At 44.8% G+C, this 144,179-nt stretch overlaps 3 protein-coding genes and 2 long non-coding RNA genes across 6 annotated transcripts; 4 read left to right on the top strand and 1 right to left on the bottom strand.

The window, feature by feature from the left end:
- The first annotated feature begins 32,400 nt into the window (after window positions 1-32,400).
- Window positions 32,401-34,755, top strand: LOC141056886 (germ cell nuclear acidic protein-like). The gene is made up of 4 exons (XM_073553329.1): window positions 32,401-32,646; window positions 33,366-33,510; window positions 34,010-34,186; window positions 34,702-34,755. The coding sequence occupies exons 1-4, from the start codon at window positions 32,546-32,548 to the stop codon at window positions 34,753-34,755; spliced, it is 477 nt and encodes a 158-aa protein (XP_073409430.1). The 5' UTR covers window positions 32,401-32,545.
- Window positions 34,756-43,101: 8,346 nt separating this feature from the next.
- LOC141056946 (uncharacterized) lies at window positions 43,102-66,160 on the top strand. The gene is made up of 2 exons (XM_073553422.1): window positions 43,102-43,307; window positions 63,034-66,160. The coding sequence occupies exon 2, from the start codon at window positions 64,820-64,822 to the stop codon at window positions 65,804-65,806; it is 987 nt and encodes a 328-aa protein (XP_073409523.1). The 5' UTR covers window positions 43,102-43,307; window positions 63,034-64,819; the 3' UTR covers window positions 65,807-66,160.
- A 22,112-nt stretch (window positions 66,161-88,272) lies between these two features.
- LOC141056947 (germ cell nuclear acidic protein-like) lies at window positions 88,273-104,623 on the top strand. 2 transcript variants are annotated; one of them, XM_073553423.1, is made up of 9 exons: window positions 88,273-92,265; window positions 97,182-97,326; window positions 97,823-97,952; window positions 102,635-102,842; window positions 103,112-103,200; window positions 103,500-103,560; window positions 103,714-103,813; window positions 104,040-104,142; window positions 104,396-104,623. In XM_073553423.1, the coding sequence occupies exons 1-5, from the start codon at window positions 92,165-92,167 to the stop codon at window positions 103,194-103,196; spliced, it is 669 nt and encodes a 222-aa protein (XP_073409524.1). In that variant the 5' UTR covers window positions 88,273-92,164; the 3' UTR covers window positions 103,197-103,200; window positions 103,500-103,560; window positions 103,714-103,813; window positions 104,040-104,142; window positions 104,396-104,623. The 2 variants fall into 2 exon arrangements, with proteins under 2 accessions (XP_073409524.1, XP_073409525.1); XM_073553424.1 differs by lacking the exon at window positions 104,040-104,142.
- Window positions 104,624-125,079: 20,456 nt separating this feature from the next.
- On the bottom strand, window positions 125,080-138,846 carry LOC141056945 (uncharacterized). The gene is made up of 3 exons (XR_012221961.1): window positions 138,710-138,846; window positions 137,979-138,095; window positions 125,080-129,484 (listed from the first exon to the last, which is right to left on the bottom strand). It is a non-coding gene; the product is annotated as an uncharacterized lncRNA (long non-coding RNA).
- On the top strand, window positions 131,229-132,455 carry LOC141056943 (uncharacterized). The gene is made up of 3 exons (XR_012221960.1): window positions 131,229-131,603; window positions 131,832-131,934; window positions 132,188-132,455. It is a non-coding gene; the product is annotated as an uncharacterized lncRNA (long non-coding RNA).
- Window positions 138,847-144,179: the final 5,333 nt, after the last annotated feature.

The following is a 144,179-nucleotide window of genomic DNA, read 5'->3' as shown; positions in this document are numbered from 1 at the left end:
CTAACCACATGGATAGAGTTGCAAACACCTTGGTCGCCTCAGAAAGACCTTTCTGAATCAGGGCTACCATCCAAGAGCAATTGAAAACCAAATTCCAAGAGCCACCAGAATATCAAGGAATCACCTGCTACATTACAAAGCTAAAGAAGAAAATAACTGGGTGCCTCTAGTAGTCACCTACAACCCAAATATGAAAGTGCTAAGGGGAGCTGCACGGAAATTACAACCTTTACTACTCAAAGATGCCCGATTACAATCCATTTTTTCAGACCCCCCACTACTGTGTTTTAGGCAGCCCCCAAATCTAAGAAGCATCATTGTCAGAAGCTCCCTGTCCTCCCCAACAGCTGCAGGAACCTTTCCTTGCAACCAGATATAATGTAAAAAACCTGTCCATTTATAATAACCACGGACAAGATTAAGATGCCCAACTCACATCAGGACTACAAGATCCAAGGTACTTTCAGCTGCATCACATCTAACGTGGTGTGCCTAATTATTTGTACTAAATGTCCAACTGGGGGTCTGTATGTGGGGGAGACCGGGCAAAATCTGAGAACAAGGGTGAATTCTCATCGTCACACCATAAGAGAAAAAAGAATGAATCTACCTGTGGTAAAACATTTTTGTAGCTCTGATCACAGCACTATGGACATGAGATTACTTGTATTGAAAGGAAACTTCACAAATCAGAGAGACAGAAGACTCTGGGAATATAAATTCCTGACAACCTTTGACACACTCAGTGCAGGAATGAATGTGTCGCATGGATTTATGTCTTTTTACATCAATTAAGGGATTTGCTCTTCAAACCTTGTGGGGGCTTCACGACATAGAAATAGACCCCAATCAGAGGGCAATAAAACATTCACATTCCTTATCTATGAACTGCTCCAATATTTATCTCTATCCCTCTCCCATAATGACAATTCTGCTTCACGTCACTTGTCTTATCTATTGCATTACTTCTGTGCTTTGTTGTGTATAAATATGTGATTCTTCAGATTTTGTATTAGTCCAACCTGATGAAGAGACCTGAGTAGTCTCGAAAGCTTGCAATTTGTCAATTTGTTACCATCTAGAAACAGCAAAGACAGACATGATCTGAAGGAAAGGAAATGAGTGTGCAAATAAAAAAAAATAAATTATGCTAATCACTTGTATGCAAACTTTCAGAACACATTTTGCCACATAGAGCCGCACAATAACGGGGTGCAGGCACCAGGCCCCATTTGCAAATCAATATTGTTAGGGTTAATATTGTTGCTCTGGAACACTATCTTATAAAAAAAATTATTGATTATTCATTTTGTGACAGGTGGCTGACAGTTCTGGGCTTGGGGTTAAAAGATGGGAAGGGAACATATAACATGAGTGAGAAAAAGCGATGTCCTAACCAAAGACAACTGACAACATCTGTTACTGGACAGGCTACTTGACTCCCATTCTTTCGCAGCCACACAATGGTATGCCTTGTAGATGAGAATCAGAAAAAGCATGCGCTCCAGTGGATGACAAGTGCTGCATTAATTGGCCTCTCCTCCTCTTCCTCTATCTTAACATCACACACCGTACAATCCTCAGAGGTGGCACCCCAATTACCCTTGTTTACCCCCTGTCACAACTTTCCACCCGTCCAACTAACTCTGGGGAACCATAGATGGACCAGTCTGCAGAGATCTTCACAATCTATTTCATTGGCATCAGAAGTCTGGTCCAAAGATTCACAGAATCCAGAAGAGGAAAGCATCTGCACCGATGCCCAAAATTTTTTCCTGTTGGATCCAGGGCAGGACGAAAAAGGGTACGATCAGAATCGAGACCATCATTACAAGACATTAACCTCGGGGGTGGAGGTGATACTAATAAGACTTAGATACATGAGGCGCACGTGGACTGTACTGAGGTGTCAGGGCAGGAAGAGGGGGAGGGTGACTTATGCACAGTTTTGAAATGGCTACTTTTCTGGTTATCTACATGTTGGAGCACACTTTGAATAGACTGCGGGAGGAGGTGGTGATCCCAGAGGAAGTTGTGGAAGCAGAAGATCATAATAATAATAATTTTATTTCCATAGTGCCAACATATTCTGTAGCACTTTACATTTTAGAGGGGACTTGTACAGACAATAAATCAACAGATACCAAGAGGAATGAGGGCCCTACTCGCAAGCTTACAATCTATGAGGAAATAGGGGAGACACGAAAGGTGGATGGTAACAATTGCTTTCATTGTTCTGACCAGCCATAATGTAAGAAATCAGGTGTTCATTTAATGCTGCATGAACCAGTTATCAGCCAGAATTTGTAAAAGTACAGACACAGAGGGCTATTAAATGCATAAAGTGTGTGAGAACATGATACGAGGAACCTGGTTATGAAGAAACTTTGAATGGGCAACACAGGGATAGTTCAACAAACAAGTTGAGGCGGTAGGCCAGTCTGAAGAATTGCATTTTTAGGGCACTCTTAAAACTGTGGGTATTGGAGATTAATCAAAGTATCCTAGGTAGTGCATTCCAAAGAATTGATGCAGTACGTTAGAAGTCTTGGAGACGAGAGTGAGAGGTTCTGATTATTGAGGATGTTAACCTCACATCATTAGCAGAATGTAGGACACAGTTAGGGTGGTAGACTGAGAAGAGGGAGGAAATGTAGTGTGGTGCTGAACCGTGGAGTGCTTTGTGGGTGAGAGTGATAAGTTTATATTGAACTCTGGAGTGGATGGGTAACCAGTGTAATGACTGGCACAAGGTAGAGGCATCGGTATAACAGTTGGTGAAGGGAAGGGATAACAATATCTCTAAGTTCTGGACTGTCATTACACAGACAGATGCCATGGAAGGGGTTCATGGTTACATACAAACTGTTACTGAGTGGGCAGCAGCCACAGAACAAATGGAGAAGTATGAGGAAGCACAGCAACATGGTATGAAGCACAGAACCACATGGTATATAGCACAGTTCCACATTGTATATAGCACAGCCCCACATGGTATACAGCACATCCCCACATGGTATACAGCACAGCACATGGCATACAGCACAGCCCCACATGGTATACAGCACAGCACCACATGGTATATGGCACAGCCCCACATGGTATATAGCACAGCCCCACATGGTATATAGCACAGCCCCACATGGTATATAGCACAGCACCATGGTATATAGCACAAAACCACATGGTATATAGCACAACACCATATGGTATACAGCACAGCATCACATGGTATATAGCACAGCATCACATGGTATATAGCACAGCCCCTCATGGTATACAGCACAGCACCATGGTATACAGCACAGCCCACATGGTATACAGCACAGCACCATGGTATTATAGCACAGCCCCACATGGTATACAGCACAGCACCATGGTATATAGCAGAGCCCGCATCTCTCCCCTCCCAGAGAATGGCCCCACAGTCCAGTACTCTCTGTTGCATTAAAAAAAACACACTTCCCACCTCTCCTCGTGCCCGCGCTGCTTCCGACTCCTGTCTCAGCTTGCACTGCCTGGTACACAGTGAGTACGCATGGATGTCATCACACACCCGCAGTGTCAGAGGCAGATCAGGGAATGATGGGAGAGGGAGAGTCAGCTTGTTTTGAACTGTTTAATGTGGAGGTGGGGGAGTCGGCGCTAGCGGCAGGCGGGGAGTCGGCGCTAGCGGCAGGCGGGCGCCCCTGCCTCACAGGCCCCGTAGCGACTGCGTGATGTGCCGCTAGCTGGGGGCCCCTGGGGGAGTGGGGGCCCTAGGCAGCTTCCTGGGCTGCCTGCCCCTAACGCCGGCCCTGGATGTCAACCACTGCCCCCTATGCAGTATAATATATACCATAGCCCCATTATATAGTATAGTCACCAGCAGAGCCCTTAAAATACAGTATAATGCCCCCAACAGCCTCCCATATAATATGCTGTCCCCAGAGCCCCTCTTGTAATGTCCCCACAGTCAGCTCTTCTTTTAATGTCCCCACAAGCAGCCCCTCATAATGCCCTTACAGCCAGCACCTCATGTCAACAAATCCACAGTATAATTCACCACCTCAGACCTCCATACAGTATAATGCATTGCCTATAGTCATCCATATAGTATAATTCACCCCTGTAGTTCTCCATACAGTATTGTGGCCACCATAAAGATCTCACTGATTAAAAAAAAAATACTAATTTCTCCTTCTCATTCACCCACTGCTGTGGTCTTTGCAGTGAACTCTCTTTTAATCAATACAATCAGACCAGACTTATTATTATAAGACTTATTATCATTCCAAGATCAGTATATCTTGGAATAATAATAAGTTCTACAATTGGATGTATTTAAAAAAAAAAAAAAAAGTCCTTGTGCTGAAATAATCTCATAAATGTGCCCCTGCTGTGTACTGTGTAATGGCTGTGTGACTGTGCAGGAACATGGTCTGATCATACCACGTCTACTGGGCAGAGGAGGAAGCAAAAGAGTATACAGACAGCACAGCACAGGATCGCAGCTGATTCTTTCTGTGAGATAAAGCATTTTCCTGCCTATCTTTTAAAAAAGTTTTACCTCAAAGAAAAAAATTGCAATCCTGGGCGGCGCTATTTTGGTGGAGGATATTTTTTTCTTCTCTAGCAAGATGGCGCCACCGCCACCTGCGCAACAGCAGCTATTGGCTCTCTATACAAACCGATAGCTGCTACTGCGCAGGCACCCCGGACGCCATTTTCAAAATGACTCTTTTTTTGCCTCTCTCAAGTAATTCTGGAAGGCTATGTGCCCACGTAGCATTTTTTAAACGCTCAGGAAACGGGTTCTCCTTCCCAGAAAACGCACGTATTTGCCGCGATTTTTGCGCAAAAACCGCGCGTTTTTGATGTGTTTTTTCCACGTGTCTTTTGGACTATAGGAAATAGCCAAAAACGCGGACCTAAGCGGAAATTAATGAACATGCAGCGTTTTTTTTACCGCTAAGCGTTTCCTTAGCGGTGAAAACCGCATCCATTGGCACAAAAAGGCCAAAATGCATTTAAATGAGTGGGATGCTTCTTTTAAGCATTTTTATGCGGTTTGACCCCGAAAAACGCATCAAAAACGCTTAAAAAAGCGCTATGTGGGCACACAGCCTAAAAGGGATTAAGTTCACAGTAACCATGTGATTATGCTGCAGCGCATTCATTATGCAAATTAGGGGGCAGGGCCGTGAGAGATCAGCGAGGGGGTCCGTAGTCTGCATTATGAATATCTAATCGGAGCACCACATACATGAACCCCGCCTTAGGGCACGAGAATCTCATTAATACGAAACTGAAAATAAAGATTAAGAAAAAGCCACAAGACAGATTTCATCAACCAAAGTATCATTTTATTCAGTATAACAGCACCGACCTGACATTGTGTGTAGGTTACTGTGCACATTCCTGCTGACAGGTTCCCTTTAAGTAGGCGGCTTTATATAACAAGAGGGGATTTCGTTAGGAAATAGATAAGGAAAAAAATGGAGTATTACAGAATAGAAGAAATTACTAAAGAGAGTTATAAAATATGACGGTGTGGTTTTACTCCTCAGAGAATTTTGAAAATTGTGTGAACAATTGGAAAAAAAATGTAGTGGAAGAGCATTAAAAGTCAGGGGAGAGATAATCAACAACTTAAACATTAGTGGGGGTCTCTTTATTTTTAAATGTTTGTTTATGTGGGTTTTTTATTATTATTTTTTCTGAAAAATTTGAAAAAGGCTGGGAGTGAAGGAATTAGGCCGGGGCCACACTTGCGAGCGCAATGCGAGAAACTCGCGCAGGTCTCTCGCCTCAATACCCAGCACTGCGGCCGGCGGCTCGGAGCGGAGAGTTCAGTTGCAAAGAAATACATGCAGCCGCACACTCCAGTCCCAAGTGCCAGCGATATTGCCTTGTATTGAGGCGCAATTTCTCGCATTGCACTCGCAAGTGTGACCCCGGCCTTAGGAAGATTGTTGTTTTTATCTGATGTCCTCTTTATGTATTGGTACTGTATGTTTTGTACAATTAAATAAAGTTGCAAAATACAAAAATGAGCAAACAATTACAGCATTCTAATGATGTCACAAAGGGCTGGACGCTATAGAATGCCCCGTCACCCAGGGTTCCGTTGAGGGTTTTAGTAGGCGTTTGTGGAGAGAGGAGTGTTGTGAGTGACTTGTGCAAATATGATGCCAAGAAAGCGATTTAAGAGTATTATAGTTCTCTCGGATACCGAGGACAGCAGTGATGATGACGATTTACATCAGGTGAGCATCATTTTATATCATTTTATATTCTTTTTCTTTTATTAAACTTTTTATTAATTTAACAACAAGGAAAAGGGGTACAAACAGTTACAGTATGTTGGAAAAACAATAAAATATACACACTGGCGCTCCACCGTTAGAAAAAATGTAATACAAACAATAAACAATAGGTGTGGATTCACTGCGCTTTACTCTAAGAAACCAGAAAACAAAGATGCAGGGGTTGGTGTACCGTATTGGTACACTGTGTGCTAATAGACACCCACTGTTGCTGAGTGGCAATAAACTGTGCACTTACTTGTAAGTAGGAGCTTGGAGGAATTGCTGCGATGAGTTTGTTGGCAGGCAAAGAGACTGCGGTGTGGAGACCGAGGACTATGTTCCCACCGTGCTGGTGATTGCTGACGGAGGTCTAGCGCACAGGGGGTGGGATGCAAGAACATGTGCAGGCAGAAGTTCGCGGCGGGCTCTGGCTGAAAGTGCCGCCGCTGACAAACTGCAGGAAGCAGAAAGCTGGGAGTGTGACGTCATGTAGCTGGCTGCTAGGTTGGACGGGTGCTAGTGTAGGTCAATTCTAATCGACGTGTTTCGAGGGACGCAGTCCCTCTTCTTCAAGGTTACAGGAATTGTCCCTACTCCGTCCTTATAACCCCCTGCCTCCTGGTTTGGCTCTGCCTGAGCAGTGGAAATAGGAACACGCCTCCCTCGTGGAAGAGAATGCATGGCCTTATAGGTGCAGAATGGGTGTCATGTTACAGTATGTTCATGACATTAAACCATAATCCCAACTTTTCCCTTTATATTTGGGATAAAAGTTCAATAAAAAGATGGTGGGACAGAAAATATAGCTCCAAGTAGATGAGGTGATAACTCGGACCATGTTTGCAGAGTAAAGACTGCCCTCACTTGTAATATTTGTGACAATATGTCCATGTACAGGATACATAATATTCTATGAAGACACATAAATGTCACCACCGCCCCCATCCATATCCTAACCATAAGTGTCCCATACCCCCGTTATACTCTGTACATGAATTAAGCACAGGACAATGGAAACCGCACTCATATCGGTGTCTACCTGTAATCAGTGGAATACGGAGTAAGATTATAGATTGGAGATTTTCATGGTTATAGATTCTATCTGACGTGTTTGTCATTTTTTCAGTCTCATCGAAGAAAGAGGCCAATACCGAGGTCTCCAGGCCAAGATAACACCACTGGCTTCAATTCGGACCCGACTCTGAATTTACTAGGTACTGTAACCCTAATCTAGTAAAGTCTCTGATGTATTAATAAGCCATTGTAGTCACTGGGTGCAGATCACGTGCACATTGTGGTCAGGGCTTAGATTTATCTTTATTATACGTCTATGGTAGAGTTTATATCAAACATTTCTGTTCAGCATTTGGTCAGGAATATTCATGCAGGCATTATAAAGTCAGACAGAAATGGGATTTGAGGATTGCTTCTCATGGTGACCACGTACAGGACACATTACTTTTGATATTGAGCCTCAGTCTTTGCTATTACAATAGTCTAATAAGATATTTATGTTGTGTTGCCCCCACAGATCTGATTTTACCAACTTCAGATGATCCGGACAGTTCCAACTGGTAAGATTTACATCTCCTCCATTACTACAGTAGATACATGATGGGGATTAATGTCTAATGATGGCTCATATTCTGTTACATTCATTTCACAGCTCCGATGACATCATTATTGATGATGGCGATTCCAATACAGCAGGAACATCCATGTATAATAGTAAGTTATCATTTCTAGACACAATCAAGGTTTATGTTATTGTAGAAATAGCAATGAATTTTCTGTACTGTCATCGGTCAGTTTCCAAATCTAACAATTACAAGGGCGCTGATCAGGAGTTTGAACAGCGAGCCACCTGGGAAATGTGTTGTAAATGCCGCTGTCAGAGAATGATAGCAGCATTTAACAGGTTAACAGAAGCAGGCAGAGCTCCAATCCACTCTTGGCTGTCAGAGGCAGATGATGGCTGAATGACACAACCAACATCTGCCGGGAAAGAGGCGGGCTCAACTCCAGAGCCCTCTCCATTCATTCTCTACTGGTGAGCGTCATACATGGTTGTTAAGGGGTTAAATTAAAGATACCTTACAGAGGTAATCCTATTTTACGCATGCTTGATTGGTATGGATCCTGTATCTCGGATATATCCATATTGGAAGAACAAGTCACCGCCATGTTGACTTACGGCCATTGTTGTCCCTACAGAATTTATTACATATGTGTAATACATTTGCTTGTGTCTTTTTGGAAATCCAATAGACATCAATGGAGAAAGCCCTGCACCAAGGCATCCCACATCTCCATTAAAACCAATGGAGGCTACCATGAATCAGTAAATGAGGTGATAGGACCTCTAGTCTTATTTTACATGAAAGCCCCAGAGAATGGACCCCTTCCATTTGAGGGTCCACCCTCTGGCCACTGAGGACATGTTCACTTCTGATCTTGTACTGAGCACATACAACATTAAGAAGGATAGATTACTTAAGCAACAGGTGGGATAGACGTCTGAGAAAGTTTATGGGCCCTGTTGTTGCTGAACCCCATTATAATTTCAGATCCTGATCCGAATGGAAGATCCTGTGGATTTCTGGTGGTCTGGTCAGCTATGTGTTCTGCTCTAGTCGGATCCCATATTCGTAGTCTTATTAGTTCTCTGCACTCTATATTTATAGACCTCTCTCTAGTAAGGCCTGCATACTAACAAGTCTGATTTGAGTCTTATAAAAAGTATTTTCACTCTTCCTTATTTCTGAACAGATAAGTTACCATCTGATAGCGAGGAGAGCTCCGCTACACAGGAGAGGTAAGTTAGGCCAGATACATCTACCTCTATATAAAGCCATGAACTAGGCAAGATGTTTCCTGTGGATTTATATATGATTCCTTATCTTTGCCAGGACACCACGATGTAACGTCCCCGGCTGTTTCCTGGAAGATGTCATTTCTCCTACTTCCATCTATGTTACCCACTTCCAGGAAAATAAGGAGGAGCTGGTGGAGCGACTGTACAACTGGTACAACCGGACAGTCTTCGATAATAAGGTATCACATCTTATCATGGGTTTCTGGGTGATACATGACTTCTCTATTATCTCCCCCTTTAAACAATAAATTCCAAGAAAAATGGCTCTAACTTTCTGAAAGGCAGATTCCTAACCCCTTGGTCATGTTTCTGTAATATAGTTATTGAATATCTCAGGTAAATCTTACTTAGTTTGGTAAATGCCGTCACCGTCTTCTTATCTGTGGGATGAGAGGAAACCTTAGATGATCCACCACTGCAGAGACAAAAAAGATTAGCAACTTTTGACTTGAAGCTGAAAGGATTTTTACATTTATATATAAAAAAAATATTAAGTTGATATTTGGACATTTTAGAATAAGTTTAATTTTGTTCTCACATCTTGGACTTCTCGGTAGATCCCATGCCTCATACAAGTAGACCAGTGCTGTAAATCACACATGAAAGTTGGGGACTTTGTAAGATTGGGGTCAAACATTTTACATATGTAATGTAACTTGTTTTCTTTATTTTAGCTCCCTTTGAAAATGGACATTTTGTGGAACAAGAGGCTGAGAACAGCATCCGGCCGATGCTGGAAAAAGCTGCAGAACAACCGCCCTTTCTCATTTATTGAGATTTCCGAAAAAGTCTGCGATTCTGCCGGTAGGTTTCACATCACATCCATCCTACAGCTTCATAAGACAACCTGTGTACAGGGCAAATAAACTGCTACTTGTTATGTAATACATCTTATAAACTCATTGTACTTACTGTCATAAGAAAAACTAAGTACACCCTCTTTGAATTCTAATATTTTACAAATCAGGAGAAAGCAAAAAAAATTATCATCTCCATAGAAAGTCCTAAAAGTAGGGAAATACAATCTCAGATAACGTGAAAAAAAATATTGCATTATTCTTTATTTTAGAAAAAGTAGGCCAAAAGGCAAAAAACGGTGTGTGATTAAGTACACCGTCAATGCAACTTCAAGTTATTGCTGCTAAAGATGATTCTAAAAGCTATTGATTCATGGGGTGTACTTATTTTTCACTCTCTGCTTCTGCATTTTGAAGTAATATTTGGTAAATAAATAATGGCACGGTTGACTTGTCACGTGTTGTTCATCTCAGGATGTAGTTTGTATTTTGTCCTGCTCTGTAAAACCAAATAGTTCAATCATTGTGTACTCAGATTTTCTCAGAACTGTATAATCTCTTGTTTTAGAGCGAGTACGATCCACCCTTGCGCACGAGATGTGCCACGCCGCCTGTTGGCTAATCGGCGGTGAACTCGAAGACCACCATGGCCCGTTATGGCAGGCTTTCACAAGAAGGGTAAATCTTATCCATCCCGAGCTGCCAAAAGTGACACGATATCATAATTATACCATCAACTACAAATACAAGTACAAATGCGACCTGTGTGGTAAAGAGTAAGTGGATTTTATGACTCATCTCCTCCGGACACACAATCACTGCGGAGAGACGTCCGTGCGGTTCTGTTGGTAGAATGCTTTCATACTTTACTACTATCAGAGCGGACTGACGTCTGGGGGCTGTAGGGTTTAGGATGCTACATGTTATATTTTCTGTGCTGGGCCAGTTCTTAATATATTGATTTCAATTTGTTATTTTTAATATAATCCATGGTATTAATGAACGTTCATTCCAGCCCAGTAACCAATATCCCTCTTATCTTTGCAGAATTGGGCGATTTAGACAAATACCTGACAATAAACGTAAATGCCGCCGGTGCGGAGGACGAATGCGTCAACTACCCATCAGCTAAACATGTAACTATTCTTCAGAATATTTAGCCTCTAATTTGGTTTCTTTAAAATGTAAAGTCGAGACACTTTTATATATTTTCCCCTGAGTAGCGAGACAATGGATATCTGTGTTCATCACCAACAATTAGCAGCAAAGATCCAGAATCCGTCCTCATAGGTCACCAGATAAACCCTGGTTACATTTCCCATAACTTGCTGGCTATGGAATGATTGACAATTCCCAACAATTATCTACAATGCTCTGTAAAACCTTCTATGAGTTTAAGCTTTGTTGGATGTAATTATTTTCTTTATATTTTCAGGTTCATTATTTGAACAGTGAGATTTATCTAAATATTGTCATCTCATCCACCTGTGATGGAGGTAAGAACGAAACTTCCATTATTGTCAGCAATCAATAATAAAAGTGATTTTTAAAATATTGAGAATCTTGAGTCTCTAATTTTGTCTTTTATCATTTAAAGTTTAAATACTTCTCTATATTTTGCCTTTTTTTCACCGTGTAGGGAGACAATCAGTTTACGTCCTCATCACAAGCAGCTAACAGCGAACATTCAGAATCCACCTCTTCTGATGGACACAAAGCTTCTAACGTGTGTTTCCCAGGTAAATATTTCTGTAGTTTTCCTCCATTTATATATCTTCTTCATGTCAATAATAAATCATCGTAAGTAACAATCATTCTTGTTTTCAAGAAGTGCAACAGCGAGGACATGATAGTGTAAGCAAGGCGTAATAGAAGAAAAGCAATATAGTTTTTATTACTGTATTTATTTGTTCTAATTATTAATTTTTCTTGCTGCACAATTTTTTAAATTCTGGTTGAGAAAGGAAAGAAATGATGAAAGTTATCAGCCTACTGCTGCGGAAGAATCGCCAACACACTGACGGGCGAGATGAGTCCCTCAGACATTGCACGCCGTATAGATCTATTGTGAGTGCTCTCACCATAGCCGTATGGTTCATGTCGCATTTTTCTAACATTACACTATTATTGGCAACTTCCTATTTTCAATTTCCATATTGGCCTTCTTTGTAGACAATATATAATGCAATATTTCACGTCTATTTCAAGTTCAGCTGATGACCAGAGATATGATGGTGAAGTTGCCTTCTGTGAGTTGTTTCTTTTGATAACCAGTATATTTTGTTAAGCTTTTTAAAAACATCTTTCAATTGTTTTCAGGTTAATGAGAAAGGCGACTTATCGCTTCTACACAGGCATGACACATCTTGGAAGAAAAAGCTGAATACCTGCACCGACCTGCGCTGAGAACATGATCAGATGCAGTTTCCTAGACCTGGAGAATCTCTACAAGTGTTGGACATTTGAACTTCAATAGTCATAAAATGCTTTTTTTTTTTCTAATTTTTCTGAGTTAGATATAAATACCAATAAAAATGAATATATTAATTCTTTCTAGTTGGGATTTTTGTTCTACAAAACGATTGCTGTTGATAAACTTATTACAATCAATGAAGCACAGTACAACAAATGTACAAAAATACTCTGTTGTAAAAAAATATATATATCAGTAAACAGCAAGTGCTAGTAAAAAGATGATAATAATGCAGGGTATTTAGTTGATACGTTTTTTGCAAAAAATGTATGCTAAGCCGCTTTACCAAACGTCAAGGTATACCCATCAGAGCACTCCCTAACCTGATGTATTTAAAACCTGACCATGTGAATAGTACCTATATGAGCAGGATTCAGAAAGGGAATGTCCGATGTGGACCCGCTGTGGAAGATTATTGCAATCAATGTTGTCTACTTGTGTGATTCAGCCATCATCTGCCTGAAACAATCGAGAGGAGCGGAGCTTTGTCTGCTGTTAAATGTTAAATGCAGCTGTCAGTCTGTGAGAGCAGCATTTAACCCCTTAACGTCTAATGACGGACACAGTCCATCATGGCCGGGTGTCAGTTTCCGCACCAGGTCGGACTGTGTCCGTCATGTATGTAAAGTGTCACTGAAACTTGCAAACGCACAGTGATAGTGCAGTGCCGACAGCTGTCATAGACAGCTCAGAGGCATGGGAAAACGTGCAGGGAGTCATGCTGTTGGTCCCCGCACCCAGATCGCTGTAATCGGGCAGTCAATCTGACTGACCAATCACAGCATGACCGTGCAGGAGATGCTGAAATATCAGCACTTTCTGCCCGATCAGAGGAGAAGTTCGACGGAGACAGTGCCTGAGCTGCTGCTGTCAGAAACTTGTGTGAAATCTAGAATCAATTTTTATCCCACTCCCAGTGTCACCCCAGTCTCCCTGTCCGTCCTCATATATATATACAGTGGGGAAAAAAAGTATTTAGTCAGTCAGCAATAGTGCAAGTTCCACCACTTAAAAAGATGAGAGGCGTCTGTAATTTACATCATAGGTAGACCTCAACTATGGGAGACAAACTGAGAAAAAAAAATCCAGAAAATCACATTGTCTGTTTTTTTTTTCATTTTATTTGTATATTATGGTGGAAAATAAGTATTTGGTCAGAAACAAGCAATCAAGATTTCTGGCTCTCACAGACCTGTAACTTCTTCTTTAAGAGTCTCCTCTTTCCTCCACTCATTACCTGTAGTAATGGCACCTGTTTAAACTTGTTATCAGTATAAAAAGACACGTGTGCACACCCTCAAACAGTCTGACTCCAAACTCCACTATGGTGAAGACCAAAGAGCTGTCAAAGGACACCAGAAACAAAATTGTAGCCCTGCACCAGGCTGGGAAGACTGAATCTGCAATAGCCAACCAGCTTGGAGTGAAGAAATCAACTGTGGGAGCAATAATTAGAAAATGGAAGACATACAAGACCACTGATAATCTCCCTCGATCTGGTGCTCCACGCAAAACCCCACCCCGTGGGGTCAGAATGATCACAAGAACGGTGAGCAAAAATCCCAGAACCACGCGGGGGGACCTAGTGAATGAACTGCAGAGAGCTGGGACCAATGTAACAAGGCCTACCATAAGTAACACACTACGCCACCATGGACTCAGATCCTGCAGTGCCAGACGTGTCCCACTGCTTAAGCCTGTACAAGTCCGGGCCCGTCTGAAGTTTGCTAGAGAGCATTTGGATGATCCAGAGGAGTTTTGGGAGAATGTCCTATGGTCTGATGAAACCAAACTGGAACTGTTTGGTAGAAACACAACTTGTCGTGTTTGGAGGAAAAAGAATACTGAGTTGCATCCATCAAACACCATACCTACTGTAAAGCATGGTGGTGGAAACATCATGCTTTGGGGCTGTTTCTGTGCAAAGGGGCCAGGACGACTGATCCGGGTACATGAAAGAATGAATGGGGCCATGTATCGTGAGATTTTGAGTGCAAACCTCCTTCCATCAGCAAGGGCATTGAAGATGAAACGTGGCTGGGTCTTTCAACATGACAATGATCCAAAGCACACCGCCAGGGCAATGAAGGAGTGGCTTCGTAAGAAGCATTTCAAGGTCCTGGAGTGGCCTAGCCAGTCTCCAGATCTCAACCCTATAGAAAACCTTTGGAGGGAGTTGAAAGTCCGTGTTGCCAAGCGAAAAGCCAAAAACATCACTGCTCTAGAGGAGATCTGCATGGAGGAATGGGCCAACATACCAACAACAGTGTGTGGCAACCTTGTGAAGACTTACAGAAAACATTTGACCTCTGTCATTGCCAACAAAGGATATATCACAAAGTATTGAGATGAAATTTTGTTTCTGACCAAATACTTATTTTCCACCATAATATGCAAATAAAATGAAAAAAAAAACAGACAATGTGATTTTCTGGATTTTTTTTTCTCAGTTTGTCTCCCATAGTTGAGGTCTACCTATGATGTAAATTACAGACGCCTCTCATCTTTTTAAGTGGTGGAACTTGCACTATTGCTGACTGACTAAATACTTTTTTTCCCCACTGTATATATATTATATATACACATATACATACATACACACACATATACACTAGATGGTGGCCCGATTCTATTGCATCGGGTATTCTAGAGTCTCATTTAAAATAAAAAAATAGTCATATACTCACCTTCCGACGGCCCCCGGACTCTTTCTCTCCTCTCCACGCTCCCGGCATCTTCCGGTTCCAGTAATGCTTTGCGCGAAACACCGCTGATGTCGCGCTCTCGCAAGAGTGACGTCATCTTCAGCCCTTCTCGCTAAGCATTACTGGAACCGGAAGATGCCGGGCACATGGTGAGAGGAGGGACAGAGTCCGGGGGCAGTCGGAAGGTGAGTACATAACTATTTTTTATTTTAACAGAGACTCTAAAATATCCGATGCGATACACTAGATGGTGGCCCTATTCTATTATACTCCTGTTACACCCAGAGCTGCAGTCACTTTTCTGCTCTTACCTAATGTATTGTACTCCTGTTACACCTGGAGCTGCTGTCACTGTTCTGCTGTTACCTAATGTATTGTACTCCAGTTACTCCCAGAGCTGCTGTCACTGCTCTGCTATTATCTAATGTATTGTACTCCAGTTACTCCCAGAGCTGCAGTCACCATTCTGCTCTTACCTAATGTATTATACTCCTGTTACAGCCAGAGCTGCAGTCACTGTTCAGATCTTACCTAATGTATTGTACTCACGTTACACCCAGAGCTGCAGTCACTTTTCTGCTCTTACCTAACGTATTGTACGCAAGTTACACCCAGAGCTGCAGTCACTGTTCTACTGTTACCTAATGTATTGTACTCCAGTTACACCCAGATCTGCAGTCACTGTTCTGCTGTTACCTAATACACTCCTGTTACACCCAGAGCTGCAGTCACTGTTCTGCTCTTACCTAATGTATTGTATATGTACAGGACTGTGCATGTGTAATGAGCGACGCAGCAGTGATGCCTTTAACGACTGTAATGTGCTTGTACAATAAGCGATGCGGCCGTGTTGCCGCGACGACTGAGCGACTGTTGCTGATTGGTCGCGGCCTAACTGCTGCGACCAATCAGCGATGCAGGATTTCGGTTACAGACAGACATAAGACAATTATATATATAGATATGAGAGAAAGATTGAGATGGCTGCGCATTTGTATTCGGCAGATGAGGCTTACGCTATGATCTGTTCGGATACAGACAGCGCTAGACAAATGGCCGGGCAGTTTTTGCTGATGTCGTCCTCGCCCACTCTCAGATCATAGTGGTCAACTGATGTCCTGTACGACACCCCTATGTTCATAGAGGTAATGGCCCGGTGGCGATTTGAGAGCATTCTGCGATTTCTACATTTTGCAGAACACTCAAATTGCCCCCCTTCCAATGACCCCAGCTATGACCGACTTTACAAAGTCAGGCCCCTAATAAATTATTTTAACAATAAATTGTCCCAGACATTTATCCCAGAAAAAAAAAAATTCCTGTGTGGTCTAGTCCTTGGTCTTTTTCAAGAGCAGGCTGCATTTCAAGCAGTACTGGCCGAATAAAAGGTCCCGATTCGGACTGAAAATATATAAGTTGTGTGAAAGCAACTCTGGCTACATACACAAATTCTGGATGTATGAGGGGAAAGACTCCCAGATTTTTCCACCCGAATGCCCCTTCTCAGTAAAATATAGCTGGGAAAATTGTGTGGGACCTGGTCCTTCCCCTTTTAGATAACGGGCACAACTTGCATTTTGACAATTATTATATACTGTATATACTCCAGTATAAGCCGACCCGAGTATAAGCCGACCCCGCTAATTTTGCCACAATAAACTGGGAAAACTTATTGACTCGAGTATAAGCCTAGGGTGGAAAAAGGCAGCAGCTACTTTTAAATTTCAAAAATAAAAATGGATACCAATAAAAGTAAAATTAATTGAGACATCAGTAGGTTAAGTGTTTTTGAATAGCCATATGAATCAGGAGCCCCATATAATGCTCCATACAGTTCATGATGGGCTCCATAAGATGCTCCATACAAAATACACCCCATATAATGCTGCACAAAGGATAATAATGGCCCAATAAGATGCTCCCTAGAATAATATGCCCCATATGCTGCTCCATAAAGGTTATGGCCCCATAGGATGCTCCATAGATTATGCCCCATATGCTGCCCCATAAGATGCTCCATAGAATATGCTGCCCTATAAGATGCTCCATAGATTATGCCCCCATATGCTGCCCTCATAAGATGCTCCATAGATTATGCCCCATATGCTTCCCCCATAAGATGCTCCATAGATTATGCTCCCATATGCTGCTCCATATTATGCACCCATATGCTGCCCCCATAAGATGCTCCATATATCATGCCCCCATATGTTGTCCCCATATGCTGCTCCACATATCTCTCTCTCCTTTTCCCGAACCTCTGCTCCTTTAAATTTCATGCAAGAAATGGATCCGTTTTTTCACACTTTGGTGGGTTTCAACTGACGCCAAACTGCTGAAGTGTGAAACAGGCCTAAGGAAGAAGTTGTTCTTCATTTGTATCTGGATCCTCAGTGTAATATAACAAATGTTTACAGATCTCTGAGAGTGAGAATTTTACTAGGTGGATCCAAGGGCGGAACAAGGTATTTTGGTGCTGTAGGCAGATGAAGCCGATGGTGCCCCCCCCCCGTAAGATGAACTTTCAGCCCCCAAGTAAAGGAATGGGTCAGAGACTAAAGTGACAGGTCCCCTAATGCCCCTCTCCTTTCCTTCTGATGGGTTAAGTAACAAGCTGTTAAGACAACTTTCACTAGAATTGCTACCTTTTTCATTCAAAAATACCAGCAAAAGTCAAAAGAGAGATGTGATGTACTTTAGAGAAGTGGCTCAACAGGGAGTATTTTTTTTAAAGATAGGCATAGAATCATTCATTGTTTAAGGACCATTAACAGAATACAAATGGCTTTATTCATCCCTGACAGCCTATATTTTTAAATCTCATACCCAATGATGGTCATAGAAACTGGTATAACGATAATGGGGGCTGTTTGGTTTCTGTTAAGATGTCCAGCATTTGGAAGATATAATAGAAATTAAACAGACCCTATTATAGATATAGGGATACATATGATGATTTTACTTCCATCATGGTACAGTAGTTCTGGTGCCGTATTTCCGCATTGATGGTGGCTCTGGTGATGTATTCATGTATGGATAGTGGTTCTTATAATGTATTTATGTAGTAATGAATGTTCTGGTGACTGATTCATAACCAGAACCATCATCAATATAAAACCAAAATCATCATCAGTACATAAAATGGAAAACCAGAGCTATCACTAGTACATAAATATGGCACTAGAACCATCATTAGTAAATAATTACAGTGGGGAAAAAAAGTATTTAGTCAGTCAGCAATAGTGCAAGTTCCACCACTTAAAAAGATGAGAGGCGTCTGTAATTTACATCATAGGTAGACCTCAACTATGGGAGACAAACTGAGAAAAAAAAATCCAGAAAATCACATTGTCTGTTTTTTTTTCATTTTATTTGCATATTATGGTGGAAAATAAGTATTTGGTCAGAAACAAAATTTCATCTCAATACTTTGTGATATATCCTTTGTTGGCAATGACAGAGGTCAAACGTTTTCTGTAAGTCTTCACAAGGTTGCCACACACTGTTGTTGGTATGTTGGCCCATTCCTCATGCAGATCTCCTCTAGTGCAGTGATGTTTTTGGCTTTTCGCTCGGCAACACGGACTTTCAACTCCCTCCAAAGGTTTTCTATAGGGTTGAGATCTGGAGACTGGCTAGGCCACTCCAGGACCTTGAAATGCTTCTTACGAAGCCACTCCTTCGTTGCCCTGGCGGTGTGCTTTGGTTCATTGTCATGTTGAAAGACCCAGCCACGTTTCATCTTCAATGCCCTTGCTGATGGAAGGAGGTTTGCACTCAAAATCTCACGATACATGGCCCCATTCATTCTTTCATGTACCCGGATCAGTCGTCCTGGCCCCTTTGCAGTGAAACAGCCCCAAAGCATGATGTTTCCACCACCATGCTTTACAGTAGGTATGGTGTTTGATGGATGCAACTCAGTATTCTTTTTCCTCCAAACACGACAATTTGTGTTTCTACCAAACAGTTCCAGTTTGGTTTCATCAGACCATAGGACATTCTCTCAAAACTCCTCTGGATCATCCAAATGCTCTCTAGCAAACTTCAGACGGGCCCGGACATGTACAGGCTTAAGCAGTGGGACACGTCTGGCACTGCAGGATCTGAGTCCATGGTGGCGTAGTGTGTTACTTATGGTAGGCCTTGTTACATTGGTCCCAGCTCTCTGCAGTTCATTCACTAGGTCCCCCCGCGTAGTTCTGGGATTTTTGTTCACCGTTCTTGTGATCATTCTGACCCCACGGGGTGGGATTTTGCGTGGAGCACCAGATCGAGGGAGATTATCAGTGGTCTTGTATGTCTTCCATTTTCTAATTATTGATCCCACAGTTGATTTCTTCACTCCAAGCTGGTTGGCTATTGCAGATTCAGTCTTCCCAGCCTGGTGCAGGGCTACAATTTTGTTTCTGGTGTCCTTTGACAGCTCTTTGGTCTTCACCATAGTGGAGTTTGGAGTCAAACTGTTTGAGGTTGTGCACAGGTGTCTTTTTAGACTGATAACAAGGTTAAACAGGTGCCATTACTACAGGTAATGAGTGGAGGAAAGAGGAGACTCTTAAAGAAGAAGTTACAGGTCTGTGAGAGCCAGAAATCTTGATTGCTTGTTTCTGACCAAATACTTATTTTCCACCATAATATGCAAATAAAATGAAAAAAAACCAGACAATGTGATTTTCTGGATTTTTTTTTCTCAGTTTGTCTCCCATAGTTGAGGTCTACATATGATGTAAATTACAGACGCCTCTCATCTTTTTAAGTGGTGGAACTTGCACTATTGCTGACTGACTAAATACTTTTTTTCCCCACTGTATGTCACTAGAACTTCCATCAGTATATGAATTATGAATATGGCATCAGAACCTCCATCAGTTGATAAATGCATCACCAGAAAGTTCATCAGTACATGAATACATCACCAGAACCATTATCAGTACATTAATATGTCACCAGAACCACAGCCAGTAAAATAAGTACAACACCAGCACCATTATCTACATAAATACGGAACCAGAACTGTAAGGAAAACACACGAGGAGAGATGGGGATACGGAGCGTACCCAGTCTCAGCTCTCTGGTGCCCCCCTTACTCTCAGGTCAGTCAGAGAACTGCACTTAGGATAAGTAGTCACCGGAGAGGCTGCCCTGCCATGTACAGGTTATCAGGGCACTCTGCAGTGATTGCAGCTCCAGGGAACAGCTATGGGGCGGCTTTCTCCCCTGCTTACGCTAACCTGTTTCTGGGGCTGTGGGAGAGAGACCTCCCCCTGCTTGATCGGTTGTGGCCGGTGTGCCACGTCCTTTCATGGACGCGGTACATCGACGACATTTTACTGATCTGACAGGGAATGACTGAAGATCTTCATGATTTTATGACATCGTTGAATAACAATGATTTGAATATCTATGTCACCTATAAGTGTGATCCAGTGTCTATAGACTTCTTGGATGTGGTTTTGAAGAAAGATAGTAGAGGCGAAATACAAACTAATATTTTTCGCAAACCAACTGCGACAAATATGTTATTACATGCATCCTCCTCCCACCCAAGGCACATGATCCAATCGATCCCCAGCGGACAATTTCTAAGACTATGTAGGTTGTGTTCCACGGATGAAGACTTTTTTAGAGACAGTCAGAAGATCTTAAGTAGCGGTTGCTGGAGCATGGCTTCAGCAACCGTATGATTAAAAAAGCATTTAATAGGGCAAAATATTCAACAAGAAACACACTATTATATGGGACATGGCCCTCTGGGGAGTCCAGTTGTGTAAGATTTGTAACCAATTTCCATTCACAGTTCTCTCGGATAAGAAAAATTCGTAATAAATCCTGGCACATTTTAAAGGCGGACCCAGTGGGTTCGAGGTTCCTCCCTGAGAGGGCCACTATTGCAGCCAGAAGGTCGAAGAATCTGTGGGATTGGTTGGTCAGCAGTCATTGAACTGGGGAGCCAGTTGTTACTTTTCTTGACCAAGTGACGGAACGTAAAGGCAGTTCCTCGTGTGGCCGCTGCATGTCCTGTCCCAACATTGATCACACGGATACCTTTGTAAATCAAGAGGGGTCAAGGGAATACAAAATTAAAAAATTATCACATGTACTAGTAAGAACGTGGTATATTATGCTGTCTGCCCATGTAATTTTATTTATGTGGGCATGACAACTAGACAGCTTAAGATACGTGTGCGTGAACACATTTTGGGTATCGAGGCAGCAGCGGCCACCGAGGATTTGACATCACTGAAAACTATTCCCCGCCACTTTAAGAAATATCATGGCTGTGATGGCGGCCTCCTCAGGGTTAGGGGCATAGATATGTTGGAGGTGGGTATCCGCGGGGGTGGGACCGCTAGAAGGTTGGCCCAGCTTGAGTCCTGGTGGATATGAACACTTGGCACGGTCCATCCATCTGAACTCAACGAGAACATCAGCTATGCCCCGTTTCTCTAATCTCCGCTCTGCTGTTGTAGGCACGCATGTTGAGTGTGTTGTTTTTAACTTTTTATATTTTAATTTTTAGCGGTTTGGTCGCATATGTGGATGGTGGAATATGGAGGATGTCATTCATTGGAATATTGTGATCAACTGGTGACGGTCCATCAAATGAAGAAACAGCACAATTCTAGTGTATAATGCTATATTATGTCTTCTATGTATTGGTGATAGATTAGGTATATGTAGTTGTATTGTTTATACACATGTTGTTATTTCTTAGCTATGTCTGTATTATTGTTGAATTTATGATAAGGTACAGTGGGATGATGCAATAGGTATAGTGAGGGTTAATTACAAGGCATATCACTTTATTCTGTCCCATACATATTTGAAGATGTATTATGCATATGCAATTGTCATTTCTATGTATATGTTGTTATTTATATCTATATCTGACCTACTGGATTGTCCGTTGTTGACAAATTCCTATATCCCATATGCGTTATTATATATCTTAATATGGTGGTTATTAGTGTATATATAAGTTCGCTTCCTGGTCCTGTCGTGTCATGTACTGGTTATCAGGGCACTCTGCAGTGATTGCTGTATATATCACCAGTCCCAGTCCGGGAATAATAATAATAATCATCTTTATTTATATAGCGCCAACATATTCCGCAGCGCTTTACAGTTGAACAGTTTCAAACACAACAGTCATAAGTAACAACGTTAACAATACAATAATTAAAGTGAAATAAGACGACCCTGCTCGTGGGAGCTTACAATCTACAATGAGGTGGGGGAGATACAAAGCACAGGTTTGTATTTACAATGATGTATTTACCATGATGATCCAGCCATCTTCAGGGGGTGGGGGTTAGATGGAGACAGTGAATGGGCTACACACACACACAAACATAAAATGACTTTGATTACTGAATTACTGATTACTAAAACCATGCAAATTGTGGATGGTCCTAATATCTTGGGGTAGAGCATTCTAGAGGATTGGCGCAGCACGGGAGAAGTCTTGGAGTCGGGAGTGGGAGGTACGGATTAGGGCAGAGGTTAGTCGAAAGTCATTTGCAGAGCGCAGCGGTCGGTTAGGCCGATAGACAGAAATGAGGGAGGAGATATAAGGGGGTGCTGCACTGTGGAGAGCTTTGTCGTTGAGAACAAGTACTTTGAATTGTATCCTGTAATGAATGGGCAGCCAGTGTAACGACTGGCGAAGAGCGGACGCGTTCGAGTAACGATTAGCCAGATGGACAACCCTGGCTGCTGCATTAAGGATGGGAATATATATATATATATATATATATATATACCTCCGGTCAGTCACTGCCAGCATCCCCCAATAACATCAGAACAGTATACTGCCACCAGTTCCTCATTAGATATAAGCCCGGTCCATTAAAAAGATTATATCGGGTCAGAAACCAAACCCAGGAAGCGTATAAGTACTAGCTGAACTCACGGACGTGGGAAATCGGATTTCAAGATAAAAGAGCAGCCCAAGATTAATTGATATTTTAATTATCGAAAGGCGCACTAGATATTAAAATTATATACAGAGTAATATACAGATATTACAGTCAGAAGTACAGATATAAGTAGGGTACAGGTATGGGGATTGCAGTTAGCTGTATGTGTCACGTTACCGTTTCTTATCACTTGTGGATAAGGGATGCTCTCGTATCCACAGGTGCCTCCTAAGTTTCTGATCTGTCTCCACACGTGACCTGGCTTCCATGGCAGAACAAAGACAAAGGATAAAGGTGTGCAGCTAGCTTTTGAACCCCAAGCTCCCCCCTCCCTTTGCCCCTCTGGGTTGGACTGAATTCTCCTCCCTTGACCTCTAGCTAAAATAAATCCCAATATCTAGGTTGGGTCATAAATTCCTAGTGGGAGGTCCAAATGGAACGACTGACGTCTCAACAGGTTCGTTGGGTCAGGGCCAATATTGAGAGTCCATACTTGGGCCAGCTAAGTGGTTCTGGAGAGCCAGTCTCGATGCTCAGTATCCGGGGAAGCTAGAAAAATATGGGACACTGGTACTCTCATAATTCATCTCTAGGTGTCGGTGATGCTCATTCTAGATCTTCCTTTGATGGCCACCTTGCGCAAAAGATAGCAGGCGGTTCTAGCCCTTGCCGTCATTAACACGTGGCCTCTAATTCTCTGGCCAAATGGCGAAGTTCTATTCTTTTGGGTATTTGTGTACTTATCCCAAGGGTGGGGGCCACTTTAGGAATGGAGGAAGATCTCTGGACAATATATTGGGCCTGAATTAATACATCCAAAATGGAGTCTCCCTCATCCCTCACTTGGGGTTGTTTGGTTTCAGTCAAGATGTCCTGCATTTGGAAGATATCATAATAGAAACTAAACAGACCCTATTATAGATATAAGGATACATATGATGATTTTACTACCATAATGTTAGTTGTAGTGCCGCATTCCTGTATTGATGGTGGCTCTGGTGATATATTCATGTATGCATAGAGGTTTTTATAAAGTATTTATGTAGTGATGAATGTTCTGGAGATTGATTTGTAACCAGAACCATCAACAATATGAAACCAAAATCATCATCAATACATAAATTGAACACTAGGGCTTTCACCAGTACATACATACGGCACCAGAACCGTCATTAGTAAATAACTATGTCACTAAAGCGTCTATCAGTATATGAATATGGCACCAGAAGCACCATCACCAGAAAGATCATCAGTACATGAATACATCACCAGAACCATTATCAGTACATGAATGCGTCACCAGAACCACAGCCAGTAAATACACCAGCACCATTATCTACATAAATACAGCACCAGAATCATCATTGATAAATAACTATGCCACTAGAGCCACAATCAGTACATGAATACAGCACGATAACCAGCATCAGTAGATAAATGCATCAGTAATAATAATAATAATCTTTATATAGCGCCAACATATTCCGCAGCGCTTTACAGTTTAACAGTTTCAAAATACAAGTCATAAGTAACAACATTAACAATACAATAATTAAAGCAAAATAAGACCAAATAAGCCGCCATTGCTCGTGAGAGCTTAAAATCTACAATGAGGTGAGGGCGATACAAAGTACAGGTGTGTATTTACAATTGTGTATTTACAATGAAGGTCCAGCCATCTTGAGGGAGTGAAGGATGGATGGAGATAGTGAATGGGCTACACACGCACACTTACACATAGAATGACTTTGATTAGTGAACGTGAAAGGCCGCTCTGAACAAATGTGTTTTGAGGGAGCGCCTAAAACTATGCAAATTGTGGTTAGTCCTAATTTCTTGGGGTAGAGCACTCCAGAGGATAGGAGCAGCACGGGAGAAGTCTTGGAGTCAGGAGTGGGAGGTACGGATTAGTGCAGAGGTTAGTCGAAATTCGTTTGCAGAGCGCAGCGATCGGCTAGGCCGATAGACAGAAATGAGGGAGATGTAGGGGGGTGCCGCACTGTGGAGAGCTTTGTGGGTGAGAACAAGTACTTTGAATTGGATCCTATAATGAATGGGCAGCCAGTGTAATGACTGACGAAGAGTGGACACATCCGAGTACCGATTAGCCAGATGGACGACCCTGGCTGCTGCATTAAGTAAGGACTGGAGAGGGGATAGTCGAGTGACGGGGAGGCCAATTAATAGAGCGTTGCAGTAATCCAGGCGGGAGTGGATCAATGCTACAGTGAGGGTTTTTGTTGTTTCCATGGTGAGAAAAGGGCGAATTCTAGAGATGTTCTTTAGGTGTAAGCGGCAAGAGCAGGCAAGAGATTGTATATGGGATGTGAAGGAGAGATTAGTGTCAAACATAACACCCAGACAGCGCGCCTGCTGCCGGGGTGTTATTGTGGTACCACCCACTGAGAGGGAAATCAGTACATGAATACATCACGAGAACCACAGCCTGTAAATAAATACATCAGCACCATCATCAGTACATGTAGACATCACCAAAACTATCACTAGTATGTGAATACATCACCAGAAGCACCATCAGTACTGTTGGGGTGATCTCTTAATGTGAGATCTTAGTGATTGCCTGCCGCTGACCTGATAAATATGAGCCGAATGCATAAATAGAAGAAGGACTTAAGACACAAGGTCAGGTGTGCTCCACTCTTGGCCAGATCTGTCACAGAACTGACTTTATTAGTATAAACAAAAGACCATGTATTAGAATCATAGAATCGTAGAGTTGGAAGGGACCTCCTGGGCCATCTGGTCCAACCCCCTGCTCAAAGCAGGATTCGCTAAATCATCCCAGTCAGATGTCTGTCCAGCCTCTGTTTGAAGACTTCCATTGAAGGAGAACTCACCAATTCTCGTGGCAGCCTGTTCCACTCATTGATCACTCTGTCAAAAAGTTTTTTCTAATATCTAATCTGTGTCTCCTCCCATTCATTTTCATCCCATTGCTTCTAGTCTTTCCTTGTGCAAATGAGAATAAAGATGATCCTTCTACAATGTGACAGCCCTTTAGATATTTGTAGACAGCTATTAAGTCTCCTCTCAGTCTTCTCTTTTGCAAACTAAACATTCCCAAATCCTGCAACCTTTCCTCATAAGACAGGGTTTGCAGACCGGTCACCATTCTGGTCGCTCTTTTCTGAACTTGCTCCAGTTTGTTGATGTCTTTTTTAAAATGTGGTGCCCAAAACTGGACACAATATTCCAGATGAGGTCTGACCAAAGAGGAGTAGAGGGAAATAATGACTTCACGTGATCTAGACTGTATGCTTCTGTTAATACATCCTAGAATTGCATTTGCCTTTTTTGCTGCTGCATCACACTGTTGACTCATATTCAGTCTGTGATCTATTAGTATACCCAAGTCTTTTTCACATGTGCTGTCACTTAGCCCTATTCCTCCCATTCTGTATATGCTTTTTTCATTTTTATTGCCCAGATGTAGTACTTTGCATTTCTCCCTGTTAAAAACCATTGTTAGTTGCTGCCCACTTCTCCAGTTTATTTAAATCTTTTTGAATCCTCTCTCTCTCTTCTCTAGTATTAGCTATCCCTCCTAGCTTTGTGTCATCAGCAAATTTAATCAGTTTACCCTCAATTCCGTCATCTAAATCGTTGCTCAGCTTCTCCAGAGCCATTGTACCAGTCTGTATAAGGTCCCTGCTAAGTCTATTCCACATATGGTCTTCAGTGTATCCTCATCACATTCCAAGGATCCCAGGGCATAGTTCCAGCATATAGACACCATCTTGCCACACCACGTCTAAACTAGCTTATGTTAGGTTAATAATTGATTTAATTAGCCATTCTCTCCTTCACAGTACAGCAATAAGTTGTAATGTCAAGTCAGGCCCATATACATTTGGATCTCATGAACCAACAACTCCCAATATGTCTTAAACAATGATAAGGAGATGCTAGGAGTGGTTGTTATCAGTCATTATCAGACTGCGGACCATGCAGGAACCACAATACTGATGAAGCGCAGGCAGTATCATATGTAGACGTTTACATCCAGGTACCTAATAGGTGACATCTTCTCTGATTGAGTGGTTTCTTTCTTCTTATTTCCATCTTGACCACATGTCATGAAGACTTTTCACATCCACAACTCTTCTCTACAGACTTCTCTTCTCCAATCTTCTGGAGCACATCCCAAGATGGTGCCCTTAAAAATCAAAGTGTTACTAGATTACCTTCTGCATAAAAAATATCTGTCCATACTATGCCCTAAATAAGCCCCCTATGGTGTATGGCATCTACACTGTCTGCCTTACTAATCCACAACCACATTACTGTCTGCCATTATCAGCTATAGCTGCAACAATGTCCATCATTATGAATCACGGCCTATACCATGGCTGCCCCCTCTCTACTGTTTTCCCTTTCACTCTCTATATCTCCATACTGTCCCCCGCTATGCTAACCTTTCTCCATACTGTGCACCCATTTCACGCTGTCCCCATTCCATATCCATTTTGTGCCCTCTCTTCACACTATGCCATCATACTGCCCACCATTTTGTCCTCTCCAAACTGTGCCACTACACAGCATAATGGTCACCACAGCCACCCAGTTTATACATAACAGCTTCCAAGTATACACTATGATGTCAACCACAGCCCCCTATGCAGTATAATGTATACCTCAGCCCCCATTATATAGCATAGTCAACAGCACAGCCCGTAAAATACAGTATAATGCCCCCAACAGCATCCCATATAATATGATGTCCCCAGAGCCCCTCTTGCACTGTCCCCTGACCGTGCAGGAACATGGTCTGATCATACCACGTCTCCTGGGCAGAGGAGGAAGCAAAAGAGTATACAGACAGCACAGCACAGGATTGCAGCTGATTCTGTGAGATAAAGCATTTTCCTGTCTATCTTTTAAAAAAAGTTTTACCTCAAAGAAAGAATTTGCGATCCTGGGCGGCGCCATTTTGGTGGAGGACATTTTTTTCTTTAGCAAAATGGCGCCACCGCCACCTGCACAACAGTAGCTATTGGATCTCTATACAAACCGATAGCTGCTACTGCGCAGGCACCCCAGGCGCCATTTTCAAAATTACTTTTTTTTCCTTTGCTCAAGTAAATCTGCAAAAGGGATTAAGTTCACAGTAACCATGTGATTATGCTGCAGCGCATTCATTATGCAAACTAGGGGGCAGGGCCGTGAGAGATCAGCGAGGGGGTCCGTAGTCTGCATTATGAATATCTAATCGGAGCACCACATACATGAACCCCGCCTTAGGGCACGAGAATCTCATTAATACGAAACTGAAAATAAAGATTAAGACAAAGCCACAAGACAGATTTCATCAACCAAAGTATCATTTTATTCAGTATAACAGCACCGACCTGACATTGTGTGTAGGTTACTGTGCACATTCCTGCTGACAGGTTACCTTTAAGTAGGCGGCTTTATATAACAAGAGGGGAATTCGTTAGGAAATGGATAAAGAAAAAAAAATGGAGTATTACAGAATAGAAGAAATTACTAAAGAGAGTTATAAAATATGACGGTGTGGTTTTGCTCCTCAGAGAATTTTGAAAATTGTGTGAACAATTGGAAAAAAAATGTAGTGGAAGAGCATTAAAACTCGGGGGAGAGATAATCAACAACTTAAACATTAGTGGGGGTCTCTTTAATTTAAATGTTTGTTTATGTGGGGTTTTTTATTATTAGTTTTTTCTGAAAAATTTGAAAAAGGCTGGGAGTGAAGGAATTAGGCTGGGGTCACACTTGTGAGTGCAATGCGAGAAACTCGCGCAGGTCTCTCGCCTCAATACCCAGCACTGCGGCCGGCGGCTCGGAGCGGAGAGTTCAGTTGCAAAGAAATACATGCAGCCGCACACTCCAGTCCCGAGTGCCAGCGATATTGCCTTGTATTGAGGCGCAATTTCTCGCATTGCACTCACAAGTGTGACCCCGGCCTTAGGAAGATTGTTGTTTTAATCTAATTTCCTCTTTATGTATTGATACTGTATGTTTTGTACAATTTAATAAAGTTGCAAAATTCAAAAAATGAGCAAACAATTACAGCATTCTAATGATGTCACAAAGGGCTGGACGCTATAGAATGCCCCGTCACCCAGGGTTCCGTTGAGGGTTTTAGTAGGCGTTTGTGGAGAGAGGAGTGTTGTGAGTGACTTGTGCAAATATGATGCCAAGAAAGCGATTTAAGAGTATTATAGTTCTCTCGGATACCGAGGACAGCAGTGATGATGACGATTTACATCAGGTGAGTATCATTTTATATTCTTAAATAAATAAAATATATTTCGGATAAAAGTTCAAGAAAAAGATGGTGGGACAGAAAATATAGCTCCAAGTAGATGAGGTGATAACTCGGATCATGTTTGCAGAGTAAAGACTGCCCTCACTTGTAATATTTGTGACAATATGTCCATGTACAGGATACATAATATTCTATGAAGACACATAAATGTCACCACCGCCCCCATCCATATCCTAACCATAAGTGTCCCATACCCCCGTTATACTCTGTACATGAATTAAGCACAGGACAATGGAAACCACACTCATATCGATGTCTACCTCTAATCAGTGGAATATGGAGTAAGATTATAGATTGGAGATGTTCATGGTTATAGATTCTGACGTGTTTGTCATTTTTTCAGTCTCATCGAAGAAAGAGGCCAATACCGAGGTCTCCAGGCCAAGATAACACCACTGGCTTCAATTCGGACCCGACTCCGAAATTACCAGGTACTGTAACCCTAATCTAGTAAAGTCTCTGATGTATTAATAAGCCATTGTAGTCACTGGGTGCAGATCACGTGCACATTGTGGTCAGGGCTTAGATTTATCTTTATTATACGTCTAAGGTAGAGTTTATATCAAACATTTCTGTTCAGCATTTGGTCAGGAATATTCATGCAGGCATTATAAAGTCAGACAGAAATGGGATTTGAGGATTGCTTCTCATGGTGACCACGTACAGGACAGATTACTTTTGATATTGAGCCTCAGTCTTTGCTATTACAATAGTCTAATAATATATTTATGTTGTGTTGCCCCCACAGATCTGATTTTACCAACTTCAGATGATCCGGACAGTTCCAACCGGTAAGATTTACATCTCCTCCATTACTAGATACATGATGGGGATTAATGTCTAATGATGGCTCATATTCTGTTACATTCATTTCACAGCTACGATGACATCATTATTGATGATGCCGATTCCAATAGAGCAGGAACATCCATGTTTAATAGTAAGTTATCATTTCTAGACACAATCAAGGTTTATGTTATTGTAGAAATAGCAATGAATTTTCTGTACTGTCATGGGTCAGTTTCCAAATCTAACAATTACAAGGGCGCTGATCAGGAGTTGGAACAGTGAGCCACCTGGGAAATGTGCTGTAAATGCCACTGTCAGAGAATGACAGCAGCATTTAACAGGTTAACAGAAGGAGGCAGAGCTCCAATCAACTCTCGGCTGTCAGAGGCAGATGATGGATGAATGACACAACCAACATCTGCCGGGAAAGAGGCGGGCTCAACTCCTGAGCTCTCTCCATTCATTCTCTACTGATGAGCATCGTACATGGTTGTTAAGGGGTTAAATTAAAGATACCTGAGGCTGGTTTCACATTTGCGTTTTTTAGCGCTGGAAAAAAACGCTAACCTGCGCATGCGTTTTTTCCCCTATCTTTAACATGGGTGCGCATACTTGCGCGCTTGTAAGCGCATGTATGCGATTTTCATGCGCTGCGTTTTTTTGGGGTGTGCGATTGGATTTTCCAGACGCATCATGTTGCATTTTTTGGCCCTGCAAAAAAGCGCATGCGCACATATGCGCACGTTTTGCGCTAAAAAGGGCCATTATAGCCTATGGATGCGCATATGTGCGCACTGGCATGCTCATGTAAGCGTTTTTTTGCATATGCGTTTTTTTTTTTTAACCATGGAATTTAGGGGTTTGAGTTAGAGTTAGGGTTAGTTAAGGGGGTTTAGGGTTAGGGTTAGGGTCAGGGTTAGGGTTGGGTTTTGGGTCAGGGTTAGGGTTTAGTATGGTTTGGTTAAGGGTTAGGGTCAGGGTTAGGGTCAGGATTAGGGTTAAGTATGGTTTTGTTAAGGGTTAGGGTCAGGGTTAGGGTTAGGGTCAGGGTTAGGGTTAGGGTCAGGGTTAGGGTTAGGGTTAAGTATGGTTTTGTTAAGGATTAGGGTCAGGGTTAGGGTCAGGATTAGGGTTAAGTATGGTTTTGTTAAGGGTTAGGGTCAGGGTTAGGGTTAGGGTCAGGGTTAGGGTTAGGGTCAGGGTTAGGGTCAGGGTTAAGTATGGTTTTGTTAAGGATTAGGGTCAGGGTTAGGGTCAGGATTAGGGTTAAGTATGGTTTTGTTAAGGGTTAGGGTCAGGGTTAGGGTTAGGGTTAGGGTCAGGGTTAGGGTTAGGGTTAGGGTCAGGGTTAGGGTTAAGTATGGTTTTGTTAAGGGTTAGGGTCAGGGTTAGGGTTAGGGTTAGGGTCAGGGTTAGGGTTAGGGTCAGGGTTAGGGTTAGTTAGGGTTTGGGTTAGGGTTAAGTATGATTTGGTTAAGGGTTAGGGTCAGGGTTAGGGTTAGGGTCAGGGTCAGGGTTAGGGTTAGTAAAGTCATGGTTTGGGTAGTGTGAGGGGCCACCTAAAAATGTTGGAAAAAAACGCAAACGCGGTAAAAACGCGCTAAAAACGCATACAAACGCATAAAAACGCTGCGTTTTTTTCATGCATGCTCATAAAAATGCTTGAAAAAAACGCAGCAGTTGTATGCTTATGTATGCGTTTTTTCAATGCGTTTTTTTGCGGGAAAAACGCGCTGCAAAAAAAAGCAAGTGTGAAACTAGCCTTACAGAGGTAATCCTATTTTACACATGCTTGATTGGTGTGGATCCTGTGTCTCGAATATATCCATATTGGGAGAAAAAGTCACCGCCATGTTGACTTACGGCCATTGTTGTCCCTACAGAATTTATTACAGATGTGTAATACATTTGCTTGTGTCTTTTCGGAAATCCAATAGACATCAATGGAGAAAGCCCTGCACCAAGGAATCTCACATCTCCATTAAAACCAATGGAGGCTACCATGAATCAGCAAATGAGGTGATAGGACCTCTAGTCTTATTTCACATGAAGGCCCCAGAGAATTGACCCCTTCCATTTGAGGGTCCATCCTCCGGCCACTGAGGACATGTTCACTTCTGATCTTGTACTGAGCACATACAATATTAATAAGGATAGATTACCTGAGCAACAGATGGGATAGACGTCTGAGAAAGTTTATGGGCCCTGTTGTTGCTGAACCCCATTATAATTTCAGATCCTGATCCCAAAGGATGATCCTGTGGATTTCTGGTGGTCTGGTCAGCTATGTGTTCTGCTCTGGTCGGATCCCATATCCATAGTCTTATTAGTTCTCTACACTCTCTATCTATAGACCCCTCTCTAGTACGGGCCTGCATACTAACATGTCTGATTTGAGCCTTATAAAAAGTATTTTCACTTTTCCTTATTTCTGTACAGATAATTTACCATCTGATAGCGAGGAGAGCTCCGCTACACAGGAGAGGTAAGTTAGGCCAGATACATCTACCTCTATATAAAGCACTAGCTGAAGAGCCCGGCGCTGCCCGGGCATAGTAACTAACTGTGGTTAGTTATAACAAATTATAATTATCCTCCATCACATAGTCCCGTGCCCATATACCCATCATACATATCCACCATTCCATAGTCGAGTGCCTATATACCCATCATACATATTCTCCACCCCACAGTCCTATGCCCATATACCCATCATACATGTTTTCCATCCCATAGTCACATGCCCATATATCCATCATAGATATCCGCCATCCCATAGTCCCGTGCCCATATACACATTATGACATCATCATCACCATGGCAACCGTTAAGACATAACCGTCACCAATGCAACCATTGTGGCAGCATCTTCGCCACTGCATCCTATTATGACATTAGCGTCGCCATGGTTACCATTATGACATCATAATGAGGGGCGGGCTTGATACACACTTTTTCCCCATTATGTAGATAGGGGCAAAATTGTTTGGTGAATTGGAAGGCGAGGGGTTAAAATTTCACCTCACAACATAGCCTATGACGCTCTCGGGGTCCAGATGTGTGACTGTGCCAAATTTTGTGGCTGTAGCTGCGACGGTGCGGATGCCAATCCCGGACATACACACCCACATTGAGCTTTATATATTAGATGAACTAGGCAAGATGTTTCCTGTGGATTTATATATGATTCCTTATCTTTGCCAGGACACCACGATGTAACGTCCCCGGCTGTTTCCTGGAAGATGTCATTTCTCCTACTTCCATCTATGTTACCCACTTCCAGGAAAATAAGGAGGAGCTGGTGGAGCGACTGTACAACTGGTACAACCGGACAGTCTTCGATAATAAGGTATCACATCTTATCATGGGTTTCTGGGTGATACATGACTTCTCTATTATCTCCCCCTTTAAACAATAAATTCCAAGAAAAATGGCTCTAACTTTCTGAAAGGCAGATTCCTAACCCCTTGGTCATGTTTCTGTAATATAGTTATTGAGTATCTCAGGTAAATCTCACATAGTTTGGTAAATGCCGTCACCGTCTTCTTATCTGTGCGATGAGAGGAAACCTTAGATGATCCACCACTGCAGAGACAAAAAAGATTAGCAACTTTTGGCTTGAAGTTGAAAGGATTTTTACATTTATAAATAAAAAACATTTAGTTGATATTTGGACATTTTAGAATAAGTTTATTTTTATTTTTGTTCTCACATCTTGGACTTCTCGGTAGACCCCGTGCCTCATACAAGTAGACCAGTGCTGTAAATCACACATGAGAGTTAGGGACTTTACAAGGTTGGGGTCAAAGAGTTTACAGATGTAACGGAATTTGTTTTCTTTATTTTAGCTCCCTTTGAAAATGGACATTTCGTGGAGCAAGAAGATGGGAACAGCATCCGGCCGATGCTGGAATAAGCTGCAGAACAACCGCCGTCTCTCACGTATTGAGCTTTCTGAAACAGTCTGCGATTCTGCCGGTAGGTTTCACATCACATCCATCCTACAGCTTCATAAGACAACCTGTGTACAGGGCAAATAAGCTGCTACTTGTTATGTAGAACATCTTATAAACTCATTGTACATACTGTCATAAGAAAAACTAAGTACACCCTCTTTGAATTCTAATATTTGACATATCAGGAGAAAATTAAAAAAAGTATCAGCTCTATAGAAAGTCCTAAATGTAGGGAAATACAATCTCAGAAAACAACATGAAAAAAAAATATTGCATCATTATTTATTTAACAAAAAGGAGGCCAAAAGGCAAAAACGGCGTGTGATTAAGTACACCATTGATGCAACTTCAAGTTATTGCTGCTAAAGGTGATTCTAAAAGCTATGGATTCATGGGGTGTACTTATTTTTCACTCTGTTTCTGCATTTTGAAGTAGTATTCGGTAAATAAATAATGGCACGGTTGACTTGTCACGTGTTGTTCATCTCTGGATGTAGTTTGTATTTTGTCCTGCTCTGTAAAACCAAATAGTTCAATCAGGGTGTACTCAGATTTTCTCATAACTGTATAATCTCTTGTTTTAGTGCGAGTACGATCCACCCTTGCGCACGAGATGTGCCACGCCGCCTGTTGGATAATCACCGGTAAACGCAAAGACAACCATGGCCCGTTATGGCAGGTTTTCACAAGAAGGGTAAATCTTATCCATCCTGAGCTGCCAAAAGTGACACGATATCATAATTATACCATCAACTACAAATACAAGTACAAATGCGACCTGTGTGGTAAAGAGTAAGTGGATTTTATGACTCATCTCCTCCGGACACACAATCACTGCGGAGAGACGTCCGTGCGGTTCTGTTGGTAGAATGCTTTCATACTTTACTACTATCAGAGCGGACTGACGTCTGGGGGCTGTAGGGTTTAGGATGCTACATGTTATATTTTCTGTGCTGGGCCAGTTCATAATATATTGATTTCAATTTGTTCTTGTTAATATAATCCATGGTATTAATGAACGTTGATTCCAGCCCAGTAACCAATATCCCTCTTATCTTTGCAGAATTGGGCAATTTAGACAAATACCTGACAATAAACGTAAATGCCGCCGGTGCGGAGGACGAATGCGTCAACTACCCATCAGCTAAACATGTAACTATTCTTCAGAATATTTAGCCTCTAATTTGGTTTCTTTAAAATGTAAAGTCGAGACACTTTTATATATTTTCCCCTGAGTAGCGAGACAATGGATATCTGTGTTCATCACCAGCAATTAGCAGCAAAGATCCAGAATCCGTCCTCATAGGTCACCAGATAAACCCTGGTTACATTTCCCATAACTTGCTGGCTATGGAATGATTGACAATTCCCAGCAATTATCTACAATGCTCTGGAAAACCTTCTATGAGTTTAAGCTTTGTTGGATGTAATTATTTTCTTTATATTTTCAGGTTCATTATTTGAACAGTGAGATTTATCTAAATATTGTCATCTCATCCACCTGTGATGGAGGTAAGAACGAAACTTCCATTATTGTCAGCAATCAATAATAAAAGTGATTTTTAAAATATTGAGAATCTTGAGTCTCTAATTTTGTCTTTTATCATTTAAAGTTTAAATACTTCTCTATATTTTGCCTTTTTTTCACCGTGTAGGGAGACAATCAGTTTACGTCTTCATCACAAGCAGCGAACAGCGAACATTCAGAATCCACCTCTTCTGATGGACACAAAGCTTCTAACGTGTGTTTCCCAGGTAAATATTTCTGTAGTTTTCCTCCATTTATATATGTTCTTCATGTCAATAATATAAATCATCGTAAGTAACAATCATTCTTGTTTTCAAGAAGTGCAACAGCGAGGACATGATAGTGTAAGCAAGGCGTAATAGAAGAAATGCAATATAGTTTTTATTACTGTATTTATTTGTTCTAATTATTATTTTTTCTTGCTGCACAATTTTTTTAAATTCTGGTTGAGAAAGGAAAGAAATGATGAAAGTTATCAGCCTACTGCTGCGGAAGAATCGCCAACACACTGACGGGCGAGATGAGTCCCTCAGACATTGCACGCAGTATAGATCTATTGTGAGTGCTCTCACCATAGCCGTATGGTTCATGTCGCATTTTTCTAACATTACACTATTATTGGCAACTTCCTATTTTCAAGTTCCATATTGGCCTTCTTTGTAGACAATATATAATGCAATATTTCACGTCTATTTCAAGTTCAGCTGATGACCAGAGATATGATGGTGAAGTTGCCTTCTCTGAGTTTGTTTCTTTTGATAACCAGTATATTTTGTCAAGCTTTTTAAAAACATCTTTCAATTGTTTTCAGGTTAATGAGAAAGGCGACTTATCGCTTCTACACAGGCATGACACATCTTGGAAGAAAAAGCTGAATACCTGCACCGACCTGCGCTGAGAACATGATCAGATGCAGTTTCCTAGACCTGGAGAATCTCTACAAGTGTTGGACATTTGAACTTCAATAGTCATCAATTGCTTGTTTTTTTCTAATTTTTCTGAGTTAGATATAAATACCAATAAAAATGAATATATTAATTCTTTCTAGTTGGGATTTTTGTTCTGCAAAACGATTGCTGTTGATAAACATATTATAATGTTGTCTACTTGTGCTATTCAGACATAATCTGCCTCGAACAACCGAGAGGAACGGAGCTTTGTCTGCTGCTGTTAAACCGTTAAATGCAGCTGTCAATCTGTGAGAGTATTATTTAACCCCTTAACGTCTAATGACGGACACAGTCCATCATGGCCGGGTGTCAGTTTCCGCACCAGGATGGACTGTGTCCATCATGTATGTATAGTGTCACTAAAACTTGCAAACACACAGTGATAAGTACAGTGCCGACAGCTGTGTATGACAGCTGAAAGGCACGGGAAGAGGTGCAGACACCTGTAGCGTAGCTACCAGGGGGGCAGAGGGTGCGGTTGCCTCGGGCCCCTTGCTCTGAGGGGGCCCACCCAGAGCTACTGCCGCTGGGTGTTCCACCTGAGTTGTAATCAGGGTTACCAGTTAGGGGTCCACTCAGATTTTTTCTCCCTCTGAGCTGAACCCCTAACTACGCCTCTGGCAGGGACCCATACTGTCGGTCCCCGCACCCAGATCGCTGTAATCGGGCAGTCAATCTGACTGACCGATCAAAGCATGACCATGCAGTAGATGCTGAAATATCAGCACTTCCTGCCCGATCAGAGTAGAAGCTCGGCACTGACAGTGCCTGAGCTGCTGCTGTTAGAAACTTGTTTGAAATCTAGAATCAATTTTTATCCCACTGTAAGAGGGTCAGGGCCTAGCCCTGTAGATATTGTTGCTATTAGTTACCTGTAAATGATTGCCATATTTGATTGCATCTTATGTACATATCTGTGCATTATGTGTAAGCTGTATATGTGTGTTTATTACCATAATGTATTATATGTATAAGTTAGGGACAGTGCAGTTAGTAAAAAGGACACAAGATGGGGACACTGAGTGCACTCATTATGGGACACAGTGGTAGGACACTTCAGGGTTAATTGTAGGAGTGTTAGCCGGGAATGAGCTGAGTGAGATTTCCTGGTAATAGTCAGACAGGGTAGCCCCTGGTGCTGCTCAGAAGGTATTGTTCCTGGGCCGCACAGCTGACACACAAATGTGTGAAGTGGAATCCCTAGCAATCGAGAGCAGATGTGGGGGAGTTGTCAGAACAACAAAGTGAAGTGTGATACCTGCAGCAACGTGGTTTAAGAAGTCAGTCGAAGAGTCATGGAGGAAGTGCCAGCACAAGACGGGGTGCTGATGAAGTAGTCGAGTGGGTCACCAGCTAGTACACGAGCAGGATAACCAAAAGGGGTGGACGATCTAGTAGATGAATATATCCGTGTCTGGACTGAAGTCGGTTCCAGGGAGATCGGTCGAAGTGCCATTTTCACCACGCTCCTCGTCTCGTAGTGACTTTGTGGTCCATTCTGGTGTAGCTGAAGAAGCTAGGGAAAGCTGTAGAAGATGTATTGCTGGTACCGTGTCAAGTGTTCTAACGGTGTATTGGATGTCCTGTGGAAAATAAATCTTACTTGTTTGAAGTTGTCCTGGGCTCTGCCTCCAGTCCTTTGAACTTCAGGAGGAACGTGGGATGCACCAGGAATGAAGCAGCTGCCTCAGTGAGTACTGGGACGGCTGATGTGTCTACCCCCCTCCCAGTGTCGCCTCAGTCTCCCTGTCCGTCGGGAAAGAGGGAAAGAGAGAAAGAGAGAGAAAAAGTTGGAGATGGCTGCACGTTTGTATTCGGCAGATGAGGCTTACGCCATGATCTGTTCGGATACAGACAGCGCCAGTGAAACGGCGGAGCAGTTTTTGCTGATGTCGTCCACTAGTTCTAGCGACGATGAGAATCAGCAATAGTGCAGCGGGCGAGAACATGCTAGCGCTACTGCTGCTGTAAGTGATTGGGTGCCCATGGAATCCTACACTTCGTGCATGCCAGAATTTATTTCTGCCACGGGCGTCCATATGGACACTGCTGAATTTAGGGAGTATGAACAAATTGTGGTAAGCATAACACATGTGGGTAGGGAATGATTGCAGAAATAACAAGGCCAATTGCCACCTACCACTCAATCATGTGTGCCTTAACCAGACAAATACAGGGCCAACTGCAGAGAGCATGCTAAGAAAAGACTGAAAGCAGTCATAAAGTCCCATTAAAATTAATCGTTTTATTAGGTACAAATAATTTAAAATAGATCAAATACAATGATTGGGGCAGAAAAAATTGTACACATCAGGTGATCACACATAGTTCACGGCATACAGGCCAAACCCTCTACAATTACATATATAATAAATAACCACGAAATTGGTGTAGGCAAACATAAATATTCATCTGGCGCCACAAGAATAACATGTAGACATATTGCCAACAATATACAGATAGAACAACACTACTCTCAGAGCCAGTGCTCATGTAGCACAAGAAGGGGGCTGTTTTACACATGGTTAGAACCCCCTATCCCGCCCGTGCAAATGCCCAGAGCAATTGCTCAATATGGCAGCACAATTACGATGCAATACAAAAAATAAGAGGTGCCAATAATCATCTGGTGCAGGGAGAATTACACATGGGTATACTTCAAACAGTCATAAATTAAGAGCCTGTGCTCATATATAAGAAAAAGCGTTACTTTATATTAAGTTGAAACCTCATATACCACCCATGTAATATCCAGAGCACATGCTCAGTATAGCCCCAGAGAGATTCCAATAATAGGTGAGCAGCCACACACCAAGAGCAACATTTACCTAAGTGGCAGATGAATATTGCAGAGGATCCGTACCTTCAGCCCTTCCCCGACGCGCATTTCGGAGCATGAAGCTCCTTCCTCAGGGGGCATGGAGAGAGGATGCAATCGCCATTTTTATACACCGCCTACACTGAGCAGAGGCGCAGCCACCTCCCCCAGACGCTGACATAGGAAACACGCAGGGCCCCACGTGACCTGTTGTCAGACGGCAGGAGGAGGGACGAATCTTCAGTAGAATTACACCACAGCCGCCGCAAATATTGCAGGTGACCTACTGGAACCCGTATGGAATAATAATTTCCACACTTGGATGTGATCAAAATAATTTTCCTATGCTGAGATAATCTTATAAACATGCCCCTGCTATGTACTGTGTAATGGTCGTGTCTGACTGTGCAGGAACACAGTCTGATCATACCACAGCTCCTGAATAGGGGGGGGGAGCAAACCAGAGAAAACAGACATTATAGCACGGGATCACAGCTGCCGCTTTCTGTGAGGTAAAACATGTCGGAAAACAGAACTGTTTCACCTCAGAGAAAGAATTAGCTGCGATAATTCAGGGTCTGATTGATTATTGTATTGTGTCTTTTTTGTTTAGGGATTGGCGTTTTGCTTTTTTTGCTGTTTTTCATTTGCGCCTTTTTTAAACTCTATTCTATTTGTGTTTGCCTGTTTTTTTTTTTTTTGTATTATTTTCTATTCACCGTTGTGGATGCGATTTGGAATTTTCAGATGTTCTAATTCATCAATTGCAACTTTATAAAAAAATTTTAAAAAAGTTTTGCACAAATATACTCCAGTTCCCCTTGGGGGTAATTTATGTACATCTACTTTTTTTTTTTCCCATACACAAATGTGATATTAAGTCGAGTCGAACGAAATCGGCCGACTATAGCGAAAAGTCGGGAAAAGTCGTGAAACACGAAACCCAATGCAAGTCAATGGGGAGAAAAGTCGGCAGTGAGTGGAGGACTGTAAACACACCTGGCATGAATTTTAACCCCAGAGGCGGCGAAATCTCTCTCGTCTCCCTCTCCAGCTGCGCTCCGCTTCTCTCATTGGCTGAAAAAAGTCACGTGCAAGCATTCGGCGAAACCTGACTTTGGTGCTTGGGTCACCAACCGCATGGCCAACTTCATGCTGTGGTCAGGTTTCGTTTCATGAAACCCGACTTTGGTGAAAGTTTGCGACTTTTGAATCTGACCGACCTGTTTCGCTCAACTCTAATCGCAGGGCTACCGGCATCACAAGGCTATGGGCACCGCAGCGACATAAGTCCTGTGATTGGCCTGACTCCTGACTAAAACTTTTGCTCTGTTTCTCAATCTGGGGTCACGGTCAGTTTATGAGCAATTTTTGTAAAACTGAATATAAACAAATAATAAGTACTCGCGCTATGAATTTCATGAATTCTAGACAAGAAGTGACGTATACCCTCCGATAGAAGTTCAATTGAATGAGCTAGAAATTGAAGGAACAGGTATTTAGGGGGTTGATAGGAATTATTGCACTCATATAAAACAAGAATAAAAGGTCTAATTAATAAATATTTAAGAACGTGTCAAGTGCAATAATAGCAATAATGTCAGTGCCTTTCAGTATGTGCAAATAAGCAAGAGAAAAATCATAGTATGTAGTAATGGCACTGATTTATGTGCACAAAGATCTGAAAACTAATATACCATTGGCGCTTAATGGTGCTAAGGATATACAGTGTGACCAAGGGCCAAAGGCCAAAACAGGTTGCTGATGCCATGCAGATATAGTTAATGCTGCCCCATATAAGTGCTGGGAGTGCTCAAAGGTGCTGCCCTGTAGGGCAGACAAGGTCAGATACCTGCGCTCTGAAAAATACTTTTTACTCCAATCAGTGGATCGTAGCGTACTTATCTTGGGTTCCGTATCAAGTCTCTCCGGAGTAGCAGTGAGTCCTGGAGCGTTGTCCCGGCCGGTGACAAGTTGACTGAATAAGCTGCTGGAGCGCGGATGATTGAGGTAAACGGTGTTGGGCTGTGAGCACAACCCCCATCTGTGTCGGGCACTCAGGCCATCCTCATGGAGTCGGTTTCTATCCGTTTGTTCAGACACATGCACATTTATGGCCTGCTGGAGGTCATTTTGCAGGGCTCTGGCAGTGCTCCTCCTGTTCCTCCTTGCACAAAGGTGGAGGTAGCGATCCTGCGGCTGGGTTGTTGCCCTCCTACGGCCCCCTCCACGTCTGCTGGTGTATTGGCCTGTCTCCTGGCAGCGCCTCCAGCCTCTGGACACTACGCTGACAGACACAGCAAACCTTCTTGCTACAGCTCTCATTGATGTGCCATCCTGGATGAGCTGCACTACCTGAGCCACTTGTGTGGGTTGTAGAGTCCGTCTCATGCTACCACGAGTGTGAAAGTACAACCTACATTCAAAAGTGACCAAGACATCAGCCAGAAAGCACTGAGAAGTGGTCTGTGGTCCTCACCTGCAGAACCACTCCTTTATTGTGGGTGTCTTGATAATTGCCAATAATTTCCATCTATTGTCTATTCCACTTGCACAACAGCAAGTGAAATTGATTGTCAATCAGTGTTGCTTCCTACGTGGACAGTTTGATTTCACAGGAGTTTGATTTACTTGGAGTTATATTCTTTTGTTTAAGTGTTCCCTTTATTTTTTTGAGAAGTGTATCTATAAATACATGCCAACATCACATCAGTGTCTCCACCCCAGACACACGGTGAATGAGTGTATATGAGTCTGGTGCAGAGACCACAGCCCCTCAGGGAGCAGTGCGGTGGCTGGGCGCTGTACATTAGTCCCCGCAGGCTGTACTACATGCTGCTCTTACCTCTCCACCGCACTGCTCAGGTCTCCTCTGTGATGCATGAGACTGTCGGTGAGTCTGGGCGGTAGTCCCGGGTGTCAGGGCCAGGCAGGAGGGCGCAGGCGGGGTTTGGTGCTCGCACTGTGGGCAGAGTTATAGGACAGGTCAGTTCGTGCAGTGACACCGCTTTATCTCCCAAGTGCACCGGAGACTTATAAGAGCAGCCGGGGCTGAAGTGACGGTTGTGACTGGCGGCGCCGGCAGTGCGCCTGTGCAGTCCAGGCGCAGCCTCCGTTCTTCTCAGTGAGCGCCGTGCAGGCTGCTGGCAGCTGCAGTGGGACCAGGTGTTGGATTTAGCCAGAGCTGTGAGGGGCACTTCTGCCTTCTGCACCTTAATGCCCCCGTCGCCAGCTCCCATCCTGCTACTAGCACCTACAGGTTCCCTATAGGAGGCCATGATACACTGGGGAGGTGGAATATCACTGAACAACTACACACATACCCCCAAAAGTTGCTGCAATTGATTTTTGCTTGTAGCTGTGGTAAAACTACAACTCCCATCATGCCCTGGCAGCCGCTGGCTCTTAAAGAGTGCTGGGAGTGGTAGTTTTGCAGCAGCCTCACAGCCTCTGGCTGCAAACACAATTATTTTAGAAGTAAATAGTCCCATACGGCCTCATATGATACACTACTACCCCGCACAGCTGTGGCCACAGTTCACACAGATCACTACGCCCGGGCCCGGTGACCTTCACCTCAGGCTGCTCCTCGCCATCCTCTAAACCCCGCCTTGTCCTCCATGGTGGCCCTTGTGAACGGAGAATGATCCCAGTTCCCTGGGTCAGCCGCTCTCTCCGGCTCCTGGAGCCGAGCCGCCATGTTTGTTTACGCAGCGATCACAGTTCAACAAACTTTATTGACATGTCCACAATATAACACACAGTGCCGGTAGGCTGCGCTGCCCACAGGAGGCGGGTGCTGTACACCGTGACCGAGCGCTCTCCCCACCACGTCCTCCATACAACAAGGAACATAGCAAGTATATAGTTAATTGTAGGAGAGGCTGCTGCATGGTAAGGGTCCAGATGGGCTCTATATCTACCTGTCTCTCTATTATCTGTCTGTCTCTCTATCTATCTCTATATCTGTCTCTCTATTATCTATCTATCTGTCTCTCTATCTATCTCTCTATTATCTGTCTGTCTCTATATGTAATGGTCACGTGTGACTGGACACACCGCCTCCAGCAGGGCGAATTTATATTCTATGAGGGGGCAGCATTATACCCTATGAGGGGGGGCAGCATTATACCCTATGAGGGGGGGCAGCATTATACCCTATGAGGGGGGCAGTATTATACCCTATGAGGGGGGGCAGCATTATACCCTATGAGGGGGGGCAGCATTATACCCTATGAGGGGGGCAGCATTATACCCTATGAGGAGGAGGCAGCATTATACCCTATGAGGGGGGCAGCATTATACCCTATGAGGGGGTGCATTATACCCTATGAGGGGGGCAGCATTATACCCTATGAGGGGGGCAGTATTATACCCTATGAGGGGGGGCAGCATTATACCCTATGAGGGGGGCAGCATTATACCCTATGAGGGGGGGCAGCATTATACCCTATGAGGGGGGGCAGCATTATACCCTATGAGGGGGGCAGCATTATACCCTATGAGGGGGGGCAGCATTATACCCTATGAGGGGGGCAGTATTATACCCTATGAGGGGGGGCAGCATTATACCCTATGAGGGGGGCAGCATTATACCCTATGAGGGGGGGCAGCATTATACCCTATGAGGGGGGGCAGCATTATACCCTATGAGGGGGGCAGCATTATACCCTATGAGGGGGGGCAGCATTATACCCTATGAAGGGGGCAGCATTATACCCTATGAGGGGGGCAGCATTATTCCCTATGAGGGGGCAGCATTATACCCTATGAGGGGGGCAGCATTATACCCTATGAGGGGGGCAGCATTATAACCTATGAGGGGGGCAGCATTATACCCTATGAGGGGGGCAGCATTATACCCTGTGAGGGGGCAGCATTATACCCTATGAAGGGGGCAGCATTATACCCTATGAGGGGGCAGCATTATACCCTATGAAGGGGGCAGCATTATACCCTGTGAGGGGGCATCATTATACCCTATGAAGGGGGCAGCATTATACCCTATGAGGGGGGCAGCATTATACCCTATGAGGAGGCAGCATTATACCCTATGAGGGGGGCAGCATTATACCCTATGAGGGGGCAGCATTATACCCTATGAGGGGGGCAGCATTATACCCTATGAGGGGGGCAGCATTATACCCTGTGAGGGGGCAGCATTATACCCTATGAGAGGGGGCAGCATTATACCCTATGAGGGGGGCAGCATTATACCCTATGAAGGGGGCAGCATTATACCCTGTGAGGGGGCATCATTATACCCTATGAAGGGGGCAGCATTATACCCTATGAGGGGGCAGCATTATACCCTATGAGGGGGGCAGCATTATACCCTATGAGGGGGGCAGCATTATACCCTATGAAGGGGGCAGCATTATACCCTGTGAGGGGGCATCATTATACCCTGTGAAGGGGGCAGCATTATACCCTGTGAAGGGGGCAGCATTATACCCTGTGAGGGGGGCAGCATTATACCCTGTGAGGGGGGCAGCATTATACCCTATGAGGGGGGCAGTATTATACCCTATGAGGGGGGGCAGCATTATACCCTATGAGGGGGGCAGTATTATACCCTATGAGGGGGGCAGTATTATACCCTATGAGGGGGGGCAGCATTATACCCTATGAGGGGGGGCAGCATTATACCCTATGAGGGGGGCAGCATTATACCCTATGAGGGGGGGCAGCATTATACCCTATGAGGGGGGCAGCATTATACCCTATGAGGGGGGGCAGCATTATACCCTATGAGGGGGGGCAGCATTATACCCTATGAGGGGGGCAGCATTATACCCTATGAGGGGGGGCAGCATTATACCCTATGAAGGGGGCAGCATTATACCCTATGAGGGGGGCAGCATTATACCCTATGAGGGGGCAGCATTATACCCTATGAGGGGGGCAGCATTATACCCTATGAGGGGGGCAGCATTATAACCTATGAGGGGGGCAGCATTATACCCTATGAGGGGGGCAGCATTATACCCTGTGAGGGGGCAGCATTATACCCTATGAAGGGGGCAGCATTATACCCTATGAGGGGGCAGCATTATACCCTATGAAGGGGGCAGCATTATACCCTGTGAGGGGGCATCATTATACCCTATGAAGGGGGCAGCATTATACCCTATGAGGGGGGCAGCATTATACCCTATGAGGAGGCAGCATTATACCCTATGAGGGGGGCAGCATTATACCCTATGAGGGGGCAGCATTATACCCTATGAGGGGGGCAGCATTATACCCTATGAGGGGGGCAGCATTATACCCTGTGAGGGGGCAGCATTATACCCTATGAGAGGGGGCAGCATTATACCCTATGAGGGGGGCAGCATTATACCCTATGAAGGGGGCAGCATTATACCCTGTGAGGGGGCATCATTATACCCTATGAAGGGGGCAGCATTATACCCTATGAGGGGGCAGCATTATACCCTATGAGGGGGGCAGCATTATACCCTATGAGGGGGGCAGCATTATACCCTATGAAGGGGGCAGCATTATACCCTGTGAGGGGGCATCATTATACCCTGTGAAGGGGGCAGCATTATACCCTGTGAAGGGGGCAGCATTATACCCTGTGAGGGGGGCAGCATTATACCCTGTGAGGGGGGCAGCATTATACCCTATGAAGGGGGCAGCATTATACCCTATGAAGGGGGCAGCATTATACCCTATGAAGGGGGCAGCATTATACCCTATGAAGGGGGCAGCATTATACCCTATGAGGGGGCAGCATTATACCCTATGAAGGGGGCAGCATTATACCCTATGAGGGGGGCAGCATTATACCCTATGAGGGGGGCAGCATTATACCCTATGAGGGGGCAGCATTATATCCTATGAGGGGGGCAGCATTATACCCTATGAAGGGGGCAGCATTATACCCTATGAGGGGGGCAGCATTATACCCTATGAGGGGGGCAGCATTATACCCTATGAAGGGGGCAGCATTATACCCTATGAAGGGGGCAGCATTATACCCTATGAGGGGGCAGCATTATACCCTATGAAGGGGGCAGCATTATACCCTATGAGGGGGGCAGCATTATACCCTATGAGGGGGGCAGCATTATACCCTATGAAGGGGGCAGCATTATACCCTGTGAAGGGGGCAGCATTATACCCTGTGAAGGGGGCAGCATTATACCCTATGAGGGGGGCAGCATTATACCCTATGAAGGGGGCAGCATTATACCCTATGAAGGGGGCAGCATTATACCCTGTGAGGGGGCAGCATTATACCCTATGAAGGGGGCAGCATTATACCCTATGAAGGGGGCAGCATTATACCCTATGAAGGGGGCAGCATTATACCCTGTGAGGGGGGCAGCATTATACCCTATGAGGGGGGCAGCATTATACCCTATGAGGGGGCAGCATTATACCCTATGAAGGGGGCAGCATTATACCCTATGAGGGGGGCAGCATTATACCCTATGAAGGGGGCAGCATTATACCCTATGAGGGGGCAGCATTATACCCTATGAGGGGGGCAGCATTATACCCTATGAAGGGGGCAGCATTATACCCTATGAAGGGGGCAGCATTATACCCTATGAAGGGGGCAGCATTATACCCTATGAGGGGGCAGCATTATACCCTATGAAGGGGGCAGCATTATACCCTATGAGGGGGCAGCATTATACCCTATGAAGGGGGCAGCATTATACCCTATGAAGGGGGCAGCATTATACCCTATGAAGGGGGCAGCATTATACCCTATGAAGGGGGCAGCATTATACCCTATGAGGGGGGCAGCATTATACCCTATGAAGGGGGCAGCATTATACCCTATGAAGGGGGCAGCATTATACCCTATGAAGGGGGCAGGATTATACCCTATGAGGGGGCAGCATTATATTCTGTGAGATGGCTGCATTATACCCTATGAAGGGGACAGCATTATATTCTCTGAGATGGCTGAATTATATTCTATGAGGAGGCTGCATTATATTATACTAGATGTGTGCCCGATGCTATTGCATCGGGAGGGCAATAACATCACGATGGGGGCAGCTTTGTGGCACTGGGGGTGGCGGCCTACCCACTTCCATGCCGTCATAACCGGCAGGAAAGACTGTTTTGCGGCCTGTGCTGGAGATGGTGTTTGGCGCCACCAGAGGGTGGCCGCACCCAATCTCCAGCACAGGCCTCAAGCCGCGGTGTTTCCTGCTGGCTGTGCCTGCACATACAGGCAGCGGCGGGATCCACCGTGTGTAGTCATGCGGTGGGTCCTGGCGGGGTTCCGGCGGAGGCATCCCTCTCATTAGTCCCCCCACATTACACCCCCTCATTACACCCTCTCATTACACCCCCTTCATTACACCCCTCTCGTTATACCCTCTCGTTACACCCCTTTCACAGCCTCGTGATCGCAGCGGCGGCCTGGATCCGAGCGGCGGCTGGGATCCAAGCAGCAGCCGGGATCCCAGCGGTGTTCGGGATCGCGGCGGCAGCCTGGAACGCAGTGGTAGCTGGGATCCCAGCGGCAGTTGGGATCGCAGCGGTGGCCTGAGTGGCGGTCGGTATGGCAGCGGCGTTCAGAATCGCAGCAGCGTTCGGGATCGCAGCGGTGGCCCGGATCCGAGCGTAGCTAGGAGTCGGGATTACCGCTGCGTCCTGGATCCGAGCGTAGCTAGGAGTCGGGATTGCAGCTGTGTCCTGGATCCGAGCGTAGCTAGGAGTCGGGATTGCAGCTGCGTCCTGGATCCGAGCGTAGCTAGGAGTCGGGATTGCAGCTGCGGCCTGGAATCCGAGCGGCATCACTTGGGTGTACCAAAATGGCGGTCGGTGTACTTCCGGTACGGCGCACTGGATTGTGGGATTCGGGGACATCCAGACGGAAGTGGATGACAGACAATTTAAGGCAACTATATATATAGATGAGGGGGCTGCTTTATATTCTATGAGGGAGGCTACCCCAACTCTTGCTACATAATTAAGATTTGTACTACCTTATATTATACCCGGACCCGCACAATTGGTGGTCTTGTTTTATTTCTATGTAGCTACATAGTGGGCCCCAAGAATGATTTTCTCTGGTGGGCCCAAGGTGCTCCAGTCCGAAGCTGCTCCTGTTGGTGTCTATGATGGTGGATTTTATCAAATGTCTGAAGGACGTGTCCAATCTGACCTCTTTTTGGTTGTTGGAATCTCTTTTCCTTCGGTCTGAGTGTTTTCTGAATCTTCTGTATCATTGAAATATTCCCTTAGGCGCAGTTTCCTGAAATCATGTTCTATATCACTGCAGAGTTCAGTTTTATCTAGGGCCTTGGTAGGACAAAATGAGAGTCCTCTAGAAAGCACAGCCAGCTCCACTGTGTTGGGTTTATAATCTGAGAGATGGATGACACAGATGCTTTTGTGTCTGGAATGGAGTGGTTGTCCAAGTTGTCAGGTTTTGGCTTTGTTTTGTATCTGTTTGTATAGAGTCCTGAATTGAGGCGACTATTCAGCTTCATCCACAGGACATTATCCTATGGTTTTGTGCTGTCTGAAGCGTTTCTTCGTGCAGGAATCCAGTGTAATTGCCACATTGATTGCAAAGCGTTAATTATTTCCAGCGTGATTATGTCTAATCATATCTATAGCATGGAAATAAAGGATTGAAGTATTGCAGCCTACTGAGTGCAAGTGCAAAAGTTCTGGATTTAACCGCCAGCACGACACCAAAGATGATAATTACCCATTCATTTAAAGAAAAATCCTAAAAAAAAGGAAAAACAGATCCACCAGGTGCTGCTATCATCTGTTTCCAGAAGATAATAGGTATCCTGCTCATAAAGCGGCTGTATGAGATTAGAAAAACATGGCTGCTTCTTTCCAGGGACAGCGCCACTCCTATCCATGGGTTGGGTCTGGTATTACACTCAAACTCATTCAAAGTAGTGAAGCATCAACATTTCTGAGGACCTGAAGATGACTATCGATCTATGGAGGACGATCACTCTAGGCTACTACACCTGTTCCTAGTACAGAGTCTGTACATACATTTGTAATCAAAAATATTCAACCCCTCATTGCAAATTAGGTTTATTAGTAAAACATACATACTTTTAGCAATAAAAAAAGCTCAACACAACTAATATTACAAGTGGTTTGTCCAAAATCAGCACAAAATATCACTGTTAGTGACTCCTGCAGTCTCGCAATTATTCACCCCTCCTTGACAAGGGTCTTTAGTATTTAGTAGAGCCCCTCTGACTGTTATGATCTGCTGCCCCTCTAGCTGTTATGACTTACTATAGACATGATGCATAGCTAGACAGCTGCGTCTGGCAACATTCCTGAGCAATCTTAGTCTATTCTTTATGGTTGATGGCCTCCTGGTCAGTAATATTCTTGGTTATGTGTCCTGCACCACAATCTTTAAATCCCACCAAAGATTTTCTATGGGGTTGAAGTCAGACGACTGACAGCCAAACCTTGGTGGGTTGCTTGGATAATTGTCCTGCCAGTGACCTCCAAGCTTCATCTTCCTCAAAGTAGAAATGACATTTTCTCCTAAGATTTTCTGACACTTGATTGAATCCATTTTGGCCGTCACACGCTGCAGGTTTCCAGTTCCCATGGAAGCAAAGCAGCCATACGGCATCACTGAGTCACCACCATGCTTTACTGTAAGCATCATTGAGTCACCACCATGCTTCACTGTAGGCATCGAGTCACCACCATGCTTCACTATAGGCAGGGTGTTATTTTCAGCATATGCTTCATTCTTCCTCCTCCAGTCATTCCTCCATTTATTTTTTATTGCTCCACAGAACACAATCTCAAAACTTCTGTGGCTTATGTTATAAGTCATGAAGTATGGACATGGAAACCTTTAGCATTTAGCATGCGCCTTACTAAACCCTCAGTGCTGCTGCGCCAAGTCTTGCTTTGTTTTTTTATTTACAATCACTCATAGGTTTTAGACCATCTGCCTTCTCAAGAACAGCTGGTGACATTGTCATTCTGCCACGTTCAAGTATGGTAGCCGGTGTTTTTATAACTTTGAACTTGTGATCATGGCTTGAGGCAACTACTGTATATCTCTAGTTACATTCGATGTATATATATAGTTCTGTATTTTTTTCTTGTTTGTGCATGCCAATGATATCTTCTAATAACTTTCTGGACCACTTGCTTGACATAATAGTCATGTTTCAAATATGCAATCACCTGTCTCACTCAATAAGCCCCCAGCCAGTCCGGGTATTTCATGTGTTTTATTTCAATCATGACCTGATGAAACTAATGAAGCTCTTTAATACATTAGTGGTGCATGAGACATCACCTGATTTATGAATCTGTGCTCTTATGATGGAACCTTTTCCGGGGGGATGAATAATTCTGAGAATGCAGGAGTCAGTAAAAGTGGCATTTGATGGTGTATTTGGAGAAACTACTTGTTATATTAGTTATCTTAAGCTATTGAAATTATTCTTGTTTCATTGGTTTAGGGGCAAAGAGCAGAAAGTTTGGACATTTCGATGATAAAACTAATTTACAATGAAGGATAAATTATTTTTATTACAAACAGCATGTAGATAACAAAAATGGAATCCTCGGACTCCCAAGAATGCTGACTATGATAGTCTTCAGAGAACTAAGGAAAGTGCATCATCCGCCTACTGTGGTATGTAGAAGTGAGTTTATGGTCACGTGTGAACAATTAGGCTACAGCTATGTGACGCAGCTAACGATAGGGAATGTGCCTGGGTTTCCACCAGTCAGTTGGACCTGCTGGATGTCTTCACCACCATAGAGAATGTGCCTGGGCTTCCACCAGTCAGTTGGACCTACTGGATGTCTTCACCACCATAGAGAATGTGCCTGGGCTTCCACCAGTCAGTTGGACCTACTGGATGTCTTCGCCACCATAGGGAATGTGCCTGGGCTTCTATCAGTCAGACCTGCTGGATGTTTTCACCACCATAGGGAATGTGCCTGGGCTTCTATCAGTCAGACCTGCTGGATGTCTTCGCCACCATAGAGAATGTGCCTGGGCTTCTATCAGTCAGACCTGCTGGATGTTTTGTAAGGAAGAAGATCGGGTTGTGAGGGCTGACAGGGCACCGGGTCCGGAACTGATGGGGCCAATCCTGTTGTTGCAGGGAGGAAGGAAATTGAGGACGGAGGGGACCCATGAACTGCAGAGAGGGGGCGTGGTGAGTCAGAGGATGTTAAGGCGTTGTTGCGCGGGAAGAGAGCAGAGTTCCCTCCAGAGAGAAGAGAAAGCAGGGACCTGCTGCGTTCCGTGGGTAGCATTAGTTAACCCTTGCTCTGTGTCGCTGCATCCAGTTACCTCTGTTAGTTTCACCACCATAGGGAATGTTTCTGGGCCTCCACCAGTCAGCTGGACCTGCTGGATGTCTTTGCCATCACGTCAATTACACATACTGGACTAGCAGTACATTATTTATGAACTTAAAGGGAGTTTCAGCACAGAATGACTGTTCAAACTAAGCACAGGAAGAGGAAAAACAAGCAGGTGTGAGGGTGCACTTAAATGTTTGGCCACACCAAGGATGCACCGATCGCGTTTGAACAGTCGTGTGGCCACAAGTTGCCATGTAGCCCTAGCCTTAACCTATTCACTAATCTAAACCAAGAGCGATATCATTCTGACATATATTTTGTAGCCGTGAGATCCAGCCGCAACAAAAGACAGGTTGGAATTGGGTACCGTGAATCTTTCCTGTGTCATGGACGAGTCAGCCGGTCCTGCTGAAATCCACAGGTTCGGACAAAATAAATCTAATGTGTACGAGGATCCTTTGCCATCTCTACAAATAACTGAGGCTTTCACCCTTCTGCCGTCTTAGATACCCAATATGATATAAAAGTTTTGTCCGCGTAGATGGATCAGAACATGGATGCCGCTATAAATTTTTTTTGGGGGGGGCCTTCATGCCGAGTTACTGAGACGACGGATTGCATGTGAAGCTTCTCTGCTATCGCACCATTTTATCACCTTCTACACCTTCTAGCTGCTAATCTCCCAGCGTTGTCACTGGGGGATAATGATTACTTTCCCGCTTCTCATTACCTTACAAGGTGGTGATAAGAGATGAGTGTATCTCCCTAAATTCCTTGATATGGCCAGAATTATTATTGTTCCAAACTGAAATAGCCATAAAGGTCGAGGGAAAAAAAAAGAATTACGCTCTGAAGTTTCTCCAGCGCCACGGTGAGATTTTGGTGCGTATTTCACACAGTAGTGTCTTACAGTTCTGGCGATGCGGATGGGATTTATAGCATAATCTGACCTGTGGCGTGGGTTTCAAATCTGCAACATGTCACTTTCTCTTAGTTTTATGTGGGAATTTTCCCCATAGAATTGCATTAGATGCAGAAACTCGGCAGGTAAAAAAAAAAGGTAGCTTTATTTAAAGCACGACACGCCAACCAGAGACAAAAACCAGTACGTAAAAAAGATGATAAAAACACAATAAAAAAGTAACTTAATAGTTACTTAAAAACTCATCGTGGGAATGTAGCATAATGACTGGAGGGTCGAGAAAGGGTTAAGATAATAAAAAAACAGAGTACACTCACCTATCCTTATGTGGCCTCCACAGCTCTTCATCTTCCCCGGTGAGTTCTTTTAAAATCATTTAACACCTTTCCAGCTCTCCAAATAATCTAGCAAAATGGCTGCATTGAAGCCCCAAAATGTAAAATTCCCCAGAATTTAATGTGTTACAGATCGAATCGCTCAACTGTAGCAGCGACGGTGCCGAACATTTCATTCTAATGATAATTTTTTTTTATTTCTTCTTTACTGCCACCATAAATGATGATCTGCGTAAACCACAGCGATGTCAGATAATTATATGGAGGTTATTATAACAGGGCCGTCAGACGGCAGTATAAATCGGGGAGAGATCGGAATTCAGTGCGAAGACCACGGTGCATAGAAATATATACAGTGGGGCAAAAAAGTATTTAGTCAGTCAGCAATAGTGCAAGTTCCACCACTTAAAAAGATGAGAGGCGTCTGTAATTTACATCATAGGTAGACCTCAACTATGGGAGACAAACTGAGAAAAAAAAATCCAGAAAATCACATTGTCTGTTTTTTTTTTCATTTTATTTGCATATTATGGTGGAAAATAAGTATTTGGTCAGAAACAAGCAATCAAGATTTCTGGCTCTCACAGACCTGTAACTTCTTCTTTAAGAGTCTCCTCTTTCCTCCACTCATTACCTGTAGTAATGGCACCTGTTTAAACTTGTTATCAGTATAAAAAGACACCTGTGCACACCCTCAAACAGTCTGACTCCAAACTCCACTATGGTGAAGACCAAAGCGCTGTCAAAGGACACCAGAAACAAAATTGTAGCCCTGCACCAGGCTGGGAAGACTGAATCTGCAATAGCCAACCAGCTTGGAGTGAAGAAATCAACTGTGGGAGCAATAATTAGAAAATGGAAGACATACAAGACCACTGATAATCTCCCTCGATCTGGTGCTCCATGCAAAATCCCACCCCGTGGGGTCAGAATGATCACAAGAACGGTGAGCAAAAATCCCAGAACCACGCTGGGGGACCTAGTGAATGAACTGCAGAGAGCTGGGACCAATGTAACAAGGCCTACCATAAGTAACACACTACGCCACCATGGACTCAGATCCTGCAGTGCCAGACGTGTCCCACTGCTTAAGCCTGTACATGTCCGGGCCCGTCTGAAGTTTGCTAGAGAGCATTTGGATGATCCAGAGGAGTTTTGGGAGAATGTCCTATGGTCTGATGAAACCAAACTGGAACTGTTTGGTAGAAACACAACTTGTCGTGTTTGGAGGAAAAAGAATACTGAGTTGCATCCATCAAACACCATACCTACTGTAAAGCATGGTGGTGGAAACATCATGCTTTGGGGCTGTTTCTCTGCAAAGGGGCCAGGACGACTGATCCGGGTACATGAAAGAATGAATGGGGCCATGTATCGTGAGATTTTCAGTGCAAACCTCCTTCCATCAGCAAGGGCATTGAAGATGAAACGTGGCTGGGTCTTTCAACATGACAATGATCCAAAGCACACCGCCAGGGCAATGAAGGAGTGGCTTCGTAAGAAGCATTTCAAGGTCCTGGAGTGGCCTAGCCAGTCTCCAGATCTCAACCCTATAGAAAACCTTTGGAGGGAGTTGAAAGTCCGTGTTGCCAAGCGAAAAGCCAAAAACATCACTGCTCTAGAGGAGATCTGCATGGAGGAATGGGCCAACATACCAACAACAGTGTGTGGCAACCTTGTGAAGACTTACAGAAAACGTTTGACCTCTGTCATTGCCAACAAAGGATATATCACAAAGTATTGAGATGAAATTTTGTTTCTGACCAAATACTTATTTTCCACCATAATATGCAAATAAAATGAAAAAAAAAACAGACAATGTGATTTTCTGGATTTTTTTTTCTCAGTTTGTCTCCCATAGTTGAAGTCTACCTATGATGTAAATTACAGACGCCTCTCATCTTTTTAAGTGGTGGAACTTGCACTATTGCTGACTGACTAAATACTTTTTTGCCCCACTGTAAGCCGCCATGCTTGGGTCAGGAAAGACGCCGGCCAATCCGTGCACTGTGTTCTGATCGCGCTCCGATTTATACTGCCGTCTGACTGCACCCTGGTGTCAATCATAGGGCCCCCTAGAGAGCATCAGCCACAAGGACCCCATATCAATGTCAGCCACAGTGTCTATAGAATAGCGCCAGTACGGTGCCAGAGTGCACCAGCCATAGGGACCCTCACATAGTGCCACCCATAACAGTGCCTGTCACAGTGTCCATAGAATAGCGCCAGTACGGTGTCAGAGTGCACCAGCCATAGGGACCCTCACATAGTGCCACCCATAACAGTGCCTGTCACAGTGTCCATAGAATAGCGCCAGTACGGTGTCAGAGTGCACCAGCCATATGGACCCTCACATAGTGCCACCCATAACAGTGCCTGTCACAGTGTCCATAGAATAGCGCCAGTACGGCGTCAGAGTGCATCAGCCATATGGACCCTCACATAGTGCCACCCATAACAGTGCCTGTCACAGTGTCCATAGAATAGCGCCAGTACGGTGTCAGAGTGCACCAGCCATAGGGACTCTCACATAGTGCCACCGATGACAGTGCCGGTCACAGTGTCCATAGAATAGCGCCAGTATGGGTTCAGAGTGCACCAGCCGTAGGGACCCTCACATAGTGCCACCCATGACAGTGCCTGTCACAGTGTCCATAGAATAGCGCCAGTACGGTGTCAGAGTGCACCAGCCATAGGGACCCTCACATAGTGCCACCCATAACAGTACCTGTCACAGTGTCCATAGAATAGCGCCAGTACGGTGTCAGAGTGCACCAGCCATAGGGACCCTCACATAGTGCCACCCATAACAGTGCCTGTCACAGTGTCCATAGAATAGCGCCAGTATGGTGTCAGAGTGCACCAGCCATATGGACCCTCACATAGTGCCACCCATAACAGTGCCTGTCACAGTGTCCATAGAATAGCGCCAGTACGGCGTCAGAGTGCATCAGCCATATGGACCCTCACATAGTGCCACCCATAACAGTGCCTGTCACAGTGTCCATAGAATAGCGCCAGTACGGTGTCAGAGTGCACCAGCCATAGGGACTCTCACATAGTGCCACCGATGACAGTGCCGGTCACAGTGTCCATAGAATAGCGCCAGTATGGGTTCAGAGTGCACCAGCCGTAGGGACCCTCACATAGTGCCACCCATGACAGTGCCTGTCACAGTGTCCATAGAATAGCGCCAGTACGGTGCCACAGTGCACCAGCCATAGGGACCCTCACATAGTGCCACCCATGACAGTGCCTGTCACAGTGTCTATAGAATAGCGCCAGTATGGTGTCAGAGTGCACCAGCCATAGGGACCCTCACATAGTGCCACCCATAACAGTGCCTGTCAGTGTCCATAGAATAGCGCCAGTCTGGTGTCAGAGTGCACCAGCCGTAGGGACCCTCACATAGTGCCACCCATGACAGTGCCTGTCACAGTGTCCATAGAATAGCGCCAGTACGGTGCCAGAGTGCACCAGCCATAGGGACCCTCACATAGTGCCACCCATGACAGTGCCTGTCAGTGTCCATAGAATAGCGCCAGTACGGTGCCAGAGTGCACCAGCCATAGGGACCCTCACATAGTGCCACCCATGACAGTGCCTGTCACAGTGTCCATAGAATAGCGCCAGTACAGTGCCAGAGTGCACCAGCCATAGGGACCCTCACATAGTGCCACCCATGACAGTGCCTGTCACAGTGTCCATAGAATAGCGCCAGTACGGTGCCAGAGTGCACCAGCCATAGGGACCCTCACATAGTGCCACCCATGACAGTGCCTGTCAGTGTCCATAGAATAGCGCCAGTACGGTGCCAGAGTGCACCAGCCATAGGGACCCTCACATAGTGCCACCCATGACAGTGCCCGTCACAGTGTCCATAGAATAGCGCCAGTACGGTGCCAGAGTGCACCAGCCATAGGGACCCTCACATAGTGCCACCCATGACAGTGCCTGTCACAGTGTCCATAGAATAGCTCCAGTACGGTGCCAGAGTGCACCAGCCATAGGGACCCTCACATAGTGCCACCCATGACAGTGCCTGTCACAGTGTCCATAGAATAGCGCCAGTACAGTGCCAGAGTGCACCAGCCATAGGGACCCTCACATAGTGCCACCCATGACAATGCCTGTCACAGTGTCCATAGAATAGCGCCAGTACGGTGCCAGAGTGCACCAGCCATAGGGACCCTCACATAGTGCCACCCATGACAGTGCCTGTCACAGTGTCCATAGAATAGCGCCAGTACAGTGCCAGAGTGCACCAGCCATAGGGACCCTCACATAGTGCCACCCATAACAGTACCTGTCACAGTGTCCTTTAGGGTGACCGCAAAAAATCGATGTCGGAATTTTGTCCGTCTGGACCCCACAAAACGATTCCCCTTTCCAGATATTGAGATAGCCAAAATTTGAGCTCGATCAAACAACGTTAACCCGTGCCGCTCGTCGCTCAAAGTTTGAAAAAATCCAAATTGAGGTATTTTAAGATTTAGGTATTTTGCATAGTCTGTTAGACTATAAAGAATGTGACAACAACATTGCAGAAATAGCCCTGACCAAATTTTCGAACCATTTGTGGTATTTGAATGCAGAATTGGTGGGATTATCGTTTTTTGATCCCACCATTACAGACAATGAAAAGTTGTTAATGGCTAATAAATTGCTCAGTAGCACAGATGAACCATCAGAGCACGCTAGGGTTGTAAATCCAAAAGTTAGGAAAGAAAGATTAAAAGAGGTAGGAAGTAACCGACTTTAACGACCTTCTGACAAAAGATGAAGAACAAAAGCAATATGTCCTGCAAGTTGTAAGCAAATGCCGAGCATTATATTCTGACGTTTGAAAAACTACTTTAACAAAAGCTCTAGAATAGATTAGATAACGCTGTAAAATTATCAACTCATGTAGGTTAGCGTGCTCTGATGGTTCATCTGTGCTACTGAGCAATTTATTAGCCATTAACAACTTTTCATTGTCTGTAATGGTGGGATCAAAAAACGATAATCCCACCAACTCTGCATTCAAATACCACAAATGGTTCGAAAATTTGGTCAGGGCTATTTCTGCAATGTTGTTGTCACATTCTTTATAGTCTAACAGACTATGCAAAATACCTAAATCTTAAAATACCTCAATTTGGATTTTTTCAAACTTTGAGCGACGAGCGGCACGGGTTAACGTCGTTTGATCGAGCTCAAATTTTGGCTCTCTCAATATCTGGAAAGGGGAATCGTTTTGTGGGGTCCAGACGAACAAGATTCTGACATTTTTCCCCCCCCATATGAGATCCGGTCACCCTAGTGTCCATAGAATAGCGCCAGTCTGGTGTCAGAGTGCACCAGCCATAGGGACCCTCACATAGTGCCACCCATGACAGTGCCTGTCACAGTGTCCATAGAATAGCGCCAGTACGGTGCCAGAGTGCACCAGCCATAGGGACTCTCACATAGTGCCACCCATAACAGTGCCTGTCACAGTGTCCATAGAATAGTGATAGTACGGTGCCAGAGTGCACCAGCCATAGGGACCCTCACATAGTGCCACCCATGACAGTGCCTGTCACAGTGTCCATAGAATAGCGCCAGTATGGTGTCAGAGTGCACCAGCCATAGGGACCCTCACATAGTGCCACCCATGACAATGCCTGACACAGTGTCCATAGAATAGCGCCAGTATGGTGTCAGAGTGCACCAGCCATAGGGTCCCTCACATAGTGCCACCCATGACAGTGCCTGACACAGTGTCCATAGAATAGCGCCAGTATGGTGTCAGAGTGCACCAGCCACAGGGACCCTCACATAGTGCCACCCATAACAGTGCCTGACACAGTGTCCATAGAATAGCGCCAGTACGGTGTCAGAGTGCACCAGCCACAGGGACCCTCACATAGTGCCACCCATAACAGTGCCTGTCACAGTGTCCATAGAATAGCGCCAGTACGGTGTCAGAGTGCACCAGCCATAGGGACCCTCACATAGTGCCACCCATAACAGTGCCTGACACAGTGTCCATAGAATAGCGCCAGTACGGTGTCAGAGTGCACCAGCCACAGGGACCCTCACATAGTGCCACCCATAACAGTGCCTGTCACAGTGTCCATAGAATAGCGCCAGTACGGTGTCAGAGTGCACCAGCCACAGGGACCCTCACATAGTGCCACCCATGACAGTGCCTGACACAGTGTCCATAGAATAGCGCCAGTACGGTGTCAGAGTGCACCAGCCATAGGGACCCTCACATAGTGCCACCCATGACAGTGCCTGACACAGTGTCTATAGAATAGCGCCAGTACGGTGCCAGAGTGCACCAGCCGTAGGGACCCTCACATAGTGCCCGTTATACTGACAGCGTCCCAGTCAATCAACTTTTACATCTCAAAAATCTACAACAACCTACAAACCCCACTCACACAAAATACAGGCGGATCCAGGTATCACTGCTGTGCTTTTCTGTAATTGATATGCTTGTAAATTGCAGCTAATAATGACCATTACATCAAGTTATACATTTGTATTGGGCTTGTTTGCACATTGTTTACTTATATTTTGGAAGGGAAATCGATATTTGCTATGATTAGTTTTTATATATTTTCATATGTAACGTTCTGTTGGTTATTGGCGGATTATGTGAGCGGTATCGGATCACTGTCACCCTGTGATCAACCGGAGGCACAGAAATGTCAGAACGGCCTCTGCTGCCATCTACTGTATATTTGATAGAATGCATCTAAGAACATCATCCAAAACTTTACTGAAATGATTGGTACAAGATATGCAAATTGCCTCTTCAGAAAGAAAGAGGACTTTTACTCTACAGCGCCACCTATTGGTAGTAGCGATCCTACAAGTCACAATCAACCCTTTAACGAGTCTTGTAGTATGACTTAGGATACAAGCCAAATCAAAATCTCAATTTGCAGACACAGTGTTTCGAGCTGTTGGCTCTCGTCAGTGCAAAGTATGAGATCTGATTTGGCTAGGTGAGAGGCTCTGGACTAGGGTCTAAGAGGTAAGGTTTCTCCTTGCGGAGAGTGACATGCCAGCTGTGGCTTGTCAAGGTAAGGAGGCTTATTCGCCGTGCAATGCTCCTCTGGGAAAATAATATGCAAATTGCCTCTTCAGAAAGAAAGAGGACTTTTACTCTACAGCGCCACCTATTGGTAGTAGCGATCCTACAAGTCACAATCAACCCTTTAACGAGTCTTGTAGTATGACTTAGGATACAAGCCAAATCAAAATCTCAATTTGCAGACACAGTGTTTCGAGCTGTTGGCTCTCGTCAGTGCAAAGTATGAGATCTGATTTGGCTAGGTGAGAGGCTCTGGACTAGAGTCTAAGAAGTAAGGTTTCTCCTTGGTACAAGATATAATTTATAGACTGGATTATATCATATGTAGAATAGTAATAGACTAAAGCGCTAATGACAGTAAATAACAGTACACAAACTACAATCCGATTTACAAAATACATATTATATAATGCAAACATAGATTACCGATTTTATATTCTACAAATTATTAATCCACCAGACACGATATTTCCCCTATCCCCAAAGCTAAGTCATATTAATATTGTTCTTTGATTTCCTTATCAAACATCTCCAACTTCTTAGTAGAAAGCAAATCAAACTTCTGTCTGCCATCTTGAGTAACCCCTTTGTACATGGAATTTTACTTTTTTTTTCACTTTTGTATTTTTCTCACCTTATTTCCTGAAGACCCTTTTTTTTTTTTTTCTTCCATCGATTTTTTTTTTTTTTTTTTGGCTGATCAGATGCATTTTTGAATTACACCATTCACTTTACAATACACAGTAATTCCAAGTGGGATGAAACTGAAAAAACAAACAAAAAACTCCCCATAAATCCGCTATTGATATTCAGGTTGTCTGATTCTACAGGTCAATGTGATAACATTGATACCAAATTTATATATACAGTCATATGTAAAAGTTTGGGCACCCCTATTAATGTTAACATTTTTTCTTTATAACAATTTTGGTTTTTGCAACAGGTATTTCAGTTTCATATATCTAATAACTGATGGACTCAGTTATATTTCTGGATTCAAATGAGGTTTATTGTACTAACAGAAAATGTGCAATCTGCATTTAAACAAAATTTGACCGGTGCATAAGTATGGGCACCCTTATCATTTTCTTGATTTGAACACTCCTAACTACTTTTTACTGACTTCCTGAAGCACTAAATTTGTTTTGTAACCTCATTGAGCTTTGAACTTCATAGCCAGGTGTATCAAATCATGAGAAAAGGTATTTAAAGTGGCCACTTGCAAGTAGTTCTCCTATTTGATTCTCCTATGAAGAGTGGCATCATGGGCTCCTCAAAACAACTCTCAAATGATCTGAAAACCAAGATTATTCAACATAGCTTTTCAGGGGAAGGATACAAAAAGTTGTCTCAGAGATTTAACCTGTCAGTTTCCACTGTGAGGAATATAGTAAGGAAATGGAAGAACACAGGTACAGTTCTTGTTAAGCCCAGAAGTGGCAGGCCAAGAAAAATATCAGAAAGGCAGAGAAGAAGAATGGTGAGAACAGTCAAGGACAATCCACAGACCACCTCCAAAGACCTGCAGCATCATCATGCTGCAGATGGTGTCACTGTGCATCGGTCAACAATACAGCGCACTTTGCACAAGGAGAAGCTGTATGGGAGAGTGATGCGAAAGAAGCCGTTTCTGCAAGCACGCCACAAACAGAGTCACCTGAGGTATGCAAAAGCACATTTGGACAAGCCAGTTACATTTTAGAAGAAGGTCCTGTGAACTGATGAAACAAAGATTGAGTTGTTTGGTCATACAAAAAGGCATTATGCATGCGCTGTATTGTTGACCGATGCACAGTGACACCATCTGCAGCAAGATGATGCTGCAGGTCTTTGGAGGTGGTCTGTGGATTGTCCTTGACTGTTCTCACCATTCTTCTTCTCTGCCTTTCTGATATTTTTCTTGGCCTGCCACTTCTGGGCTTAACAAGAACTGTACCTGTGTTCTTCCATTTCCTTACTATGTTCCTCACAGTGGAAACTGACAGGTTAAATCTCTGAGACAACTTTTTGTATCCTTCCCCTGAAAAGCTATGTTGAATAATCTTTGTTTTCAGATCATTTGAGAGTTGTTTTGAGGAGCCCATGATGCCACTCTTCATAGGAGAATCAAATAGGAGAACTACTTGCAAGTGGCCACTTTAAATACCTTTTCTCATGATTTGATACACCTGGCTATGAAGTTCAAAGCTCAATGAGGTTACAAAACCAATTTAGTGCTTCAGGAACTCAGTAAAAAGTAATTAGGAGTGTTCAAATCAAGAAAATGATAAGGGTGCCCATACTTTTGCATCGGTCAAATTTTGTTTAAATGCAGATTGCACATTTTCTGTTAGTACAATAAACCTCATTTGAATCCAGAAATATAACTGAGTCCATCAGTTATTAGACATATGAAACTGAAATACCTGTTGCAAAAACCAAAATTGTTATAAAGAAAAAAGGTTAACATTAATAGGGGTGCCCAAACTTTTACATATGACTGTGTATATATATATATATATATATATATATAAATATTGCAGTGGTTATTTATTTTTTTTTTTAACTTAGTTTGTGTCACCATTTTCCGTTACCAGTAACTTTAGTTTTCCTTCAATGGAGCTGCGTGAGGGCTTTTTTTTTTTTTTTGCACACTGAGCTCTGATATTTTTGTGAATACCATTTTCAAAGACTGTTGAAATTTTAATCACTTTTTTATTGCATTTTTAGGGAAAAGTGCAGCAATGGATAAACCACAAATACGGTGTTTTGATTTTACTTTTGGAGTTTTAATGGGTTGATTAATTTTATGTTTTGATAGATCGGACTTTTATAGGTGCTGTGGTAGCATATCAATCCCCCGACCCAATTTCTTTATTTTGAAAAAGAGATATTTTAAACTTGATGATTTTTTTTTTTAATTATATTTTCATATTTTTTTGTCTCCCCTCCCCCCCAGGGGACTTTAACCTGCAATCATTGAATCTTTTTTGTTAATTACAGTATATGGTTAAATTGACATCTTCCTATGAAGCTCAGCTATAGGATGGGCTTCTTTGCAAGACGAACATGGCTGCAATGGGGGCATGCAGCAAGAAGCAGAACATGGTGATTCAATGGGAACTCGCATTTTCATCACGGCGGAGTAGCCAGTGATCTCGCCATTTAAATGATGATGGTACAGATTAACAGCAGCAGGTAAATGGTTAAACAGCAGTGATAGGAGCTAGCGCCGGCCGCTGCTGGCTGTGTAACAGCAGTAACGTGCCCGGTAAGGATGGGGCTCAGCGTCTGAGCCTCCTCGATGCACGCGCACCATGAATGTGTTGGACAGATAAGCAAGTGTAAGTTACAATTGTGGCCAAAAGTATTGACATCCCTGTAATTTTGTCAGATAATACTCAGTTTTTTCCTGAAAATGATTGCAAACACAAATTCTTTGGTATTATTATCTTCATTTAATTTGTCTTAAATGAAAAAACACAAAAGAGAATGAAGCAAAAAGCAAAACATTGATCATTTCACACAAAACTCCAAAAATGGGCCAGACAAAAGTATTGGCACCCTCAGCCTAATACTTGGTTGCACAACCTTTAGCCAAAATAACTGCGACCAACCGCTTCCAGTAACCATCAATGAGTTTCTTACAATGCTCTGCTGGAATTTTAGACCATTCTTCTTTGGCAAACTGCTCCAGGTCCCTGATATTTGAAGGGTGCCTTCTCCAAACTGCCATTTTTAGATCTCTCCACAGGTGTTCTATGGGATTCAAGTCTGGACTCATTGCTGGCCACCTTAGAAGTCTCCAGTGCTTTCTCTCAAACCATTTTCTAGTGCTTTTTGAAGTGTGTTTTGGGTCATTGTCCTGCTTCAAGACCCATGACCTCTGAGGGAGACCCAGCTTTCTCACACTGCGCCCTACATTATGCTGCAAAATTTGTTGGTAGTCTTCTGACTTCATAATGCCATGCACACGGTCAAGCAGTCCAGTGCCAGAGGCAGCAAAGCAACCCCAAAACATCAGGGAACATCCGCCATGTTTGACTGTAGGGACCGTGTTCTTTTCTTTGAATGCCTCTTTTTTTGTGTTGTGAAGAAGAAACGGAGAGTGGTGGTCATGGGTGATTCCCTGTTGAGAGGAACAGAGGCCGCTATCTGCAGACCGGATATAACTTCAAGAGAAATGTGCTGTCTTCCAGGTGCAAAAATTAAAGATGTGTCTGACAGGATATCAGGACTCTTCAGACCTACAGATGACTACCCATTCCTGCTACTACATGTGGGGACAAATGACACCGCAAGAAATGACCTGGAAACCATCTGCAGAGACTTTGAAGACTTAGGCTAAAGTGAAAGAACTGGGAGCGCAGGTGGTCTTCTCTTCCATCCTCCCAGTGGATGGCCATGGAACAAGGAGGTGGAATAAGATTCTGCAGGTGAACAACTGGCTACGTCGATGGGGCCGTCAACAAAGATTTGGATTTCTGGATCACGGAGTGAATTACTTATACGATGGACTACTTGCTAGAGATGGGGTGCACCTTACGAAGACTGGAAAGCATGTATTTGGAAGTCGCCTTGCTACACTTGTAAGGAGAGCTTTAAACTAGAACAACATGGGAAGGGAAGCAAAAGACCAGAAAAAGCCATACACCTGACAAATGCTATTGAGAACTCTGCTATTAGAAGTGGAAAGGAAGAACAAAGACAAAAGAATCTAATTAATAAAAATATTGGAGAAAGAGAAAACAATCACAAACTAAAATGTTTCTATACTAATGCACAAAGCATGGGCAACAAACAAGGAGAATTGGAACTACTAACGCAGGAAAAGAAATATAATGTCATTGGAATCACTGAAACTTGGTGGGACGATACACATGATTGGAATACAAGACTAGAAGGATACAACTTATTTGCAAGAAACAGACTTGATAAACGAGGAGGGGGTGTCGCATTGTATGTTAGAAACACGTATATCTGCACAGAGATTGAAGCTTCGGAGACCGGGAGTTCTGTGGAAACTGTTTGGGTAAGAATACAAGGACAGAACAATGGAAAGGACACCATTGTAGGCATTTACTACAGGCCGCCTGTGCAAGCTGAAGACATGGATGAACTCTTTATGCATCAAATGGCCAAGTTCTCCAAAAAATATGACATAGTTGTCATGGGAGATTTCAACTATCCAGACATTTGTTGGGAATCTCTCTCAGGCAAAACTAACAGGTCAAGGAAATTCTTATCCTCTCTTGCTGACAACTTTATCTTCCAAAAGGTAGGGGAGAAAACAAGGGGAACTGCTACCTTGGATCTAATCCCTATAAACAGGGAGGAAATGGTTGAGGAGGTAATAGTGGCTGGGACCCTAGGAGGTAGCGACCATGCTATTTTAGAATTATGGATAACTAGAGGCGGAAGACCTGTGAAGACTCAGACATCAAGGTTAGATTTCAGAAAGGCAGATTTTAAGGGATTCAGAAAGAGAATTGGAGGGATCCAATGGCTGGATATCCTTAAAGACAAAAATGTCCAGGAAGGATGGGAAATCTTGAAAAATGAAATTCTCAAAGCACAGTTGTTAACAATTCCGAAAAGAGGGAAGAATAGGAAGCATTTAAGGAAACCAGGATGGATGAACACAGAACTTAAGCACATGCTAAAAAGGAAGAAAAAAATGTTTATAAAATGGAAAGAGGGAGGCATATCTAAAGAAGAATATAATGCTGTCTGCAGAACCTGCAGGGCACAAATCAGATTACTAAAGCTGAAATGAATTGAGGCTTGCAAGAGATGTCAAAAGCAATAATAAAGGATTTTGGGGATATGTCAAAAGTAAAAGAAAAGTCAAAGATGCTATAGGATTTTTACAGGATGAAAATGATGAAATGGTAAGACAGGATGTTGAGAAGGCTGAACTTTTAAATTCCTATTTTGCATCTGTATTCTCTCAGAAAGGAAATGTAACATCAACTGTTCTTCACTGTCCTATTAAGGGAATAGAAGAATCCAGGATATCTATAAACAGAAAGATAGTGAGGAAACACTTAGCTAACCTAAATGAATTCAAGTCTCCAGGTCCAGATGAATTACACCCCAGAGTACTGAAGGAGATAGCAGAAGAAATTTTTGAACCCCTCTCCATAATCTTTGAAAATTCTTGGAGAACAGGAGAAGTGCCAGAAGACTGGAGAAGAGCAAATGTTGTTCCTATCTTCAAAAAGGGGAAGAAGGTGAACCCAGGCAACTATAGGCCGGTGAGTCTGACTTCTATACCAGGAAAGATCTTTGAACAAATTATTAAACAACATGTATGTCAGTACCTGGATAAGAATAAAGTGATTAAACAGAGTCAGCATGGGTTTGTAACTAATAAGTCATGTCAGACTAGCTTAATTTCCTTCTATGACGGAATCACTGATTGGGTGGATCAAGGAAATGCTGTAGATATAATATATCTTGACTTCAGCAAAGCATTTGACAAAGTCTCTCATACAATCCTTATTGAAAAAATGACTAAGTATGGAATGGACAAGGCAACTGTTAGGTGGATTCATAACTGGCTTAGTGATCGAACCCAAAGAGTGGTCGTAAATGGCTGCACATCCAGTTGGAAGAATGTCTCAAGTGGGGTACCACAGGGCTCTGTATTGTTCAACATCTTTATCAACGATTTAGATGAAGGAATTGAGGGTAAACTGATTAAATTTGCTGATGACACAAAGCTAGGAGGGATAGCTAATACTAGAGAAGAGAGAGAGAGGATTCAAAAAGATATAAATAAACTGGAGAAGTGGGCAGCAACTAACAGAATGGTTTTTAACAGGGAGAAATGCAAAGTACTACATCTGGGCAATAAAAATGAAAAAAGCATATACAGAATGGGAGGAATAGGGCTAAGTGACAGCACATGTGAAAAAGACTTGGGTATACTAATAGATCACAGACTGAATATGAGTCAACAGTGTGATGCAGCAGCAAAAAAGGCAAATGCAATTCTAGGATGTATTAACAGAAGCATACAGTCTAGATCACGTGAAGTCATTATTTCCCTCTACTCCTCTTTGGTCAGACCTCATCTGGAATATTGCGTCCAGTTTTGGGCACCACATTTTAAAAAAGACATCAACAAACTGGAGCAAGTTCAGAAAAGAGCGACCAGAATGGTGACCGGTCTGCAAACCCTGTCTTATGAGGAACGGTTGCAGGATTTGGGAATGTTTAGTTTGCAAAAGAGAAGACTGAGAGGAGACTTAATAGCTGTCTACAAATATCTAAAGGGCTGTCACATTGTAGAAGGATCAACTTTATTCTCATTTGCACAAGGAAAGACTAGAAGCAATGGGATGAAACTGAATGGGAGGAGACACAGATTAGATATTAGAAAAAACTTTTTGACAGAGTGATCAATGAGTGGAACAAGCTGCCACGAGAAGTGGTGAGTTCTCCTTCAATGGAAGTCTTCAAACAGAGGCTGGACAGACATCTGACTGGGATGATTTAGCTAATCCTGCTTTGAGCAGGGGGTTGGACCAGATGGCCCAGGAGGTCCCTTACAACTCTACGATTCTATGATTCTCCTGTAAACTCTATGTTGATGCCTTTACCCAAAAAGCTCTACTTTTGTCTCATCTGACCAGAGAACATTCTTCCAAAACTTTTTAGGCTTTTTCAGGTACGTTTTGGCAAACTCCAGCCTGGCTTTTTTATGTCTCGGGGTAAGAAGTGGGGTCTTCCTGGGTCTCCTACCATACAGTCCCTTTTCATTCAGACTCCGACGGATAGTACGGGTTGACACTGTTGTACCCTCGGACTGCAGGGCAGCTTGAACTTGTTTGGATGTTAGTCGAGGTTCTTTATCCAACATCCGCACAATCTTGCATTGAAATCTCTTGTCAATTTTTCTTTTCCGTCCACATCTAGGGAGGTTAGCCACAGTGCCATGGGCTTTAAACTTCTTGATGACACTGCGCACGGTAGTCACAGGAACATTCAGGTCTTTGGAGATGGACTGGTAGCCTTGAGATTGCTCATGCTTCCTCACAAGTTGGTTTCTCAAGTCTTCAGACAGTTCTTTGGTCTTCTTTCTTTTCTCCATGCTCAATGTGGTACACACAAGGACACAGGACAGAGGTTGAGTCAGCTTTAATCCATGTCAACTGGCTGCAAGTGTGATTTAGCTGTTGCCAACACCTGTTAGGTGCCACAGGTAAGTTACAGGTTCTGTTAATTACACAAATTAGAGAAGCATCACATGATTTTTTGAACAGTGCCAATACTTTTGTCCACCCTCTTTTTTATGTTTGGTGTGGAATTATAACCAATTTGGCTTTAGGACAATTCTTTTTGTGTTTTTTCATTTAAGACAAATTAAATGAAGGTGATAATATCAAAGAATTTGTGTTTGCAATCATTTTCAGGAAGAAACTGAGTATTATCTGACAGAATTGCAGGGGTGTCAATACTTTTTGCCACAACTGTAAAGATTTACTGATCTGCTGGCAGTTGCATGTCCATGTCCTATAATGACTTGACAAGATGAGATGTGGCTGGCTAACATCTATTAGACGTTAACATTACACTATATAGGTTCCTTCAAAGTGTGAACTACTACTGGAAGACACATATTAAGACCTCCTTCACACATCCTGATTTTAGCGGCACTGGAAAAACCAGAAGCGGTGTTATCTGAGTTGCATGTCAGTGTCAGGAGGCTGACGAAGAAGAGAAATGTGCCTTGGGGTGGTGGTGGTGTTGCTCTCTATACACTATCGCCTAACCAGCTACAGTAAAGGAAAAGTAAATCCAATCGGATGGGCAAATAATAGTAGTAGTCTTTATCTGTATTTTTTACAATGTGAATTGTTGTCATGTTGTGTGGTGTTTATTGCAGTCCCTGCTCTTTGGTTATTGTGATTGAAGAAAAACTGTTTTTATCAGGCATTAAATACTTTTCGGGCTTGTTCCAGCTATTTTTGTTGTGTTCTAGAGTTTCAAGTTTTGCCTTTTTCATATTGTATTTATGGATATTTTACTGCAGTTATTACTAATATGGCCCTGTTTGTAGTATACATAGCAAAATCCAGCTGACAGGTTCTCTTTGAGGCTGGGTTCACACGTAGCGGAACTCTCGTGGGAATTACCGCGAGAATTCCGGAATTCCATTCCGCGGGAAAATCGCATTTTCAATTCCCGTGATTTTCCCGCGGAAAAACTAGCATTTTGCAAGCGTAATTAGCTTGCAGATTTGCTAGCGTTTTCCAAGCGATCTGTAGCATCGCTTGGAGAACTGATTGACAGGTTGGTCACACTCGTCAGAGATAGTGTTTGACGAGTGTGACCACCTTTTTATTATTGAGGCCGCCTATGCGGCCTCAATAGTAAAAGATAGAATGCAAAAAATAATAATAAAAAAAAAATATTGTTATTCTCACCTTCCGACGTCCCGCGCAGCCTTCCCGCCTCTCTCCACGCTCCCGGTCCCAGTAATCCTTTGCGACAATTACCGCAATGACGTCTGTTCTCACGGGATCGCGATGTCTCGCGGTCATTCGCGATGACGTCGCGCAAATGACCGCGAGAACGGACGTCATCACTCGCAAAGGCTTACTGGGACCGGAAGCGTGGAGAGAGGCAGGAAGGCTGGGCGGGATGTCGGAATGTGAGAATAACAATATTTTTTATTTTAAATTCTATTTTTTACAGGGATATGGTACCCAAAGCCCGGAGGACAGTCTCCTCTCCTCCGGACCGTGGGTACCATCCGTAAATGTTCTGCTTACTTTTCGCATGGTGTTGACAGCCACATGCGGAAAGTAAGCAGAACAATGCATTCCTATGGGTGCGGGATTGACGCAATTCCGCGAAATTAATGAGCATACTGCGTTTTTTACCGCGAAGCGATTCCGCCGCGGTAAAAACCACAGCATTAGCACAGCATTGGGATGCTTATTTTTCGCGTTTTCGCGGCAAAATCGCGTGGTTAAAACCGCCGCGGAAACGCGAAAAAAACGACACTTGTGAACTCAGCATAAGGCAAGCCCATTGTGGGGAAGAGGTTTGGGAGTCTCTGGTTAGTGTGAGGAACAGGAAATAGTGTTCAACTGGAAAGTGAGAAGTGACAGCAGCAGTTGCAGGTAATAGGCTGCTAGGAACAACGTGGGCTTAATACAGTGGATTGCCAAAGAACCCTTCCATGTGAATCCGTCTGCTGGCCTGGGAACCTTGAGATGTACATCGGGCCTTTGGGCGCACTCAGTCTGTGAAGATACAGGGTAAGATGGACTCAAACTCTAAAAGGTGGGAGGTGTTGAAATATGGGTGCAATGCTCGTGGGGAAGGAGAAATCCTAGTGCTAGAGAAGACATCAGGAGGGACATTCTGCCCATACTGAGAACCAGTGCTGAAGTTGTGTCCGGTACCTGTGGGGAAGACGTCAACCCGTTGGGCCTTATCCTGTATGCCCGTTTGTAAAGACTGTCAGTTGTCAAGTAAAAGTTTGATTGTATTTACGAATCCTGTGTCCCCTGGATTGATTGCTGTCAAGGTTCCAGAAGAGGAAAACCTGTAGCCACTGGAGGTCTGCGGACCAGAAGTGAGTGTGATGCACCTCGAACACAGCAGGGCCTTGGGACAGGGAAATATGTTGTCTGTAGAGTGCCAGAGCGAGTAGGAGCAGCAGCTTGCCCATGACTACCTCGCTTGGGCACTTTACACACTGGCAGTCAGGGTAATGGGGCTTGACTAGTGGCGTACCGCCAATGGTGGCAGACCATGTAGCCACTATGAGGCCTGTGAGTTGGGGGTGCCCTATGCCAGCGATGGAACCTGGCTCCCACTCCTGACATCGTACTGTCAATAGTATATGCATCCTGGTCCTGCATGTTGATTCAGTTAAAAAAAAATGATGGGAGAAGGAGTAGTCAGCCGATTCTCCTTCTCCCATAATTGCCCCTCTGTGTCTGAGCTCTGTGACGTCACTAGGTGCAGAGGGCACGATGACGACACTAAAGGTAGTGCAGAGGGTCAGAATGCGTGCTGCAGAGACCAGAGCAGTGAGGAATGGGGAGAGATGAGTATTTATTTTTAATGTGGGTCCCATGTACTGTATGTAGGGACTATACAGGGCCCATAATAATGTACAGAGATTTATATGGGGACCATTATACTTTATGAAGGACTATGTGGGACCCCTAATATTGTATGGATGACAATATGGGGCCCATAATACTGTATGGAGGACTATTTGGCACACATAACACACGGGGATTATAAAAGATTCATCGGGTTTCAAAGGGGTATGTATCAAAATGTATTACATGCACAATAGTGAATGGCATATGATACCGAACATAAACTTTCCAAGTTTATCACATAATCTTTACAAATGTTCTATGTATCTTCCTTTTGTCACACGACACACATCTACGCGGTAATCCAGTTCTACCACAAAACACCGTGCAGCACATCCCCGTTGATGGTCATTAGAGTGGCGGTAAAATGTGATCCTGGAGCTCATCCAGTGCTGATGGCAATTATGACACAGAAACAATGTCTCAACAAGGAAGAAGAAAAAGCACTGCTGCAAAATTGCGCACACTAACCCAAAATAGAATAATATCAATGAACTTTATTTGTACACAAAAGAGCATTAAAACATAAGTAAATCACACAACCATGATTATCTGCAAAGTTAGCATAATACATAGATCTAGCAATATCATATCAAAAGATGTATAATTATATATATATATATATACCCGGTAACGTGCAAATATAACCCCCATCTATCGATATGGCTCATGAGGACATAATAGAATCTATATAGAGCTCATAAAAAGTAACAGAGTCATGAAACATGACATAATAAATACAGCCATAGGGCTAAAATAAGGCTCCGTCCTGATAACATACAAGTTCCTCAAAATAGAGATCACGACTAGGGATATAATAAACCCTAGTCAGAAGAAAGCAAACGCCGAGCCTATGTAATGTGCATGGCCTGGCTTACAAGAAGCTACAGTGGGCAAAATAGCTTAATTACTCACCGATAACGGTGTTTCACGGATCCCATGACAGCACCACGGAGAGAGGGGGTCCGCCCATCAAGGACAGGAACCTACAGATAAAAAGGCGGCACCTCTCCTCCGCCCCCAGTTGGTTACAGAGCATCAGAGGGTCTCCCGGTTAGTTAACAACAAAAGTATATACATAACATTATAATATTGCATATTATGGAGAAGCACCGTGTCTAATGAAAACACTCGACACATTAAACCGTGCTCACCGCACACGTGAAGGGGGGGGAATAAGCGGGTGCTGTCATGGGTTCCGAGAAACACCATTATCGGTGAGTAACTAAGCTATTCTCTCTCACCCATGACAGCACCACGGAGAGAATTTCAGAGATTGGTAGCTTAGAGAGGGACCACCGCCTAAAGGACCCTTCTCCCGAAGGTCAGGTCAGACGTAGAGGCTAGATCTAAACGATAGTGTCTGAAAAAGGTGGAAGGTGTTGACCAGGTGGCCGCCTTACAGATCTGTTCTATCGATACCTCTGATCTTTCTGCCCATGAGGTCACCATTGCCCTTGTAGAGTGAGCTTTTAAACCCTCCAGGATGGTATTCCCGCTGGATGAATACGCCAGGGCAATCGCATCTCATCCACCTTGCTAGGGTACTCTTGGATGCCTTGAGTCCCTTCCGAGGTCCCTGGAAACACACAGAGAGACCCTTCCTTCCTACATCCCTTGGTGGCCTCTAAGTACTGAACTAGGCACCTCTTCACATCTAGGGTGAGAAATCTCTCCTCTCCCCTATTCCTAGGATTTGGGCAGAAGGAAGGAAGGACTATTTCTTGGGACCTATGGAAGTGTGACGCTACCTTAGGTAGATATGCCGGATCAGGTTTCGATATGACTCTATCGTCTAGGATTTTAGTGAACGGTGGCATCGCTGAGAGAGCCTGAATATCGCTCACTCTGCGAGCGGATGTTAGGGCCACTAGAAGTACAGTCTTTAATGATAGGGTTTTTAGGGGTGCTGACTGGATGGGCTCAAATGGGGGCCTTGTTAGTGCAGACAATACTAGGTTTAGATCCCATGACGGTAATTTCTGGGTGATTATTGGTCTAGACCTGGCTGCGGCCCTAATAAACCGTGCTACCCAGAGATTGCCTGCCACATCCTGGTTATACAGGGTACCTAGGGCCGCTATCTGTACCTTCAATGTATTAGTCGCCAGCCCCTGTTCTAACCCCTTTTGCAGGAATTCGAGAATTTTGTCAATCTGGACTCCATCCTGCACTCTTGCCTCCGAGCTAGACAGAAATTTCCTCCAAGTTCTCCCATAGGCTTTGGTGTATTTGGTTTCCTACTCTTTTGTAGCGTGGAAACTAGGTTTTCTGAGAACCCCCTCAGCAGTGCCCTTTCAAATTCCATGCTGTTAAATGGAGGTTCACTGCCCGAGGGTGTAACACGGGACCTTGGGACAGAAGGTCCGGGAGATCTGGTAGAACCCAATGGTCTGTTATTGACAGTATTCTCAACCAGGAGAACCAGGTTCTTTTTGGCCAAAAAGGGGCTATTAGTATCATTCTTGCCCTGTCTTCTCTGACTTTCCTTATGACTGCCGGGATGAGAATGGGCGGCGGAAAGGCATAAATTAGGCCCTGTGTCCACGGAAGCATAAACGCATCCAGGGTCCGGGGATTTCCCCTGGGGTTTAGGGAACAAAATGCTTCCACTTTTTTGTTTTTGTGGTCAGCAAACAGATCCATGTCCGAGGTTCCCCACATTTTTACAATCTGTCGAAAAATGGACTGTTTTAGGACCCATTCCCCCTGGTGTAACTGGGTGCGACTCAGAAAGTCTGCTGTCTGGTTTTCTGCTCCCCGTATGTGTAGTGCAGAGAGGGATAGTAGGTTTTTCTCGGCTAGGGTGAATATTTCGGAGGATGTGTTCATTAGTGTTCGGGATCTGGTTCCCCCTGATGATTTATGTAGGCCACCGTCACCCGATTGTCTGAAAATATGCGGACATGATGACCCCGTAGTGCCGGTAGGAAGTGTGTTAGGGCATAGCCCACTGCCAGTAGTTCCTTTTGGTTCGAGGAGGCTTCTAGTTCCTGACCTTCCCATTCTCCCTGAGCCACCCTGTTGCTCATATGTGCTCCCCATCCCTTGGGACTGGCATCCGTGGTAATTATGTGTGTGATTTTTATTACCCAGGGAATCCCTTTGGATAGGTTGTCTCTGCTTCTCCACCAAGCTAGGGAATGAATAGTTTTGGAGTCTAGTGTAACGTGACCTTCCAAGTGACCTCCCAATGCTAACTGGTTGGCTAATACATCCCATTGTAGATCTCTAGTATGTAGCTGCGCCCACTGGACCGCTGTCAGGCAGGCAGAGAGTGACCCTAGTAGTGACATCGCTTTTCTTAGCATCATGGAAGGGTTCTGAATCGCTCTTGCTACCATCTGAGCAATCCTCTCTTTTTTTGTGGTCTGGAAGGTAACACTCCTGGGTGTTTGAGTCCAGTGTTAATCCTAGGAACTCCTGAACTTTGCTGGGCTCCAACTTTGATTTTTTTTAGGTTTAGAAGCCAGCCGAGGTTTTGTAAAGTGTCCATCACTCTGTCCCTCTGTTCCTTGCATCTTTGGGCCGAGTTGCTCGCTATTAAAAAGTCGTCCAAATATGGGATTATTAGAATATCTTGTTCTCTTAGGTGAGCCATCATTTCTGCTACTAGTTTCGTGAAAATTCGCGGGGCTACCGAAATCCCAAATGGCAGGGCCCTGTACTTAAACTCCCTTATTTCGCCTCCTATGGAGACCGCCAGTCTGAGGTATTTTCGGGAGTCTTTGTGGATGGGGACGTGATAGTACGCATCGCTGAGGTCTAATACGGTCATGAAGCAATGTGGGAATAGAATTTTGGTGGTTGACTTGATTGACTCCATTTTGAATTTTTGGTTTTTGACATAATCGTTTAGCCTCTTTAGATTTAGAATTGTCCGGAAGGTACCGTCTGGTTTGGTCACTAGAAAAAGAGGGGAGTAGAACCCTCTGCCTCTCTCCTGCGTGGGAACTTCCTGGAGGACTCTTTTGCTTAACAAGCTTAGGACCTCTTTTTCAAGAGCTTTTTGTTCCTTTATCGACGATCTTAGTGGAGTCACCACATATTTTTGAGGAGGGAGGGAGAGAAAGTCTATCCTTAGCCCTGATCCTATCAGATTTAATAACCAGGGGTTGTTCGATATTTCCCTCCAGGCTGGGAGAAAAAAGCTTAGCCTCCCTCCCACCCTGGGCAAACAGTCACTTGGAGGGTTTTTTGTCTCGGGACGAGTTACCGAAGAAGAACCCCCTGTCCCTCCAGTCGTCCCATTTCTGTTTTCTCAGGGGTCTCCTTTGAAAAAACTTTTTATTCCGAAAGGACCTTTTAAAAGCATGTAGGACGCAGGTTTGGGAATCCCTTCTTTTTATTCCCTGCCTTTTGGAGGATGTCATCCAGTGTCTCTCCAAAAAGGAATTTTCCTTCACAGGGGATGGAGCATAGCTTCATCTTAGTCTGTAAGTCCCCTGGCCAACATTTGAGCCACAGCGTTCTCCGGGCTGCGTTTGACAGGGCTGCTGCTTTAGATGACAACCTTACTGAATCAGCTGATGAATCAGCTAAGAAGGCCGCCGCTCCCCTTATTACTGGAATGGATTCCAGGATGTTCTCCCTGGGTGTACCTTCCCTTAACTGCTTCTCTAGTTGATCCACCCACACCATGAGGGCTCTGGAGGTACATGTTGCCGCTATCGCTGGTCTAAGATTTCCCCCAGCTGATTCCCAAGTGCCTTTGAGGAAAGTATCGGCTTTTTTATCTAAGGGGTCTTTTAGAGTAGCCATATCCTCAAAGGGGAGTGCAAATTTTTTTGAGGCCTTGGCGACCGCCACGTCTAGTTTCGGGGCTTTGTCCCAAGACGTGGATGCCTCCTCGTCAAATGGATATTTTCTCTTAAGGGAAGGGACCGTGGAGTTCTTCCTATCCGGTCTTTCCCATTCTTTTTTTATCAGGCCCTGTACATTCTCGTTTAGCGGAATCACTCTGCGTTTCTTTTGGCCTAGTCCCACGAACATTATGTCCTGGACTGATCTATCAGGCCGAGGGTCTGCAACCCCCATGGTAGACCTTACTGCCCTTACTAACTTATGTCTACCTCATCTAGGGGAAAACAGTGACGGCCCCCGTTTCTCCATCTGAGGATGATGAGTCGGTGTCCGAAGTCTGTGAGGTAACTTCCCCTGACGTCGAGACTTCTGACTGGGAGCCTACTACTACATCCCTTCTTTTTGGTTTGCCCTTGTGTTTTAGCGATGAAAAGGCACTCTGAAACTCCGAACGGATTACTGCTCTTAGATCCGAGACGTAATCCGGGGTTTCATCACAAAGAACTCCCTGTATGCAGGAGTCGCAGAGCTTTTTATCCCAAGAAGCTGGTAGTGGTCTGCTACAGGTGGGGCATTCCCTGTTCTTTGTTTTCTCTTTCTTCTTTCCCTAATAAGGGAAAGAATTCTATTACAATGGGGAACATTCACATAGATCACTTACCCCATTATGCGCAGTTGCAGGTACCGGTTCGGGAGGTGGATTCAGATCCCTCACGGGTTGATCCACGGAAGGTGACTTGCTCCTCGCAGTCAACTTGCTCCGCTGCGTGGAGTGGCTACTGGACCGGCCCTCACGCCTGTCCTTCTCTTTTTGCCGGTGATGGTGGTGTTGCCTGTGCTGCTGCTACTTAGGCTGCAGCATTGGCTGCTCCTCGTGCTGGTCGCTGTCCTCCATACTTACAGGACGCTTCCAGCAAGGAGTAGCTCCAGCGTTCTCCTTTTGAATTTCCCGGCCGTGACGTCACCTCCTCTCCCAGCCTGCCCCGCTGTACACCCGGGGAGCGGGCAGTGCGCATGCGCCGACCGCGGGGACCCGGAAGTCGTTCACTCCGTTTCCAGTGCAGCGCCATCTTGGTACACCTCTGTACCGTGGTGCTGCCCCCGTGTGTACTGGCGTCCTCCAGCCCTGGCCTCCTTTCCAGAGTGGCGGCTCGGTCCTCTCCCCCCCGCTCACCCTGTGAAGACCCTCCGCTACAGCGGTGGCGGCTTCAGGAACCGACCCCCACCTCAGCAGGGGCCTCCCCGCTGCCAATACTACAGACGGGACGGCCCTGGACTCCTCTTCAAAGGTAAGCTGCTGCCGCTGCTGCTGGTTCCACGGGTCACCCATCAAGGACAGGAACCCAACTGGGGGCGGAGGAGAGGTGCCGCCTTTTTATCTGTAGGTTCCTGTCCTTGATGGGCGGACCCCCTCTCTCCGTGGTGCTGTCATGGGTGAGAGAGAAATAGGAGATGTTTACCTGGAAGATCATATGCCACAAGTGAAGTCCCAGAGTCATGGAGGCAAACCCTAAAGCATGGCCCCATGAGTATCACCGTAACATACACACAGCTCTACTGCCTGTATGTCCTACATATACACACAGCTCTACTGCCTGTATGTCCTACATATACACACAGCTCTACTGCCTGTATGTCCTACATATACACACAGCTCTGCTGCCTGTATGTCCTACATATACACACAGCTCTACTGCCTGTATGTCCTACATATACACACAGCTCTGCTGCCTGCATGTCCCACATATATACACACAGCTCTACTGCCTGCATGTCCCACATATATACACACAGCTCTACTGCCTGCATGTCCTACATATACACACAGCTCTACTACAAATAATAATACATATGTGACAAAGTGCTAATCAGACAAAGTAGACGGTATCAACCCAAAATACCCTACTCCTCCACCAAGATGGAAAAGTGGCCCCATTGTGCATCCCTATAGGAGCCCACGTCCTGCAAGCCTTTTTTGCCTTTATTGTTTTTAATTTTATATGTGTTTTTTCACTAATTTTAACTTTTTCTTTTTTATGTGTATTTCCTTAGTTTATAGTACTTCTCCTGTTCTGGACACTGATGTGACTATCATATGATTGGACTGCTACTATCAAGTTTCTGCAGCACTATATGGATATTTATATTTGTCTGATTATTGGAATTCTTTTATAAAAATGCTCCGCTGTATATATGTATTCCTCTACTAAAATACCGCCATATCTACTCCTATATAAATTTTTAACCAACTAAGTGTTGCTGTTACTTGTATACTCCCTGTTTAGGCTATATATGCATCGTGCTATTTATATTTGGCTCTTTTTAGATGGACGTAAATATATTTTGTATGGTATTATATACATGCATTATGCATTTCTCTCCTTTTTTAATATTTTGTATTACTTTTGCTGCACCTACTCTTTTTTGTTTAAACTTCCCTCCCTTTTCTTGTCCTATCTCCGTGATGGATGGCTGTGCGCATCGCTTCCTGCACTTTGCGGCTCCACTTTGCAGCCGGCATCTATATGTACTGCGCGTGCGCCTGGGGTACAAGATGCCCGCACTGCTTTGTAGGACCTGCGGTGACTGGGGCACATGCGCCAAGCGCGCCATTACCATTGGCTAACCCCGGTCACATGACCAAGTTCAGGGGCTACTTTAAGGTCCTGTTTGGACCTCTTATTAGATTCCTCTTGATAAAGCGGCCTGAGGCGCCGCGAAACGCGCGTCGGGGGTGGCATAGCCTGGTTCTCCCTCTCCTCCCTGTCCCGGTAAGCTCCCCTGTGGTCTGTCTTTGATATTGCTTGGCTGCACATTGCGGCTGGTCATTATACTATACTGGCGCCCTTCCTTACTTTGTCTCTTGATTTCTAATCTTGGATTTACTGTTTGGGCACTTCCATCATTCCATTACTTGCAGGACATGAGCCCCTATGGAGATGCACACTGGGGCCACTTTTCCATTTTGGTGGAAGAGTAGCGTATAATGGGTCGATACCATCTACTTTGTCTGATTAGCACTTTGTCACATATGTATTATCATTTGTAGTACTTTAATCTAATAAAATTTGACAATTTTATATGCTAATTATCGCAAGCTCCCATTTTTTCTCCTAGTTCTCATATATATATATATATATATATATATATATATATATATACACACAGCTCTGCTGCCTGCATGTCCCACATATATACACAGCTCTACTGCCTGCATGTCACACATACAGTATATACACAGCTCTGCTGCCTGCATGTCCCACATATATACACAGCTCTGCTGCCTGCATGTTCCACATATATATATACACAGCTCTGCTGCCTGCATATCCCACATATATACACAGCTCTGCTCTCTGCATATCCCACATATATATACACAGCTCTGCTGCCTGCATATCCCACATATATATACACAGCTCTGCTGCCTGCATATCCCACATATATATACACAGCTCTGCTGCCTGCATATCCCACATATATATACACAGATCTGCTGCCTGCATGTCCTACATATATACACACAGCTCAACTGCCTGCATGTCCTACATATATACACAGCTCTGCTGCCTGTATGTCCCACATATATACACACAGCTCTGCTGCCTGTATGTCCCAAATATATACACACAGCTCTGCTGCCTGCATGTCCCCCATATATACACACAGCTCTGCTGCCTGCATGTCCCACATATACACACACAGCTCTGCTGCCTGCATGTCCCACATATACACACACAGCTCTGCTGCCTGCATGTCCCACATATACACACACAGCTCTGCTGCCTGCATGTCCCACATATACACACACAGCTCTGCTGCCTGGATGTCCCACATATATACACACAGCTCTGCTGCCTGCATGTCCTACATATATACACAGCTCTGCTGCCTGCATGTTGTTAGGGCTGGCGGAATGCACCAAAATAATAAAAGATGGTAATGAGGTGCGTTTGCAGCCCGGGGTCCACCGTGCAGAGATGGTAGTCTGCTGCTCGGTAATGGCGGACAGAAACTGGCGGTATAGCAAACACACTCAGGTTAACTTCACCCGGTGAATAGGAGGCGGACCCTGTTGCTTCACAGGGCCGCGATACCGCAGAGTGAACGCTAGTGTCTTGGTCACAGGACCCTACCCCAAGGACACGGGGTTAGAGTCCCTCTAGACCCACTAGCGTTCGGTGCCGCAACTGCGACGCCAGGGAGAGACCCTTACTGAAAGTTGTGCCCTGTTAACAGACACAGGGTGCAGCTGATAGATGAATACCGCACGAAGTACGTACAGCGCAGCTCTGGAGGACGCAACTAACCAGCCTAAGCTTTGGTCTGGAATGCGCATTAATGGCGCATGGCGCCGCTCTGATTGATATCGCTGAACGTGCAGTACCGTAGTGTCTAATGTAGTGTGGCGCCACTGGCGTTAACATGTGATAGGAGCTGGCGACACTGCGGCGCTATGCAGTGCCACTACTCGGCGCTGATTCGAAACACTAATCCCTACTAACGTTTATCAGAGGGAAGGGGTTTCATAATGAGTCAGTCAGCGGTTCACAAGCATCCATCATCACACACACTACTACAAATTACAGACTATACTAGCGCATGGCCGAGCGGCCATGCAAACTTTTTATAGCAGTGTCCTTCCGGGACCTTCCTGATGGTCCAATCCGAGCTGGAGAAGGACCTGAGCTTGTGACCCCTGACCTCCAATGAGAGGTCGTCCAACGGGCATGCTCAGAAGGCTGCAAAAAAGGATTTAACCTCTGGAGCTGCTGGCTAGTGCGGATTGCCAAAGCTGACCCAGAGGTGGCAGCAGCAACCAACCTGACCGCACTAGCCTGAGCAAGACGCTGGCAATGACATCTTTGCTGAGCAGACTGCTCTGCGGCTTGGACTGAATGGGAAACCGCAGAAGGCAAGGCTTGAGATTCCTCCTGTGCAGAGGTAGGAATCTGACATCTAACATTACCCCCCCTCCTAGGGCCCCCTCCCTCCTGCGCCTCGCTATGCTCAAAGGCCGCAATGAGCAGGGGAGCACGAATATTCTCCACAGGCTCCAAGGTCCTATCCTCTGGGCCATGACCCTTCCAGTCTATCAGTAATACCTTTTGCCATGTACCACCTTACACCCCATGATGGCGTTCACCTCGTACTCGTCCGAGGACAAGTCCGATGTCCCGGTAGATGACTCAGAAAGCCGGGATAAGTGAAAGGGCTTAAGAAGAGACACGTGGAAGGTGTCCGTGATACCCATGTGTCGAGGAAGGGCCAGACGGTAGACCACAGGGTTAACTTGCTCAAGGACCTTGCAGGGAGTTAAAAAGCGAGACGCGAACTTAGTGGACTCAACCCGCAGCCTGATGTTACGAGCGGAGAGCCACACCGAATCGCCGGGAGCAAAGGTGGGAGCGGGGCACCGGTGTACGTCAGTGGAAGACCTCATTCTCTCCTTGGAGGCCCGTATGGCATCTGTCAGGGGTGCTTCAGCAGCACCGCCACCTCAAGTAACAAGGACACAGAGAGTGTACGTGGAGGACTCTTACCCGGAGCCACGGTAGTCCTGGCGTCTAACGTGGGTAGGAGCAGAGTAGCTTGAGGACCTGCGGGAGGTGGAGCAACGATGAAGAACTAGGTACGATCATGTGACCGCAGGGGGCGGGGCTTAGCGTCCTACTACTGCAGATGATATAATATACTCGCTACAGGAATACTGAAGTAGAGGAGAGGGGAACTCGGGTCAGGCATGCCAGGAGGTCATACACAGGGCGGGCAGCGAGGTACAGGAGGGATAATCACAGAAAGGTCAATACGTAGCCAGGGGTCATACACAGAGCGGGTAGCGAGGTACAGGAGGGATAATCACAGAAAGGTCAATACTTAGCCAGGGGTCATACACAGAGCGGGCATAGAGGTACAGAGTTAGAATACAAGAGACGTTAACCGAGACAGGACCGAATCAAACACCAAGCAAGCATACGAAGACAGGCATGAAGCACAGACAGAACAGGGTCAGGCACACTCAGCTAGGAGTATAAACGACAGTGGACGGCTCCTCCATGAGGCTATACGAACCCTCCCCAGTTCCATAGAGAGGCTTCCCAGATTAACCTCTGCACCGCTTAACCTGGAGCCTCAGTAAACTATGACAGCATCCTAAGTGTGGTCCCAAATGTCACGTGCCTCCACCGCCCAGTCTGACACCCTAGAGTCGGTGGACGACACGGGCATGGGCACAGGAATGCGCGGATGCTGGCCGTAATTAAGGAGGAATGGGGTCTGACCGGTGGAATCGGCCACAGCGTTGTTCAAAGCGAACTCCGCCCATGGCAGCAAGGATGTCCAGTCATCTTGCCTGGCCGAGACAAAATGTCGAAGATATGTGACCAGGGTCTGGTTGGCCCTCTCTACCAACGCGTTCATCTCGGGGTGATAAGCCGAGGAGATATTCAGCTCAATACTGAGCAGATGACATAATTCTCTCCAAAAGCGAGACGCGAACTGGGGACCCCGGTCGCTGACAATCTTGTTCGGCATACCGTGCAGACGGAAGACATGCTTAATGAACAACGCCGCCAGGCCCCGTGCTGAAGGTAACCGGGAAAGAGGCACCAGGTGCACCATCTTAGAGAAATGGTCGGTGACAACCCAGATGTCACGTGGACCCGTCCTGTGTGACGCGACCAGCAGGCCGGTAACTGAGACAACAAGACACAGGGGAAGGGGAAACAGTTACAATGGTGGGCCCTGCGATAGGGAGCGGGGAACGTGGAGACCTCCTGCTCTCCCCCGAGTCAGTGTCCCTCACACTCCTAATGATCCCTAGGCCAGTTCCGCACTCTGACGCCAATCAGGATACCTGTCACCCTAGCACACCCTACACCTATTCCTTACTAGGGAGCTGGGTGGTGCAGGCACTGGCCCCACCGCTGTACTAATACACACCAGGGAAAAATACAAACGGGAAATACCAAAACACTTATCTTGCTCTGCTGCAGCAGCAGGCAGCAGAGTGCATCACCGGATTAACTTTTCTCAGTGGCTTGACACCTCAGAGCCAGCTGCCACCTTCACCTTCTCACTCTGCTGCGGACACCGGGCAACCAGAGTTCACACCAGTTTCAGCAGTGGCTCCAACCTACCAGCCAGCTGCTTACTTCACCAGGTTTCTGCAGTGGCTTCACACCTCAGCCAGCTGCTCCCTTCACCGTGGTTGGAATCCCAAAAAGACGCTATCACCAACACCTGCTCATAGACCACGTGACCCTATATAGGAAAAGGGAATGGTCAAATGATCAGGGGCCAAAAGCTGCAATAATCCCAGTGACCACCAGGGGCAAAAGGCAAAGCAAAGAAAACATCAAGTGCAATGACCCTAACGGCCACCGGGGGCAAAACTAGAAAAAATATACCACTGTGTAATAACCCTAATGGCCACCGGGGGGCAAAACCAAGCCTGAGCAAACAGCTCAAAGAAAAAAAAAGGTTACTTATACAAAAACCTGTCATAATCCAGCATGGATCATGACAGTACCCTCCCCTTAATGAGGGGCCTCTGGACCCTCAAGACCGCTCCTCATCAGGTAACCACCTACAGCGGGGCACCCAGGTCCAGAGCTCACCCCAGCAACTACCTGCACTTCAGGTTTATGACAAACGAGCACCGCTCTTATTGGCAATGTATGTTCCGGAGGCACCACACATCTCCGAAGCGCCGACCTGGGGAACGAGTTGTGTATGTGTATGTTTGGGGGTAACTCGAGCTGGTAAGACTCCCAACACACTTCCACTGGATGCTTTTTGTTGGCCACCCATACATGCTCGTTCACACAGGTCCGAACCTGAATGTTTATTGCCACACATTAGTTTGTCACAATTCGGTGAACTCTTTCTGGGATTGACAACAGAGGCGTCCCCCTGTGTCACCGCACTCACCAAGGGGTACACCACCCTCCAACCCTTTCCACTACGAGGTCCGCGCCTCCCAGGGTTGGCCAATGGCGAGGGTTGAGACTAGCCCCTACTCTCCTGCAGCACATCCGCTGCTCTCACTGGAGAGGAAGGGGTCCATTGAAGAGAGACGGCAGAGACAGTCCCTAGGCAGCAGCCCTCACACGACTGCCCCCAGCCGACTACTTCCCTCGCCCGCCAATCAATTACCGGGTTGTGTTTTTTCAGCCAAGGGAGGCCTGAAACGATAGGTACTGGCGTTCCCTCCAAGACGTAGCATGACAAGGACTACTCATGATGTCCTATACGTAGCTGGATTTTTTCTACGACTTGGGTCAAGTTCCCCTGGCTCAGTGGAACAGCGTTTATGACCTGGACGCTTATAGGCTGGGCTAGCGTCCTACACCTCAGGCCATGAGTCTGGACAAAGCGAGCACCCACCAGACTGACTCCTGCTACGCTGTCCACAAGCACCGGTATCACCTCCGGTACCCCGCCAGCCAACACCTCTGCTGACATAGTACCTTGGGAGGGCAAAATGGAAGAAATATACACTCCCTGGTCGCTTCCCTCCAAGCGACCAGGGGAATGCGGCTTCTGAGATGACACAGACGACTTGGCGCGCATTGGGCAAGCCTTAAGGACATGACCAGTCTGCCCACCATAAAAACATGCCTACACCACTCCCTGAACCGTAGGCAGGCCTAAACACAAACTAGCTCCTCCTACTTGCATAGGTTCGTCTGGAGACTTGGCACGAACTGGATAGGCTCTCATGAAATGGCCCGGCTTCCCACAGGAAAAGCATACCCCCCACCACCACGAGCCGCAGACACCCCCTTTTTTGTACCAACAATCCCGGGCTGTCCTGGTTCCTCCGTCCGCACTGGTGGGTCCTCCTCCCTAGCGAGGACATCAGGGGGCACATTTTGTGTATGTCTCTCCCTAAGGCGTCTATCCACCCAGATGGCAAGGGACATGGCGGCCTCCAGTGAGATGGGGGCGGCGTACTGCACCAGAGTATCCTGCAACTTTGGAGACAGACCCTGCACAAATTGACTCCTAAGTGCAGGGTCATTCCACTGAGTGTTAGTGGTCCACCTCCTAAACTCTGAGCAGTACTCCTCAGCAACCCGGGCTCCCTGTTTACACCTACGGAGTCGGGATTCCGCCAGGGCGACGCCATCAGGATCCCCATACACTAGCGCCAAAGCCACAAAAAACTCGTCCACAGACTCTAATGATGGTGAATCGTCCGGCAGGGAGAAGGCCCAGGATTGGGGATCTCCCTTAAGAAGGGACATAATGATTCCCACCCGTTGCTCTTCACTCCCTGATGAACGAGGACGCAGCCTGAAATATAATTTGCAGGCTTGCTGAAAAACCAAGAATTGATCTCTCCCTCCAGAAAACCTGTCAGGAAGGGGTACCTTGGGTTCTGGCTGAGCCTGTTCATGAACAAAGCCCCCAGAGCCCAACAACAGCCGCAGCTGCCGCCCCAACCCTCCGCGCAGCCCCCTAATCTCATCATAAAGGATCTGCAGCATTTGGGCAAAGGGCTGCATTGGGTCCATGGCTCAGCAGAAAAAAATGTTATGGTTGGTGATAATGTCACGTGGACCCGTCCTGTGTGACGCGACCAGCAGGCCGGTAACTGAGATAACAAGACACGGCACGTGAAACTGTCCTGTGTGACACGGCCCGCAGGCCGGTAACTAAAACAAGACACGGGGGAAGGGGAAAAAGTTACAACGGTAGTCCCTGAGATAGGGAACGGGGAACGTGGAGACCTCCTGCTCTCCCCTGAGTCAGTGTCCCTCACACTCCTAACGATCCCTAGGCCGGTTCTGCACCGGACGCCAATCAGGATACCTGTCATCCTAGCACACGCTACACCTATTCCTTACTAGGGAGCTGGGTGGTGCAGGCACTGGCCCCACCGCTGTACTAATACACACCAGGGAAAAATACAAACGGGAAACACCAAAACACTTATCTTGCTCTGCTGCAGCAGAGTGCATCACCGGATTAACTTTTCGCAGTGGCTCGACACCTCAGAGCCAGCTGCCACCTTCACCTTCTCAGTCTGCTGCGGACACCGGGCAGCCAGAGTTCACACCAGTTTCAGCAGTGGCTCCAACCTTCCAGCCAGCTGCTTACTTCACCAGGTTTCTGCAGTGGCTTCACACCTCAGCCAGCTGCTCCCTTCACTGTGGTTGGAATCCCAAAAAGACGCTATCACCAACACCTGCTCATAGACCATGTGACCCTAAATAGGAAAAGGGAATGGGGTCAAATGATCAGGGGCCAAAAGCTGCAATAATCCCAGTGACCACCGGGGGCAAAAGGCAAAGCAAAGAAAACATCAAGTGCAATGACCCTAACGGCCACCAGGGGCAAAACTAGAAAAAAGACACCACTGTGTAATAACCCTAATGGCCACCGGGGGCAAAACCAAGCCTGAGCAAACAGCTCAAAGATAAAAAAAAGGTTACTTATACAAAAACCTGTCATAATCCAGCATGGATCATGACACCAAATGACCGTGCTGCCCCTGGACTTGTGCAATCCCACCACAAAATCCATACCGACTATCTCCCAGGGCCTGTCCGCTACTGGCAGGGGGTAAAGTAGCCCAGTGGGCCGTTGCCGAGGGGACGTATTCTGGGCGCAGGAGACACATGCCCGAATATAGTCCCTGACGTCACGGGCCATATGCGGCCAGCAGTACGTCCTCGCCAGAAGCTCAGAGGTCCGTTTTGTCCCAAAATGTCCACCCACCTTGGATGAGTGAGCCCAAAAGAGGACCTCCGGTTGCAGACGGGCCGGGACAAATGTCTTGTCCGGGGGGTACAGACTCAAGAGCGACCGGAGCCACAGTCCTCAGGCTCTCAGAAGGGACAATCAGCCGAGGCTCCTCCTCCGATGACACCACGGAGCGGGAGAGAGCATCGGCCCGAACGTTCTTCTCACTGGAGAGGAAATGGAGGGTGAAGTGGAACCGGGAGAAGAACAGGGACCAACTGGCCTGGCGAGAATTTAGCCGCTGGGCTGTCTGCAAATACACCAAGTTCTTGTGGTCAGTGAACACCTGGAAAGGGAGGCGAGCCCCCTCCAAGAGGTGTCTCCACTCTAAGATAGCCAACTTCATCGCTAGCAACTCCCTGACCCCGATGGAATAATTCCTCTCCGCCGGTGTGAAGGTCTTGGAGAAAAAGAATCATGGGTGCTTCCGACCCTGCGAGTCCTTCTGGAACAGGACCGCTCCAGCACCAACGGAAGAGGCATCCACCTCCAGAATGAAGGGTTTATCTACATCGGGGCGAAATGGGACTTAATGGAGGAGAAGGCCTTGGAGACAGGTTCTGACCACAACTTGGGATTTGTACCCTTCTTGGTGAGGGCCACCAAGGGGGCTACCAAAGTCGAGAAGTGGGGGATAAATTGACGATAGTAATTTATGAACCCCATAAAGCGCTGCACCGCTTTAAAGGGAACCTGTCACCCCCCCAGGGTGATTTTCAGTTAAAGAGCCACGTTCAGCAGCACTATGGCTGCATTCTGTGAAGGTGGCTCTTTTTTTTCTGAACCCCAGTAATGCCAAAATATTGACTTTTATAATTAGCTCCTCATACCTGTAATGTGTCCCACAGGAATGTTGTGTCTCCCTGTATAAGCTGCCTACCATCCGTCAATCATGCCTGTCCGAGGCCTCGGCGCTGCCCACGATATGCCCATCATGATGCCCCGTGTGTCGCTGCCTCCTCTTGATTTGAATCCCGGCGCCTGCACTGTAACAAGTGTTCTCAGGCATGTGCAGTGCGCGCTGCCCGAGAACCGACATCAGGCTATTGCACCTGCGCATTGTGGAGGCCCCAGATCCCGCCCCACAGTGTGTTATGTATTTACACTGCGGGGCTGGGGCCTCCGCAACACGCAGGCGCAATAGCCTGATGTCGGTTATCGGGCAGATCGCACTGCGCATGCCCGAGAACACTTGTTACTGCGCAGGGGCCGGGATTCAAATCAAGAGGAGGCAGCGACGCATGGGGCATCATGATGGACAGATCGTGGGCAGCGCCGAGGCACCGGACAGGCATGATTGACGGATGGTAGGTGGCTGATAGAGGGGACACAACATACGTGTGGGACACATTACAGGTATGAGGAGCTAATTATAAAAGTCAATATTTTGGCATTACTGGGGGTCAGAAAAAGAAGAGCCACCTTCACAGAATGTAGCCTTAGTGCTGCTGAAGGTGGCTCTTTAACTGAAAAACGCCCTGGGGGGGTGACAGGTTCCCTTTAAGGGAGTGGGGTTCTTGCCAATCCATCACCACCTGTAGCTTGGCAGGATCCATGGCCAATCCCTGGGCGGAGATGATATAGCCCGGGAAAGGCAAGGACTCCTGCTCAAACACAAACTTCTACAACTTGGCATAGAGGGAGTTTGCCCGCAGGAGGTCAAAAACTTTGCAAACATCTCTCCGGTGGGAGTCGATATCTGGAGAGTAGATGAGAATATCATCCAGACAGACTACTACCGAGGTGGTACGCATATCCCGGAAGATATCGTTCACAAAGTCTTAGAAGACGGCCGGGGCATTACAGAGCCCGAAGGGCATCACCAGGTATTCATAGTGCCCATCCCTGGTATTAAATGCCATCTTCCATTCGTCTCCCTCACGGATGCGAATCAGGTTATAAGCCCACCGCAGATCAAGTTTAGTAAAGACTGTCGCTCCCCGTAGCCTATCAAACAGTTCTGATATCAGGGGCAGAGGATACATGTTCTTAACGGTGATGGCGTTAAGACCCCTGTAATCGATGCAGGTACGTAGTTCTCCATTCTTCTTCTGGACGAAGAATCCCGCCCCCGCTGGTGACACTGGCTTCCTAATGAATCCCCTTGCCAGATTCTCCCTGATGCATTGAGCCATGGCCTCTGTCTCCGGGAGAAACAAGGGGTAGACTCGACCCCGGGAGGCTCAGCGCCAGGCAAGAGGTCAATAGGACAGTCATAGGGGCGATGCGGTGGAAGGGTTTCTGCTGCCTTTTTGGAGAACACGTCTGCGTACTGTCGATAGTGTTTGGGGAGAGAGGAAAGATCTGCGGGGACCTCAGTGGAGGCAACCTGGACGCACTCCCTCAGACATCTACCCTCACGTTTTACTCCATCTCAGAATTCTCCCTGAGGACCACTCTATATGAGGGGAGTGGTAGTGTAGCCAGGGAACCCCTAAAAGGATCTGATCGATGCCCTCGGGCATGACGAGAAGGGATATCGTCTCCTGATGGGATGGAGACACAGAGAGTACCAAAGGGGCGGTCCGGTGTGTAATCTGTGAGGGGAGGGTCGCGCCGTTCACCACTCTGACAGTGATTGTTTTGGACAGCATAAACAGAGGTATTGCGTGCCATTGAGCAAAGGCAGAAGACATAAAATTGCCCTCCGCTCCGGAGTCCACGCATACCTCCACCGCCAGAGTGGATGAACCAAACTCAAGCGTCCCCTCAAAGGACAACTTGGAGGAAAACGCCGCTGAATCCAGTAAGCCTCCCCCAATGACCACTGGACGGGGGCGTTTTCCTGACCGCTGTGGACATCGGTTGGCAAGGTGACCAGACTGTGACACACATAGCAGACCACGGGTGCTCGAGCGGACGGAGACCTGGTTCCCAAGCGAGAACCCTCCTTGGCCTCCTGGGGCTCGGATGCCCTATCAGAAGACTCCTGAGGTTTAGAAAAACTAGGTGCCAACCTAAACCTCTGCCTACACTGGGCCCGCTCCAACCTTCGCTCGACGAAGCAAAGGTCAATACGGGTAGAGACGGTAATAAGCTCCTCCAGTGTAGTGGGAATCTCCATGGTGGACAGGGCGTCCTTCATGTGGTCAGTCAGGCCTCTCCAGAACACTGGGATGAGGACCTTGTCTGGCCACTCCAGCTCAGACCAGGGTCCGGAACCGGATGGCATAATGGCTGACCAAGAATGAGCCCTGTGACAGTGCCAGCAGCTGGAGTGTGATGTCATGGGTGGCTCGCGGTCCCAAGAAGACCTGCTTCAGAGAGGCCAAGAAATGAGAAGCGCTCTGCACCACCTGATCACCGCGCTCCCACAATGGTGTGGCCCACTCTAAAGCCCTGCCTGACAAGAGGGAAACCACAAATCCCACCTTAGACTGCTCTGAGGGGAATAGTGCCGCCAGCAGCTCTAGCTGTATAGAGCACTGGCTCACGAAACCCCTACACAAAGCACTATCACCCGAGAACTTCTCGGGCAGTGGGAGGCAGGACAAAGTCAGGGCAGGGATGGCAGTGATCACACGGGAGACAGCCTCAGTGGCTGCCTGAACAGCGACCGTAGTAACATCCGCAGCTGAACGCTCGAGAGCCGCCAACCTGCCCTCCAGCTGCCGGATGTACTGCAGTAGTCGCTGTTCGTCCGCCATTACTAGCCAGACCCTGGCGTTAGTATAATGATAGGGCTGGCGGAACGCACCAAATAATAAAATATGGTAATGAGGTGCATTCGCAGCCCGGGGTCCACCGTGCAGAGATGGTAGACTGCTACTCGGTAATGGCGGACAGAAACTGTTGGCATAGCAAACAGACTCGGGTTAACTTCACCCGGTGAATAGGAGGCGGGCCCTGTTGCTTCACAGGGCCGCGATACCGCAGAGTGAAAGCTAGAGTCTTGATAACAGGACCCTGCCCCAAGGACACGGGGTTAGGGTCCCTCAAGACCCACTAGCGTTCGGTGCCGCAACTGCGATGCCAGGGAGAGACCCTTACTGAACGCTGTGCCCTGACAAGTCACAGGGTGCAGCTGATAGATGAATACCGTACGAAGTACGTACAGCGCAGCTCTGGCGGACACCACTAACCAGTCTAAGCTTTGGTCCGGAAAAGCGCATTAATGGCGCAAGGCGCCGCTCTGACTGTAGTTGCTGAACGTGCGGTATCGTAGTGCCTAATGTAGCGTGGCGCACACTGGCGCCAACATGTGATAGGAGCTGGGAGCACTGCGGCGCTAGGCAGTGCCACTACTCGGCGCTGACTCTGAACCCTACTAACATGCGTATCAGAGGGAAGGGGTTTCATAATGAGTCAGTCAGCGGTTCACAAGCATCCATCATCACACACACTACTACAAATTACAGACTATGCTAGCGCACGGCCGTGCGATCCTTTTATAGGCGCAGCCTTCCGGGACCTTGCTGATGGCCCAATCAGAGCTGCTTGAGGACCTGAGCGTGTGACCTCCGACCTCCAATGAGAGGTCGTCCCACAGGCATGCTCAGAAGGCTGCAAAAAGGACTTTAGCCTCTGGAGCTGCTCGCTGCTGGCTACTGCGGATTGCCAAAGCTGACCCAGAGGTGGCGTAGCAACCAACCTGACCACACTAGCCTGAGCAAGACGCTGGGAACGACGTCTTTGCTGAGCAGGCTCCTCTGCGGCTGGGACTGAATGGGAGAAGGCAAGGCTTGAGATGCCTCCTGTGCAGAGGCAGGAATCCGTCGCCTAACACATGTCCTACATATATACACACAGCTGTGCTGCCTGCATCTACCACATATATACACACAGCTGTGCTGCCTGCATGTCCCACATATACACACACAGCTCTGCTGCCTGCATGTCCTACACATATACACACACAGCTCTGCTGCCTACATGTCCCACATATATACACAGCTCTGCTGCCTGCATGTCCCACATATATACACACAGCTCTGCTGCCTGCATGTCCCACATATATACACAGCTCTGCTGCCTGCATGTCCCACATATATACACACTGCTCTGCTGCCTGCATGTCTCACATATATACACACTGCTCTTCTGCCTGCATGTCTCACATACTGTATACACACAGCTCTGCTGCCTGCATGTCCCACATATATACACACTGCTCTGCTGCCTGCATGTCCCACATATATACACAGCTCTGCTGCCTGCATGTCCCACATATATACACACAGCTCTGCTGCCTGCATGTCACATACAATATTAATAAGGATAGATTACCTGAACAACAGGTGGATAGACGTCTGAGAAAGTTTATGGGCCCTGTTGTTGCTGAACCCCATTATAATTTCAGATCCTGATCCCAAAGGATGATCCTGTGGATTTCTGGTGGTCTGGTCAGCTATGTGTTCTGCTCTGGTCGGATCCCATATTCATAGTCTTATTAGTTCTCTACACTCTCTATCTATAGACCCCTCTCTAGTACGGGCCTGCATACTAACATGTCTGATTTGAGCCTTATAAAAAGTATTTTCACTCTTCCTTATTTCTGTACAGATAATTTACCATCTGATAGCGAGGAGAGCTCCGCTACACAGGAGAGGTAAGTTAGGCCAGATACATCTACCTCTATATAAAGCCACTAGCTGAAGAGCCCGGCGCTGCCCGGGCATAGTAACTAACTGTGGTTAGTTATAACAAATTATAATTATCCTCCATCACATAGTCCCGTGCCCATATACCCATCATACATATCCACCATTCCATATTCGAGTGCTCATATACCCATCATACATACCCATTTCTCCAGCGATGCTCTAGGTGTGCTGAACGCTTATTGAGGAAAACACGCACACCAGAAGACTTCATACACTTCAAATTTATGTTAAGGACATATAACTCTGCCCTTCACCTCGCCAAACAGACCTACTTCACCACCCTGATTTCCTCACTATCCAACAACCCCAAGAAACTTTTTGACACCTTTCACTCCCTCCTCAGGCCAAAAGCACAAGCCCCTATCACAGACATTTGCGCTGATGACCTTGCCTCCCACTTTATAGAGACAATAGACAATATCCGTCAGGAAATCCGCTCCCAATCACCAAATTCAGTGACTCCCATCCCTCCCTGCATTTCCCCTGGCTCACTCTCCACATTCGATCCCATCACAGAAGAAGAAGTCTCCAGGCTCCTCTCCTCTTCTCGTCCGACTACATGCACAACCGACCCCATTCCCTCACATCTCCTCCAGTCTCTCTCTCCAGTCGTCACAACTCACCTAACTACAATCTTTAATCTCTCCCTCTCCTCTGGCATCTTCCCCTCCTCCTTCAAACACTCTATCATTACTCCATTACTAAAGAAACCCACCCTCGACCCATCCTGCACAAACAACTACAGACCAGTCTCCAATCTCCCCTTCATCTCTAAACTCTTGGAGCGCCTGATATACTCCCGCCTTACCCGTTACCTCTCCACTCACTCCCTCCTAGACCCTTCACAGTCCGGTTTCCGCCCCCTACATTCGACAGAAACTGCACTCATCAAAGTGACCAATGACCTTCTGACAGCAAAACGTAATGGTGACCACTCTCTGCTCATTCTTCTCGACCTTTCTGCAGCTTTCGACACTGTTGACCATCCTCTCCTACTCTCTAGGCTTCAGTCACTAGGCATTAAGGACACTGCTCTTTCCTGGTTCTCCTCCTATCTTTCCGACCGCTCCTTCAGTGTTCTGTTTTCTGGCTCCACTTCATCTCCTCTTCCTCTCGCTGTTGGGGTACCTCAGGGCTCAGTCCTTGGCCCCCTTCTCTTCTCTCTCTACACGGCCCCAATTGGACAGACCATCAGCAGATTTGGCTTTCAGTACCATCTTTATGCTGATGACACACAACTGTACACATCATCCCCTGACCTTACCTCCGCTGTACTACAGAACGCCACTGACTGTCTGTCTGCAGTCTCCAACATCATGTCTGCTCTCTATCTGAAACTCAACCTCTCCAAAACTGAAATTCTTCTGCTCCCACCATCTACCAACCTCCCTAAATCTGACATTTCCCTCTCTGTGGGTGGCACCATAATAACACCCCGACAGCAGGCGCGCTGTCTGGGTGTTATGTTTGACTCCGATCTCTCCTTCACCTCCCATATACAATCTCTTGCCCTCTCGTGCCGCTTACACCTAAAGAACATCTCTAGAATCCGCCCTTTTCTCACCATGGAAACAACAAAAACTCTCACGGTCGCCCTGATCCACTCCCGCCTGGACTACTGTAATGCTCTATTAATTGGCCTCCCTCTCACTCGACTCTCCCCTCTCCAGTCTATCCTTAATGCAGCAGCCAGGGTTGTCCATCTGGCTAATCGTTACTCAGACGCGTCCGCTCTTCGCCAGTCGTTACACTGGCTGCCAATTCATTACAGGGTACAATTCAAAGTACTTGTTCTCACCCACAAAGCTCTCCACAGTGCGGCACCCCCTTACATCTCCTCCCTCATTTCTGTCTATCGGCCTAACCGACTGCTGCGCTCTGCAAATGACTTTCGACTAACCTCTGCCCTAATCCGCACCTCCCACTCCCGACTCCAAGACTTCTCCCGTGCTGCGCCAATTCTCTGGAATGCTCTACCCCAAGATATTAGGACCATCCACAATTTGCATAGTTTTAGGCGCTCGCTGAAAACACATTTGTTCAGAGCGGCCTATCACATTCAGTAATCAAAGTCATGTTATGTTTGTGTGTGTGTGTAGCCCATTCACTATCTCCATCTAACCCCCACCCCCTGAAGATGGCTGGACCATCATTGTAAATACATCATTGTAAATACAAACCTGTGCTTTGTATCTCCCCCACCTCATTGTAGATTGTAAGCTCCCACGAGCAGGGTCGTCTTATTTCGCTTTAATTATTGTATTGTTAACGTTGTTACTTATGACTGTTGTGTTTGAAACTGTTCAACTGTAAAGCGCTGCGGAATATGTTGGCGCTATATACAGTGGGGAAAAAAAGTATTTAGTCAGTCAGCAATAGTGCAAGTTCCACCACTTAAAAAGATGAGAGGCGTCTGTAATTTACATCATAGGTAGACCTCAACTATGGGAGACAAACTGAGAAAAAAAAATCCAGAAAATCACATTGTCTGTTTTTTTTTTCATTTTATTTGCATATTATGGTGGAAAATAAGTATTTGGTCAGAAACAAGCAATCAAGATTTCTGGCTCTCACAGACCTGTAACTTCTTCTTTAAGAGTCTCCTCTTTCCTCCACTCATTACCTGTAGTAATGGCACCTGTTTAAACTTGTTATCAGTATAAAAAGACACCTGTGCACACCCTCAAACAGTCTGACTCCAAACTCCACTATGGTGAAGACCAAAGAGCTGTCAAAGGACACCAGAAACAAAATTGTAGCCCTGCACCAGGCTGGGAAGACTGAATCTGCAATAGCCAACCAGCTTGGAGTGAAGAAATCAACTGTGGGAGCAATAATTAGAAAATGGAAGACATACAAGACCACTGATAATCTCCCTCGATCTGGTGCTCCACGCAAAATCCCACCCCGTGGGGTCAGAATGATCACAAGAACGGTGAACAAAAATCCCAGAACCACGTGGGGGGACCTAGTGAATGAACTGCAGAGAGCTGGGACCAATGTAAGAAGGCCTACCATAAGTAACACACTACGCCACCATGGACTCAGATCCTGCAGTGCCAGACGTGACCCACTGCTTAAGCCTGTACATGTCCGGGCCCGTCTGAAGTTTGCTAGAGAGCATTTGGATGATCCAGAGGAGTTTTGGGAGAATGTCCTATGGTCTGATGAAACCAAACTGGAACTGTTTGGTAGAAACACAACTTGTCGTGTTTGGAGGAAAAAGAATACTGAGTTGCATCCATCAAACACCATACCTACTGTAAAGCATGGTGGTGGAAACATCATGCGTTGGGGCTGTTTCTCTGCAAAGGGGCCAGGACGACTGATCCGGGTACATGAAAGAATGAATGGGGCCATGTATCGTGAGATTTTGAGTGCAAACCTCCTTCCATCAGCAAGGGCATTGAAGATGAAACATGGCTGGGTCTTTCAACATGACAATGATCCAAAGCACACCGCCAGGGCAACGAAGGAGTGGCTTCGTAAGAAGCATTTCAAGGTCCTGGAGTGGCCTAGCCAGTCTCCAGATCTCAACCCTATAGAAAACCTTTGGAGGGAGTTGAAAGTCCGTGTTGCCAAGCGAAAAGCCAAAAACATCACTGCTCTAGAGGAGATCTGCATGGAGGAATGGGCCAACATACCAACAACAGTGTGTGGCAACCTTGTGAAGACTTACAGAAAACGTTTGACCTCTGTCATTGCCAACAAAGGATATATCACAAAGTATTGAGATGAAATTTTGTTTCTGACCAAATACTTATTTTCCACCATAATATGCAAATAAAATGAAAAAAAAAAACAGACAATGTGATTTTCTGGATTTTTTTTCTCAGTTTGTCTCCCATAGTTGAGGTCTACCTATGATGTAAATTACAGACGCCTCTCATCTTTTTAAGTGGTGGAACTTGCACTATTGCTGACTGACTAAATACTTTTTTTCCCCACTGTAAATAAAGATTATTATTATTATTATTATTATTATACATATTCTCCATCCCATAGTCCCATGCCTATATACCCATCATACATATTCTCCATCCCATAGTCCCGTGCCCATATACCCATCACACATATCCTCCATCCCATAGTCCAGTGCCCATATACACATCACACATCCTTCATCTCATAGTCCCGTGCCCATATACCATCACACATCCTCCATCCCATAGTCCCGCGCAAATATACCCATTATGACATCATCATCACCATGGCAACCGTTATGACATAACCATCACCATTGCAACCTATTAAGACCTCTTCGTCACCATGGCAACCATTGTGACAGCATTTTCGCCATGGCGGGGCTTGCAACCCATGATGATATCAGTGTCGCCATGGCAACCATTATGACATCATAATGAGGGGCGGGGCTTGATACACACACTTTTTCCTGCCTGGATCACACTTCCGTTTTTTAAAATCCGTCCAAATCCGTCGTTTTCCGTTAAAAAACAGATCCGCCATGTTTTTGGCGGATCCGTTTTTTTTTCCCATAGACTTGCATTAGCGGCTACTGCGGATCCGTCAAAAAAAGGATCCAAACGGATCCGTTAGCATCCGTTAGTGGCAAAAAACGGAAACGGATCCGTTTGGCGGACACAAAAAACGGATGTGTGAAACGTAGATAAGGACAAAATTGTTTGGTAAATTGGAACGCGCGGGGTTACAATTTTGCCTCACAACATAGCCTAGGACACTCTCGGGGTCCAGACATGTGACTGAGCCAAATTTTGTGGCTGTAGCTGCGACGGTGCGGATGCCAATCCCGGACATACACACCCACATTGAGCTTTATATATTAGATGAACTAGGCAAGATGTTTCCTGTGGATTTATATATGATTCCTTATCTTTGCCAGGACACCACGATGTAACGTCCCCGGCTGTTTCCTGGAAGATGTCATTTCTCCTACTTCCATCTATGTTACCCACTTCCAGGAAAATAAGGAGGAGCTGGTGGAGCGACTGTACAACTGGTACAACCGGACAGTCTTCGATAATAAGGTATCACATCTTATCATGGGTTTCTGGGTGATACATGACTTCTCTATTATCTCCCCCTTTAAACAATAAATTCCAAGAAAAATGGCTCTAACTTTCTGAAAGGCAGATTCCTAACCCCTTTGTCATGTTTCTGTAATATAGTTATTGAGTATCTCAGGTAAATCTTACTTAGTTTGGTAAATGCCGTCACCGTCTTCTTATCTGTGCGATGAGAGGAAACCTTAGATGATCCACCACTGCAGAGACAAAAAAGATTAACTTTTGGCTTGAAGTTCAAAGGATTTTTACATTTATACATTAAAAATATTAAGTTGATATTTGGACATTTTAGAATAAGTTTATTTTTATTTTTGTTCTCACATCTTGGACTTCTCGGTAGACCCCGTGCCTCATACAAGTAGACCAGTGCTGTAAATCACACATGAGAGTTAGGGACTTTACAAGGTTGGGGTCAAAGAGTTTACAGATGTAACGGAATTTGATTTCTTTATTTTAGCTCCCTTTGAAAATGGACATTATGTGGAGCAAGAAGATGGGAACAGCATCCGGCCGATGCTGGAATAAGCTGCAGAACAACCGCCGACTCTCACGTATTGAGCTTTCTGAAACAGTCTGCGATTCTGCCGGTAGGTTTCACATCACATCCATCCTACAGCTTCAAAAGACAACCTGTGTACAGGGCAAATAAACTGCTACTTGTTATGTAATACATCTTATAAACTCATTGTACATACTGTCTGCTCTGAATCCACTCCTGTGTCTCCATTCAATGTCAGCAAGCAGTTAATCCTGAATGCTATCTCTGTGTTTTCAACTCTGCAAGCTTATATATGGTAACCAGCTTTTCCAACCTCTGCTCTGAATCCACTCCTGTGTCTCCATTCAATGTCAGCAAGCAGTTAATCCTGAATGCTATCTCTGTGTTTTCAACTCTGCAAGCTTATATATGGTATATAGTTTTTTTCAACTTACTCTGCTTGTCCCCTTATGTTGTGAGGTCAAGAAACTTTTCAAAGTGCTTTATGATCCATGTAGTGCTGGACATGTGTTTATTTGACCACAACATTTTATTGGGTCCTGGTGTCTCAATTTAGTGTGATTGATTAACGAGAAGAGAGAGAACCAAAAAAAAAAAAAAAAAGTTCTAAGTCTTATCCTCCTATATATTCAGACATAGCTTGGGGATAGCATTTATGCAGGGGGCATTTATGCACACTTTATCAAAGTACTGGCAGTTATAACATGGCAGTTAGACAGGTAAGACATTTATATACATCTACTCCCTATACATTTGGAGTACAACAAATATATACCATATGCATTTGTGTAATTTTAATCCTGGCCGCTGCATTCACACACATCCACCGCCCTGGCATTAACTCTACACTCCATCCACATTGGCCCCTCGCTTCTTTCCTCTCCTATGTGTAGCACTCATGCTCTTTTCATGTTGTTAAACTGCACAGATCCAGTCAGTCCCACCATTCAACATCAGAGACGCTCTCACAAATCACTTAACCATCTGCTCACTCTTTCTATCCTCCTTCTCCTAGTCGCAGGAGACATTGCTCCCAACCCTGGTCCCCCATGTTATAGAAAGTCAAACCTCCCGACTGCTACACTCAGAAACCCCTCTAATCTTATTAATATTCCCTGCCTGCCATCTGTCTCTCTTAATTGTGCACTTTGGAATTCTCGCTCAGTGTGTAACAAACTCTCCTTCATTCATGACTTTTTCCTTTCTAATTCTCTTAACCTTCTGGCTCTTACTGAAACCTGGATCCAGCAGTCAGACACTACCGCTGCTGCTGCTCTTTCATACGGGGGGCTTCACTTCTCTCATACCCCAAGATCAGACAATAGAGCAGGTGGAGGCGTTGGTCTGCTCCTATCACCAAAATGTACCTTTCAGGTTATCCCTCAAGTACCCTCACTTGTCTTCCCTTCTTTTGAGGTCCATGCCGTCAGACTCTACACCCCCTTCTCCATGCGAGTGGCGGTGGTGTATCGTCCTCCCGGCCCCTCCCATCAGTTCCTGGATCATTTTGCCACTTGGCTTCCACATTTTCTCTCCTGTGACATCCCTACCCTCATCATAGGAGATTTCAACATCCCCATTGCTCTTCCCCTCTCACCATCTGCTACTCACCTTTTATCTCTAACCTCCTCATTTGGCCTTTCGCAGCTTACTAATTCTCCAACGCATGAAGACGGAAACTCCCTCGACTTGGTCTTCTCTCGGCTTTGTGCAGTGGATGACTTTGCAAACTCCCCTCTCCCGCTCTCTGACCACAATCTTCTTTCATTCTCTATCAAGAACTGCCAGGCTGCTCAGGTCACCCCCACTGTCCAGACTTATAGAAACATACAGGGCATTAACACCCAGAAACTTATGAAGAACTTGCAGTCTTCATTGGCCCCTATCTCCTCCCTCTCATGTCCTGATTCTGCATTGAAGCATTACAATGAAACACTTCAAACTGCCCTGGATGAATTTGCAGCCCCTATAAATAGAACACCACAACGCAGACGGCGACAACCCTGGCACACGGTGCAAACACGTTTCCTGCAGCGGTGCTCCAGGTGCGCCGAACGTCTGTGGAGAAAATCCAATCTACCCGAAGATTTCATCCATTTTAAGTTTATGCTTAGAACATACAACACTGCCCTTCACCTCTCCAAACAAACCTATTTCAACACCCTCATCACCTCACTGTCCAATAACCCGAAACGTCTCTTTGACACTTTTCATTCTCTACTCAATCCAAGAGTACAGGCCCCAACCACGGAGCTCCGAGCTGACGATCTGGCCAATTACTTCAAAGAAAAAATTGACCAGATCCGACAGGAAATTATCTCCCAATCACCTCATACCACGCACTGTCCTCCCTCCCCCACTGCATCTAGCTCACTCTCTGATTTTGAACCAGTCACAGAAGAAGAAGTAAGCAGGCTCCTTGCATCTTCTCGCCCAACTACTTGCACCAGTGACCCATTTCCGTCACAGCTCCTCCAGTCCCTTTCCCCTGCTGTCACCCCTCACCTAACTAAAATATTTAACCTCTCTCTCTCTTCTGGTATTTTTCCCTCCTCATTTAAGCATGCCATCATACATCCACTACTTAAAAAACCATCCCTCGACCAAAACTGTGCCGCTAACTATAGACCTGTCTCTAATCTTCCCTTCATCTCTAAACTCCTGGAACGCCTGGTCCACTCCCGTCTTATCCGCTATCTCTCAGAAAACTCTCTTCTCGACCCTCTCCAATCCGGTTTCCGCTCTTTACACTCCACTGAAACTGCCCTCACTAAAGTCTCTAATGATCTGCTAACAGCTAAATCAAATGGTCACTACTCCATGCTAATTCTCTTGGATCTCTCTGCAGCATTCGACACTGTGGATCATCAGCTCCTCCTCACTATGCTCCGTTCCATTGGCCTCAAGGATACCGTTCTCTCCTGGTTCTCCTCCTATCTCTCCGACCGCTCCTTTACTGTATCTTTTGCCAGTTCCTCCTCCTCTCATCTTCCCCTTACTGTTGGGGTCCCCCAAGGATCGGTTCTAGGCCCCCTCCTCTTCTCCTTGTACACTGCCCCATTGGTCAAACAATCAGTAGATTTGGTTTCCAGTACCATCTCTATGCTGATGACACCCAATTATACGCTTCTTCTCCTGACATCACGCCAGCCTTTCTAGAAAACACCGGCGATTGTCTAAACGCTGTGTCTAATATCATGTCCTCACTATATCTGAAACTGAACCTGTCAAAGACTGAACTCCTGGTGTTTCCTCCCTCTACTAATGTACCTATACCCGACATTGCCATTTCTGTGTGTGGTTCCACTATTACTCCCCAGCAACAGGCCCGCTGTCTTGGGGTCATACTTGATTCCGAGCTTTCCTTTGCCCCCCACATTCGATCACTGGCTCGCTCTTGTCATCTGCACCTCAAAAACATTTCTAGAATTCGACCTTTTCTTACCTTTGACTCTGCAAAAACTCTTACTGTTTCTCTTATTCATTCTCGTCTCGACTATTGTAACTCTCTTCTAATCGGTCTCCCTCTTACCAAACTCTCCCCTCTCCAATCTGTCTTGAATGCTGCAGCCAGGATCATATTCCTCACCAATCGTTACACCGATGCCTCTACCTTGTGCCAGTCATTACACTGGCTACCCATCCACTCCAGAATTCAGTATAAACTTATTACCCTCACTCACAAAGCCCTCCATGGCTCAGCACCACCCTACATCTCCTCCCTTGTTTCAGTATACCACCCTACCCGCGCCCTCCGTTCTGCTGATGACCTGAGGTTAGCATCCTCAATAGTCAGAACCTCCCACTCCCGTCTCCAAGACTTTACACGTGCCGCGCCAATTCTTTGGAATGCACTTCCCAGGTCAATACGATTAGTCCCCAATCCCCACAATTTTAAGCGTGTCCTGAAAACGCATTTATTCAGACTGGCCTACCGCCTCAACACATTAACCTAATCTATCCCTGTGTGGCAGAGCCAAAAGTTTTACCATAACCAGGTTCCCCGCATCATTCTCCCACATGCTTTATGCATCCATTAGCCCTCTGTGTCCGTACTGTCACACACCTAACATTGTGGCTGGTCCATACAATCAGGGCAACTGTTACCACCCACCTTTCGTGTCTACCTCTTTCCTCATAGACTGTAAGCTTGCGAGCAGGGCCCTCATTCCTCTTGGTATTTGTTATAATCTACTGTATGTGATTATTGTTATGCTGTAATGTCTATTGTCTGTACAAGTCCCCTCTGAAATGTAAAGTGCTGCGGAATATGTCGGCGCTATAAAAATAAAATTTATTATTATTATTTATTACTGTCATAAGAAAAACTAAGTACACCCTCTTTGAATTCTAATATTTGACATATCAGGAGAAAATTAAAAAAAGTATCAGCTCTATAAAAAGTCATAAAAGTAGGGAAATACAATCTCAGAAAACAACTTGAAAAAAAAATATTGCATTATTCTTTATTTTAGAAAAAGTAGGCCAAAAGGCAAAAACGGCGTGTGATTAAGTACACCATTGATGCAACTTCAAGTTATTGCTGCTAAAGATGATTCTAAAAGCTATTGATTCATGGGGTGTACTTATTTTTCACTCCCTGTTTCTGCATTTTGAAGTAGTATTCGGTAAATAAATAATGGCACGGTTGACTTGTCACGTGCTGTTCATCTCAGGATGTAGTTTGTATTTTGTCCTGCTCTGTAAAACCAAATTGTTCAATCAGGGTGTACTCAGATTTTCTCATAACTGTATAATCTCTTGTTTTAGTGCGAGTACGATCCACCCTTGCGCACGAGATGTGCCACGCCGCCTGTTGGATAATCACCGGTAAACGCAAAGACCACCATGGCCCGTTATGGCAGGTTTTCACAAGAAGGGTAAATCTTATCCATCCCGAGCTGCCAAAAGTGACACGATATCACAACTATACCATCAACAACAAATACAAGTACAAATGCGACCTGTGTGGTAAAGAGTAAGTGGATTTATGACTCATCTCCTCGGACACACAATCACTGCGGAGAGACGTCCGTGCGGTTCTGTTGGTAGAATGCTTTCATACTTTACTACTATCAGAGCGGACTGACGTCTGGGGGCTGTAGGGTTCAGGATACTACATGTTATATTTTCTGTGCTGGGCCAGTTCATAATATATTGATTTCAATTTGTTCTTTTTAATATAATCCATGGTATTAATGAACGTTCATTCCAGCCCAGTAACCAATATCCCTCTTATCTTTGCAGAATTGGGCGATTTAGACAAATACCTGACAATAAACGTAAATGCCGCCGGTGCGGAGGACGAATGCGTCAACTACCCATCAGCTAAACATGTAACTATTCTTCAGAATATTTAGCCTCTAATTTGGTTTCTTTAAAATGTAAAGCCGAGACACTTTTATATATTTTCCCCTGAGTAGCGAGACAATGGATATCTGTGTTCATCACCAGCAATTAGCAGCAAAGATCCAGAATCGGTCCTCATAGGTCACCAGATAAACCCTGGTTACATTTCCCATAACTTGCTGGCTATGGAATGATTGACAATTCCCAACAATTATCTACAATGCTCTGGAAAACCTTCTATGAGTTTAAGCTTTGTTGGATGTAATTATTTTCTTTATATTTTCAGGTTCATTATTTGAACAGTGAGATTTATCTAAATATTGTCATCTCATCCACCTGTGATGGAGGTAAGAACGAAACTTCCATTATTGTCAGCAATCAATAATAAAAGTGATTTTTAAAATATTGAGAATCTTGAGTCTCTAATTTAGTCTTTTATTGAGTTTTATCATTTAAAGTTTAAATACTTCTCTATATTTTGCCTTTTTTTCACCGTGTAGGGAGACAATCAGTTTACGTCCTCATCACAAGCAGCGAACAGCGAACATTCAGAATCCACCTCTTCTGATGGACACAAAGCTTCTAACGTGTGTTTCCCAGGTAAATATTTCTGTAGTTTTCCTCCATTTATATATCTTCTTCATGTCAATAATAAATCATCGTAAGTAACAATCATTCTTGTTTTCAAGAAGTGCAACAGCGAGGACATGATAGTGTAAGCAAGGCGTAATAGAAGAAATGCAATATAGTTTTTATTACTGTATTTATTTGTTCTAATTATTATTTTTTCTTGCTGCACAATTTTTTTAAATTCTGGTTGAGAAAGGAAAGAAATGATGAAAGTTATCAGCCTACTGCTGCGGAAGAATCGCCAACACACTGACGGGCGAGATGAGTCCCTCAGACATTGCACGCCGTATAGATCTATTGTGAGTGCTCTCACCATAGCCGTATGGTTCATGTCGCATTTTTCTAACATTACACTATTATTGGCAACTTCCTATTTTCAATTTCCATATTGGCCTTCTTTATAGACAATATATAATGCAATATTTCACATCTATTTCAACTTCAGCTGATGACCAGAGATATGATGGTGAAGTTGCCTTCTCTGAGTTTGTTTCTTTTGATAACCAGTATATTTTGTCAAGCTTTTTAAAAACATCTTTCAATTGTTTTCAGGTTAATGAGAAAGGCGACTTATCGCTTCTACACAGGCATGACACATCTTGGAAGAAAAAGCTGAATACCTGCACCGACCTGCGCTGAGAACATGATCAGATGCAGTTTCCTAGACCTGGAGAATCTCTACAAGTGTTGGACATTTGAACTTCAATAGTCATAAATTGCTTTTTTTTTTTCTAATTTTTCTGAGTTAGATATAAATACCAATAAAAATGAATATATTAATTCTTTCTAGTTGGGATTTTTGTTCTACAAAACGATGGCTGTTGATAAACTTATTACAATCAATGAAGCACAGTACAACAAATGTACAAAAATACTCTGTTGTAAAAAAATATATATATCAGTAAACAGCAAGTGCTAGTAAAAACATGATAATAATGCAGGGTATTTAGTTGATACGTTTTTTGCAAAAAATGTATGCTAAGCCGCTTTACCAAACGTCAAGGTATACCCATCAGAGCACTCCCTAACCTGATGTATTTAAAACCTGACCATGTGAATAGTACCTATATGAGCAGGATTCAGAAAGGGAATGTCCGATGTGGACCCGCTGTGGAAGATTATTACTTGTGTGATTCAGCCATCATCTGCCTGAAACAATCGAGAGGAGCGGAGCTTTGTCTGCTGTTAAATGTTAAATGCAGCTGTCAGTCTGTGAGCAGCATTTAACCCCTTAACGTCTAATGACGGACACAGTCCATCATGGCCGGGTGTCAGTTTCCGCACCAGGTCGGACTATGTCCGTCATGTATGTAAAGTGTCACTGAAACTTGCAAACGCACAGTGATAGTGCAGTGCCGACAGCTGTCATAGACAGCTCAGAGGCATGGGAAAACGTGCAGGGAGTCATGCTGTCGGTCCCCGCACCCAGATCGCTGTAATCGGGCAGTCAATCTGACTGACCAATCACAGCATGACCGTGCAGGAGATGCTGAAATATCAGCACTTTCTGCCCGATCAGAGGAGAAGCTCGACGGAGACAGTGCCTGAGCTGCTGCTGTCAGAAACTTGTGTGAAATCTAGAATCAATTTTTATCCCACTCCCAGTGTCACCCCAGTCTCCCTGTCCGTCCTCATATATATATACAGTGGGGAAAAAAAGTATTTAGTCAGTCAGCAATAGTGCAAGTTCCACCACTTAAAAAGATGAGAGGCGTCTGTAATTTACATCATAGGTAGATCTCAACTATGGGAGACAAACTGAGAAAAAAAAATCCAGAAAATCACATTGTCTGTTTTTTTTTCATTTTATTTGCATATTATGGTGGAAAATAAGTATTTGGTCAGAAACAAGCAATCAAGATTTCTGGCTCTCACAGACCTGTAACTTCTTCCTTAAGAGTCTCCTCTTTCCTCCACTCATTACCTGTAGTAATGGCACCTGTTTAAACTTGTTATCAGTATAAAAAGACACGTGTGCACACCCTCAAACAGTCTGACTCCAAACTCCACTATGGTGAAGACCAAAGAGCTGTCAAAGGACACCAGAAACAAAATTGTAGCCCTGCACCAGGCTGGGAAGACTGAATCTGCAATAGCCAACCAGCTTGGAGTGAAGAAATCAACTGTGGGAGCAATAATTAGAAAATGGAAGACATACAAGACCACTGATAATCTCCCTCGATCTGGTGCTCCACGCAAAATCCCACCCCGTGGGGTCAGAATGATCACAAGAACGGTGAGCAAAAATCCCAGAACCACGCTGGGGGACCTAGTGAATGAACTGCAGAGAGCTGGGACCAATGTAACAGGGCCTACCATAAGTAACACACTACGCCACCATGGACTCAGATCCTGCAGTGCCAGATGTGTCCCACTGCTTAAGCCTGTACATGTCCGGGCCCGTCTGAAGTTTGCTAGAGAGCATTTGGATGATCCAGAGGAGTTTTGGGAGAATGTCCTATGGTCTGATGAAACCAAACTGGAACTGTTTGGTAGAAACACAACTTGTCGTGTTTGGAGGAAAAAGAATACTGAGTTGCATCCATCAAACACCATACCTACTGTAAAGCATGGTGGTGGAAACATCATGCTTTGGGGCTGTTTCTCTGCAAAGGGGCCAGGACGACTGATCCGGGTACATGAAAGAATGAATGGGGCCATGTATCGTGAGATTTTGAGTGCAAACCTCCTTCCATCAGCAAGGGCATTGAAGATGAAACGAGGCTGGGTCTTTCAACATGACAATGATCCAAAGCACACCGCCAGGGCAATGAAGGAGTGGCTTCGTAAGAAGCATTTCAAGGTCCTGGAGTGGCCTAGCCAGTCTCCAGATCTCAACCCTATAGAAAACATTTGGAGGGAGTTGAAAGTCCGTGTTGCCAAGCGAAAAGCCAAAAACATCACTGCTCTAGAGGAGATCTGCATGGAGGAATGGGCCAACATACCAACAACAGTGTGTGGCAACCTTGTGAAGACTTACAGAAAACGTTTGACCTCTGTCATTGCCAACAAAGGATATATATCACAAAGTATTGAGATGAAATTTTGTTTCTGACCAAATACTTATTTTCCACCATAATATGCAAATAAAATGATAAAAAAACAGACAATGTGATTTTCTGGATTTTTTTTTCTCAGTTTGTCTCCCATAGTTGAGGTCTACCTATGATGTAAATTACAGACGCCTCTCATCTTTTTAAGTGGTGGAACTTGCACTATTGCTGACTGACTAAATACTTTTTTTCCCCACTGTATATATATTATATATACACATATACATACATACACACACATATACACTAGATGGTGGCCCGATTCTATTGCATCGGGTATTCTAGAGTCTCATTTAAAATAAAAAAATAGTCATATACTCACCTTCCGACGGCCCCCGGACTCTTTCTCTCCTCTCCACGCTCCCGGCATCTTCCGGTTCCAGTAATGCTTTGCGCGAAACACCGCTGACGTCGCGCTCTCGCAAGAGTGACGTCATCTTCAGCCCTTCTCGCTAAGCATTACTGGAACCGGAAGATGCCGGGCGCGTGGTGAGAGGAGGGACAGAGTCCGGGGGCAGTCGGAAGGTGAGTACATAACTATTTTTTATTTTAACAGAGACTCTAAAATACCCGATGCGATACACTAGATGGTGGCCCTATTCTATTATTATACTCCTGTTACACCCAGAGCTGCAGTCACTTTTCTGCTCTTACCTAATGTATTGTACTCCTGTTACACCTGGAGCTGCTGTCACTGTTCTGCTGTTACCTAATGTATTGTACTCCAGTTACACCCAGAGCTGCAGTCACCATTCTGCTCTTACCTAATGTATTATACTCCTGTTACAGCCAGAGCTGCAGTCACTGTTCAGATCTTACCTAATGTATTGTACTCACGTTACACCCAGAGCTGCAGTCACTTTTCTGCTCTTACCTAATGTATTGTATATGTACAGGACTGTGCCTGTGTAATGAGCGACGCAGCAGTGATGCCTTTAACGACTGTAATGTGCTTGTACAATAAGCGATGCGGCCGTGTTGCCGCGACGACTGAGCGACTGTTGCTGATTGGTCACGGCCTAACTGCTGCGACCAATCAGCGATGCAGGATTTCGGTTACAGACAGACATAAGACAATTATATATATAGATATGAGAGAAAGATTGAGATGGCTGCGCATTTGTATTCGGCAGATGAGGCTTACGCTATGATCTGTTCGGATACAGACAGCGCTAGACAAATGGCCGGGCAGTTTTTGCTGATGTCGTCCTCGCCCACTCTCAGATCATAGTGGTCAACTGATGTCCTGTACGACACCCCTATGTTCATAGAGGTAATGGCCCGATGGCGATTTGAGAGCATTCTGCGATTTCTACATTTTGCAGAACACTCAAATTGCCCCCCTTCCAATGACCCCAGCTATGACCGACTTTACAAAGTCAGGCCCCTAATAAATTATTTTAACAATAAATTGTCCCAGACATTTATCCCAGAAAAAAAAAATTCCTGTGTGGTCTAGTCCTTGGTCTTTTTCAAGAGCAGGCTGCATTTCAAGCAGTACTGGCCGAATAAAAGGTCCCGATTCGGACTGAAAATATATAAGTTGTGTGAAAGCAACTCTGGCTACATACACAAATTCTGGATGTATGAGGGGAAAGACTCCCAGATTTTTCCACCCGAATGCCCCTTCTCAGTAAAATATAGCTGGGAAAATTGTGTGGGACCTGGTCCTTCCCCTTTTAGATAACGGGCACAACTTGCATTTTGACAATTATTATATACTGTATATACTCCAGTATAAGCCGACCCGAGTATAAGCCGACCCCGCTAATTTTGCCACAAAAAACTGGGAAAACTTATTGACTCGAGTATAAGCCTAGGGTGGAAAAAGGCAGCAGCTACTTTTAAATTTCAAAAATAAAAATGGATACCAATAAAAGTAAAATTAATTGAGACATCAGTAGGTTAAGTGTTTTTGAATAGCCATATGAATCAGGAGCCCCATATAATGCTCCATACAGTTCATGATGGGCTCCATAAGATGCTCCATACAAAATACACCCCATATAATGCTGCACAAAGGATAATAATGGCCCAATAAGATGCTCCCTAGAATAATATGCCCCATATGCTGCTCCATAAAGGTTATGGCCCCATAGGATGCTCCATAGATTATGCCCCATATGCTGCCCCATAAGATGCTCCATAGAATATGCTGCCCTATAAGATGCTCCATAGATTATGCCCCCATATGCTGCCCTCATAAGATGCTCCATAGATTATGCCCCATATGCTTCCCCCATAAGATGCTCCATAGATTATGCTCCCATATGCTGCTCCATATTATGCACCCATATGCTGCCCCCATAAGATGCTCCATATATCATGCCCCCATATGTTGTCCCCATATGCTGCTCCACATATCTCTCTCTCCTTTTCCCGAACCTCTGCTCCTTTAAATTTCATGCAAGAAATGGATCCGTTTTTTCACACTTTGGTGGGTTTCAACTGACGGCAAACTACTGAAGTGTGAAACAGGCCTAAGGAAGAAGTTGTTCTTCATTTGTATCTGGATCCTCAGTGTAATATAACAAATGTTTACAGATCTCTGAGAGTGAGAATTTTACTAGGTGGATCCAAGGGCGGAACAAGGTATTTTGGTGCTGTAGGCAGATGAAGCCGATGGTGCCCCCCCCGTAAGATGAACTTTCAGCCCCCAAGTAAAGGAATGGGTCAGAGACTAAAGTGACAGGTCCCCTAATGCCCCTCTCCTTTCCTTCTGATGGGTTAAGTAACAAGCTGTTAAGACAACTTTCAATAGAATTGCTACCTTTTTCATTCAAAAATACCAGCAAAAGTCAAAAGAGAGATGTGATGTACTTTAGAGAAGTGGCTCAACAGGGAGTATTTTTTTTAAAGATAGGCATAGAATCATTCATTGTTTAAGGACCATTAACAGAATACAAATGGCTTTATTCATCCCTGACAGCCTATATTTTTAAATCTCATACCCGATGATGGTCATAGAAACTGGTATAACAATAATGGGGGCTGTTTGGTTTCAGTTAAGATGTCCAGCATTTGGAAGATATAATAGAAATTAAACAGACCCTATTATAGATATAGGGATACATATGATGATTTTACTTCCATCATGGTACAGTAGTTCTGGTGCCGTATTTCCGCATTGATGGTGGCTCTGGTGATGTATTCATGTATGGATAGTGGTTCTTATAATGTATTTATGTAGTAATGAATGTTCTGGTGACTGATTCATAACCAGAACCATCATCAATATAAAACCAAAATCATCATCAGTACATAAAATGGAAAACCAGAGCTATCACTAGTACATAAATATGGCACTAGAACCATCATTAGTAAATAATTACAGTGGGGAAAAAAAGTATTTAGTCAGTCAGCAATAGTGCAAGTTCCACCACTTAAAAAGATGAGAGGCGTCTGTAATTTACATCATAGGTAGACCTCAACTATGGGAGACAAACTGAGAAAAAAAAATCCAGAAAATCACATTGTCTGTTTTTTTTTCATTTTATTTGCATATTATGGTGGAAAATAAGTATTTGGTCAGAAACAAAATTTCATCTCAATACTTTGTGATATATCCTTTGTTGGCAATGACAGAGGTCAAACGTTTTCTGTAAGTCTTCACAAGGTTGCCACACACTGTTGTTGGTATGTTGGCCCATTCCTCCATGCAGATCTCCTCTAGAGCAGTGATGTTTTTGGCTTTTCGCTCGGCAACACGGACTTTCAACTCCCTCCAAAGGTTTTCTATAGGGTTGAGATCCGGAGACTGGCTAGGCCACTCCTGGACCTTGAAATACTTCTTACGAAGCCACTCCTTCGTTGCCCTGGCGGTGTGCTTTGGATCATTGTCATGTTGAAAGACCCAGCCACGTTTCATCTTCAATGCCCTTGCTGATGGAAGGAGGTTTGCACTCAAAATCTCACGATACATGGCCCCATTCATTCTTTCATGTACCCGGATCAGTCGTCCTGGCCCCTTTGCAGTGAAACAGCCCCAAAGCATGATGTTTCCACCACCATGCTTTACAGTAGGTATGGTGTTTGATGGATGCAACTCAGTATTCTTTTTCCTCCAAACACGACAAGTTGTGTTTCTACCAAACAGTTCCAGTTTGGTTTCATCAGACCATAGGACATTCTCCCAAAACTCCTCTGGATCATCCAAATGCTCTCTAGCAAACTTCAGACGGGCCCGGACATGTACAGGCTTAAGCAGTGGGACACGTCTGGCACTGCAGGATCTGAGTCCATGGTGGCGTAGTGTGTTACTTATGGTAGGCCTTGTTACATTGGTCCCAGCTCTCTGCAGTTCATTCACTAGGTCCCCCCGCGTGGTTCTGGGATTTTTGTTCACCGTTCTTGTGATCATTCTGACCCCACGGGGTGGGATTTTGCGTGGAGCACCAGATCGAGGGAGATCATCAGTGGTCTTGTATGTCTTCCATTTTCTAATTATTGATCCCACAGTTGATTTCTTCACTCCAAGCTGGTTGGCTATTGCAGATTCAGTCTTCCCAGCCTGGTGCAGGGCTACAATTTTGTTTCTGGTGTCCTTTGACAGCTCTTTGGTCTTCACCATAGTGGAGTTTGGAGTCAGACTGTTTGAGGGTGTGCACAGGTGTCTTTTTATACTGATAACAAGTTTAAACAGGTGCCATTACTACAGGTAATGAGTGGAGGAAAGAGGAGACTCTTAAAGAAGAAGTTACAGGTCTGTGAGAGCCAGAAATCTTGATTGCTTGTTTCTGACCAAATACTTATTTTCCACCATAATATGCAAATAAAATGAAAAAAAAACAGACAATGTGATTTTCTGGATTTTTTTTTCTCAGTTTGTCTCCCATAGTTGAGGTCTACCTATGATGTAAATTACAGACGCCTCTCATCTTTTTAAGTGGTGGAACTTGCACTATTGCTGACTAAATACTTTTTTTCCCCACTGTATATATATTATATATACACATATACATACATACACACACATATACACTAGATGGTGGCCCGATTCTATTGCATCGGGTATTCTAGAGTCTCATTTAAAATAAAAAAATAGTCATATACTCACCTTCCGACGGCCCCCGGACTCTTTCTCTCCTCTCCACGCTCCCGGCATCTTCCGGTTCCAGTAATGCTTTGCGCGAAACACCGCTGACGTCGCGCTCTCGCAAGAGTGACGTCATCTTCAGCCCTTCTCGCTAAGCATTACTGGAACTGGAAGATGCCGGGCGCGTGGTGAGAGGAGGGACAGAGTCCGGGGGCAGTCGGAAGGTGAGTACATAACTATTTTTTATTTTAACAGAGACTCTAAAATACCCGATGCGATACACTAGATGGTGGCCCTATTCTATTATTATACTCCTGTTACACCCAGAGCTGCAGTCACTTTTCTGCTCTTACCTAATGTATTGTACTCCTGTTACACCTGGAGCTGCTGTCACTGTTCTGCTGTTACCTAATGTATTGTACTCCAGTTACACCCAGAGCTGCAGTCACCATTCTGCTCTTACCTAATGTATTATACTCCTGTTACAGCCAGAGCTGCAGTCACTGTTCAGATCTTACCTAATGTATTGTACTCACGTTACACCCAGAGCTGCAGTCACTTTTCTGCTCTTACCTAATGTATTGTATATGTACAGGACTGTGCCTGTGTAATGAGCGACGCAGCAGTGATGCCTTTAACGACTGTAATGTGCTTGTACAATAAGCGATGCGGCCGTGTTGCCGCGACGACTGAGCGACTGTTGCTGATTGGTCACGGCCTAACTGCTGCGACCAATCAGCGATGCAGGATTTCGGTTACAGACAGACATAAGACAATTATATATATAGATATGAGAGAAAGATTGAGATGGCTGCGCATTTGTATTCGGCAGATGAGGCTTACGCTATGATCTGTTCGGATACAGACAGCGCTAGACAAATGGCCGGGCAGTTTTTGCTGATGTCGTCCTCGCCCACTCTCAGATCATAGTGGTCAACTGATGTCCTGTACGACACCCCTATGTTCATAGAGGTAATGGCCCGATGGCGATTTGAGAGCATTCTGCGATTTCTACATTTTGCAGAACACTCAAATTGCCCCCCTTCCAATGACCCCAGCTATGACCGACTTTACAAAGTCAGGCCCCTAATAAATTATTTTAACAATAAATTGTCCCAGACATTTATCCCAGAAAAAAAAAATTCCTGTGTGGTCTAGTCCTTGGTCTTTTTCAAGAGCAGGCTGCATTTCAAGCAGTACTGGCCGAATAAAAGGTCCCGATTCGGACTGAAAATATGTAAGTTGTGTGAAAGCAACTCTGGCTACATACACAAATTCTGGATGTATGAGGGGAAAGACTCCCAGATTTTTCCACCCGAATGCCCCTTCTCAGTAAAATATAGCTGGGAAAATTGTGTGGGACCTGGTCCTTCCCCTTTTAGATAACGGGCACAACTTGCATTTTGACAATTATTATATACTGTATATACTCCAGTATAAGCCGACCCGAGTATAAGCCGATCCCGCTAATTTTGCCACAAAAAACTGGGAAAACTTATTGACTCGAGTATAAGCCTAGGGTGGAAAAAGGCAGCAGCTACTTTTAAATTTCAAAAATAAAAATGGATACCAATAAAAGTAAAATTAATTGAGACATCAGTAGGTTAAGTGTTTTTGAATAGCCATATGAATCAGGAGCCCCATATAATGCTCCATACAGTTCATGATGGGCTCCATAAGATGCTCCATACAAAATACACCCCATATAATGCTGCACAAAGGATAATAATGGCCCAATAAGATGCTCCCTAGAATAATATGCCCCATATGCTGCTCCATAAAGGTTATGGCCCCATAGGATGCTCCATAGATTATGCCCCATATGCTGCCCCATAAGATGCTCCATAGAATATGCTGCCCTATAAGATGCTCCATAGATTATGCCCCCATATGCTGCCCTCATAAGATGCTCCATAGATTATGCCCCATATGCTTCCCCCATAAGATGCTCCATAGATTATGCTCCCATATGCTGCTCCATATTATGCACCCATATGCTGCCCCCATAAGATGCTCCATATATCATGCCCCCATATGTTGTCCCCATATGCTGCTCCACATATCTCTCTCTCCTTTTCCCGAACCTCTGCTCCTTTAAATTTCATGCAAGAAATGGATCCGTTTTTTCACACTTTGGTGGGTTTCAACTGACGGCAAACTACTGAAGTGTGAAACAGGCCTAAGGAAGAAGTTGTTCTTCATTTGTATCTGGATCCTCAGTGTAATATAACAAATGTTTACAGATCTCTGAGAGTGAGAATTTTACTAGGTGGATCCAAGGGCGGAACAAGGTATTTTGGTGCTGTAGGCAGATGAAGCCGATGGTGCCCCCCCCGTAAGATGAACTTTCAGCCCCCAAGTAAAGGAATGGGTCAGAGACTAAAGTGACAGGTCCCCTAATGCCCCTCTCCTTTCCTTCTGATGGGTTAAGTAACAAGCTGTTAAGACAACTTTCAATAGAATTGCTACCTTTTTCATTCAAAAATACCAGCAAAAGTCAAAAGAGAGATGTGATGTACTTTAGAGAAGTGGCTCAACAGGGAGTATTTTTTTTAAAGATAGGCATAGAATCATTCATTGTTTAAGGACCATTAACAGAATACAAATGGCTTTATTCATCCCTGACAGCCTATATTTTTAAATCTCATACCCGATGATGGTCATAGAAACTGGTATAACAATAATGGGGGCTGTTTGGTTTCAGTTAAGATGTCCAGCATTTGGAAGATATAATAGAAATTAAACAGACCCTATTATAGATATAGGGATACATATGATGATTTTACTTCCATCATGGTACAGTAGTTCTGGTGCCGTATTTCCGCATTGATGGTGGCTCTGGTGATGTATTCATGTATGGATAGTGGTTCTTATAATGTATTTATGTAGTAATGAATGTTCTGGTGACTGATTCATAACCAGAACCATCATCAATATAAAACCAAAATCATCATCAGTACATAAAATGGAAAACCAGAGCTATCACTAGTACATAAATATGGCACTAGAACCATCATTAGTAAATAATTACAGTGGGGAAAAAAAGTATTTAGTCAGTCAGCAATAGTGCAAGTTCCACCACTTAAAAAGATGAGAGGCGTCTGTAATTTACATCATAGGTAGACCTCAACTATGGGAGACAAACTGAGAAAAAAAAATCCAGAAAATCACATTGTCTGTTTTTTTTTCATTCTATTTGCATATTATGGTGGAAAATAAGTATTTGGTCAGAAACAAAATTTCATCTCAATACTTTGTGATATATCCTTTGTTGGCAATGACAGAGGTCAAACGTTTTCTGTAAGTCTTCACAAGGTTGCCACACACTGTTGTTGGTATGTTGGCCCATTCCTCCATGCAGATCTCCTCTAGAGCAGTGATGTTTTTGGCTTTTCGCTCGGCAACACGGACTTTCAACTCCCTCCAAAGGTTTTCTATAGGGTTGAGATCCGGAGACTGGCTAGGCCACTCCTAGACCTTGAAATACTTCTTACGAAGCCACTCCTTCGTTGCCCTGGCGGTGTGCTTTGGATCATTGTCATGTTGAAAGACCCAGCCACGTTTCATCTTCAATGCCCTTGCTGATGGAAGGAGGTTTGCACTCAAAATCTCACGATACATGGCCCCATTCATTCTTTCATGTACCCGGATCAGTCGTCCTGGCCCCTTTGCAGTGAAACAGCCCCAAAGCATGATGTTTCCACCACCATGCTTTACAGTAGGTATGGTGTTTGATGGATGCAACTCAGTATTCTTTTTCCTCCAAACACGACAAGTTGTGTTTCTACCAAACAGTTCCAGTTTGGTTTCATCAGACCATAGGACATTCTCCCAAAACTCCTCTGGATCATCCAAATGCTCTCTAGCAAACTTCAGACGGGCCCGGACATGTACAGGCTTAAGCAGTGGGACACGTCTGGCACTGCAGGATCTGAGTCCATGGTGGCGTAGTGTGTTACTTATGGTAGGCCTTGTTACATTGGTCCCAGCTCTCTGCAGTTCATTCACTAGGTCCCCCCGCGTGGTTCTGGGATTTTTGCTCACCGTTCTTGTGATCATTCTGACCCCACGGGGTGGGATTTTGCGTGGAGCACCAGATCGAGGGAGATTATCAGTGGTCTTGTATGTCTTCCATTTTCTAATTATTGATCCCACAGTTGATTTCTTCACTCCAAGCTGGTTGGCTATTGCAGATTCAGTCTTCCCAGCCTGGTGCAGGGCTACAATTTTGTTTCTGGTGTCCTTTGACAGCTCTTTGGTCTTCACCATAGTGGAGTTTGGAGTCAGACTGTTTGAGGGTGTGCACAGGTGTCTTTTTATACTGATAACAAGTTTAAACAGGTGCCATTACTACAGGTAATGAGTGGAGGAAAGAGGAGACTCTTAAAGAAGAAGTTACAGGTCTGTGAGAGCCAGAAATCTTGATTGCTTGTTTCTGACCAAATACTTATTTTCCACCATAATATGCAAATAAAATGAAAAAAAAACAGACAATGTGATTTTCTGGATTTTTTTTTCTCAGTTTGTCTCCCATAGTTGAGGTCTACCTATGATGTAAATTACAGACGCCTCTCATCTTTTTAAGTGGTGGAACTTGCACTATTGCTGACTGACTAAATACTTTTTTTCCCCACTGTATGTCACTAGAACTTCCATCAGTATATGAATTATGAATATGGCACCAGAACCTCCATCAGTTGATAAATGCATCACCAGAAAGATCATCAGTACATGAATACATCACTAGAACCATTATCAGTACATTAATATGTCACCAGAACCACAGCCAGTAAAATAAGTACAACACCAGCACCATTATCTACATAAATACGGAACCAGAACTGTAAGGAAAACACACGAGAAGAGAGATGGGGATACGGAGCGTACCCAGTCTCAGCTCTCTGGTGCCCCCCTTACTCTCAGGTCAGTCAGAGAACCGCACTTAGGATAAGTAGTCACCGGAGAGGCTGCCCTGCCATGTACAGGTTATCAGGGCACTCTGCAGTGATTGCAGCTCCAGGGAACAGCTATGGGGGCGGCTTTCTCCCCTGCTTACGCTAACCTGTTTCTGGGGCTGTGGGAGAGAGACCTCCCCCTGCTTGATCGGTTGTGGCCGGTGTGCCGCGTCCTTTCATGGACGCGGTACATCGACAACATTTTACTGATCTGACAGGGAACGACTGAAGATCTTCATGATTTTATGACATCGTTGAATAACAATGATTTGAATATCTATGTCACCTATAAGTGTGATCCAGTGTCTATAGACTTCTTGGATGTGGTTTTGAAGAAAGATAGTAGAGGCGAAATACAAACTAATATTTTTCACAAACCAACTGCGACAAATATGTTATTACATGCATCCTCCTCCCACCCAAGGCACATGATCCAATCGGTCCCCAGCGGACAATTTCTAAGACTACGTAGGTTGTGTTCCACGGATGAAGACTTTTTTAGAGACAGTCAGAAGATCTTAAGTAGCGGTTGCTGGAGCATGGCTTCAGCAACCGTATGATTAAAAAAGCATTTAATAGGGCAAAATATTCAACAAGAAACACACTATTATATGGGACATGGCCCTCTGGGGAGTCCAGTTGTGTAAGATTTGTAACCAATTTCCATTCACAGTTCTCTCAGATAAGAAAAATTCATAATAAATCCTGGCACATTTTAAAGGCGGACCCAGTGGGTTCGAGGTTCCTCCCTGAGAGGGCCACTATTGCAGCCAGAAGGTCGAAGAATCTGTGGGATTGGTTGGTCAGCAGTCATTGAACTGGGGAGCCAGTTGTTACTTTTCTTGACCAAGTGGCGGAACGTAAAGGCAGTTCCTCGTGTGGCCGCTGCGTGTCCTGTCCCAACATTGATCACACGGATACCTTTGTAAATCAAGAGGGGTCAAGGGAATACAAAATTAAAAAATTATCACATGTACTAGTAAGAACGTGGTATATTATGCTGTCTGCCCATGTAATTTTATTTATGTGGGCATGACAACTAGACAGCTTAAGATACGTGTGCGTGAACACATTTTGGGTATCGAGGCAGCAGCGGCCACAGAGGATGTGACATCACTGAAAACTATTCCCCGCCACTTTAAGAAATATCATGGCTGTGATGGCGGCCTCCTCAGGGTTAGGGGCATAGATATGTTGGAGGTGGGTATCCGCGGGGGTGGGACCGCTAGAAGGTTGGCCCAGCTTGAGTCCTGGTGGATATGAACACTTGGCACGGTCCATCCATCTGAACTCAACGAGAACATCAGCTATGCCCCGTTTCTCTAATCTCCGCTCTGCTGTTGTAGGCACGCATGTTGAGTGTGTTGTTTTTAACTTTTTATATTTTAATTTTTAGCGGTTTGGTCGCATATGTGGATGGTGGAATATGGAGGATGTCATTCATTGGAATATTGTGATCAACTGGTGACGGTCCATCAAATGAAGAAACAGCACAATTCTAGTGTATAATGCTATATTGTGTCTTCTATGTATTGGTGATAGATTAGGTATATGTAGTTGTATTGTTTATACACATGTTGTTATTTCCTAGCTATGTCTGTATTATTGTTGAATTTATGATAAGGTACAGTGGGATGATGCAATAGGTATAGTGAGGGTTAATTACAAGGCATATCACTTTATTCTGTCCCATACATATTTGAAGATGTATTATGCATATGCAATTGTAATTTCTATGTATATGTTGTTATTTATATCTATATCTGACCTACTGGATTGTCCGTTGTTGACAAATTCCTATATCCCATATGCGTTATTATATATCTTAATATGGTGGTTATTAGTGTATATATAAGTTCGCTTCCTGGTCCTGTCGTGTCATGTACTGGTTATCAGGGCACTCTGCAGTGATTGCTGTATATATCACCAGTCCCAGTCCGGGAATAATAATAATAATAATCATCTTTATTTATATAGCGCCAACATATTCCGCAGCGCTTTACAGTTGAACAGTTTCAAACACAACAGTCATAAGTAACAATGTTAACAATACAATAATTAAAGTGAAATAAGACGACCCTGCTCGTGGGAGCTTACAATCTACAATGAGGTGGGGGAGATACAAAGCACAGGTTTGTATTTACAATGATGTATTTACCATGATGATCCAGCCATCTTCAGGGGGTGGGGGTTAGATGGAGACAGTGAATGGGCTACACACACACACAAACATAAAATGACTTTGATTACTGAATGTGATAGGCCGCTCTGAACAAATGTGTTTTGAGCGAGCGCCTAAAACCATGCAAATTGTGGATGGTCCTAATATCTTGGGGTAGAGCATTCTAGAGGATTGGCGCAGCACGGGAGAAGTCTTGGAGTCGGGAGTGGGAGGTACGGATTAGGGCAGAGGTTAGTCGAAAGTCATTTGCAGAGCGCAGCGGTCGGTTAGGCCAATAGACAGAAATGAGGGAGGAGATATAAGGGGGTGCTGCACTGTGGAGAGCTTTGTCGTTGAGAACAAGTACTTTGAATTGTATCCTGTAATGAATGGGCAGCCAGTGTAACGACTGGCGAAGAGCGGACGCGTTCGAGTAACGATTAGCCAGATGGACAACCCTGGCTGCTGCATTAAGGATGGGAATATATATATATATATATATATATATATATATATATATATATATATATATATATATAAACCTCCGGTCAGTCACTGCCAGCATCCCCCAATAACATCAGAACAGTATACTGCCACCAGTTCCTCATTAGATATAAGCCCGGTCCATTAAAAAGATTATATCGGGTCAGAAACCAAACCCAGGAAGCGTATAAGTACTAGCTGAACTCACGGACGTGGGAAATTGGATTTCAAGATAAAAGAGCAGCCCAAGATTAATTGATATTTTAATTATCGAAAGGCGCACTAGATATTAAAATTATATACAGAGTAATATACAGATATTACAGTCAGAAGTACAGATATAAGTAGGGTACAGGTATGGGGATTGCAGTTAGCTGTATGTGTCACGTTACCGTTTCTTATCACTTGTGGATAAGGGATGCTCTCGTATCCACAGGTGCCTCCTAAGTTTCTGATCCGTCTCCACACGTGACCTGGCTTCCATGGCAGAACAAAGACAAAGGATAAAGGTGTGCAGCTAGCTTTTGAACCCCAAGCTCCCCCCTCCCTTTGCCCCTCTGGGTTGGACTGAATTCTCCTCCCTTGACCTCTAGCTAAAATAAATCCCAATATCTAGGTTGGGTCATAAATTCCTAGTGGGAGGTCCAAATGGAACGACTGACGTCTCAACAGGTTCGTTGGGTCAGGGCCAATATTGAGAGTCCATACTTGGGCCAGCTAAGTGGTTCTGGAGAGCCAGTCTCGATGCTCAGTATCCGGGGAAGCTAGAAAAATATGGGACACTGGTACTCTCATAATTCATCTATAGGTGTCGGTGATGCTCATTCTAGATCTTCCTTTGATGGCCACCTTGCACAAAAGATAGCAGGCGGTTCTAGCCCTTGCCGTCATTAACACGTGGCCTCTAATTCTCTGGCCAAATGGCGAAGTTCTGTTCTTTTGGGTATTTGTGTACTTATCCCAAGGGTGGGGGCCACTTTAGGAATGGAGGAAGATCTCTGGACAATATATTGGGCCTGAATTAATACATCCAAAATGGAGTCTCCCTCATCCCTCACTTGGGGTTGTTTGGTTTCAGTCAAGATGTCCTGCATTTGGAAGATATCATAATAGAAACTAAACAGACCCTATTATAGATATAAGGATACATATGATGATTTTACTACCATAATGTTAGTTGTAGTGCCGCATTCCTGTATTGATGGTGGCTCTGGTGATATATTCATGTATGCATAGAGGTTTTTATAAAGTATTTATGTAGTGATGAATGTTCTGGAGATTGATTTGTAACCAGAACCATCAACAATATGAAACCAAAATCATCAATACATAAATTGAACACTAGGGCTTTCACCAGTACATACATACGGCACCAGAACCGTCATTAGTAAATAACTATGTCACTAAAGCGTCTATCAGTATATGAATATGGCACCAGAAGAACCATCACCAGAAAGATCATCAGTACATGAATACATCACCAGAACCATTATCAGTACATGAATGCGTCACCAGAACCACAGCCAGTAAATACACCAGCACCATTATCTACATAAATACAGCATCAGAATCATCATTGATAAATAACTATGCCACTAGAGCCACAATCAGTACATGAATACAGCACGATAACCAGCATCAGTAGATAAATGCATCAGTAATAATAATAATAATCTTTATATAGCGCCAACATATTCCGCAGCGCTTTACAGTTTAACAGTTTCAAAATACAAGTCATAAGTAACAACATTAACAATACAATAATTAAAGCAAAATAAGACCAAATAAGCCGCCATTGCTCGTGAGAGCTTAAAATCTACAATGAGGTGAGGGCGATACAAAGTACAGGTGTGTATTTACAATTGTGTATTTACAATGAAGGTCCAGCCATCTTGAGGGAGTGAAGGATGGATGGAGATAGTGAATGGGCTACACACGCACACTTACACATAAAATGACTTTGATTAGTGAACGTGAAAGGCCGCTCTGAACAAATGTGTTTTGAGGGAGCGCCTAAAAGTATGCAAATTGTGGTTAATCCTAATTTCTTGGGGTAGAGCACTCCAAAGGATAGGAGCAGCACGGGAGAAGTCTTGGATTCAGGAGTGGGAGGTACGGATTAGTGCAGAGGTTAGTCGAAATTCGTTTGCAGAGCGCAGCGATCGGCTAGGCCGATAGACAGAAATGAGGGAGGAGATGTAGGGGGGTGCCGCACTGTGGAGAGCTTTGTGGGTGAGAACAAGTACTTTGAATTGGATCCTATAATGAATGGGCAGCCAGTGTAATGACTGACGAAGAGTGGACACATCCGAGTACCGATTAGCCAGATGGACGACCCTGGCTGCTGCATTAAGTAAGGACTGGAGAGGGGATAGTCGAGTGACGGGGAGGCCAATTAATAGAGCGTTGCAGTAATCCAGGCGGGAGTGGATCAATGCTACAGTGAGGGTTTTTGTTGTTTCCATGGTGAGAAAAGGGCGAATTCTAGAGATGTTCTTTAGGTGTAAGCGGCAAGAGCAGGCAAGAGATTGTATATGGGATGTGAAGGAGAGATTAGTGTCAAACATAACACCCAGACAGCGCGCCTGCTGCCGGGGTGTTATTGTGGTACCACCCACTGAGAGGGAAATCAGTACATGAATACATCACGAGAACCACAGCCTGTAAATAAATACATCAGCACCATCATCAGTACATGTATACATCACCAAAACTATCACTAGTATGTGAATACATCACCAGAAGCACCATCAGTACTGTTGGGGTGATCTCTTAATGTGAGATCTTAGTGATTGCCTGCCGCTGACCTGATAAATATGAGCCGAATGCATAAATAGAAGAAGGACTTAAGACACAAGGTCAGGTGTGCTCCACTCTTGGCCAGATCTGTCACAGAACTGACTTTATTAGTATAAACAAAAGACCATGTATTAGAATCATAGAATCATAGAATCGTAGAGTTGGAAGGGACCTCCTGGGCCATCTGGTCCAACCCCCTGCTCAAAGCAGGATTCGCTAAATCATCCCAGTCAGATGTCTGTCCAGCCTCTGTTTGAAGACTTCCATTGAAGGAGAACTCACCAATTCTCATGGCAGCCTGTTCCACTCATTGATCACTCTGTCAAAAAGTTTTTTCTAATATCTAATCTGTGTCTCCTCCCATTCATTTTCATCCCATTGCTTCTAGTCTTTCCTTGTGCAAATGAGAATAAAGATGATCCTTCTACAATGTGACAGCCCTTTAGATATTTGTAGACAGCTATTAAGTCTCCTCTCAGTCTTCTCTTTTGCAAACTAAACATTCCCAAATCCTGCAACCTTTCCTCATAAGACAGGGTTTGCAGACCGGTCACCATTCTGGTCGCTCTTTTCTGAACTTGCTCCAGTTTGTTGATGTCTTTTTTAAAATGTGGTGCCCAAAACTGGACACAATATTCCAGATGAGGTCTGACCAAAGAGGAGTAGAGGGAAATAATGACTTCACGTGATCTAGACTGTATGCTTCTGTTAATACATCCTAGAATTGCATTTGCCTTTTTTGCTGCTGCATCACACTGTTGACTCATATTCAGTCTGTGATCTATTAGTATACCCAAGTCTTTTTCACATGTGCTGTCACTTAGCCCTATTCCTCCCATTCTGTATATGCTTTTTTCATTTTTATTGCCCAGATGTAGTACTTTGCATTTCTCCCTGTTAAAAACCATTGTTAGTTGCTGCCCACTTCTCCAGTTTATTTAAATCTTTTTGAATCCTCTCTCTCTCTTCTCTAGTATTAGCTATCCCTCCTAGCTTTGTGTCATCAGCAAATTTAATCAGTTTACCCTCAATTCCGTCATCTAAATCGTTGCTCAGCTTCTCCAGAGCCATTGTACCAGTCTGTATAAGGTCCCTGCTAAGTCTATTCCACATATGGTCTTCAGTGTATCCTCATCACATTCCAAGGATCCCAGGGCATAGTTCCAGCATATAGACACCATCTTGCCACACCACGTCTAAACTAGCTTATGTTAGGTTAATAATTGATTTCATTAGCCATTCTCTCCTTCACAGTACAGCAATAAGTTGTAATGTCAAGTCAGGCCCATATACATTTGGATCTCATGAACCAACAACTCCCAATATGTCTTAAACAATGATAAGGAGATGCTAGGAATGGTTGTTATCAGTCATTATCAGACTGCGGACCATGCAGGAACCACAATACTGATGAAGCGCAGGCAGTATCATATGTAGACGTTTACATCCAGGTACCTAATAGGTGACATCTTCTCTGATTGAGTGGTTTCTTTCTTCTTATTTCCATCTTGACCACATGTCATGAAGACTTTTCACATCCACAACTCTTCTCTACAGACTTCTCTTCTCCAATCTTCTGGAGCACATCCCAAGATGGTGCCCTTAAAAATCAAAGTGTTACTAGATTACCTTCTGCATAAAAAATATCTGTCCATACTATGCCCTAAATAAGCCCCCTATGGTGTATGGCATCTACACTGTCTGCCTTACTAATCCACAACCACATTACTGTCTGCCATTATCAGCTATAGCTGCAACAATGTCCATCATTAAGAATCACGGCCTATACCATGGCTGCCCCCTCTCTACTGTTTTCCCTTTCACTCTCTATATCTCCATACTGTCCCCCGCTATGCTAACCTTTCTCCATACTGTGCACCCATTTCACGCTGTCCCCATTCCATATCCATTTTGTGCCCTCTCTTCACACTATGCCATCATACTGCCCACCATTTTGTCCTCTCCAAACTGTGCCACTACACAGCATAATGGTCACCACAGCCACCCACAGTCTATACATAACAGCTTCCAAGTATACACTATGATGTCAACCACAGCCCCCTATGCAGTATAATGTATACCTCAGCCCCCATTATATAGCATAGTCAACAGCACAGCCCGTAAAATACAGTATAATGCCCCCAACAGCATCCCATATAATATGATGTCCCCAGAGCCCCTCTTGCACTGTCCCCTGACCGTGCAGGAACATGGTCTGATCATACCACGTCTCCTGGGCAGAGGAGGAAGCAAAAGAGTATACAGACAGCACAGCACAGGATTGCAGCTGATTCTGTGAGATAAAGCATTTTCCTGTCTATCTTTTAAAAAAAGTTTTACCTCTAAGAAAGAATTTGCGATCCTGGGCGGCGCCATTTTGGTGGAGGACATTTTTTTCTTTAGCAAAATGGCGCCACCGCCACCTGCACAACAGTAGCTATTGGATCTCTATACAAACCGATAGCTACTACTGCGCAGGCACCCCAGGCGCCATTTTCAAAATTACTTTTTTTTCCTTTGCTCAAGTAAATCTGCAAAAGGGATTAAGTTCACAGTAACCATGTGATTATGCTGCAGCGCATTCATTATGCAAACTAGGGGGCAGGGCCGTGAGAGATCAGCGAGGGGGTCCGTAGTCTGCATTATGAATATCTAATCGGAGCACCACATACATGAACCCCGCCTTAGGGCACGAGAATCTCATTAATACGAAACTGAAAATAAAGATTAAGAAAAAGCCACAAGACAGATTTCATCAACCAAAGTATCATTTTATTCAGTATAACAGCACCGACCTGACATTGTGTGTAGGTTACTGTGCACATTCCTGCTGACAGGTTCCCTTTAAGTAGGCGGCTTTATATAACAAGAGGGGAATTCGTTAGGAAATGGATAAAGAAAAAAAAATGGAGTATTACAGAATAGAAGAAATTACTAAAGAGAGTTATAAAATATGACGGTGTGGTTTTGCTCCTCAGAGAATTTTGAAAATTGTGTGAACAATTGGAAAAAAATGTAGTGGAAGAGCATTAAAACTCGGGGGAGAGATAATCAACAACTTAAACATTAGTGGGGGTCTCTTTAATTTAAATGTTTGTTTATGTGGGGTTTTTTATTATTAGTTTTTTCTGAAAAATTTGAAAAAGGCTGGGAGTGAAGGAATTAGGCTGGGGTCACACTTGTGAGTGCAATGCGGGAAACTCGCGCAGGTCTCTCGCCTCAATACCCAGCACTGCGGCCGGCGGCTCGGAGCGGAGAGTTCAGTTGCAAAGAAATACATGCAGCCGCACACTCCAGTCCCGAGTGCCAGCGATATTGCCTTGTATTGAGGCGCAATTTCTCGCATTGCACTCACAAGTGTGACCCCGGCCTTAGGAAGATTGTTGTTTTAATCTAATTTCCTCTTTATGTATTGATACTGTATGTTTTGTACAATTTAATAAAGTTGCAAAATTCAAAAAATGAGCAAACAATTACAGCATTCTAATGATGTCACAAAGGGCTGGACGCTATAGAATGCCCTGTCACCCAGGGTTCCGTTGAGGGTTTTAGTAGGCGTTTGTGGAGAGAGGAGTGTTGTGAGTGACTTGTGCAAATATGATGCCAAGAAAGCGATTTAAGAGTATTATAGTTCTCTCGGATACCGAGGACAGCAGTGATGATGACGATTTACATCAGGTGAGCATCATTTTATATTCTTAAATAAATAAAATATATTTCGGATAAAAGTTCAAGAAAAAGATGGTGGGACAGAAAATATAGCTCCAAGTAGATGAGGTGATAACTCGGATCATGTTTGCAGAGTAAAGACTGCCCTCACTTGTAATATTTGTGACAATATGTCCATGTACAGGATACATAATATTCTATGAAGACACATAAATGTCACCACCGCCCCCATCCATATCCTAACCATAAGTGTCCCATACCCCCGTTATACTCTGTACATGAAATAAGCACAGGACAATGGAAACCACACTCATATCGATGTCTACCTGTAATCAGTGGAATATGGAGTAAGATTATAGATTGGAGATGTTCATGGTTATAGATTCTGACGTGTTTGTCATTTTTTCAGTCTCATCGAAGAAAGAGGCCAATACCGAGGTCTCCAGGCCAAGATAACACCACTGGCTTCAATTCGGACCCGACTCCGAATTTACCAGGTACTGTAACCCTAATCTAGTAAAGTCTCTGATGTATTAATAAGCCATTGTAGTCACTGGGTGCAGATCACGTGCACATTGTAGTCAGGGCTTAGATTTATCTTTATTATACGTCTAAGGTAGAGTTTATATCAAACATTTCTGTTCAGCATTTGGTCAGGAATATTCATGCAGGCATTATAAAGTCAGACAGAAATGGGATTTGAGGATTGCTTCTCATGGTGACCACGTACAGGACACATTACTTTTGATATTGAGCCTCAGTCTTTGCTATTACAATAGTCTAATAAGATATTTATGTTGTGCTGCCCCCACAGATCTGATTTTACCAACTTCAGATGATCCGGACAGTTCCAACTGGTAAGATTTACATCTCCTCCATTACTAGATACATGATGGGGATTAATGTCTAATGATGGCTCATATTCTGTTACATTCATTTCACAGCTACGATGACATCATTATTGATGATGCCGATTCCAATAGAGCAGGAACATCCATGTTTAATAGTAAGTTATCATTTCTAGACACAATCAAGGTTTATGTTATTGTAGAAATAGCAATGAATTTTCTGTACTGTCATGGGTCAGTTTCCAAATCTAACAATTACAAGGGCGCTGATCAGGAGTTGGAACAGTGAGCCACCTGGGAAATGTGCTGTAAATGCCACTGTCAGAGAATGACAGCAGCATTTAACAGGTTAACAGAAGGAGGCAGAGCTCCAATCAACTCTCGGCTGTCAGAGGCAGATGATGGATGAATGACACAACCAACATCTGCCGGGAAAGAGGCGGGCTCAACTCCTGAGCTCTCTCCATTCATTCTCTACTGATGAGCATCGTACATGGTTGTTAAGGGGTTAAATTAAAGATACCTTACAGAGGTAATCCTATTTTACACATGCTTGATTGGTGTGGATCCTGTGTCTCGAATATATCCATATTGGGAGAAAAAGTCACCGCCATGTTGACTTACGGCCATTGTTGTCCCTACAGAATTTATTACAGATGTGTAATACATTTGCTTGTGTCTTTTCGGAAATCCAATAGACATCAATGGAGAAAGCCCTGCACCAAGGAATCCCACATCTCCATTAAAACCAATGGAGGCTACCATGAATCAGCAAATGAGGTGATAGGACCTCTAGTCTTATTTCACATGAAGGCCCCAGAGAATTGACCCCTTCCATTTGAGTGTCCATCCTCCGGCCACTGAGGACATGTTCACTTCTGATCTTGTACTGAGCACATACAATATTAATAAGGATAGATTACCTGAGCAACAGATGGGATAGACGTCTGAGAAAGTTTATGGGCCCTGTTGTTGCTGAACCCCATTATAATTTCAGATCCTGATCCCAAAGGATGATCCTGTGGATTTCTGGTGGTCTGGTCAGCTATGTGTTCTGCTCTGGTCGGATCCCATATCCATAGTCTTATTAGTTCTCTACACTCTCTATCTATAGACCCCTCTCTAGTACGGGCCTGCATACTAACATGTCTGATTTGAGCCTTATAAAAAGTATTTTCACTTTTCCTTATTTCTGTACAGATAATTTACCATCTGATAGCGAGGAGAGCTCCGCTACACAGGAGAGGTAAGTTAGGCCAGATACATCTACCTCTATATAAAGCACTAGCTGAAGAGCCCGGCGCTGCCCGGGCATAGTAACTAACTGTGGTTAGTTATAACAAATTATAATTATCCTCCATCACATAGTCCCGTGCCCATATACCCATCATACATATCCACCATTCCATAGTCGAGTGCCTATATACCCATCATACATATTCTCCACCCCACAGTCCTATGCCCATATACCCATCATACATGTTTTCCATCCCATAGTCCCATGCCCATATATACCCATCAAACATATTCGCCATCCCATAGTCAAGTCCCCATATACTCATCATACATCCTCCATCCCATAGTCACATGCCCATATATCCATCATAGATATCCGCCATCCCATAGTCCCGTGCCCATATACCATCACACATCCTCCATCCCATAGTCCCGTGCCCATATACCCATCGTACATATCCGCCATTCCATAGTCGAGTCCCCATATACTCATCATACTTCCTCCATCCCATAGTCACATGCCCATATATCCATCATAGATATCCGCCATCCCATAGTCCCGTGCCCATATACCATCACACATCCTCCATCCCAGTCCCGTGCCCATATACCCATTATGACATCATCATCACCATGGCAACCGTTAAGACATAACCGTCACCAATGCAACCATTGTGACAGCATCTTCGCCACTGCATCCTATTATGACATTAGCGTCGCCATGGTTACCATTATGACATCATAACGAGGGGCGGGGCTTGATACACACTTTTTCCCCATTATGTAGATAGGGGCAAAATTGTTTGGTGAATTGGAAGGCGAGGGGTTAAAATTTCACCTCACAACATAGCCTATGACGCTCTCGGGGTCCAGATGTGTGACTGTGCCAAATTTTGTGGCTGTAGCTGCGACGGTGCGGATGCCAATCCCGGACATACACACCCACATTGAGCTTTATATATTAGATGAACTAGGCAAGATGTTTCCTGTGGATTTATATAGGATTCCTTATCTTTGCCAGGACACCACGATGTAACGTCCCCGGCTGTTTCCTGGAAGATGTCATTTCTCCTACTTCCATCTATGTTACCCACTTCCAGGAAAATAAGGAGGAGCTGGTGGGGCGACTGTACAACTGGTACAACCGGACAGTCTTCGATAATAAGGTATCACATCTTATCATGGGTTTCTGGGTGATACATGACTTCTCTATTATCTCCCCCTTTAAACAATAAATTCCAAGAAAAATGGCTCTAACTTTCTGAAAGGCAGATTCCTAACCCCTTGGTCATGTTTCTGTAATATAGTTATTGAGTATCTCAGGTAAATCTCACATAGTTTGGTAAATGCCGTCACCGTCTTCTTATCTGTGCGATGAGAGGAAACCTTAGATGATCCACCACTGCAGAGACAAAAAAGATTAGCAACTTTTGGCTTGAAGTTGAAAGGATTTTTACATTTATAAATAAAAAACATTTAGTTGATATTTGGACATTTTAGAATAAGTTTATTTTTATTTTTGTTCTCACATCTTGGACTTCTCGGTAGACCCCGTGCCTCATACAAGTAGACCAGTGCTGTAAATCAAACTTAAGAGTTAGGGACTTTACAAGGTTGGGGTCAAAGAGTTTACAGATGTAACGGAATTTGTTTTCTTTATTTTAGCTCCCTTTGAAAATGGACATTTCGTGGAGCAAGAAGATGGGAACAGCATCCGGCCGATGCTGGAATAAGCTGCAGAACAACCACCGTCTCTCACGTATTGAGCTTTCTGAAACAGTCTGCGATTCTGCCGGTAGGTTTCACATCACATCCATCCTACAGCTTCATAAGACAACCTGTGTACAGGGCAAATAAGCTGCTACTTGTTATGTAGAACATCTTATAAACTCATTGTACATACTGTCATAAGAAAAACTAAGTACACCCTCTTTGAATTCTAATATTTGACATATCAGGAGAAAATTAAAAAAAGTATCAGCTCTATAGAAAGTCCTAAATGTAGGGAAATACAATCTCAGAAAACAACATGAAAAAAAAATATTGCATCATTTAACAAAAAGTAGGCCAAAAGGCAAAAACGGCGTGTGATTAAGTACACCATTGATGCAACTTCAAGTTATTGCTGCTAAAGGTGATTCTAAAAGCTATGGATTCATGGGGTGTACTTATTTTTCACTCCGTTTCTGCATTTTGAAGTAGTATTCGGTAAATAAATAATGGCACGGTTGACTTGTCACGTGTTGTTCATCTCAGGATGTAGTTTGTATTTTGTCCTGCTCTGTAAAACCAAATAGTTCAATCAGGGTGTACTCAGATTTTCTCATAACTGTATAATCTCTTGTTTTAGTGCGAGTACGATCCACCCTTGCGCACGAGATGTGCCATGCCGCCTGTTGGATAATCACCGGTAAACGCAAAGACAACCATGGCCCGTTATGGCAGGTTTTCACAAGAAGGGTAAATCTTATCCATCCCGAGCTGCCAAAAGTGACACGATATCATAATTATACCATCAACTACAAATACAAGTACAAATGCGACCTGTGTGGTAAAGAGTAAGTGGATTTTATGACTCATCTCCTCCGGACACACAATCACTGCGGAGAGACGTCCGTGCGGTTCTGTTGGTAGAATGCTTTCATACTTTACTACTATCAGAGCGGACTGACGTCTGGGGGCTGTAGGGTTCAGGATACTACATGTTATATTTTCTGTGCTGGGCCAGTTCATAATATATTGATTTCAATTTGTTCTTGTTAATATAATCCATGGTATTAATGAACGTTCATTCCAGCCCAGTAACCAATATCCCTCTTATCTTTGCAGAATTGGGCGATTTAGACAAATACCTGACAATAAACGTAAATGCCGCCGGTGCGGTGGACGAATGCGTCAACTACCCATCAGCTAAACATGTAACTATTCTTCAGAATATTTAGCCTCTAATTTGGTTTCTTTAAAATGTAAAGTCGAGACACTTTTATATATTTTCCCCTGAGTAGCGAGACAATGGATATCTGTGTTCATCACCAGCAATTAGCAGCAAAGATCCAGAATCCGTCCTCATAGGTCACCAGATAAACCCTGGTTACATTTCCCATAACTTGCTGGCTATGGAATGATTGACAATTCCCAGCAATTATCTACAATGCTCTGGAAAACCTTCTATGAGTTTAAGCTTTGTTGGATGTAATTATTTTCTTTATATTTTCAGGTTCATTATTTGAACAGTGAGATTTATCTAAATATTGTCATCTCATCCACCTGTGATGGAGGTAAGAACGAAACTTCCATTATTGTCAGCAATCAATAATAAAAGTGATTTTTAAAATATTGAGAATCTTGAGTCTCTAATTTTGTCTTTTATCATTTAAAGTTTAAATACTTTTCTATATTTTGCCTTTTTTTCACCGTGTAGGGAGACAATCAGTTTACGTCTTCATCACAAGCAGTGAACAGCGAACATTCAGAATCCACCTCTTCTGATGGACACAAAGCTTCTAACGTGTGTTTCCCAGGTAAATATTTCTGTAGTTTTCCTCCATTTATATATGTTCTTCATGTCAATAATATAAATCATCGTAAGTAACAATCATTCTTGTTTTCAAGAAGTGCAACAGCGAGGACATGATAGTGTAAGCAAGGCGTAATAGAAGAAATGCAATATAGTTTTTATTACTGTATTTATTTGTTCTAATTATTATTTTTTCTTGCTGCACAATTTTTTTAAATTCTGGTTGAGAAAGGAAAGAAATGATGAAAGTTATCAGCCTACTGCTGCGGAAGAATCGCCAACACACTGACGGGCGAGATGAGTCCCTCAGACATTGCACGCCGTATAGATCTATTGTGAGTGCTCTCACCATAGCAGTATGGTTCATGTCGCATTTTTCTAACATTACACTATTATTGGCAACTTCCTATTTTCAAGTTCCATATTGGCCTTCTTTGTAGACAATATATAATGCAATATTTCACGTCTATTTCAAGTTCAGCTGATGACCAGAGATATGATGGTGAAGTTGCCTTCTCTGAGTTTGTTTCTTTTGATAACCAGTATATTTTGTCAAGCTTTTTAAAAACATCTTTCAATTGTTTTCAGGTTAATGAGAAAGGCGACTTATCGCTTCTACACAGGCATGACACATCTTGGAAGAAAAAGCTGAATACCTGCACCGACCTGCGCTGAGAACATGATCAGATGCAGTTTCCTAGACCTGGAGAATCTCTACAAGTGTTGGACATTTGAACTTCAATAGTCATCAATTGCTTGTTTTTTTCTAATTTTTCTGAGTTAGATATAAATACCAATAAAAATGAATATATTAATTCTTTCTAGTTGGGATTTTTGTTCTGCAAAACGATTGCTGTTGATAAACATATTATAATGTTGTCTACTTGTGCTATTCAGACATAATCTGCCTCGAACAACCGAGAGGAACGGAGCTTTGTCTGCTGCTGTTAAACCGTTAAATGCAGCTGTCAATCTGTGAGAGTATTATTTAACCCCTTAACGTCTAATGACGGACACAGTCCATCATGGCCGGGTGTCAGTTTCCGCACCAGGATGGACTGTGTCCGTCATGTATGTATAGTGTCACTAAAACTTGCAAACACACAGTGATAAGTACAGTGCCGACAGCTGTGTATGACAGCTGAAAGGCACGGGAAGAGGTGCAGACACCTGTAGCGTAGCTACCAGGGGGGAAGAGGGTGCGGTTGCCTCGGGCCCCTTGCTCTGAGGGGGCCCACCCAGAGCTACTGCCGCTGGGTGTTCCACCTGAGTTGTAATCAGGGTTACCAGTTAGGGGTCCACTCAGATTTTTTCTCCCTCTGAGCTGAACCCCTAACTACGCCTCTGGCAGGGACCCATACTGTCGGTCCCCGCACCCAGATCGCTGTAATCGGGCAGTCAATCTGACTGACCGATCACAGCATGACCATGCAGTAGATGCTGAAATATCAGCACTTCCTGCCCGATCAGAGTAGAAGCTCGGCACTGACAGTGCCTGAGCTGCTGCTGTTAGAAACTTGTTTGAAATCTAGAATCAATTTTTATCCCACTGTAAGAGGGTCAGGGCCTAGCCCTGTAGATATTGTTGCTATTAGTTACCTGTAAATGATTGCCATATTTGATTGCATCTTATGTACATATCTGTGCATTATGTGTAAGCTGTATATGTGTGTTTATTACCATAATGTATTATATGTATAAGTTAGGGACAGTGCAGTTAGTAAAAAGGACACAAGATGGGGACACTGAGTGCACTCATTATGGGACACAGTGGTAGGACACTTCAGGGTTAATTGTAGGAGTGTTAGCCGGGAATGAGCTGAGTGAGATTTCCTGGTAATAGTCAGACAGGGTAGCCCCTGGTGCTGCTCAGAAGGTATTGTTCCTGGGCCGCACAGCTGGCACACAAATGTGTGAAGTGGAATCCCTAGCAATCGAGAGCAGATGTGGGGGAGTTGTCAGAACAACAAAGTGAAGTGTGATACCTGCAGCAACGTGGTTTAAGAAGTCAGTCGAAGAGTCATGGAGGAAGTGCCAGCACAAGACGGGGTGCTGATGAAGTAGTCGAGTGGGTCACCAGCTAGTACACGAGCAGGATAACCAAAAGGGGTGGACGATCTAGTAGATGAATATATCCGTGTCTGGACTGGTCGGTTCCAGGGAGATCGGTCGAAGTGCCATTTTCACCACGCTCCTCGTCTCGTAGTGACTTTGTGGTCCATTCTGGTGTAGCTGAAGAAGCTAGGGAAAGCTGTAGAAGATGTATTGCTGGTACCGTGTCAAGTGTTCTAACGGTGTATTGGATGTCCTGTGGAAAATAAATCTTACTTGTTTGAAGTTGTCCTGGGCTCTGCCTCCAGTCCTTTGAACTTCAGGAGGAACGTGGGATGCACCAGGAATGAAGCAGCTGCCTCAGTGAGTACTGGGACGGCTGATGTGTCTACCCCCCTCCCAGTGTCGCCTCAGTCTCCCTGTCCGTCGGGAAAGAGGGAAAGAGAGAAAGAGAGAGAAAAAGTTGGAGATGGCTGCACGTTTGTATTCGGCAGATGAGGCTTACGCCATGATCTGTTCGGATACAGACAGCGCCAGTGAAACGGCGGAGCAGTTTTTGCTGATGTCGTCCACTAGTTCTAGCGACGATGAGAATCAGCAATAGTGCAGCGGGCGAGAACATGCTAGCGCTACTGCTGCTGTAAGTGATTGGGTGCCCATGGAATCCTACACTTCGTGCATGCCAGAATTTATTTCTGCCACGGGCGTCCATATGGACACTGCTGAATTTAGGGAGTATGAACAAATTGTGGTAAGCATAACACATGTGGGTAGGGAATGATTGCAGAAATAACAAGGCCAATTGCCACCTACCACTCAATCATGTGTGCCTTAGCCAGACAAATACAGGGCCAACTGCAGAGAGCATGCTAAGAAAAGACTGAAAGCAGTCATAAAGTCCCATTAAAATTAATCGTTTTATTAGGTACAAATAATTTAAAATAGATCAAATACAATGATTGGGGCAGAAAAAATTGTACACATCAGGTGATCACACATAGTTCACGGCATACAGGCCAAACCCTCTACAATTACATATATAATAAATAACCACGAAATTGGTGTAGGCAAACATAAATATTCATCTGGCGCCACAAGAATAACATGTAGACATATTGCCAACAATATACAGATAGAACAACACTACTCTCAGAGCCAGTGCTCATGTAGCACAAGAAGGGGGCTGTTTTACACATGGTTAGAACCCCCTATCCCGCCCGTGCAAATGCCCAGAGCAATTGCTCAATATGGCAGCACAATTACGATGCAATACAAAAAATAAGAGGTGCCAATAATCATCTGGTGCAGGGAGAATTACACATGGGTATACTTCAAACAGTCATAAATTAAGAGCCTGTGCTCATATATAAGAAAAAGCGTTACTTTATATTAAGTTGAAACCTCATATACCACCCATGTAATATCCAGAGCACATGCTCAGTATAGCCCCAGAGAGATTCCAATAATAGGTGAGCAGCCACACACCAAGAGCAACATTTACCTAAGTGGCAGATGAATATTGCAGAGGATCCGTACCTTCAGCCCTTCCCCGACGCGCATTTCGGAGCATGAAGCTCCTTCCTCAGGGGGCATGGAGAGAGGATGCAATCGCCATGTTTATACACCGCCTACACTGAGCAGAGGCGCAGCCACCTCCCCCAGACGCTGACATAGGAAACACGCAGGGCCCCACGTGACCTGTTGTCAGACGGCAGGAGGAGGGACGAATCTTCAGTAGAATTACACCACAGCCGCCGCAAATATTGCAGGTGACCTACTGGAACCCGTATGGAATAATAATTTCCACACTTGGATGTGATCAAAATAATTTTCCTATGCTGAGATAATCTTATAAACATGCCCCTGCTATGTACTGTGTAATGGTCGTGTCTGACTGTGCAGGAACACAGTCTGATCATACCACAGCTCCTGAATAGGGGGGGGGGGGCAAACCAGAGAAAACAGACATTATAGCACGGGATCACAGCTGCCGCTTTCTGTGAGGTAAAACATGTCGGAAAACAGAACTGTTTCACCTCAGAGAAAGAATTAGCTGCGATAATTCAGGGTCTGATTGATTATTGTAATGTGTCTTTTTTGTTTAGGGTTTGGTGTTTTGCTTTTTTTGCTGTTTTTCATTTGCGCCTTTTTTAAACTCTATTCTATTTGTGTTTGCCTGTTTTTTTTTTTTTGTATTATTTTCTATTCACCGTTGTGGATGCGATTTGGAATTTTCAGATGTTCTAATTCATCAATTGCAACTTTATAAAAAAAATTTAAAAAAGTTTTGCACAAATATACTCCAGTTCCCCTTGGGGGTAATTTATGTACATCTACTTTTTTTTTTTCCCCATACACAAATGTGATATTAAGTCGAGTCGAACGAAATCGGCCGACTATAGCGAAAAGTCGGGAAAAGTCGTGAAACACGAAACCCAATGCAAGTCAATGGGGAGAAAAGTCGGCAGTGAGTGGAGGACTGTAAACACACCTGGCATGAATTTTAACCCCAGAGGCGGCGAAATCTCTCTCGTCTCCCTCTCCAGCTGCGCTCCGCTTCTCTCAATGGCTGAAAAAAGTCACGTGCAAGCATTCGGCGAAACCTGACTTTGGTGCTTGGGTCACCAACCGCATGGCCAACTTCATGCTGTGGTCAGGTTTCGTTTCATGAAACCCGACTTTGGTGAAAGTTTGCGACTTTTGAATCTGACCGACCTGTTTCGCTCAACTCTAATCGCAGGGCTACCGGCATCACAAGGCTATGGGCACCGCAGCGACATAAGTCCTGTGATTGGCCTGACTCCTGACTAAAACTTTTGCTCTGTTTCTCAATCTGGGGTCACGGTCAGTTTATGAGCAATTTTTGTAAAACTGAATATAAACAAATAATAAGTACTCGCGCTATGAATTTCATGAATTCTAGACAAGAAGTGACGTATACCCTCCGATAGAAGTTCAATTGAATGAGCTAGAAATTGAAGGAACAGGTATTTAGGGGGTTGATAGGAATTATTGCACTCATATAAAACAAGAATAAAAGGTCTAATTAATAAATATTTAAGAACGTGTCAAGTGCAATAAAAGCAATAATGTCAGTGCCTTTCAGTATGTGCAAATAAGCAAGAGAAAAATCATAGTATGTAGTAATGGCACTGATTTATGTGCACAAAGATCTGAAAACTAATATACCATTGGCGCTTAATGGTGCTAAGGATATACAGTGTGACCAAGGGCCAAAGGCCAAAACAGGTTGCTGATGCCATGCAGATATAGTTAATGCTGCCCCATATAAGTGCTGGGAGTGCTCAAAGGTGCTGCGCTGTAGGGCAGACAAGGTCAGATACCTGCGCTCTGAAAAATACTTTTTACTCCAATCAGTGGATCGTAGCGTACTTATCTTGGGTTCCGTATCAAGTCTCTCCGGAGTAGCAGTGAGTCCTGGAGCGTTGTCCCGGCCGGTGACAAGTTGACTGAATAAGCTGCTGGAGCGCGGATGATTGAGGTAAACGGTGTTGGGCTGTGAGCACAACCCCCATCTGTGTCGGGCACTCAGGCCATCCTCATGGAGTCGGTTTCTATCCGTTTGTTCAGACACATGCACATTTATGGCCTGCTGGAGGTCATTTTGCAGGGCTCTGGCAGTGCTCCTCCTGTTCCTCCTTGCACAAAGGTGGAGGTAGCGATCCTGCGGCTGGGTTGTTGCCCTCCTACGGCCCCCTCCACGTCTGCTGGTGTATTGGCCTGTCTCCTGGCAGCGCCTCCAGCCTCTGGACACTACGCTGACAGACACAGCAAACCTTCTTGCTACAGCTCTCATTGATGTGCCATCCTGGATGAGCTGCACTACCTGAGCCACTTGTGTGGGTTGTAGAGTCCGTCTCATGCTACCACGAGTGTGAAAGTACAACCTACATTCAAAAGAGACCAAGACATCAGCCAGAAAGCACTGAGAAGTGGTCTGTGGTCCCCACCTGCAGAACCACTCCTTTATTGTGGGTGTCTTGATAATTGCCAATAATTTCCATCTATTGTCTATTCCACTTGCACAACAGCATGTGAAATTGATTGTCAATCAGTGTTGCTTCCTACGTGGACAGTTTGATTTCACAGGAGTTTGATTTACTTGGAGTTATATTCTTTTGTTTAAGTGTTCCCTTTATTTTTTTGAGAAGTGTATCTATAAATACATGCCAACATCACATCAGTGTCTCCACCCCAGACACACGGTGAATGAGTCTGGTGCAGAGACCACAGCCCCTCAGGGAGCAGTGCGGTGGCTGGGCGCTGTACATTAGTCCCCGCAGGCTGCACTACATGCTGCTCTTACCTCTCCACCGCACTGCTCAGGTCTCCTCTGTGATGCATGAGACTGTCGGTGAGTCTGGGCGGTAGTCCCGGGTGTCAGGGCCGGGCAGGAGGGCGCAGGCGGCGTTTGGTGCTCGCACTGTGGGCAGAGTTATAAGACAGGTCAGTTCGTGCAGTGACACCGCTTTATCTCCCAAGTGCACCGGAGACTTATAAGAGCAGCCGGGGCTGAAGTCACGGTTGTGACTGGCGGCGCCGGCAGTGCGCCTGTGCAGTCCAGGCGCAGCCTCCGTTCTTCTCAGTGAGCGCCGTGCAGGCTGCTGGCAGCTGCAGTGGTACCAGGTGTTGGATTTAGCCAGAGCTGTGAGGGGCACTTCTGCCTTCTGCACCTTAATGCCCCCGTCGCCAGCTCCCATCCTGCTACTAGCACCTACAGGTTCCCTATAGGAGGCCATGATACACTGGGGAGGTGGAATATCACTGAACAACTACACACATACCCCCAAAAGTTGCTGCAATTGATTTTTGCTTGTAGCTGTGGTAAAACTACAACTCCCATCATGCCCTGGCAGCTGCTGGCTCTTAAAGAGTGCTGGGAGTGGTAGTTTTGCAGCAGCCTCACAGCCTCTGGCTGCAAACACAATTATTTTAGAAGTAAATAGTCCCATACGGCCTCATATGATACACTACTACCCCGCACAGCTGTGGCCACAGTTCACACAGATCACTACGCCCGGGCCCGGTGACCTTCACCTCAGGCTGCTCCTCGCCATCCTCTAAACCCCGCCTTGTCCTCCATGGTGGCCGGTGTGAACGGAGAATGATCCCAGTTCCCTGGGTCAGCCGCTCTCTCCGGCTACTGGAGCCGAGCCGCCATGTTTGTTTACGCAGCGATCACAGTTCAACAAACTTTATTGACATGTCCACAATATAACACACAGTGCCGGTAGGCTGCGCTGCCCACAGGAGGCGGGTGCTGTACACCGTGACCGAGCGCTCTCCCCACCACGTCCTCCATACAACAAGGAACATAGCAAGTATATAGTTAATTGTAGGAGAGGCTGCTGCATGGTAAGGGTCCAGATGGGCTCTATATCTACCTGTCTCTCTATTATCTGTCTGTCTCTATATGTAATGGTCACGTGTGACTGGACACACCGCCTCCAGCAGGGCGAATTTATATTCTATGAGGGGGCAGCATTATACCCTATGAGGGGGGGCAGCATTATACCCTATGAGGGGGGCAGTATTATACCCTATGAGGGGGGGCAGCATTATACCCTATGAGGGGGGGCAGCATTATACCCTATGAGGGGGGGCAGCATTATACCCTATGAGGGGGGGCAGCATTATACCCTATGAGGGGGGGCAGCATTATACCCTATGAGGGGGGCAGCATTATACCCTATGAGGGGGCAGCATTATACCCTATGAGGGGGGCAGCATTATACCCTATGAGGGGGGCAGTATTATACCCTATGAGGGGGGCAGTATTATACCCTATGAGGGGGTGCATTATACCCTATGAGGGGGGCAGCATTATACCCTATGAGGGGGGCAGTATTATACCCTATGAGGGGGCAGCATTATACCCTATGAGGGGGGCAGCATTATACCCTATGAGGGGGGCAGCATTATACCCTATGAGGGGGCAGCATTATACCCTATGAGGGGGGCAGCATTATACCCTATGAGGGGGGCAGCATTATACCCTATGAGGGGGGCAGTATTATACCCTATGAGGGGGGCAGCATTATACCCTATGAGGGGGGCAGCATTATACCCTATGAGGGGGGCAGCATTATACCCTATGAGGGGGGCAGCATTATACCCTATGAGGGGGGCAGCATTATACCCTATGAGGGGGGCAGCATTATACCCTATGAGGGGGCAGCATTATACCCTATGAGGGGGGCAGCATTATACCCTATGAGGGGGCAGCATTATACCCTATGAGGGGGGCAGCATTATACCCTATGAGGGGGGCAGCATTATACCCTATGAGGGGGGCAGCATTATACCCTATGAGGGGGGCAGCATTATACCCTATGAGGGGGCAGCATTATTCCCTATGAGGGGGCAGCATTATACCCTATGAGGGGGCAGCATTATACCCTATGAGGGGGCAGCATTATACCCTATGAGGGGGGCAGCATTATACCCTATGAGGGGGGCAGCATTATTCCCTATGAGAGGGCAGCATTATACCCTATGAGGGGGGCAGCATTATACCCTATGAGGGGGCAGCATTATACCCTATGAGGGGGGCAGCATTATTCCCTATGAGGGGGCAGCATTATACCCTATGGGGGGGCAGCATTATACCCTATGAGGGGGAAGCATTATACCCTATGAGGGGGGCAGCATTATACCCTATGAGGGGGGCAGCATTATACCCTATGAGGGGGCATCATTATACCCTATGAGGGGGGCAGCATTATTCCCTATGAGGGGGCAGCATTATACCCTATGAGGGGGGCAGCATTATACCCTATGAGGGGGCAGCATTATACCCTATGAGGGGGGCAGCATTATACCCTATGAGGGGGGCAGCATTATACCCTATGAGGGGGGCAGTATTATACCCTATGAGGGGGCAGCATTATACCCTATGAGGGGGGCAGCATTATACCCTATGAGGGGGGCAGCATTATACCCTATGAGGGGGGCAGCATTATACCCTATGAGGGGGGCAGCATTATACCCTATGAGGGGAGCAGCATTATACCCTATGAGGGGGGCAGCATTATACCCTATGAGGGGGGCAGCATTATACCCTATGAGGGGGGCAGCATTATACCCTATGAGGGGGCAGCATTATTCCCTATGAGGGGGCAGCATTATACCCTATGAGGGGGGCAGCATTATACCCTATGAGGGGGGCAGCATTATACCCTATGAGGGGGGCAGCATTATACCCTATGAGGGGGGCAGTATTATACCCTATGAGGGGGTGCATTATACCCTATGAGGGGGGCAGCATTATACCCTATGAGGGGGGCAGTATTATACCCTATGAGGGGGCAGCATTATACCCTATGAGGGGGGCAGCATTATACCCTATGAGGGGGGCAGTATTATACCCTATGAGGGGGCAGCATTATACCCTATGAGGGGGGCAGCATTATACCCTATGAGGGGGGCAGCATTATACCCTATGAGGGGGGCAGCATTATACCCTATGAGGGGGGCAGTATTATACCCTATGAGGGGGTGCATTATACCCTATGAGGGGGGCAGCATTATACCCTATGAGGGGGGCAGCATTATACCCTATGAGGGGGGCAGCATTATACCCTATGAGGGGGGCAGCATTATACCCTATGAGGGGGCAGCATTATACCCTATGAGGGGGGCAGTATTATACCCTATGAAGGGGGCAGCATTATACCCTGTGAGGGGGCAGCATTATACCCTATGTGGGGGGCAGCATTATACCCTATGAAGGGGGCAGCATTATACCCTGTGAGGGGGCATCATTATACCCTATGAAGGGGGCAGCATTATACCCTATGAGGGGGCAGCATTATACCCTATGAGGGGGGCAGCATTATACCCTATGAAGGGGGCAGCATTATACCCTATGAAGGGGGCAGCATTATACCCTATGAAGGGGGCAGCATTATACCCTATGAGGGGGGCAGCATTATACCCTATGAAGGGGGCAGCATTATACCCTATGAAGGGGGCAGCATTATACCCTATGAAGGGGGCAGCATTATATTCTGTGAGATGGCTGCATTATACCCTATGAAGGGGACAGCATTATATTCTGTGAGATGGCTGAATTATATTCTATGAGGAGGCTGCATTATATTATACTAGATGTGTGCCCGATGCTATTGCATCGGGAGGGCAATAACATCACGATGGGGGCAGCTTTGTGGCACTGGGGGTGGCGGCCTACCCACTTCCATGCCGTCATAACCGGCAGGAAAGACTGTTTTGCGGCCTGTGCTGGAGATGGTGTTTGGCGCCACCAGAGGGTGGCCGCACCCAATCTCCAGCACAGGCCTCAAGCCGCGGTGTTTCCTGCTGGCTGTGCCTGCACATACAGGCAGCGGCGGGATCCGCCGTGTGTAGTCATGCGGTGGGTCCTGGCGGGGTTCCGGCGGAGGCATCCCTCTCAGTCCCCCCACATTACACCCCCTCATTACACCCTCTCATTATACCCCCTTCATTACACCCCTCTCGTTATACCCTCTCGTTACACCCCTTTCACAGCCTCGTGATCGCAGCGGCGGCCTGGATCCGAGCGGCGGCTGGGATCCAAGCAGCAGCCGAGATCCCAGCGGTGTTCGGGATCGCGGCGGCAGCCTGGAACGCAGTGGTAGCTGGGATCCCAGCGGCAGTTGGGATCGCAGCGGTGGCCTGAGTGGCGGTCGGTATGGCAGCGGCGTTCAGAATCGCAGCAGCGTTCGGGATCGCAGCAGTGGCCTGGATCCGAGCGTAGCTAGGAGTCGGGATTACCGCTGCGTCCTGGATCCGAGCGTAGCTAGGAGTCGGGATTGCAGCTGCGGCCTGGATCCGAGCGTAGCTAGGAGTCGGGATTGCAGCTGCGGCCTGGAATCCGAGCGGCATCACTTGGGTGTACCAAAATGGCGGTCGGTGTACTTCCGGTACGGCGCACTGGATTGTGGGATTCGGGGACATCCAGACGGAAGTGGACGACAGACAATTTAAGGCAACTATATATATAGATGAGGGGGCTGCTTTATATTCTATGAGGGAGGCTACCCCAACTCTTGCTACATAATTAAGATTTGTACTACCTTATATTATACCCGGACCCGCACAATTGGTGGTCTTGTTTTATTTCTATGTAGCTACATAGTGGGCCCCAAGAATGATTTTCTCTGGTGGGCCCAAGGTGCTCCAGTCCGAAGCTGCTCCTGTTGGTGTCTATGATGGTGGATTTTATCAAATGTCTGAAGGACGTGTCCAATCTGACCTCTTTTTGGTTGTTGGAATCTCTTTTCCTTCGGTCTGAGTGTTTTCTGAATCTTCTGTATCATTGAAATATTCCCTTAGGCGCAGTTTCCTGAAATCATGTTCTATATCACTGCAGAGTTCAGTTTTATCTAGGGCCTTGGTAGGACAAAATGAGAGTCCTCTAGAAAGCACAGCCAGCTCCACTGTGTTGGGTTTATAATCTGAGAGATGGATGACACAGATGCTTTTGTGTCTGGAATGGAGTGGTTGTCCAAGTTGTCAGGTTTTGGCTTTGTTTTGTATCTGTTTGTATAGAGTCCTGAATTGAGGCGACTATTCAGCTTCATCCACAGGACATTATCCTATGGTTTTGTGCTGTCTGAAGCGTTTCTTCGTGCAGGAATCCAGTGTAATTGCCACGTTGATTGCAAAGCGTTAATTATTTCCAGCGTGATTATGTCTAATCATATCTATAGCATGGAAATAAAGGATTGAAGTATTGCAGCCTACTGAGTGCAAGTGCAAAAGTTCTGGATTTAACCGCCAGCACGACACCAAAGATGATAATTACCCATTCATTTAAAGAAAAATTTTAAAAAAAAGGAAAAACAGATCCACCAGGTGCTGCTATCATCTGTTTCCAGAAGATAATAGGTATCCTGCTCATAAAGCGGCTGTATGAGATTAGAAAAACATGGCTGCTTCTGTCCAGGGACAGCGCCACTCCTATCCATGGGTTGGGTCTGGTATTACACTCAAACTCATTCAAAGTAGTGAAGCATCAACATTTCTGAGGACCTGAAGATGACTATCGATCTATGGAGGACGATCACTCTAGGCTACTACACCTGTTCCTAGTACAGAGTCTGTACATACATTTGTAATCAAAAATATTCAACCCCTCATTGCAAATTAGGTTTATTAGTAAAACATACATACTTTTAGCAATAAAAAAAGCTCAACACAACTAATATTACAAGTGGTTTGTCCAAAATCAGCACAAAATATCACTGTTAGTGACTCCTGCAGTCTCGCAATTATTCACCCCTCCTTGACAAGGGTCTTTAGTATTTAGTAGAGCCCCTCTGACTGTTATGATCTGCTGCCCCTCTAGCTGTTATGACTTACTATAGACATGATGCATAGCTAGACAGCTGCGTCTGGCAACATTCCTGAGCAATCTTAGTCTATTCTTTATGGTTGATGGCCTCCTGGTCAGTAATATTCTTGGTTATGTGTCCTGCACCACAATCTTTAAATCCCACCAAAGATTTTCTATGGGGTTGAAGTC

Source organism: Dendrobates tinctorius, unplaced genomic scaffold (genome assembly GCF_039654945.1).
Source record: "Dendrobates tinctorius isolate UK_male_01 unplaced genomic scaffold, ASM3965494v1 ptg000201l, whole genome shotgun sequence".
NCBI classification, from domain to species: Eukaryota; Metazoa; Chordata; class Amphibia; order Anura; family Dendrobatidae; genus Dendrobates; species Dendrobates tinctorius.
The sequence above is the reverse complement of the archived record's forward strand: the minus strand, read 5'-3'. Positions and strand labels throughout refer to the sequence as shown.

Coding starts and splice junctions, on each gene's coding strand:
- LOC141056886 (XM_073553329.1), top strand. CDS start 32,546: ATGTCTGATTTGAGCCTTATAAAAAGTATTTTCACTTTTCCTTATTTC. Junction 32,647..33,365: donor AGCTCCGCTACACAGGAGAG/GTAAGTTAGGCC, acceptor TATCTTTGCCAG/GACACCACGATGTAACGTCC. Junction 33,511..34,009: donor GGACAGTCTTCGATAATAAG/GTATCACATCTT, acceptor TCTTTATTTTAG/CTCCCTTTGAAAATGGACAT.
- LOC141056946 (XM_073553422.1), top strand. CDS start 64,820: ATGGGCAACAAACAAGGAGAATTGGAACTACTAACGCAGGAAAAGAAA.
- LOC141056947 (XM_073553424.1), top strand. CDS start 92,165: ATGTCTGATTTGAGCCTTATAAAAAGTATTTTCACTCTTCCTTATTTC. Junction 92,266..97,181: donor AGCTCCGCTACACAGGAGAG/GTAAGTTAGGCC, acceptor TATCTTTGCCAG/GACACCACGATGTAACGTCC. Junction 97,327..97,822: donor GGACAGTCTTCGATAATAAG/GTATCACATCTT, acceptor TCTTTATTTTAG/CTCCCTTTGAAAATGGACAT.